Below are 144,179 nucleotides of genomic sequence, written 5' to 3'. Positions count from 1 at the left end.
TACATCAATTGAAGGCTTTGTTTTTCTTATTTTCTCATGCTCTTTTTTTTTTTTTTTTTTTTTTTTATCACATGTAAAGGCTCATCCATCCAATTAATGATATAAAAATGGATGGAGTCCTACTTAGAACTAATTAGATAGATAGTTTGTACATAAATAGATTTTTTTTATTAGTTTAGAAGCAAATTATTGCAAAATGATATCTCTCACTCTGAACAAAAATTGAGGAGATGATTTCTTATAAATTTAGGATTTTAATATGTAATCAAGGCCACCATTATTCTACAATAATATATGCTTACTTGTCAATAGCATACTTAAGCACCTCAAAAACAAAATAAAATTCATGATATTGCAAGAGTTGAAAATGTGAGAACAAGCCACCAACTAATGCCACTCCATTCCATAAGTCATACTTTTGCAAAGCCAAAATCAATTTGTTATCACCCAGGAAGTGAGGTCGGATTACATTATGGGCCAAATCTTGAAGCATATTAGGAGAATATAGGAGATCCATAGCATTGGAAAGGAAAATTGAAATGAGCTGAGATGGATAGAAAAATAGAAGTGCCAAAGGATATAAAAATTCTTCATCGATGATATGCCAAATAACTCTTCGAACTATGAGTGAAGAAATAAAAAACATTTGATCCAATACCTCATTCGAAATGATACTCAGTAACACAGTTTCCTCCAATTCCATTGGAAAGCATATACAAAAATTCTTTGGCATGATGGAAAAATGTTATTTGTGACACATTCCACAAGCCAGAGCGGTATCCCACATAGAACTCATCTTGTAACACAAACATGAGCACAAATCATAGAATTGAGCTCTTTCATATATGTGCAATTGAAGATGTCATTCCTTAAGCAATAAATTACATAGTGCAACATGATATAAGCCATCTATTCTCACACAAAAAATGTCCTTGAAAGAGCTAGAAAAAGTACTAATAATGATGCATTTTAATGACTCAGATTTAGCCACGTGAGGAAATCAAATCACAGAAAAAGAAATTAAATGTCATTAGAGAATAATCAAATTTGAAACACTCAAAATATATTGTACATTTCATGTCATCATAAATGCTTCTGATAAAATCATATGACATTAATGAGCTTTGAATCGTACTCTATTTCCAAGAAACTTGGCACCTAATACATATGAACTTGGCTTGGCTTCTAAAAAATCTACTCTGCTTAGCACATGAAACAATCCTTCTAAACTCAGCACCTTATATTATTTTGCTTCACTTGGCACCTAAATCAGCAATACTCCACTTCAATTACCTACAATAATATTGATGCTCAGCAACATCTATTTTGGATTTCTTAGCATCCACTGTGTTTCATGGTTGCTCAACTCCTATAGAATTATTGTGTCACTTGGAACCTATATAATTCCTATGTTGTTTTGCACCTATTAACTTTGCATTGCTCAACTTTTTTTGGATCCTAAGTTACTCGGCACATATTGGTCTCATTTGCTCGTCACCTACTGTAACTTGCCCGGCACTATCTGTGACTCAGCACATAAAGTGATTCTAGCTTGGCTTCCATTGTGTACTTGGCATATATGATGAAAATAGGATCATCTATGTTGAGGAGGAAATTTTTTGGCTAACCACCAGCCTTACCCTTTAGGATTTTTGATATGGCTTAACCACCTCTTGTGTTCTATAAGTCTAGTGGTTGTATCAAGCATTAATAGGTCAATCTTTTAGTACAATGGAAATTCTAACTTGTAATAGTATTATCAAAGATAAGGATGATAAGCTGATTGGAATAGGTACAAGATCTAGAGGTTATGTATTTCAATTGAATCCTACTAAAATAGCATGTTTGGTTGCAAAGGTGGATAACACTTGGTTATGACATAGTAGGTTTTGTCATATAAACTTTGATAACATAGTGAAGGCTAGTAGTACATTTATATTTAGAGATTTTCCTAAGATAATGAAGCCTACTAATGTTGTTTGCAAAGAATATATCATGGATAAGTAGAAGAAGATATAATTTCCTAGCAAGAATGTTACTACCATAAAGAAGGTAGAGATTATTCATATAGATTTGAGTGGCCCTACTAGAACAAGATAATTTTATGTAGAAAGGTATTTTATGATTTTTGTTGATGATTTCAATAGAATGATGTGGGTAGCATTTCTTAAATAGAAATCTAAAGCATTTGAGAAGTTCAAGATATTTAAGAATAGAGTTAACAATGAATCTGGTGTGAAGATTAAATGTTTGAGATTAGAAAAAGGTGGATAATTTACTTCTAGATAATTTGACATGTCTTTTGAAGAAAATGGAATTAAGAGACAATTATCATCACCCAAGACCCATGAGAAGAATGGGATAACAAAAAAGAGAAATAGATCAGTATCAAAGGCCAATGTTTGAGATTAATGTTTCCAAGACCTTTTGGAGAGAAAAAATCAATACAATATTATACACCATAAATAGAGTACATATTAGAAAAGGTATAAATAATACTCCTTATGAATTTTGTCTGTTCATACATCTTCAGTAAAGTATTTCAAAATTATTGGAAGCAAGTTTTGTGTTAAGAAAGATGATAATATTGGTAAGTTTGATCCAAGAAGTGATGAAGGCATATTTCTTGGTTATTCATTGAAAAGAAAAGCTTACCAATGTTTTAACAATATAACTAAGACAATTGTTGAGTGTGAAAATGTAAAATTTGATGAAAAGGTTGGAATGAAGGAGATAGTGATGGATTACAATTCTGATGAGGAAGAAGAAAATCCTAGAATTATTAGAAAGAATGTAGAAGTTTTCTTTGAGACTACCAATGAATTGTAAAATGATGCACAAATTATTGAGCAAAGACGGAAACAAAGATCTAAACCAAGAGAGTAAATAAGAGTTGAGATAACAACTCCTACACCTAAAAAATCCTAACAAAGAACCACCCTCTAGAGAAGATTAGTTGAAGAAAAGATAAAGGAGTGATTCCAAGAAACAAAGTAAACAAGCAATCATGTTTGAACCTAAGAGTGTAGATGAGGCATGCAAAGATGACCATTGGATTCAAGCAATGAAGGAAGAACTAGATCAAATTGTGCATAATGACACATGGGAATTGGTTCGGAGACCTAGAGATAAGAATATTGTAGGAACTAAATGGGAATTCACAAACAAGATAAATAAACAAGGTGAAGTTGTGAGAAATAAAGCTAGACTACTATGTAAAGGTTATTCACTAGAAGAAGGAATAGATTATGAGAAAACAAATGCCCCTATAGCCTGAATAGAAGTAGTGAGAATGTTTTTGGCTTATGCAAAAAATAAAAAATTCAAAGTGTATTAGTTGGATGTCAAATCAGCATTTTTGAATGGAGAACTTGAAGAAGAGGTTTATATTGAGCAGCCTGAAGGTTTCCCTCTAATAGAAGAAAAATATATGGTATGTAGATTGAAGAAAGATCTATATGGTTTAAAGAAAAAACCTAGAACCTGGTATGCAAAGTTGGACAAGTGTTTGGAAAAACTTGGATTTGCTAGAGGTACACAAAATAGTAACTTGTATTTAAAAGAAATTAAGAATGGTTTTTTGATAATAGTAATATTTTTTTATGACAAAATATTTGGAGGCAATGACAAAGTAAGTGATAATTTTTTTGAAGAAATGAAGAATGAATTTGAGATGAGCATGATTTGAGAAATGAAAATTTTCCTAGGTTTGCAGATTGTGCAAAATAGTGATGGTGTTTTTATTTCACAAGCTAAGTATTTGAAAGACTTGTTTAAAAGATTTGGCTTGGAAAGTTGTAAGCCTGCTGGTACACCAATAATAACTAGTCACAAGTTATCTAGAAAGGATGAGACACCTATAGTTGAGTAGAAAAACTATAGATCAATGATTGGAGATTTTCATTATCTCACTCGCACTAGACTAGACATATCAAATGTAGTTGGGATTCTAGCTAGATTTTAAAGTAATCCTAAGGAATATCATTATGTAGTAGTAAAGAGGATATTCAAATATTTGAAGGGAACATCCTATTATGGGATATGGTATGATAGATCAAATTAATTCACTTTATGTGCCTATATGAATGTGGACTGGGTAGGTAGTATGAATGATAGGAAAAGAACCAGTAATGGATCATTTTTCTTAGGAGAAAGATTAGTTTCTTGGCTAAGTAAGAAACAAGATTGTATTTAATAGACTACAACTGAAGTAGAGTATGTAGCAGAAAAAAATAATTTTAATCAGGTCATGTCGATGAAGAAAATGCTGAAGGATATTAGGATAAAATTCTTAGAACCTATTATCATATATTGTGATAACACAAGTATAGTAAGTATGTCTAAGAATCATGTATTGCATTATAAGACTAAGCATATATCTATTAAGTATCAAGTTTTGAGAGAGAAGGTTGTAGAGAAATAGATTAGATTGGAGTATGTTAGTACTAAACGTCAAATTGCAAATATCTTTACGAAATCCTTGCCTAAAGATACATTTGAGTACTTAAGATGTATGCGTGGGGTTATGCCCCTATCTATTTTATTGTAGATGATGCAGAGATTGAATTAGTTCAAGGGTATAGAGAACTATTGTTTGACTAGAATAAATGTTGATGCTTCCTATATGGGGAGTATCTAAGATGAGTAGAATCACTAAAGACTTGTGGTAATTAGTCTTGAACAGTGTATTTTGACACTCTAGGTGGTTAAAGACCTGGAGAAGATGATTAACATAATGAAGCCTTTGTCATTGATGTCGATGGGGGAGATGTGTACATGAAAAAAACCTCTATGTATATTGATGAGGGAGATCTATAAAAGAATTCCTAATGAGAGAGATGAGCATATCTTTATTAGAGAGATTTACAAAGATTCATGTAAATAGGAAGAAGGGATATCTCTATGGGGTAGATACACAACATTGAAAATATTAATGCCAAAAGGGAAGATAATTAGTGTTGATATCAATGGAGAATAACATTGTATGAGGGAGAAACTAAGAGTTGTTTAGTGTTTGAAAAATTGATGCTAATCCTAAGAATTTAAGAATAGAGTAGTATTCCAAAGGATTTTAAAATATAACTACAGAAGAAGTCATGGAAGAGTATTTTTTGGTATTCTTGGAACTTAGATGTTTTCATCTATGTTTCCATTTGATGCAAGGAGGGCAAGAATAACTAGGGACAAAGGCACACCCAAAAATCCAAACCAACCTTAAAGAGTTAATACAACAGAAGCAAACACACAAAGAGAACAACACCACACATGTGCGCGTGTGCCCACACACACACACACATAGAGAAAAAATAGTTTTATTGATTCATGAAATAATCAGCATAGACTCCCAGGTGTAAGGCCTTCTGGGTTATGGTCAAATACAAAATACATTCAAGACCTAAGATCCAACTTCAAATCTACACCTTCTAGACACATTTGCAACAAAATTTCCAAACCTTCCCCTCTTTTTCCCTAACTCTAAGCCTAAAAAACCTATTTGAACTTGCCAAAATGGCTTACAAAACATTCTAGATCATTAAAGGCTGACTAAAAAATGGTTAGGACACATCCCAAGACAAGATCTTATCATAAATGTCATGATTAGAATTAATCTCGCAAGTCAGCTCGTACCAAAAATATAAAAAACTCTTCCAAAATGTTGATAGTTGGCATCAATAGGAAAACTTGGCACATGAAGGATCACTCAACATGTGAAGGATCACTTGACATATGAAGGATAGCTTGGCACACATTGAGGAACTCGACACACATTGTAGAGTGAGATGGGATAACATGCTAACCCAAGTGTTAACATGATGTGAGATAACTTCAACTTGGCTTATGCTACAAAATTATTGGCACTCCTCAATTGTTGTAAATTGATAATGACTGTAAGTCAACAATAATTGGTAGAATGAACACAAATGAGAAAATTAACACATCAACCCAAGATTTTCCTACATTAGACAACCAAGGTAGAAAGAAATGATTCTCTTGAATCATTCAAAAATCACAACCTAAGTTGAATCCAACTTAGATTGAGAAATCCATGTAGCATCTTCAACTGGTCTATTTTTCCACTTTACCAAATATTTGTAGTAGTGTTTACCTCTTGTTCTTTTACCAACTCTTTGATCCAATATTTGTTCAACCTCTTCAATCTTCTTCTTAGGATAATCATTAGGTACAACAACTTCATCATCTCACTCATGATATTTATATAGATCAACAATATTCAATATAGGAGATATATCCATGTCATTAGGTAACTCAACTTCATAAGAATTTCCATTGTCAAACTTCTTCAAGATCTTACAAGGTCCAAACTTCTTCATCTTCAACTTACTATGTGTTCTAACTAAAATTATTCCTTTCTTCAAATGAACCATCACCTCATCACTAACTTCAAAAACATGATGTCTTCTAGACTTATGAACATTCTCCTTGTACTTCTAATTACTTTGTTCCATCTTTAGCTTCACTTCCTTATGTAAAGACTCCATAAAATTAGCAAACTCTTCTCTTGCAACACTGCTCTTCTCTTCACTAGCAACATCCCTCAAATCTGATACTCCTCTAGGCTTCATTCTTGTATTAATCTCAAAAGGTGTCTTCCCTATGCTTCTTTTCACAAAAATATTATATGCAAACTTAGCTTGTGCCAATACCATCTCCAAATTATGTGTTTCATCTCCAACTAAGCATCTCAGCAAATTACCCAAGCTTTTATTCACAACCTCCATCTATCCATCTTTTTGTGGATGGAATGTAGAACTAAACTATAGCCCACTACCTGTACACTTAAAAGTGTCCCACTCTAAGCCCTTGTATCCAAAAAATTCCATGAGTTTGGAATGCTTGGATGCCAGCTTAGAGCTCCCTATCCATGGAGTGCAAGAGAGTGTATTTCAAGTTCAAGGGCTCTCAGCTAAGCCTTCAAAATACTCTTCTTGCTAGTAAACCATGCAATGAGAGGTTCCAAAGACAAGATGCAAGAATGAAAATATTCCAAGGAGTTCCTCAAGGATGAAATGCAAATGAAGATTAAGCTAGAATGATATGCAAAGTGTAGCTATGCTAGGCATGTATGAGAGTGCTACAATCCAACTATTAGACTATATGATTTAAACTACATGTAAAAATGAAAGCTAAGCTAAGCTAGAATGCCATGGATGAGAGAATGTAGACAAGAAAGAGAAGTTCTCCACAAAGCTCTAAAGAAACATTTTAGAAAACCTACAACATAATAATCCTCAAAAGATGGATGCTTTGAGGGGGAAAACTCTCTCCCTTTTAAATTTGTATGGACAGTAGAGATCAAGATGAAGATGGTGGAATTTGAAAAGAGGACTGATCCATGTGCACACACAAGTCAACCAATAGAATATAAGTTGACTTGTCATATAAGACAAAAGTCACAAAGCCTTTTTTTTTAATTGCAAAATAGAAAAAGGACTTTATGTGTGCACTTTAAGTGGATTAGAAGAATGGGGTCTTTTATTTAATTAAAAGGGGACATGTTATTTTAATCAAATAATGAACTTAGGATAGCATAGTCAAACTATAGGTTATAATAAAATTGATTGATTATTAGCAATTTGGTCTAGGTAAATGATTTAATTAATTTAGCCAAAATGCTAAGAAGGGAGCTAATAGTCTAGATGACCATTTTTAGGTGATTACATTTGCCTCTCTTTGACTAATGGATGATCGATCTAGGAACACATTATGTCAAAGAAAATAGAAGCCAAGTAGGAAAAAATAGATAGAGATATTTGATTCCAAAGAACGAAATGCAAAAAGTTATAGTGATCCCTAAATGTAAAGCTTGATAGCAGTAGTACTAAACACTAGGAAAAGATGATGTAAAAATTCAAGAAGAATGCTAACACTTAGCAAAGTAGATAGATTAAGAATAAGTGAGAAGATCAAAAAAATACTCCTAAGAAATAGATAGCTGTAGCAATCAGTGATAGAGTATCTCTGCCCCCTTAGGATCAAAATCAAAATGAGGTAAGGGGATGCAGAAATTGGGTAGACATGAGAAAATCAAAATATAGCAATGTCCAAGATGATAGATAGATGATTAGAACCAAAGAATGACTATAAGAAACTGATAAAATGCCCTAGTTTGACTAGAATTGACCTTGAAGGATATAGCATAAAAATTAGGTTGAAATGAGTAGAAAGGTCATTTTAGACATGAAACAGTGAATTGAAGTAGATATGAAGTATGGAAATGATGAAGACATGAAGAAATGAAGATGCCCTAGTGATGATTCAAATAGTAGAACAAAGAGGTAGAGTTTTAAAATGTGATTTTTACTACCAAGATGAACTCAGATTTTGATCCCAAAAATGAATCCAAGACATCAAAATTATGTAAGAGGTCAAAATTTTATATAATATGATGACAAGATAGAAAAGATTAAGAAGGTGAAAAGGCATGAACAAGAAGAAAGTAAAGAAATATATGAAAAGAGTTAGCCAATATGTCCACAAAAAGATGAAAAGAGAGCTCTCCCCATATGCAAGAATACAAGATTAAGCTAGAAAATGAACCTAAAATGAAAGCTAATATGCAAAGTGGTTTATTAGCAAGAAGCGCATAACATTTAGACTCTTAATTTCATCATTGAGAATTTATTAGGGACATCATGAGATCATACAACCATCACTAGTATAACTATGAGGATATGAATATGATCGATATCAGATAGGTATGTGGAAATCCAATCTAAGCATCAGAGACATGTAAGTCAAGATAACTATGTGATTAGATTCCCTAAGTTTAATTTAGCAAGATTACTCCTATGTCAAGGCATAAGTGCTAGGATAAACCCTGAGTGCAATCTTGCAAAATAGTCAAGGATGATACATTTGTAAGTCAAAATGTTGAATAGGACAAGCATAAATGCTTACAACACTATAGAAAAACAAAGTATACCCACAAGAAAAAATCAAGAAAATATGTCCCATGCCCCCAGTCTTCTAGTCAATAACATCCTCGAAATACTATTAGGGAGGGAACACATGGCAAAGAAATCATCATAGATAGCACACAAAATAGATAAATATCAGCATAGCTCAATCATTTAAATGTTTAGGTGCATGTGTGTGAGTCACTTGGCCATTTCTTCAAGACTTGATCTTGATAGTGAGAAATATCATGACATTGAAGACTGTAGGTAAACTATCTGAGAAGTGTTGAGAAATACTTGATGTCAAGATGGGTGGGGGAAGTGTTGAAAATCATTTTTTTGTGAGGTGTTAAAGAAACCCTAATGCACAATAATACCTCAATAGGCTAAGTAGCTATGCCCTCGAGAGGAGGACAAAAAACAATTCCAAGTGAGGAAATGTGTAGTGAAATGGATGATTGAGACTGATAGACATAGCTGCAAGGGTCTCAAGTAGTGCCAGTTTCTAGGTTTTCACCACTTGGTAGAGGTTTTTTTTCTTATTTGGTGATACATCAAAGTGCCTATTGCTAGGTTTTCACTAACATGATCAATTTTTTTAGGACATTTTTTGATTTTTAGTATTTTTTCAGGATCATAGATATGTACAAGATAGCTGAGCAGTGAGCCTCTTAAGCATAGAATTTCTTCAAATGTAGGATATTGATAGACTTTGCAAGTTCTTCACCCTCAAGAGTAGATAGTTGATAAGCACCAGACCCAAATACCACTGTGATAATGTATGGGCCTAACTAGTTAGGTTCAAACTTTTGCTTTTTCTCTCGATGTTGTTTATTTTTGGAATTCTCTCTAAGCACAAGTTCACTGACTAGAAACTCACATGGGTTAAATTTCTTATTATAATAAGTAGACATACACTTCTGATAAGCCCTCATGTGATCAAAATCAGCTTTGTGGCATTCATCAAGAGTTTCCAATTCTTATACTTGCATAGCTCTATGGTCTTCATCGGTTATTAACCCATGCAAGGAGATGCACAAAGAAGGTATCTCAACTTCTAATAGAAGAACAACCTCAGAGCCATAGACTAGAGAAAATGGCATAGCCCCTATAGGAGTATGAATAGAGGTTCTATAGGCCCAAAGTGCCGGATTTATTTGCAAGTGCCAATCTTTCCCAAACTTGTGAACTGTGTGGTGTAGGATTTTCAGCAGTGTTTTATTAGAGGCCTTAGCTTGGCCATTCCCTTGGGGATAGTAAATAGAGGACCAATGTTGCTTAATTCAAAACTTTTTGCATAACTAGTTTAAGTCCTTATTCTTGAACTACCCTCCATTATCCATAACAATAGAGGATGGGATACCATATTGGCAAATGATGTGATTCAATATAAATAGGGAAACATGTTTTCCTATAGTAGCAAATAATGGTACATCTTCAACCCTTTTAGTAAAATACTCCATTGCTGTGATGATGAATTTATGACCATTGGATGAGCTTGGATGAATCTTTCCTACCAAGTCAACGGCCCATTGCTGAAATGGTCAATATGTCACAGAAGGGATTAACTCTTGCCTGAGAGCATGTATCAAGTTGCCATGGAGCTAACATTTCTAACAAGACTTCGCATAACACACAACATTAGCTTGCATGGTGGGCCAGTAATAACCCATCCTAAGTAGTTTTTGGGCAAGTGCAAGGCCATTAGAATGTGCCCACAAATGCAATCATGGAATTTGGCAAGTGCCTTCTCAAACTCTTATAGCTCTAAACACCTAAGCAATGTTCTATCTAGACCCTTCCTATACAAGTCACCAAAGATGAAAGTGTAATGTAAAGCATTACGAAGGAGTTGACATTTTTGGTTGTGCATGAGATTTTTTGGTATAACTTGATAATGTAGGTAGGAGAAGATAGCCACGTAGTAGGAGGAATCATGACCCACAAAAGTACAGATCACCTGGTTATCCGAGGAATCATAGGTGGGGTGACATAGTTCTTCCACCAGGAACTCAAATTGTGATTCATGTTCTTGTAGTTGGAGGATAGATGCTAAGGTGGCCATAGCATTAGCAGCCTTATTTTATACTCTAGGAATATGTTGGAGGGTTACAAAGGTAAAATAATTCCTTAGAGCATCTATCAACTTCTTATAAGGGATCAACTTGTCATCCTTCATTTGGTATTCATTGCTTATTTGGTTCACAAAAAGTTGAGAATTGCCATAGATGTGTAGTTTAGTTATCTTCCATTCAAGAGCCATTTTGATCCCATTTGTTAATGTTTCATATTCTACAATGTTGTTTGTACATGGGAACATGAGTTTGTAGGACTTTGAGATCATATAACCATGAGGGGAAACAAAAAAAATACCTACTCCAACTCCATTCTGAGTATGAGACCCATCAAAAAACATCTTCCATGTCCTCTTAGTAATATACATGATCGAGGCATCTGGAAACTCAATTTGCATAGGTGTTGTATCTTCAAGTGGAAAGTCAGCCAACTGGTCAGCTATGGCCTATCCTTTGATTGCCTTATGTTTGACATACTAAATGTCAAATTCAGAAAGAATCATCATCCATTTAGCAAGATGACTAGTAAGTGTGACTTTACTTAACAAATATTTCAAAGGATCTATCTTAGTAATCAAGTGAACTGTATACACCAACATATAATGTTGGAGCTTTTGAGAGGCAAATGCTACAACAAGGCATGCCTTCTCTATACTTGTATAGTTTATTTCATAAGCTACCAAAGTTTGACTGATATAGTATATGGCTCTTTCTTTACCCATCTCATCACTTTGGGCTAAGAGTGCTCCTAGAGAAGAATTCGTAGCTGAAATATATAGAATCAAAGGTTTTATTGGAATGGGTGGCATCAAAATTGGAGGTTTTTCCAAGTAGCCTTTTATTTGATCTAAACTTTATTGATAGCCACTGTTCCAAATATGGGTAGATCCTTTATGCAAATTTTTATTGAAAGCTTGAGCCTTATCAACCAATTGAGAGATAAATGTTCTTATGGATTGTAGACATCCTTGCAGACTTCTAAGCTGACTGATATTCTTTGGTGGAGGCATATCCATAATAGCTTGGACTTTTTCAGGATCAACCTCAATGCCTTTTGCTGAAATGATATACCCTAGCAATTTTCCAAAAATGACACCAAAGGAACTTTTTTTGGATTTACCCTAAGTTTAAATTGTTCCATACAGTCCAATATCAGACTAAGGTCTCTGAGATCTGTGTCTCATTTTTTAGATTTAGCTAGTGTGTCATCAACATAGTCTTTCATGTTTTTATGTATCATATCATGAAAGATGGTTGTCATTGGTCTTTGCTATGCAGCGCCAACATTTTTAAGCCCAAAAGGCATGACATTCTAGCAAAAGGTACCCCATGCACATGTAAAAGCTATCTTTTCTTGGTCTGTTGGAGCTATCTTGATTTGGTCATACCTAGAAAATCCATCCATGAGTGAGTACATCTCATAACTAGTAAAAACTCGTATGGATTTTTCATGCTTAGAGATAGGTACAATGTTGGAAATCCACTCCACATAATCAATGGCCCTAATGAAGTTTGCACTTAAGAGTTTTTCCAACTTTTCCTTGACTAGTAGGGCCACATGTGGATGCATTTTTCTCAACTTTCGTTTGATAGGATTGAAATCTGGTGAGATTGATAAGTGATGCATGATGAGATTTGTATCAAGCCATGGCATATCAGAGTATGTCCATGCAAAGTTGAGCTTCTTGTCTTGAAAGAATTGAGCAAACTGTGTCTTTTCTTCATTTGACAAGGATTGAGCTACATGAATAATCTTAGGACATTCTTATGTACCCAAGTTGATAGGCTATGTAGGTTAAATGAGAATTGAAGATCTATCCTAGAAATAGCTTGGTAGACTACCAAGTACCTCATCTTAAGGTGCCTCAAGGAGGTTTTCACCATTAGATATGCCTTTATTTTTACTTTTTTGAGGATCAGACACTTCCACAATGTGGTTTTTGCCATCTGATCACTTATTTTTTCTTTTAATTTTTTGACTAAGGTACTTGATATCTAATTCCTTCATGTTAACCATGGGTTCACTAGTGGAATAAGTGACAAGTTCAATAGCATTAAGGTAAAAAATGATCTCATAGTCATTTTGGAAAGATCATATTTCAGGTCTTTGATTTTGGAGAGACCAATCTATGAGATCCGACTGAATTAGCAAGAGTGAGGTAGAAGTTTCAATGTGATTGATATGGAAGGAGTCATCTCTAATGACTTGTGAATTCAAGCCTATAGAGAATGTTGCAAAGGAGTCTAGCTCAAGAATAGACCTAGAGGGACTAGCATGATCCATTGAAACATGTTGTGAGTCAAACTCATCTGACCCTATACTAGACCATTCGACTAGATCTAGTTGGGTTGTATAGGTCTGAATTACATCCACCCCTAGCTCACAAGATGCATTTGAGAGATTTTTCCACTCATACTCATGAGAATCTATACTTTGATCCCTAGCTTTGAGACAAGAAATATTTTGTCTAATTCATCCTCTATTCGTGTCCTCAGGAGTAGATTCTTCTTGTTCCTATTATTAGGAGGTAGAAGCTTCCTCATTATTATTAGTAGTCAATATTTCTTCTCCCCAAAGGAGGGAAGTGAGAGGGACAAGGTCTTCATCTTGTGAAGTGGTAGAAATTATGGGATGTTCATCACCCTCTAATTCACTAGATGTGAGCAATCTTCGATCACATGTTGGTATATCATTGTCTAGCCCAAAGCCTAGACTAGCAGTGTCTAGAGTATCACAACCTTGAGTGTGACTTAAAGGTTCAACTAGAGCATTTTTATGACCAGTTAAGGACCCATGGCCCTGATAGCCCATTTTTGTCAAAAATATATAGCCTTTTCCATATCTTTTAGGAGAAATAGGAGTAGTCACTATAACTTCCTCGTCTTCCTCTTCTCTGTAGATCCAATCCTTAATGGCATGTTCTTCCTTTTCTACTTCTAGAGGTACTGATGATTGCACAAAAGTGCCAAAAAGTGTCATAGCAGAAGCGAAAGGCTTCTTTGTGGTAGTTGGTTTCCCATAGGACTGAGGGGAAATTGGTAAGATAGCAATAGAGTCCAAAGTGTACTCGCCCATACAAAGGCTCACCATTTTTAGTTTTTGTTCACACTCTATGAAAGATGGTGCTGGCTCATGAGAAGAGCAGTTGTGTGGGACCAGTGTTTCAGCAGCAGACAATGTGTTGATGGACATTGAGTTGTCACTGAGGACAACTATCTCAGTACCATTGAATGGGAACTTGATGCACTGATGGTATGTAGAGGGCACTGCTTTCATGTCATGAATCCACGGTCATCCTAACAACAAGTTATATATGAGAGGTATATCTAGGACGTAGAAGACAACATCTTTTTCCACTGGACCAACTCAAATTGGTAGCACAATTAAACCCTTAGAAGGGCATTCAACCTCATTATAGGCTTTTATGGTGATCTTTCACCTAGGGTCAATGGAAAATTCTAACATGCCCAACAGTCATATCACATTGAAGGAGATAATATTTAACCCTATTGTCTATTAGGACTTGGTGGACGTGGCTACGGAAGATTTGAACTTCGACATGGAGAGCAAGGTTATGGAGATGACTGAGAGCTCAGTCATCTTCTTTAGAAAAGGTGAGATAGTGAGGTGAGGAGATGTGGTTTGCCATAGCTTGGAATCATTTTGCATCAATATCTGTGGGAATGTTGGTAGATCGTAAAGCTTTCTCAAGGATATCCTTGTGCAAAGGAGATAACTCTAGCAATTTGAAAATGGAGATTTTTTCTTGTGTGTGTTATAGTTGGCTAACAAGATCATAGTTGGAGATCTTGGAAGTAATCGGTTGCTTAGATGATGAAGCATTTTTAGGGTCATGAGAAACTTTTAGGAAAACCTTAGATTTCCCCCTAGTAACAGCATTAACTAATTCACTCTGAGAAGATGAAGACTCAACCACTTAGAGTACCACCTTGGGTCTAGTATCAGGTCTTGAGGAGTGGATCGTGTCCTTAAGATCACTTTTGGTCATTCATCTTCAGCATCATAATTTGGCTAGTTGTCATTGTTGGAGCTTGCAATACATATGTATTCAACAAGCTCAAGCATGCCTATAACATTATCAGTTTCAGTGTAAGCATAACTAATTTTGGCATCATGATTCTTTTGGCAGCCACCTTTGAGGTCTCACACTATTCATACTTGGGTAGGGGTTTTTTAAAGGCCTTATGATCAGCATTTTTCACAAGGCCATCTGTGACAACTTTGGCAGCTCCAATGAGGTCTTGAATTATGTTTTTGAGCTTGAAGGAATTTTCTATGTTATGCCCTTTACTTCAATCATAGTTGCAAGTATGATCTTCTCTCCACCATGTTGGTCTAATGGGTGGATCATAAGGACATGAGTTGTCTGGCAAGGTAACAAACTTTTTTGCAATTAAAGTTTTTAAAACCACTTCATAAGGTTTGACCATAGGTGTGTAAACACGTCGCTTCTTTTCAAATTTAGAGCCTTTATCAAAGGTTTATGGCTTTGAACCTTCCTATTTTTTCATTGCATAGATGGCATTGGAAAGATTAAACATAGGCTCCTTAGTCTTAGGAGTGTCCACTACTCTGTCATTAACAATGTACTTGTTTTTATTGCAAGGTTTTCCTTTGTCTTTACTATTTTTGTTGTTAGTTTTATCCTTGCTTATCACAATGTCCCCTTTCTTGATAGCAACATCCTCAATAAGATATGCACTCTCAACCATGGTGTTGAAGGATGTGAATAATTGCTTTCTCAAATCAAAGTATAGCTCAAGTACGAGCATGTTGACAAAGATGTCAATTTTCTCAGCTTTAGGAACTTGTTGAGGGTATCATGAGTATAGAGATATCCACGATTGGAGGTAGATGGAAAAATTTTCCCTTGATTTTTGCTTGATTTGGCATAAGTCCAACACAGTCACAGGATGTTGGATATTGTATGAATATTGTTGGATAAAATGTTGGACAAGTTCATCAAACATCTTAAGAGGGGGACTCAATTTAGTAAACCATTCCATGGCTTGTCCTCTTAAAATTCTGGAGAACAGACACATAAAAAAGGTGTCTTCATGCATAAAGTCCATGCTAAGAGCATAGAAATGCCTCACATGATCATGAGGATCACCATTTCCATCATATTTGTCATACTTTGGAACCTCTATATCCCTAGTATATGGCCACATGTATAAACTCCTATAAAATGGGAGAGCACAAATTGATTCAACAAATGATGTTTTAGGAAGCTCTTTTGAAGTTTGTAGCTATGCAAATTGTTTCCTCAGTTCTTGTATTTCTTCCCTTAAGATTTCAGCCTTGGTGGGCTCTCATTTTCAAATTATATGCTCAACATCAAAACCTTGAGGGAGTTTCCATCCCCTAGCTACCATGTATTGGAAGTATTGGTCTCCATTTTCCTCTAAAGATCTAAGCATTAATTTTTGGGCAAAGCCATCTTGTTGAAATTTGATCACGTCTTTGCTAGTTACTTCTTCATCACTATCATGATGGGATCATTTAGGTGGTGAAGGACATGCACCAACAATAACTTTAGGAGTCCTTGGTGGCATGTGATTGCCATCATTGTTCGCAAAAGGATTTCGAGGACAAGTTCCTTTATGTCCTTCATAGTGTGTCTGATTGTCAGTGTTGACTTGTTGGTTTTCTCTTTCCATAGCATATATAGCCTCCACAGTCTTTTGGGTTTCACGTAATTTTTCTTCTAAGAAATATTTAATTTCATTAGGGTGCACCATAGTGACTATATCGCTTGCATCCTTGGGTGTCTCAGAGGGTGTACCAAATGGATTTTCAAAACTATAAAGTGGGTTGTGCCAAACGTTGGCCATTTGTGTTTGAGAAAATTCAAGATTATTATCACAAGGTTTCTTGCAAGGACATTTGGGTGGTGTTTTGAATTGCTTGAAAATAAAAGGTGTATGGTCACCATTACCAACTTGATATCTAGTTGTGAACAGCATGTAAAGGTTCATCTTTGTTTAATAGGACAAGAGAAGTATGTTGGATTTGAAGCTTTTACAACTGGGACTAGTCACTTGTCAAAGTGTAATAGATGACTTGTCAAACAATGCTCAAGAGCTTATAGCACTAGTGACTTGAGCTGAGTGAGTAAGCAAGAAGCTCAATAGCAAATAGCTAGAATAGAATAATAACCAGATTTTGACAAGTGATTCATCAAGGATATTTCAAGACTTACATTCGACAGACTAAACCCATCTTTTCAACTTAGGACAAATTCCCAACACACTAATATGCAACTAGAATCAAGGGAGACTGACGTGACATACCTTAGACCAGAAAAATATGACTGCAGACTTGAGCCATACTCAAGCCCCACGACGGGTGCCAAAAATGTGTGCATAAAAGTGTCACACTTCTATAAACCATTATTCTTGAGAGAACTCATGGAAGAGGGAGTCTCAAGAGCTGGCTTATAGCTCTCTATCTATGATGTGTAAAGGCTATAAGATGGTGGCTCTCAAATGAACCAAACTATGCAACCCTTGAAAGGTGCACCATAGAATGAGAGATTCAAAGAGTAGAGGCAAGAGTGCCAATATCCAAGAATCTAGAGTTAAATACAATGCAAATGCAAGTTATTCTAAATGAAATGCAAGCTAACAAAAATAACTAAGCTAAAGCATAAATGAAACTAAGCTAAAAAGTATGCCATAATGTAAGTAGAATGAGAGCTAAGCTAAAATGAAAAATGCAAGAATGCTCCAAGTCTCCAAAATCACCAAGAAAAGCTCCAGCATAACAATAGCATGACAGACTAAGATTTTTTGAATGAGGAGAGAGCCCACCCTTTTAAAGAAAAATTGATGGTAGAGATTAAGAGGCAAGATGAATGTACTCAAGGGTGGAGTTTTAAAAGAGGAGTGATCCATGTGCACACACAAGTCAATCAATAGAATATAAGTTGACTTTTCATATAAGACAAAGTCACAAAATATACACTCAAAAGTGTCCCACTCTAAGCCCTTCTATCCGAATGATTCCATGAGTTTGGAATGCTTGGATATCGGATTAGAGCTCCCTATCCATGGAGTGCAAGAGAGTGTATTTCAAGTTCAAGGGCTCTCATCTGAGCCTTCATAATACTCTTCTTGCTAGTAAACCATGCAATGGGAGGTTCCAAAGACAAGATGCAAGAATTCAAATGTCCCAAGGAGTTCCTCAAGGATGCAATGCAAATGAAGATTAAGCTAGAATGAGATGCAAAGTGTAGCTATGCTAAGCATGTATGAGAGTGTTACAACCCAACTATTAGACTATATGATTTAAACTACATATAAAAATGAAAGCTAAGCTAAGCTAGAATGCCATGGATGAGAGAATGTAGAGAAGAAAGAGAAGTTCTCCACAAAGCTCTAAAGAAACCTATTAGAAAATCTGCAGCATAACAATACTCAAAAGATTGATGCTTTGAGGGGGAAAGCTCTCTCCCTTTTAAAGTCGTACAGATGGTAGAGATCAAGATGAAGATGGTGGATGATCGATGGTGTAATTTGAATAGAGGAGTGATCCATGTGCATACACAAGTCAACCAATAGAATATAAGTTGACTTGTCATATAAGACAAAAGTCACAAAGCATTTTCTTTTAACTGCAAAATAGAAAAAGGACTTGATGTGTGCACTTTAAGTGGGTTAGAAGAATGGGGTCTTTTATTTAATTATAAGGGGACATGTTCTTTTAATCAAATAACAAACTTAGGATAGCATAGTCAAACTATAGGTTATAATCAAATTGATTGATTATTAGCAATTTTTTCTAGGTAAATGATTTAATTAATTTAGCCAAAATGTTGAGAAGGCAGCTAATAGTCTAGATGACCATTTTTTAGGTGATTACACTACCCATCTTCTTCCACAAAGTCCTCCAAAAATAACTAACAAATATACTATGTTTGCTAGAAATAATACTTTTAGGTAATCCATGCATTCTAACAATCTCTTTGAAGAAAGGTTTAGCAACATACTTAGCATCTGATGTCTTCTTACAAGGTATAAAATGAGCCATTTTAGAAAATCTATCCACAACAATAAATATAGAATCATACCACTTTTCTATTTTAGGCAATCCAAGAACAAAATCCATACTAATGTCACTCCAAGGTTTCTCAAGAATAAAAATAGGTGTATACAATCTAGTATTCTAACTTATTCCTTTTTCAACTTGACAAACTCCATAACTCTTCACAAATTTTTGAACATCCTTATACATCTGTGGCCAATAATACTTCTCTTTTAGCAAACTCAATTTCTTATCAATTCCAAAATGTTTGGCCAATCCACCACTATGATTTTGCTTAATCAAATTCAACCTCATAGAACTTCTAGGGATACACAACTAAATACCTTTTCAAAAACATACCTTCTTGAATAAAACATTCATCATACTTATGTGATTTATTAGATTTTGTACTTTGCACTCTCTCCATGCCTCACAAAAATTAGGATCAGTATCATACAACTCTTTCATCTCATCAAAACCAAGAACTTCTACCTTCATTTCAGTCAACAAAGGACATCCTCTAATTAATGCATCAAAAACTATGTTACCAACTCCACTCTTATGCTTAATCACATATGTAAAACTTGGAAAATATTCAACCCACTTTATATCTCTTTGATTCAATTTATGTTGACATCCTAAGTACTATAAAGCTTTATGATCAATATACAACACAAACTCCTTAGGAACCAAATAATGTCTCCACTTCTTTAATACTTGAACAATAGTGTAAAACTCTTGATCATACACAGAATACTTTCTTTTAGCATCATTCAAATTCTCACTAAAGAAAGCAATAGGTTAACTTCTTGACTTAATACAACTCTGATTGCACTACAACTTGCATCACATTCAACTTGAAATACCTTATTGAAATCAGGCAAAGCCAATAAGGGTAACTCAACAAACTTTTGTTTCAAAGTCTCAAAACTCTTATCAACTCCATGTGTCCCCTTGAATTCCTTTTTATCTCCTCTTATTGTCTCAGTCATAGCATTACAAATAAGACTAACATTCTTTATAAACTTTTAGAAAAGATTAGCCAAACCATGAAATGATCTTACCTCACCCACATTCTTAGGTGTAGGCCATTCCAAAATTTCTTTAACCTTCTTAGGATCCATTCTTAAACCATCAACTAAAATAATGAATCCCAAATACACAATCTCCTCTTGCATAAAATAATACTTTTTTAGATTAATCATCAACTTCTCCTTCTTCAATATCTACAATACTTGCCTAACATGATCAAGATGTTCTTCCTTAGTCTTATTGAATATTAGAATACCATCCAGATAAAAAATCATAAACTTACCCAAGAATCCTTTTAGAACTTTATTCATCAACCTCTTGAAAGTACTAGGTGCATTAGTTAGACCAAAAGGCATAATTAACTATTTGTACAAACCATCTTTTGTCTTGAAAGCAATATTCCATTCATCACCTTCTCTAATTTTTATCTGATGATAAATACTCTTCAAAAAAAATTTGGTAAAATACTTTGCTCCACTCAAACAATCCATCATTGGCATAGGAAACCTATATTTCACTATGATCTTTTTAATAGCTCTAGAATTGATACACATTCTCCATTCTCCATTCTTCTTAGGTGCTAATATAGTATGTACAACACATGAATAAAATTTTCTTTGATTAATTCTTTTTGTAGTAATTCATACACTTGTTTGTTAAGTTCTTCATTCTTTGTAGGTCTCAATCTATATGGTGCTTTGTATGGAAAATTAGCTCCAAGAATTAGATCCATACAATGACTTATGCTTCTCACTGGCAGTAAACCATCAGGGATATCCTCAACAACAATATCCTTATACTCATTCAACAATTCTAAATTTTTTACTAGTACTAGATTATTATCACTAGTTTCTACTATCACTCAACCATTACCATCTTTTGCTACTCTGTCATTACTACCAACACTCGATCCTCTAGGAATTATGGAAAAATAGACTTGATTCTTCTTTAATTCTTTTTCAAATTATTTCCCATTTACCATGTAAACTTAAATAGTAGTACAATTAATCTTGTCTGGACTTTGAATCAAAGGTAGAAATATTTTCTTCTTCCCATTCACCCAAAGAGTATATTGATTCAATCTTTCATCATGTATAGCATATCTATCTTTTTGCCAAGGTCTACCCAATAAAATATGACAACAATCCATAGGCATAATATCACACAACACTTCATCAAAATAATGTCCAATCTTAAACTTCACAAGACATTTCTCACTTACCAATATCTTATGCTCATCTTTGATCCATGAAACATGATAGGGTTTAAGATGTTTCAGCCTCTACCCAACTCTTTTGATGCCAAATTTGTGGAACTTCCACTATCAATGATCACCTCACAACATTTTCCAACGATCTTACATTTGGTCTTAAAAAGACTTCTTCTAAGGAAAGCTTCCTCATCACTTCCCTTATTACATAAGGTTCTTCTCACCATTAGATTTTCTCCAGCCTCAGGTCCACTCAAAAAACCTTCAATGTCTCCTTGAATCAAAACATTTCTATTACCTTGCCCAGTTTTAGAAGATCTACATTCAAAATATCTATGCCCTTCTTTACCACATCTAAAAAAATTACTATGAAAATCATCTCTATAATAAGAATTACCTCTTCCTCAGTAAGAACTAGTACCTCGTTGGTATGAAATACCACCATTCCACTCAATCTTGTCTTTTTCATCATTCTTCCATTTAGATTCATCTTTATCTTGCACAGAACTATTAGATCTACCACCTTCATGATAAGATCTTCCTTTTCCTCTCTAGAATCTACCACCTCTACCTCTTTGTCTTTGTTCATGCTTCTTTGTCAAGATCTACTCATCTTTCAACACATATTGATATGCTTCTTCCACACTTTCTAGTTTCACAAAACTTATTTTATCTTGAATTCCAAATCTCAATCCATTTAGATATCTGATAATTTTCTCAACATCATCATCCACATGTCTAGATCCGATGTCCAATCTATAGAATTCCTTAGTATAATATTTCATAGTCATGTCTCTTTGTCTCAAAATTTGCATCTTTTTCAACAAGATAACTTGGTAATCAATAGAAAAGAATTTTTTCCTTACCTTTTTTACCATCTTCAGCCAAGTCTTGATATTTTCCTTTCCTCTCCTTTGTCTATCAATTTGCAAATGCTCCCACCACAGTGAAGCAAAACCTTTCAACCTAGTAACTGCAATCTTCACCTTCCTATTATCAAGAGTGTTTTCATACTCAAAAAAATTCTCCATACTAGAGATCTAATCCAACAATACATTGGTATCCAAATTTTTAGATCATAAGGAACAACTTCTATAGTAGCCTTTGAATGTGCCCTAGAAAATACTCTCAGTAATCTTTCCTCATCTTGATCTTCTTCAAGTTCCAAATTAGGGTTTGGTGTTACTGCTTTATCATCACTCACATCCTCAAGATGCACTCCTCTCCTTTGGGCTATCTCCAAAAAATCTAATTTGGCTACAATTTGTCTCAATGTATCCAATATGACATTATCAACATTTCATCTACCACAAATTGTCTTTACAAATTAGGTTCCTACATGATCGTAACCATGTGCAATTTATAGGTCAAATCTATAGATCTATAACCCTACAACCAAATCCAAATTAGGGTTCTACATGATCTAGTTTCCACAAAGACAAAAATCAAGATCTATTACCATTTGATGCAAGGAGGGAAAGAATAATTGGGGCCAAAGGCACACCCAACAATCCAAACCAACCTTGGAGAGTTAACACAACATAAGAAAACACACAAAGAAAACAACACCAGAGAGAGAGAGAGAGAGAAAAAAAACACTTTTATTGATTCATAAAATAATTGGCATACATGCCTAGCTGTAAGGCCTTCTAAGTTACAACTAGATACAAAATACATTGAAGATTTAAGATCCAACTTCAAATTTGCACCTTCTAGACACATTTGCAACAAACTTTCCAAACCTTCCCCCTTTTTTTCCTAACTCTAAACACCCTATTTGTAATTTCCATAATGGCTTATAAATCATTCTAGATCATTACATAATAGAAATTTCAACCCAACAATGGTATAGACACATCCCAAGACAAGATCTTATCATAAATGTCATGATCAAAATTAGTCTCACAAGTCGGCTGGCATGAAAAATGTAGAAAACTTATCCAAAATGCTAACACTCAGCATCAATATGAAAACTTGGCATATGAATGATCACTCAATACATGAAAGATCACTTGGCATATGAAGGATAACTTGGCACACACTGAGGAACTTAGCACACACTACAGAGTGAGATGGGATAACACACTAACCTAATTGTTAACATGATGTAGGATAACTTCAACTTGGCTTGTACTACAAAATTACTAGCACTCAACAATTGCTACAACTTGACAATAACTATAACTCAATAATAATTGGTAGAATGAACACAAATGAGTAGGATAACACTTCAACCTAGGATGCTCCTACATCACCATTAATGCCAAAGGGGGAGATTGTTAGCATTAATGCTAATGGTATTGCTTTGGGGGAGTATCCTAAGCATTTGTGAGCATGTGGCATTATTGACATGTTTCCTTCATGACTATGTTTCTCATTGATGACAACATAGTATGGTTTCTATAAAGACTAGTAGAGTAGTAGACATAGATCATGGTTGTACAGATAAATATTTTATGTTTAGGTGAACTACAGTTATAGACATGTTCTACATTGTATCTTAATGATGGGGTTAAGTGTGCATGATGTATGTCAAAGACATATAGAAGATATGCTTGATTTAAAGAGAGAAATATAGACATAGTACATGATAAGAAGTTTTTCATGATCAGATAGTATCTTCTAATAAAGATATAATCATGACATGCAAAGTTATACAGTGAGAGTAGACAATCTGATGGTGACATCAGTAAGTGTGCAAGTCCTAGAGTTGCACATGTGAGAAGTTGTTATGATTGTAAGCCAAAAGTGTTGTGTGATTATGAAATAATTAATTATCTTATTATAGTCTTATTATAATTAATTGGTAAAGCCTCAAGATCAACTCAAGGAATTTTTTTGAGGACACAGTATAAAGGAAAGCATTTTTACTTAGTTCTAAAGTGAGAATTGTGAGTGGATTGTGATTGTGAAGTGAAAACAAGAGCACAGTACTTGGTAAATGTGAGTAAAAAATCCAAGAGATTATTGGATATAAAGTTTGTAATTTGGTATCAAGATTAGAAGAAACATAAGTTTGGTTGATAGGAAAAAGAAAGAGGAAGTACAAGTACAATTCAATTATATTAGTCTATAAGTAATAATATAGAGATCATTTGGATAGTGGGTTCATTGGTCTTGCCCCTAAAGGTGTTTTGATAGTTAGTTCATCTACATGCTACAACTCCTAATAGGGTTGACACTGTATGTACAAAAAGTGTCACACTTCTATAAACTATTATTCTTGAGAGAACCCATGGAAGAGTGAGTCTTAAGAGCCAACTTATAGCTCTCTATCTATGATGTGCACATGCTATGAGATGGTGGCTCTCAAATGAACCAAATTATGCAACCCTTGCAAGGTGCACCATAGAATGAGAGACTCAAATAGTAGAGGCAAGAGTGCCAATAACCAAGAATCTAGAATAAAATACAATGAAAATGCAAACCATTCTAAATGAAATGCAAGCTAGCAAAGAGAACTAAGCTAAAGCATAAATGAAACTAAGCTAAAAAGTATGTCATAACTTAAGTAGAATAAGAGCTAAGCTAAAATGTAAAAATGCAAGAATGCTCCAAGTCTCCAAAATCACCAATAAAACCTACAACATAACAATATCATCAGAGACTAAGATTTTTTGAATGAGGAGAGAGCCCTTCCTTTTAAAGAAAAATGGACAGTAGAGATTAAAAGGCAAAAGAGGAATAATCAAGGGAGGAGAATACATATTGAGTGATCCATGTGCACAAGCATCTTAGCCAATCACAATTAATGGTTGGCTTTTGAGAGGGTTTGAAATGTGTGGAGGAGAATTAAAGTTATTTTAAAAATAGAACATTCCTCTGACATAGAAAATTGTGCATTCATGTGTAGGCAAAAATGTGTATTCTTTTATTTTTAAAATAGGAATAATGTTTTATGTGTGCACACTTAGGATAAGAGATGAGGTTAATTTTATTTAATTAAAAGGAGGACATTTTCTTATGAACTTGGGATAAAGTGGTCATACCATAAGTTATAATTGAAAAATAGATTTTTGAGGATTTGATAAAAAATAACCATTAGATAAATTATGGAAAAATGCTAGAAAAGGGGCTCATAGTCTAGATGACCATTTTTAGTTGATTAAATTTTCCCCTCTTTGACTAATGTGTGATCAATCTAGGAACACATGACATCAAAGAATACATAATCCAAGTAGGCAGCAATAGATAAAGAGATCTAGTTATGAAGAATGAAATGCAAAAAGCGATAGCAAGTCCTAAATGTATAGTCTAATAGTGATAGTACTAAACACTAGGATAGATATGATACAAGAACTCAAGAAGAGTACTAACACCAAAAAAAGTAGATAGATCAAGAGAAAATAGATATTGTAGAAGAAAGAAATTTGCAACAATGATAGAATATTCATGCCCCCTCAGGATTGAAATCAAAATGAGATAGAGGAGATGCAGAATTAAGCTAAATTTGATCAATTTAGAACAAAGAAAAGTTCATGATGATAGATAAGAGATTAAGACCAAAGAGTGACCACCAAGAAATGAAGATATTCCCTAGTTTGATTAACTTTGACAAAGAAAGATAAAGCACAATAATTAGGTCAAAGAAAGAAGAAAGATGAAATGAAATGAAAGTGAAGAGTGGAAGAGAGTACAAACAATGAAGAAATGATTATTTCCCCAACAAGATTCAAGGATTAAGCCTCAATAGGTCATCTAATTGGATTTTAATCCTAAAAATGGATCTACGATGTCAAGATTAGCAAAGATAAGTCAAAAGCATAGATGAGGTGCTAAGATAGAAAAGAGGCGAGAAATAGGAAAGAAGAGATAAGATAAGATTGAGAAGATGCAAGAGAAGGATGAATGTAGTTATCTAAAAAGTCCATGAAAGATAAAGAAGAGAGCTTTCTCAACGTAAAAAATGCAAAGCTAAGCTAGAATGAACCCTAGAATGCAAGCTAGTATGAAAAGTTACAATTGCAAGGGTTACATAAGTAGGTCCTAGTTTTTATCATGGAGCCTTATTAGGGACATCATAAGATTATAAAATCATCACTAGTACAAATATGAGGATATGAATATGATCTATGTTAGATAGAAATGTTGGGAATCCAACTTAAGCATCAAAGACATATAGGTCAAGATGACTACGTAGTTAGATTCCCTAAGTTTAGTATAGAAAGATTACACTTGTATCAAGGCATAAGCACAAGGATAACCCCTGAGTGTGGTCTTGAAAAAAAAAGTCAAGAATAATATATTTGTAAGTTAAAGTGTTAAGTAGGACAAGCATGAACACTCAAAACATTGTAAACAAACAAAGTATACCCACAATTAGAAAGCAAGAAAACATGCCCCATGCCCCCAGTCTTCTAGTCCATGACACCCTTGAAAGACTGTTAGGAAGAGAACACATAGAAATAAATTATCATAGACAACACAAGTAGATAAAATTCAGCATAACTCAGTTGATTAAATATTTAAGTGCATGTGTGTAAGTCACTTGGCCATTTCTTCAAGACTTGATTCTAATAATGAGAAATATTGTGACATCAGAGACCATCATAAAACTATCTGAAAAGTGTTGAGCAACACTTGATGTCAATGGGGATAGTGTTGAGAAACACTGTTGTGTGAGTTGTCAAAGAAACCCTAAGGTACAAGGGCACCTCAATAGGCTAAGTAGCTATGCCCCCAAGACAAGGACAATAAACAATCCCAAGATAGGAAATGTGTTGTAGAGTGGGTGAGTGAGACTAATAGACATAGGTGCAAGGGTCTCAAGTAGCACCTGTTTCTAGGTTTTCACCACTTGAAAAAAAATTTCAAGACTTTTGTTCAAATTATTTTATTGTTATTTATTATATTTTTGAGATATTTGATTTATTTTGGTGATACATAAATGCGACTATTGCTAGGTTTTTGCTAAGATCATTTTTTCGAGACATTTTCTTATTTTAAAGATTTTTTCAGCATCATACGTGATTTTTTTTTTTAATAATGACTTAGAGATTACTAGTTCCCAAGAAAGATCATATCATTTTCTCTCAATGTCTAGCGAGGTGTAGGATATGATGGAGTAGAAAGTCACTGGATAAGCAAAGATGGATAAGAAAGGAGTATGAAGAAAGTGAAAGTGATCATCGAGGACATGATTCCCCAAGAGGACCCAAGCTATGGAAAGATAGCCATATATAGCAAATTTTGGATAAGCAATGGAAGTAATGAGAAAAAGAGCATATAGAATAAGTAGTTGAAGCCAATAAGAAATATAGCATGAAAGTGTGTAGTCCAAAAGAGTAGGCATACAACGAGACCTATAAGAATCATGTTTTCTTTGTTGTGATCAAGACCAAGGGGTCAAATAGATAGGATAGCAATGGGATAGAGCAATAATAATGAAGCTAGATATGAAGGTTATGAATGAATGAGAAGGATGGGATAAGTGATAGATAAGATAGCCAATGTGCTTGGATAGCTCAAAAATGTCAAGATCAAAGAGGAAGATGGAATGGATAGATTATGAAAGAATTACACATGATGCCTATTTGCTAGGTTTTCATCATGGTACTTATCCAATGTGCCACAAGAAGTGGTTTTCACCAAGGCACTTTTTCTTCTATTTTTATTTTATTTTTTGAATTATTAGAAAGAGCTCAAGCTTTATCAATTTAGATATTTCTCCTATAGGAAGAATAAGTCATGATAAGCAAAGACCATGTATAAGGTATGCTCAAAGATGCTAATGGGATGAAGGAAGAGAGATGGTAGTAGGAAGAGTATATGGATGATAAGAGTTTTTGTATAGAAATTAATTGTAAGCTTGATTTCATGAGGGTAGCTGAAATATTGGGCAAGATCAACACTGACACACACCTTGAAGGGTATTGGAGTGATGAAGGAATCATGGATGAAATATCTTGAGGTTTAGATGTATGAGGTTGTAGAAGAGATTTGGAAAAAAGTGGAGTGGAAGGCTTTGGAATATTTTAGGAAGATTTTTGGAAGAAAATGGAATGAAAACCTTTGGAAACTTGAATCTCAACTTTGATTTCTTTTCAATGTTCAAGTCTTTCAAGAGAGACTTGGGAATCCATATAGCTTTAGATTTTCCTTTGGATACTTCAAAACACATTTCTTCAATAATGGGCTTAGGAACCCATATTTGCTTTGATTTAGCTCTTTGAGTAGTAGGCCTTTGTGGTCTCTTGAATTTTTTATCTTTCTTAGCATTCACATATTGATTATATAGAACATATAGATCTTCATTTTTCAATGGATTCTTATGTTTATTCTTGCTTCCAAAAGACTTGGGATTTATGGATGAATAAGGATGATATGACTGGTTTAGATGGATATATGGGTGGATATTCATCAAGGATGAGTGTCTTTGTTGATCTTGAGGTATGATGGGAGAGCTAGGAGTGGAAAATGTAGGAGATGAAGGAACATAAGGTCCCAATATAGATGGAAGGCTTGAAGGCTTTAGATTTAATGGATAATGAACTAGGATAGACTTTGGATATGCAAATGGATAGTGAAAAGGGATATCAACATCTTTAGAGTGAGCAACATATCGAAGCCATCAATAGACTCATGAGTAGCTTTGATAGGAAAACCATTTTTAATAGGAGCACTTGAAGCTTGAGCACAATTTTGAAGTGGATATGGGGAAGTAGAACATGATGGGACACTTTGACCTTGACAAGTAGCTTTGGATAGAATAGGAAGAGAACTTTTCTCATAATTTTCAATAAGCTCAAGGGAGATAGTTGAAGTGGTATATTCATCATACTTGGGGATGGAAAAGACATAGGATACAGAGGGGTGAAATTTTGAAGGAGATGAAAGGTTGCTTGATCTTGATCTTTCTTGACATTTATAGCTTTTTATTTTTTAAATTCCTCTTGAAATGGAGCCACTTTTAAGGACAAGGGAGAATGAAGAGGGAGTGGATTAGTACTTGGATCTTTATACTTAATAACATGGAAAAGGTTTGCAACCAAGTGAAGGTTAGCTTGAGTTTCTTTTAGATGTAGCCCTTGAGGATAGACATAGTGTAAATGAAAAGCATTAGGTTCTTTATTTGATAGAGGCATGTTGTAAATATTTGAAGTATTGGGAGGTGCATGAGTGTTGGAAGAAGTGGAGGTATCAAGGAAACCATCACTAGACATAGGTTCATTAATATGATCTTTCTCAAGAAAAGTATCCTCATCACATGAGTAATTAGAGTTATCAATAATACCATTATCAATAAGATCTTGGATTTTATGTTTTAGCTCAATGCAATCTAAAGTACTATGCTCATTATTTCAATGATAACTACAATAGATATCCAAGAATGGGTTTCCATACGAGCTAGACTTAGGTAACATGATGAGCTTGGTGCTAAGAACTGTTTGCAAAGCATCATCATAAGAATCTTCCAAGGGAGAAAAAGTTCTATCAAAATTATGTCTAGAGTCCATTTGTTGTTTCTTAAGTGAATGGTATGCATCCATTTCTTCATCATTGTTGTGGTCAAAGATAGGTCCATCATGATAGCTTGGAATAGGCTCAAAGGAGGTATCACTTTCTTTCTCTCTAAGGAGGTCTTTAGATCTATAAGATAAAGACATTTGATCTCTTGGAGTAGAATATGTAGACCTTGAAGAAGATGAACCATGTGTATGTAAAGTTCTTAAGGGAGATTCATTTTATAATGAAATCTTCTCCTCTAATCTTTTCTCAAGTATAGACTTCATTTCTATCATACACTTAGAGAGATAAAGGTAAGAAAGACCATTTGTCTCTTCTAGTTCTTTGTATTGAGCGTATAGATCCTAAAACTCTTTAGTGGCACAAAGGATATCATGATCATCTAGATTTTGTTGCACAAGGTTTGAATGCTATAGTGGTAGATAGCAGGGATAACTTTAAGGAACCCCACCTCCCAAAATTTATAAAATTGTGGTGAATCACATGTCATTTGGGTGAAAAAAAAAATTTAATAGTGTTGGTGAATTATGCGTCAATTGATGGATATTTGGTGGCAAATTTTTTAATAGTTTAGACAATTTTTATAAAATAATGGTGATTATAATTTATGTTTTTAATAAAACTATTAATATTGATGGCGAATTATGTTTTGAAATGTAATTATGTTAAATGTATTATTTGAGAACTCAGACTGTCTAATGATCCAAGATCAATGGTTGAGGTTTAATTTTGGCCAACATTTCTTGAAGGAAGAGAAGTGTCGAGGTAGTCACCAGAATGTTGACATGTATCAAGGTAAGTTGTACTTATCTATAGAGTACAGTGTCACTCATTAAAAAAAAAATTCCCATAGGAAAATGGGAATTTGGCGAATGATGATCGTCGAAAGAGACACTCAATTAATTTTGTGGCCATTAAAGAGAAATATGGGCGAAGAACTCGACTACCAAACTAAAATTATGTAATAATAGTGGCAAATGTTTCGACCACTATATGAGTATTTTATAAAATCTGGGCGAACTTGTCAACTAGTATACAATGTTTTTTTAGCCAATTCCTATAGCCCAATCAGGACATATTAGCCAATTGGCAAATAATAGCCACTAAAAAAATCCTTGGTAGATAGATAATCAAGCTTGAAGGAGACTAGAGGAAGCTAAGAAGGTGACACAAGATAACTTGATGTCCAAACTAAAGAGGTAGAGTATTCACTTGACAAAATGGTAAAGATAGAGTGAAGTGACTTATCAAGAAAGTGTCCAAGAAACTTACAACACTAGTAACTCAAGTCAAGATCTAGGAAAGAAGCCAAATAGCCAAGTAGATAGAGCAAGCAGAGTGACAAGTAAACAACTTTCCCAACATAAGAGTGTAGTTAAGAAATCAAGGTAACCATTTCAACAAAAGGATAACTAGCAAGCAAACATAGACCATGAAGATAAAAAGATCAAGAGCACTAAGACCAAAAAGCTACTTTAAGCATGTTCAAGAACTCGAGACATAGCAAAGAAAAATCAAATGATGAGAATCCCCTTAGCAAGAAACACAAGAAAAATGTTAAGACTTGATCCTTTGACTTGGTTGACAAATTTTGACAATAGTTGATAGTATAGCAAGTTTGATGTTCAAAAGAAATTTCTTTCCAAGCAAAATAGTGACACATGGAGTAGTTTTCAAAAAATCAAGCAAGGGACAAAGCAACCTTGCTTGATACAAGAATATGTGAGCTCTTAAAAGAAAGCCCTAGAACTATCCTCATGTGTATGTTCAAAATATTTCCAAAGGTCTAGCACATTCAAGAACACATCAAGCAATATCTACCTAAAAGTTATGGTTCATTACTCAACAACTTGGCCCACACTTGATGCTCCTTCACATCACACCAAGTGGTTTCCCAAAAGAGATATTGGATTTTTCATAGAAGTGCCATAAGAACAACCAAGGGAACACAGATGGTGAGTGTAAAATCTTGGGGTGATCAAGGTAGTCCACTAGGCTCGATCCTTGCACCAAGAAGTTGAGTAGAAAAATAGGGTAGCTACTAACCTAGGGTGTTTAGAAAGAGTTTCCATTCATAATTTTCCTCTTGCACCCAATTAAGGGATACCCCACCTTATAGTGGGTAATAGACCTCACGGTCACAAGAGCACCTTAAGCGTTCTTGCCTAGTGATCTCCTCATGGTCAAAATTCCATAAGCGATCACACTAAGTGAAGACAAACACTAAATCTACCAAGGTTTTGTATCCTTTATAGCCTTGAGTTTATATTTGGTTGGAAGATTAGGGTATTTTTCTTGTCCCCACTTGGGTCATTCCTCTTAGGTTGTCCAAGGGCAGGCCCTCTAAAGGATTATAACTAAGATAAATTGGATCCACTTTCAAGAGTCAAGATTTCTAATTCACCACGAGGGTGAAGATTATACTCTCCTATCTTGATTGTTTCCCCCAAACATGCCAAAAATCTTAAATTAATCCTCTTGTTCTCAAAATCCAAAGGTGAGTCAAGATTTTTGATTGACTGCAAGGGTGAAGATCATACTCTCCTATCACCAAAGAACCTCAATCACAAGTTTAATGTGCCTATGAAATGAAAGAAAATAGTAGAGTGACATGCATGGAATAAAAGAAAGCAAGAAAGTTAGGTTTTTATGCTTTAGAAAGCTATGCAAACAATCAATAGTAGCCCTTGTGCATTTGAAGTTTTGACATTCGTTCTTTTTAGTAATGAAAATGAGAAAATCCCTACAAAGAAACCAAGGTTAGGGCATAACAACCAAGTAAGACCTACAACATAAAGTGGTTAGTTGCCTCAAAAATTCAAGTTATCTTCCATCTAAGTGTATGCAAAGAACATGCAAGCTAATCATAAATGCTCTCATTTTTACTCTTTGCTTTTAACCTAGTCAACAAGATTGGACTTTTTTGTTATTATTTTAGATCCATAAATAGAAATGAAAAGGAGAGACCCCTACTAGAAACTAGAGATTTTTCCAAAAATGCTAGAAATGTTAAAAAATCTCTTCATTTGTGCGCTAGGGGCCCATTTTGTCAAAATAGACTAGATTTATCAAATCAAGTTTTTGAGACCTAATATGAGTTCAAAAGTCAAAATACAAAGAACTAACCCCATTTAAAATTTAGAGACCTTTTTGAAAATGTAAAGTTTTCCAAAAAAAATTGATTTGTGACCAGAAATGATTTTTTATGAAAAATAAATAAAAATTGATAATGGATGCAAATTAACTCAAAATAATCTGCAAGTTGGTTTGAGACATTTATGATGCATACCCAACTTGCAAAAAAATTCTAATCTGAACTCAAAGTGGCTTGGAAGATATGCTAAAATCTATCAAAACTAAGGTTTTGGCCTTCAAACAAATTTGCACAAGGCTTAGCCTAAAACCAAAGGAAGAAACCTACAAAACCACTTGATTAGATCGAAGAAGTTGCTATAAAAAAATTAGAAATGATAATATAACCAAAATGAAAACAAGAAAATGGAGCTAGAAACTTGGTTCTAGCCCCATGGTGGGCACCAAAAATGTGTGTACAAAAAGTATCACACTTCTATAAACCATTATTCTTGAGAGAACCCATGGAAGAGGGAGTCTCAAGAGTTGACTTATAGCTCTCTATCTATGACGTGTAAAGGCTATGAGATGGTAGCTCTCAAATGAACCAAACTATGCAACCCTTGCAAGGTGCACCATAGAATGAGAGATTCAAAGAGTAGAGGCCAAAGTACTAATATCCAAGATTCTAGAATAAAATGTAATGCAAATGCAAACTATTCTAAATGAAATGCAAGCTAAAAAGGAGAAATAAGCTAAAGCAGAAATGAAACTAAGATAAAAAGTATGTCATAATATATGTAGAATGAGATCCAAGCTAAATTCAAAAAATGTAAGAATGCTCTAAGTCTCCAAAATCACCAAGAAAACCTACAACATAACAATAGCATCAGAGACTAAGATTTTTTAAATTAGGAGAGAGCCCTCCCTTTTAAAGAAAAATGAATCGTAGAGATTAATAGGAAAATGAGGAATAATTAAGGGAGGAGAATACATGTTGAGTGATCCATATGCACAAGCATCTCAGCCAATCACAATTAATGGTTAACTTTTGAGAGGGTTTGAAATGTGTTTAGGAGAATTAAAGTTATTTTAAAACTAGAAGATTCCTTTCACATAGAAAATTGTGCATTCATGTGAAGGCAAAATGGTCTTTTCTTTTATTTCTAAAATAGGAATAATGCTTTATGTGTACGCACTTAAGATAAGAGATGAGTGGGGAATTTTATTTAATTAAAAGAGGGACATGTTCTTTTAATTAAATATGAACTTGGGACAAAGTGTTCATACCATAGGTTATAATTGAATAAATAATTTTTCGAGGATTTGATAAAAAATAAGCATTAGATAAATTATGGAAAAATGCTAGAAAAGGGGCTCACAGTCTAAATGACCATTTTTAGTTGATTATAGGCACAACTCCTAATAGGGTTGGAATTGTTGAAATCAAATTGATACAAGTATGATAAATGTGTTTCAATCATTGTTTTGTCACTAATTTCAAACTTGCTACTTGTTGGTAAGACAATTGCTTATATGATTTGAGTAATATCATTTTTTTGATTGATGTAGATGATTTGACCAAATGAGGTAACAATAGAATCTAGAGGAAAGGTTGAGTTATCATATTGAAAATAAGTACAAGGATTAGTTAAGATAGTGATATTATAGTGCATTGATAATCTAGTTAAAGTTACAAAGGATGGATACACTAATTAAGTTCACAAGAACAAGTTAAATGAAGTATGTTTGCCAAGATTAACAATCTACATAGTAGGTTCCAAGAAAAGTTAGTGTAAGTCGAGAAAATATCTATTGGAGCCAAGAAAATTCAATTTTAGTGTAAGCCAAGTGATAGAGTGTAAGCTGAGTAAAGTTTAGTTGATGTTGAGCACCAGTAAACTTTAGTTGATGCTAAGTATTTTAATAGTGGATGTCAAGAAACATAGTATGCATCAAGCATCAAAAGTAAGTTAATGTCAAGTGTTAGAATTATGAGAAAGATCAAAAATTTGATTCATCTAAGCTAAAAAATTTGATTTCTTCGATTGTGTACACCATGTGGAAGATAAGCTTGATGAGCTGGTCTTAATTCTCTATTTATAGAGATGGTTGGTCAAAAGAAAAGGTTGTCATGTATGAGAACCTAAAGAACAAAAGGAGTCTAGGGTATTGCTTCATTTAGTGACCTAAGAGAAGAGACTAAATTAGAAACCAGAGCAACAAGGCTTAAGGGTATGGGTGCTTGAAGGGTGAACAAGCTATTAGAGTTGAAGTGTGTGAAAGCCAAGAAGAATGGAGGATTGAAAATAGAGATCTATAATCTATAAGTGTATTGTAAGTTGTTATCATATCAAAGCCTTACTATTACTTTTTAATCATTGTACTAGTCTAGGGTAAATCCTTTGGATTAAGGTTAATCTAATAGTCATTTGTAAATCTTTTAACTGGGTGGCATTCCAAGTGAATGATCTAAAATTCTCTAACAAGGTTCACTCCTAATAGTGTGAATGAAATTCTTTAACCAGGTCACATTTAATAGTGTGCATTATAAAATTTAATAGAGTTTTCCTTTTGCAGGGCATCACTTCAAAAGAGTGAGAATGAGTAGCATGTTAGTGGTGGTTTCTCCCAAATTAGATTTCCATGTTAACCCATTGTGTCAAATGTGTTATTGAATCTGTTATGTTTCATGTTTACATTTCTACAAAGTTGATTTGATAGTAACCTACAAGTTTAAGTGATTGTATGATCTAATGGATGCATGCATCATGATGATTTTTTTTTTATGGATATTAGTTCACTAAATTGTGAAAAGTTTTAATTGTACATCTAGACCTTAGATAATTGATTGACCCTCCTCTTAGTTATTCTAAAGAATTCCAACAATAATCTCCTAATAGGGATTGATATGTACTAAATATATTTCATTAACTCTTAATAGGATACATCCTCTAACAAGGAATATCTATATTTGTACATAATTTTGTAGGCACCATGCCCATCAAGGTTTTCCCTCTGATCAAGGGTTTCCCTCATTAATATATCTAGTGTTATTGTGTATGAGTATATTTTTATGGTTACTAATTATATTTCTCATATGGTTAAGGTTTAATAAGGTTAATAATTTTGATAATAGTTGGATAACTGATTCACCCCCCGCCTTCTTGGTTATATTGGTGGAATATATATTATAATAATTTTGTTATTTTTGTACAAACAAGGATAAAATAGAACCTATGATAATTTTTGGTCCCTAATTATTTGTAGATAAATAACTCATAGATATTTTGGACAATAATTATGATCCTATTACTAGAACTATGAGAAACATGGATGGTATATTATTATTGGTTATCACAAAATCCTGCATTAAAGAATGTTTTTGGACTTAGTACTCAAGCCCTTATGAAAATTGATAGAGAACATTCTATATTAGTATTAAAGAATAATGAAATTTGGGAAGTACAAAGAGATTGTACATTTTATGTGTAGAGGTCATAATAACAAGCTGATGTATGTTGATGACATGGGTCATCTCCTTGTTAAATCCTTTTGAATTTCTTCAAGAACACTTTTTATTCCCAATTACAATTGTTAAGAGAAGATGAAAAGTATACAATTCCACTAGACCACATGTATATGTGCATGAAAAATAAAAGCCTCACACTTATCTGGAATTTGACTTTTCCATCAAAATTAAAAATATACTTCATAATCAGTTGGTAAGATGAAAGACCTTTAAGTCTTTTAAGAATTACTCTTTGCTTTTCTATCTAATTCTCTATTAGAATATTAGTCAATTTAGGAATTCCATGAAATTGGCCACAATTGATGAGGAGGGTAACAAAAATCCCATCCAATTATGGTGCTTTCTCTAAGATACACATGAAAAGGATGGAGATTTCACAGTGTTTAGAGATGTCTTTGTGCTTTGGATAATAACAATGCTTGGAGGTACTCTCACAATATTACCACAACAAATTAAGAACATCTTGAGACCCAAATAATATCTAACTATTAAGGGTTATGAGTTTAACCTAGGTGACTAGATTTTTAAACCAAATTACATATTGATAATATTTTATGGATGTAGGCAGCCACCACATAGGCTTCCTCTATCTTTTCTTGAATGATTAGATTTTCTAGAATTTATATGGAAATTATTAAGGGTTTAGAAATAAATAAATCAACCAAGGAGAAAGGAAATTTGATGTCTCATTGTAGAAAGCTTGATGGTTTTGCAATTGGGAATAATATGATATAATAATTACAAGATTATATCATTAGCATATATTGGCTAGTTAGTGACAAAGGTAGAGATTATGATCCTAAAGGACACATCAAATCCATAAAAGCCAAGTATGATCATCAAATGACTTTGGAAGATGATGTTATCATAAACTATGGCAATATACCAAACACATATTAGAAGTTAAAAAAGTGGAATGCCTTAACTAGGATAGAAGAGAAAAGGTTAAGTAAAGGTTTGCCTCAATTTTACCCCAATGAAGACCTAGAAACAATTAGAATTAAGTAATGTATAAAATAATTTTATTTGTTGTATTAGCAGTATGTTGAACAAGAGAGGGAATAAATGTTGAATAGACACACCCTCCTCCTCAAGCAAAGAAAAGGAAATTAAGCATTAATAGGATCAAGTCCTAACCCCTCTTCTCCTCTACCTTAACAAGAATAAAGGACTAGTTCTAATTTGGTCTCATATGAAGATTCAAATGATGGAGAGTTACAAAAAGTTGCAAGTATTTTGAAAAGCTTGAGAAACATTGAATCCAAAGTTTTTAGAGGAGAATCATGGCTATTATTCTCAAACTATGGATACTAATGATCTAATTGATATATAGGATGAGAGAGAATCCATCTCTCTTAGATTCATTCAATAAGAAAACTTAACACAAATACAAGAATTCAAGGAATTTTGGATAAGGTATAAGATGGGAGATTTCATGGAAATAAATATCAAAAGACTTGAAGGTGTGGATGAATCCCAGCAAAAAATGATTGATGAGTTTCATTTAGATGAAATTTCAAGCACTAGGGAGGCATTATGGGAAATAGTTAAAAAGAGTGGCATATTAATTATGATTGGTTTAGCTTGAATGTTTTTACTAGATAAAGTTAGAAAGTTAAAAGATTGAACCTTTGTGTTAGAATTTGAATCACTTGATGAGGTTGAAGGAAGTGGATATGATCAAAAAATAGATAACCTTGCTACTTGGTTCACATTTAAAGGAAATAAGGCCAAAATGATTGACATGTGCAAAGGAGATGAAGGAATGGTGCTGGTACAAATTATGGATAATATAGACCATATGCTTGTTAAAACATGGTTAAAACATGGATCTATGTTCAATAAAGACCATATTAGACACATGCAAGAGATGATAAAATAATTTCTAAAGAGAGAGATTGAAATGATTTCTATAATGAACAAAATGTATGTGAAAACAAGAAGATTTGAAAAAGAGTTAGATGAGTTGAAACTTAATAAAACTACTAATGTTGTTGTAGTTTCCAAGACTCTAACTATTGTTACTGAAGAATATTAGAATAACTAAATTAATTAGAAAAATTATGACAAAGATTGTGTTTTTAAAACTTTGGAGGAAATTATGTCTTACAAAATGAATCTTGTTTTGGCCAAGTGTGATGAAGTATTTGAAGGCTTTAATAATGTCCGTAATATCTTGGATTTCTTTGCAATTTTAGAAATAGAAAGGAAATGGATCCCATCTAGATATGAGTTAAATAAACTATTTGAAGCCACTAAAAGAGATCTAGATGCCCCTATAAAGATTTTTAAAAAAATACTATTAATTGCATTGATGACATGATGAAAAAATTGAGTTACATAAACTAGGAACAACAAAATTTGGAAGATGAACTTAAAATATTAACCTCTACCAATCCTTCAAGTATTCCTTCCATTAAATATGGAGAAGTTAAAAAAAAAAAAATTTGGAGGACTGGAGGAATGAACTTGCAGTATTTCTCCAGACAGTGATAACCAAGTTTAAATATGAGCAAAACTTCTAGCTAGACTCATTTCAATTGTTGTTAAACAAATTTATTGCAATGGTGAAAAAGTTTACAAAATTTATAATATATGTTAAGATTGGCTGAGGGAGAAAATGGATAGATATGCAAGCCTCCACTCTAGTAGTCTCCAAATTTGCATGGGCTACACATGCCCAAATATCCAAATGGATAGACATTTACATAAAGGTTCCTAAAAGTGTGCCACAAGATATAATGACCACAAGAGATCAATATATTGAAGAAGTTTGAAATGTTTTTCATGTTTTAATTTTTTGTTTTGTTTTACCAAAAAATAAACTTTATTCTACTTATAGTTGTTAGTTAGCTATATTTTTATGAGAAAAGGTACCAAGACCTCTATTTAAGAATCAAATATTTTAAAGAGACATATGTGATAACTTTTTGATGCAATAAAATATGTTTCTTTACATTATTATGTAATTTTATTCCTATGAAACTACTTGATGGTATATTAAACTAAACTACTTTGATGTATTTCCATATAAATGAAATTAATACAATGATGTTTTCCTTATTATCTAATTTCTCATACTCTTCACTATTCCTTTGGATCCATACTAGTATTTTGATGTATTAAATTCATTTAGATTAGGGATTACATTTATATTTTCTCCATCTAGTAGTTCATGGGGTGCACATTGTCTCTAAAGGTTTGATGATAATATTATGTGGGAGTTGACTCTATTTTCCCAATTGGATCAAGGAATGGTCTTTCCATATTTCTTGTAAGTTGATATATATAATTTTAGATTGATTAATTTTTATCCACAAGTATTACATTATGCATCTTTAATATTTTATATACACTCAAAATATTCAAATATTTGATTTCTCATTGAGATCACTTGGCAACTCAAGAGTATCAATCATAAAGTTTATATTAGTGAGCTTAACTAATTTCAAGAATATAAATATAGGTAAAACCACATAGGTTTTTTAGAGCCTAAAGTGTAGAGATTGAATAATAAATTATTAGTCTTTGATGTTGACCAAGATTGTGTTGACATTCCCATCATTGAGTGAGAAAGACTCATAGGAAACTAACCAAAATTTTTGAGAACCAATAAAAATTACCTTACCAATTAGAATTAGTGTATGTACAAAATATAAATTATTTCATCTATCATACCATAACCCAAAATATGATGTTTCTTTCATATATATGAATTTCCTTTTCACTTCTACTAAATGTGTCTCTTTAGGGTTTTCTTGAAATATTCCAACAATTCCAAATGCATGTGTTATATATTTACTTGTGCAAGCTAAATATTGAAAAAATCCTATCATTAATCAATATGCTATTTATGTAGCACTAGGAGACTCATCTTTGCTTAATAGTTTACATCATGTAACCGTAGGTATATCAAATGGTCTTCAAATCTCCTATCTAAATATTGTTAAAAGATCCTTGAGATAGTTGGTTTTTAAATTGAAAATTTCATCTTTACTCTTAGTTATTATAATAGAAAGAAGTATTTTATTTTACTTATCATAGAAATTTTGAACATGTTATTCATTTCTTCAAAAAATATTTGACTAGCCTCATCATTGCCTCCTAAATTAATATCATCAAAAAATATAACAATGATCAATAATATATTTAAATTTTTCATTAAGTACATGTTATTTTCTATATTACATTTATATAAATTAAATCTTAGTAGATGTCTATCCAATCTCACATACTATTCTCTAGGTGTTTATTTGAGTCCATGCAATTCTTTCTTCAATTTTTAAACCATGTTTTTGTCTTTTGTGAGTGGAAAACCATCGTGTTGTTCAATGTAGACTTTTTTCCCAAGATCTCAATTCAAAAACACTAACTTAACATCCATATGATATACTTTTGATTTTTTGTTAGATGTATATTCGAAGAACATTCTTAATACTTCCAATCTTACAATAAGGGAAAAAATTCTTCAAAATCAATTACTTCTTTTTTCTGAGTAACCTTTGCATACCAACCTTTTTTCCTTAATACTTCACCCTTCTCATTCATTGTGTTCTTGAAAACCCATGTACTACCAATAAAATTATTATTTCTTGGTCTAAGGACTAATTCCCAAGTCTTTTTCTTCTCTATTTGATAAAGTTATCTCATATTTTTTTTATCTAGTATTCATCTTTACATGCTTCATATGTAGTTTTTGGTTCAACCTATTATATCAAACATATTTCCTCTCTTATCTTGTTTCTACTAATTACTTCTCTATTGACATTGTTAATTATCTATTCGTCTTGGTGATTCCTTACAACATACTTTTGTATCCTTTTTTCTTCTTTAGGTTCCTCAATCTATATATGTATATCATTTTCCATTATATATAGATGTTCCTATCCCAAATTTTAATTATTTGGCATTTGACTTGTACTATCTTCATTATTTGAATCATAATCAATAACACTTTCCTATATCTTTAACTTCTCATCAACTTTTACATTTTCTTGTGTCATCTACTCTCTTGATATGTCATTTCCTTCCAAAGATTCTAAAGTATTTCATTATAGGTGTATGTCCAAACCAAAGTTCATAAGGTTTCTTACTAGTTCCTTGTATAATTTAACTATGTTAATAGTGTATATTGCAGTGGTAATGTCTTATCTCTATTGGAATAGTTTATAATAAGTGAGAGGGGGGTGAATTAGTTATCCAAGGTCCAAAACTCCCAATAAAACTTTTCAGTGCTTAACAAAACTCATACATATATCTCCTTATTATGTTCCTTGCATGCATCCATTAGATCATTCAAAACTTAAACTTGTAGATTATTATCCTAGGTCAAAATCACTTTGTAGAAATGTAAACATGAAACATAACAAAATCATTCATACATATGATACAAGGATTTTATGTGGGAACCCAATTTGGGAAAAACCACCAATAACATGCTACTAATTCTCACTCTTCTAAAGTGATGTCCTATGAAAGGCGAACCCTATTAAAGGTTTCAATAGACATTGTTAAATTTGACTTGGTTAAAGGATTTCAATCACCCTATTAGGAGTGAGCCTTTTTAGAGGACTTTAGACCATTCTATTAGAATTTCACCCAGTTAAAGGATTTACAAATGACTATTAGGTCAACCTTGATCCAAAGGATTTATCCTAAAATGATGCAATGATAAGATAGTAATAGTAAGGATTTGATATAATAATAAATCATAACTCACTTCTAGATTACATATCTCTTTCTTAGTCTTACATTCTTCTTGACTTCATTTACTTCAGCTCTAACATTTTGTTCACCCTTGAAGCATTCATCCTCTTAAGCCTTCTAGCTTTGCATGCTAATTTTAGACTCTATAACTTGGCCACCATATGAAGCGACACCCTAGACTCCTTGTCTTTCTTGGGTTCTCAAACATGCTAGTCGTTGCTTCAAGCCTTGTATCCCCTTATAAAGAGAATTTAGGTATTTTTCCACGCAACCAAAATCATCCATTCTAGGTTTAGGTCAAATTCATTGAATCTCCCCTCTTTTCCATTTTTATCCCTATAGAAACTTCCTTCTCAATCCTCCTTGAATTCTCCTTAAAAAAAATTACCTTGAATTTTGTGCCTCTCTCTCATCAAGCCTATCTTCCACATAGTTCACATAATCCAAGAAATAAACTTTGTTGACTTAGATTTATCAAATTCATGATCTAACTCATAATGTTGTGACTCAGCCTTAACTAACCTCACTTGAGATGCACTATGTTTCTTGACATCCACTAATAGGTCACTCAGCACATACGAAAATTTACTCGTCTTACACTGCATTCACTTGGCACTAACTAATTTTCTACTCAGCTTGCACTAACATTGTTTGGCACCAATTATTCACTTGGTCAAGCTTAGTAATGTAGAGCTCTTCCTTAATCAGAAGTAATGATGTGGTGTGGCCTTGATACACTTCAAACACTCCAAATTAGAATCAAGAGAGGGATATACACCTTCACAACACACTTACTCACAAACATGACCTAGATACTTAAAGTTGCACAGCTAGGTCCTAAAGTACAAAATTTCTAATAGGAGGTGTTTTCTTGAAAATGAAACCTATGAGGTGATAGGGGAGTGGAAAGGTTCCTTACATCCAAAAAATTCAAACTAGTGGGTTTGGTTGGATCATCTTGTTCCAAAAGACCAAAAATTGCAATATTTCCTTTTAGGCATAGGAGCCCCAATTAGCCCTATCAATGAGGAAAAGGGGATTATTTTTAAAATATTCCAAAGGATCCAAGAAATAATCCACATATATGGATACCTTTTTGGACAAAGATTTAGGTTCTAAACTTTCAAACTCTAGATTTATTAGGTAACTCCCTTACCAAAAATGTGGCAACTTTCCAAATTTAGGCATAATGACTAGGTTCACAAAGGAAGTTTTGTCACAAAATTTTGCACCCTTGCCTAAGGAACTACTTCTTAGGTGACCTTTTGAAACATGGAAACAATCTCCAAGTTTTGGGACTTGAACAATGAGATTGAGTCTTTGAAGAATGTTGACTTCCTTACTATCAGGGTGCACCTAACTACTCTTGAGAGGAAAAGAGAGAAGGAGATGCATGAAAATCAAACTACCTAATTTAACCTCAAGGGGTGATACACCAAAATAGTTTATTTGGTCTTATCTATACCTAACAATGCACTAATCATCAATATAATCTCAAGATACATTGATTCAGCCTTTGCATTAACTCAACAATCACATGTAGATCAAGAACCAAATGAAATGCTACAAGGAAGGAACTTCACTCTATAACATTCAAGGAAAAATAGATACTATTATGCACAATGAAGATTGGAAGAGATACAGTAACTAAGGAAAGAAGGTTTTGTACTGATATTAATGGGAGAGTGAGGTATAACAAATAAATATATTCATTCATAAACAAAAGGAAACTACAATAGTAGAGTACATAATGAAATACTATAAAATTAGAGAAAATGCTGACCCTTGGAAGAGTCACACAAATTTATATTATAGTTCAAGCATAATTGAGATAGCTTCTTCCCTAAGGCTTAGCTCAACCACTACCATTAAAGCTACAGAGAACAATTACTACAAATCTAAGGAAAATTTGATCGTGATACAAATCTAGATGTAGGAAAACATATGTTTCACTAAACATAGCCCTAAGAAGATAGAAAAAATGGTCATTAATGCATGTTTGAGTAGATGGATAACTCAAGGTGGTGATTGAGTATCCTTTTCATTTACAAGATGTGGAGGATGTCAAAAAAAGGGTGGTAGACGATTGAGAAGATCATGATTCACCATTAAAGAGTTGCTTGCTTCCTTCTCAACACACCAAATCAGATAGTAAGTCAACAATATTTAGCCTCCACTTGTACCTTACTTGCAATATCATTTGTCAAAAATGTCATTTAGATTTTCTAGATTAGAATGTCAAAAAGTCTCATCGTATTTGACTTAAGTCTCATGTTCCTATGACAATAGGAACTAAGAGATTGGGCCCACCTAGACACATGACATCTCATCACATTCCCATACTAGCTAAAGACCTTGCAACTTAAATATGCAAGAATATGACTATAGTTGATCTCTCTAGATCCAATGATCATAATATAACTGAAGTTGAAATGCGTAGTTTAGACTTTGGCCAATTAGGAATTGCCAACCTATCAACCATTAATTATACTTTTATGTTCTAGCATCACCACCTGGGCCTATAAGGACACATGTCCCCACATTAAATTCTCATAATGGCTAACAACCTTGCAACTTAAATATGTGAGAATATGAAAATGACTGATCTCCCAAGATCTAATGATTAGGGGTAATGCACACCATTCTTATGTCTCTATATCAATGACCAATGAATATCTACTTGCTAGAAACCTATAATAGTAGTACTTCCTTTGATACTTTGTGTTATGGACTGGACCCATTTTGATACATGGAATTATGCCTCTTTCTCATTTGTTTACACCTCTTGCATCTTTAGAAAGTAAGAAATCAATAACCCTTTGATCTTGGAAATTCTGACAATGGAGATCAAACTAAAACTAGTCCACCTTGAACTTTATGAACCTAGCCTACCTTGACATGTGACAACTCCTTGTATTCTCAATTTGGCTAAAGACCTTGTAACTTAAATATGAAAGAATAAAACAATCATCAATCTCTCCAAGATTTGATGAATGTGAAGATAGTGGGCCCCTAGAATATATAAAAAATATGTTAAGGTTTTTTTCGTGTTCCTATTATGCATGCATGTTGATTTATATTTGGACAAGTCAAACTTGACCATTGGACATGTTGCCTCCTAGGAAAATTCAAATTTTGGCAAGGGGAAAAAATGACTAACAATTTTGGTGACTCAAGGGGATTCTTGCCTACTGTAACCACCTAAAAATGGTCATCTATTCTATTAGCCCCCTTCTTAGCATTTTGGCTAATTTAATTAATCATTTACCTAGACCAAATTGCTAATAATCAATTAATTTGATTATAACCTATAGTTTTACTATGCTATCCTAAGTTCATTATTTGATTAAAAGAACATGTCCCCTTTTAATTAAACAAAAGATCCCATTCTTCTAACCCACTTAAAGTGCACACATAAAGTTCTTTTCCTATTTTGCAATTAAAAGAAAAGGCTTGTTAGACTTTTTGTCTTATATGATGAATCAACTTATTTTATATTGGTTGACTTGTGTGTGCACATGGATCCCTCCCATTTTTGAACTCAACCATTGATTATCCACCATCTCAATCTTGATCTCTACCATCTGTATGGCTCTAAAAGGGAGGGAGACTTCCCCCTCAAAGGATCCATCCACACTCTTGAGTATTGTTATGCTATAGGATTTTCATTTGAATGCTTGAGAGCTTTTGTGGAGAATATCATTTTCTTGTCCATAGTCCTTTCATCAATAGCATTTGGTTACATGGCATCCTAGTTTAGTTTTCATATAATGTAGTTCATTTTGCAAGTAGCTTAGATCACATAGTCTAATTAGTATGGATGTAACACTTTCATTTATTTATCTTAGTTGCATTGTGCATCTCATTCTAGCATAGTTTTGTTCTTACATTACATGCATCAAGAGTTATTTGACACTAGCATTCTTGCTCTTGCTCAAAGAATCTAGCAAGGGTTGCATTCCTAATGCTTAGCTAAGAGCTTTCCTTATGCTTATTTGTATGGCTCTTGCACTCCATGACTAAGGAGCTCTAAGCCAACATTCAAGCTTTCCAATCAATGGAAAACCTTGGATAGAAGGGTTTAGAGGAGTGCACTTTTCGAGTGTACATTTTTGGTGCCCACCATGGAGGTTGAATCAATTTTTTAGCTTCATTTTCTTTCATTTCTCATTTTCAATTTTTTATAGCAGCATATTGGATCTAATCAAGTGGTTTTGTAGAAGTTCTCACTTTGGTTTTAAGGCTAACCCATATGCAGATTGGTTTGAAGGCCAACACCCTAAGTTTTTATAGATTTGATCATATCTCCTAAACCACTTTAGGTTTGGTTATAAATTTATTTTTTCAAGTTGACTATGTGTCCAAGATGTCTCAATCCAATTTTTAGATCATTTTGACTTGATTTGCATTAGTTATGAATTTTTTTTTATTTTTCATAAAAAGTTGTTTCTGGTAGTAAATCAGTGACTTTTTCAAAAAAAATTTCATTTTCAAAAATATTTTTAAATTCTACAAGAGGTACTTGCTTTTTTTTTGAATTTTGAGGTCATATTAAGGATCAAAAGCTCGATTTGATAAATCTGGTTTGTTTTGATAAAATGGTCCCTAGAGCACAAATGAAGAGATTTTCTTGAATTTCTTGCATTTTTGGAAAGCGCTCTGATTTTTAGTAGGGATCTCTTCTTTTCATTTCTATTTTTGGATTTTAAATCATAGGAAAAAAATTTAATCTTGTTGACTAGGTCAAAAATAAAGAGTAGAAATGAGAATATTTGTGATTAACTTGCACTTTCTTTGCATACACTTGGTTGGAAGATAACTTGAATCTTTGAGGAAACTAACCACTTTTTTTTTAGGTCTTACTTGGTTATCATGCCCTAACCTTGGTTTCTTTGTAGGGAGTTTCTCATTTTCATTGCTAAAAAGAGCACATGTCAAAGCTTCAAATGCACAAGGGCTACTAACAATTGCTTGCAGGGGTGTCCAATGCATAAAAACCCAAACTTGCTTGTTTTTTTTTAATTTCATGTGCAGCATCTACTAGTTGTTCATTTTTTTTAGGCACATTAAACTTTCAATTAAGATTCCTTGGTGATAGGAGAGCATACTCTTCACCCTTGTGGTGAATTAGAAATCTTGACCCACCTTTGGATTTTGAAAGCAAGGGGGTAATTGAATCTTCTTGGTGTGTTTGGGGGAAGCAATCAAGATAGGAGAGTATGCTCTTCACCTTTGTGGTGAATCAAAAATCTTGACCCTTGAGAGTGGATCCATTTTGTGGTAGTTAGGATCCTTTAGAGGGCCTGCTCTTAGACAACCTGAGAGGAATGACCCAAGTGGGGATAAAAAAATTACCTGGCTCTTCCAACCCACTATAAAATCAAGGCTATCAAGGACACAAAACCTTGGTAGACATAGTTTTTATCTTTTCTTAGTGTGATAACTTATGGGATATTAACTATAAGGAGATCATTAGGAAAGAATGCTTAAGGTGCTCTTGTGACCACCAGGTTTATTACCCACTGCAATGTTGGGTATCCCTTAATTGGGTGCAAGAGGAACATTATGAATGGAAGCCCTTTCTAAACACCCTAGGTTAGTATGTACTCTATTTTTCTTCTCAACTTTTTGGTGCAAGGATTGATCCTAGTGGACTACCTAGATCACCCCAAGATTTTACACTCACCATATGTGTTCCTTTGGTTCTGCTTATGGAACTTCCATGAAAAAGCCAATATCTCTTATGAAAAACCACTTGGTTTGAGGCAAAGGAGCATTAGGCATGGGCCAAGTTGTTGAGTAATGAACTATGACTTTTAGGTAGATATTGCTTGATCTATTCTTGAATGTGCTTGACCTGTGGAAATCTTTGGAACATTCACATGATGATAGTTCTAGGGCTTTCTTTTAAGACTTCACATATGCTTGTATCATGCAAGGTTGCTTTGTCCCTTTCTTGATTTTTTGAAGATTGTACTCCATGTGTCACTATCTCTCTTGGAAAGAAATTTCTTTTGAACATAAAACTTGCTATGCTAACAACTATTGTCAAACTTTGTCAACCAAGTCAAAACATCAAGTGCAAAAATTTTCTTGTGTTTCTTACTAAGGGTAGTTTCATCATTTGACTTTGATTTTCTATGTATCTAGTTTTTGAACATGCTTAAAGTGGCTCTTTGGTCTTAGTTCTCTTGGTCTTTCTATCTTCATGGTCTATGTCTGCTTGCTAGTTATCTATTTGCTGAAATAGTTACCTTGATTTCTTGACTACACTATTGGGTTGGAAAAGTTGTTCACTTGTCACCCTGCTTGCTCCATCTATTTAGCTATTTGGCTTCTTTCCTAGCTCTTGAATTGAGTCACTAGTGTTATAAATTTTTTGGAAACCTTTCTTGAAAATTCACTTTACTCTCTCTCTACTATATTGACAAGTGAATACTCTACCTCTCTAGTTTGGAAATCAAGTTATCTTGTGTCACCTTCTTAGCTTCCTCTAGTCTCCTTCATGCTTGATTATCTATCTACCACTATGGAATTCAAAGCTTGTGCTACCAAGCCTCAACTAAATCTAGATGATCATGATATCCTCCATGCCACTAAAGAGTTTCAAGATCTATATGTGCAATACAAAGAATTAGAAGAGACAAATGATCTTTCTTACCTTCATCTCTCTAAGCACATGACAAAAATGAAGTCTAAACTTGAGAAAAGGTTAGAGGATAAGATTGCATCATTACATGAATATTCCTTAAGGTATTTACATGCATGTGAATCACATTCTTTAAGGTCATCCTCTTCTTCTAGGTCTACATGCTCTACTTCAAGACATCAATTGTCTTATCATCAATCTAATGACCATGCTACTTCTAATTTTATAGAGCTGAAACATAAAGTACAAGATCTTATTGATGATGAGGTTGTTGATCTTGGAACCTCTAGTGACTCATGTGGTGAAGATACTTCTCTTGAGAAAGATTATATTGATTACCCTATGTCTAGTAGTGGCTCCATTACATCTTCCACTTCTCCCAACATTCATGCATCTCTCAAAACTTCAAAGATTTCCAAAATGCCTCCATCAAACTAAGAACCTAGTGCTTTCCATATGCAATATGTGTACCCTCAAGGGCTACCTCTAAAATAAACTCAAGCTAACCTTCACTTAGCTACAAAGATTTTCCATGCTACTAATCCTAAATATCCTCAACCTTCATGCTCTACTATGCCTTCTCCAAGCACTACTCCATTCACTCTTCATTCTCCCTTTTCCTTAGAAGTGGCTCCATGTCAAGAGGACTCTCAAATAGAAAAAGTTATAAATGTCAAGAAAGATCAAGATCAAGAAACCTTTCGTGTCCTTCAAGATGTCACTCTTCCTATATCTTATCCATCTCCTAAATATGATGAATACACCACTTCCACTATCTTCCTTGAGCTTATTGAGAATTATGAGAAAATTTCTCTTCCTATGATATTCAAAGCTACTTGTTAAGATCAAAGCACCCCCTCATGTTCTACTTCTCCATATCCACTTCAAAATTGTGCTCAAGCTTCAAGTGCTCCTATTAAATATGTTGTTCCTATCAAAGCTACTCATTAGTCTATTGATGGCTTTGACCATGTTTCTCACTCTAAAGATGTTGATATCCCTTTCAACTATCCATTTTCATCTCCTAAGTCTATCCTTGGTCCTTATCCATCAAAGCTAAAACCTTCAAACCTTCCTTCTATACTAGGGCCTTATGTTCCTTCTTCTCCTACATTTTCTATCCCTAGCTCTCCCATCATACCTCAAGATCAAAAAAGACACTCATCCTTGATGAATTTCCACCCATCTATCCATCTAAACTAGTCTTATCAACCTTATTCATCCACAAATCCCAAGTCTCTTGGAAGCAATTTGGATGTTCAACATAAGAAATATAAGAATCCATTGAAAAATTAAGATCACTATGTCCCATCCAATCGACATGTGAATGCTAAGAAGAAAAATGCACAAAAGAGACTGCAAAGGTCCACTACTCAAAGAGCTAAACCAAAGAAAATATGGGTTCCTAAATCTATCATTGAAGAAATAAACTCTCAAACATTCAAAGAAAAAGAAAAATATAAAGCTATATGGATTCCCAAGTCTTTCTTGAAAGACTTGAACATTGAAAAGAAATCAAAGTTGACATTCAAGCTTCCAAAGACTTCCACTCCATCTTCTTCTAAAATTCTCCTAGCACCTCATAAATCTAAACCTCAAGCTATTTCATACACAATTCCTCCATCATTCCAACACCCTTCAAGGTATATGTCAATGCTGATCTTGCCCACTTTTTCACCTACCCTTATGAAATCCTCTAAAAATTACATTTACTTGCTATCCGTGCTTGTTTAGTTCTTCCAAGACATGAACTCTTATCCTCCATATACTCTTCCTACTATTATCTCCCTTCCATCACCCTATCATCATCTTTGAGCATACCTTTCTGTGGTGTTGACTTATCATGACTTATTCTTCCTATAGGAACCACTATCTAAATTGACAAAGCTTGAGATCTTTCTAAAAATTCAAAAAAAATAGAAAAAATAGAAAAAAAAGGGAAACCACTTCTTGTGGCACCTTGATAGCAAAATTAAAGAGAAATAAAATTCATCCTATGGTCAAAACTACTTCTTGTGGCACCTTAGATAAGTACCATGATGAAAACCTAGTAAACATACATCATGCATAATTCTTCCACCATCCATCTATCCCCTCTTCTCTCTTTGATCTTGAAAATGTTGAGATATCTTTGCATATTGGCTATCTTATCCACAAAATTCTCTATTGTGCTTTCTCTTTCACTCATAGCCTCCATCTTGAGCTTTATTCTTATTGCTCTATCCCATCACTATCCTATCTATTTGACCCCTTGGTCTTGATCACTATAAAGAAAAACATGGTTCTCATAGGCCTCTTGACATGTCTACTCCTTTTTGACTATATGCTTTCATGCTATTAGCTTCCATTTCTTATCCTACATGCTATCTCGCTTATTATCTTCCATTGCTTATGCCATATGCTATCTCACTTGTTGTCTTCATCACTATACTACATGCTATCTTGCTCATTTTTTCCATTACTTATCCAAAACCTACTTTATATGGTTATCTTTCCCTAGCTTGGGTACTCTTGAGAGTGTGTCCTTGAGGATCACTTTCACTTGCTTCATACTACTTTCTTACCCATGTCTGCTCATCCACTTGGTTTCTATTCCATAATCTACACCTTTCTAGACATTGGGACATTTATGTGATCTTTATTAAGAACTATTATTATCTAAATCATGCTAAAAAATCCTTAAAAAATCCTAAAAATCAGAAAATGTCTTGAAAAAATGATCATCCTATTGGAAACCTAGCAATAGGTGCTTTGATGTATCACCAAAAATTCAAAAAATTCAATAAAATACAAAAAGTTTGAAAATTTTTCTTTAAAAAAAATCTGCCAAGTAGTGAAAACCTAGAAATAGCTACTACTTGAGAACCTTGCGCCTATGTCTATCTGTCTCAATCACCCATTTTGTTACACATTTCATAGCATGGGATTTGTTTCTTGTATCCATCTTGGGGACACTATGGCTTATCTTATTGTGGTATTCTTGTGCATTAGGGTTTTCTTTGACAACTCACAAAACAATGTTTCTTAATACTACCCCCACTTTGACATTAAGTGTTTCTCAACACTTTTCAGATAGTTTACCTATGGTCTCCAGTGTCATGATATTTCTCACTATCAAAATCAAGTCTTGAAGAAATGGCCAAGTAACTTATGCACACTCACTTAAACACTTAAATGATTGAGCTATGTTGATCCTTATCTATTTTATGTGTTGTTTATGATGATTTCTTTACTATATGTTCCCTCCCTAATAGTCTCTCAAGGATGTTATTGACTAGAAGACTGGGGGCATGGGGCACATTTTCTTGATTTATGCTTGTGGGTATATAATGTTTTAAGCATTTCATGCTTTTCCTATTTGACACTTTGACTTATAAATGTATCATCCTTGACTATTTTTGCAAGACCATAGTCAAGGGTTATCTTGGTGATTATGCCTCGATACAGGTGTAATCTTGCTATACTAAACTTAGGGATTCTAATCACATAGTTATCTCGACTTACATGTCTTTAATTCTTAGATTTGATTTCCACATACCTATCTGATATCAATCATATTCATATCCTCATAGTTATACTAGTGATGGTTGTATGATCTCATGATGTCCCTAATAAGTGCTCAATGATGAAATTAGAATCTAAATGTTATGCATCCCTTGCTAGTAAACCACTTTGCATATTATCTTGCATTATAGGTTCATTTTTCTAGCTTATTCTTGCATTCATACATATGGGGAGAGCTCTTGCTTCATCTTTTTTTTTTTAGACATATCGGCTAACTGCTTTCATATCTTTCTTTGCTTTCTTATTTATCATGTCTTTTCACCTTCTTGATCTTTCACTTCATCTCTATTCTTTGCTATCCTATCATCATATCTATAACCTTTTGACCTCTTGTATAATTTTGACATCCTAGATAAATTTTTCAGGATCGAAATCGAAATCCAAGTTCATCTTGATGGTCAAAATTGCATTTTAAAATTCTACCTTCTTCTAAGTAGTTAGCTGACCTTTTGAGGTCTAATCTCTGAATCATCACTGGGGCATCTTCATTTCTTTATTTATTCACCATTTCTATGCTTCATATCTACTTCTATTGATCTTTTTATGTCTAAAATCACCTTTCTACTCAATTTGACCTAATTTTATGCTTTATCCTTCATCGTCAACTCTAGTCAAACTAGGGAATTCTTTTAGTTTCTTATAGTTAATCTTTGGTTCTAATCATTTATCTATCATCTTGGACATTGCTATATCTTGATTTATTCATATATAGCTCATTTCTTCATCCCCCTTACCTCATTTTGATTTCAATCTCAAGGGGGCAGAAATACTCTATCATCACTTGCTATAGCTATCTATTTCTTAGGAGCATATGATTGATCTTTTCACATGCTCTTGATCTATCTAATTTCTAGGTTTTAGAATCCTTCTTGGATTCTGACATCATCTTTCTTTTCCTAATGTTTAGTACTATCACTATTCGGCTATACATTTGGGATTTGATAGCTCTTTCTACATTTCAATCTTCAGAATAAGATATCTATATCTATTGCTGCCTACTTGGATTTTATTTTCTTTGATGTAATGTGTTCTTAGATTGATCACACATTAGTCAAAGAGGGGTAAATGTAATCAGCTAAAAATGGTCATCTAGACTATTAGCCCTCTTCTCAGCATTTTGGCTAATTTTATTAATCATTTACCTAGTGCAAATTGCTAATAATCAATTAATTTGATTATAACCTATAGTTTGACTATGCTATCCTAAGTTCATTATTTGATTAAAATAACATCCCTTTTTAATCAAACAAAAGACCCCATTCTTCTAACCCACTTAAAATGCACACATAAAGTTCTTTTTCTATTTTCAATTAAAAGAAAAGGCTTGTGAGACTTTTTTTCTTATATGATGAGTCAACTTATTTTCTATTGGTTGACTTGTGTGCATATGGGTCCCTCACATTTTTGAACTCAGCCAATGATTATCCACCATCTCAATCTTGATCTCTACCATCCATATGACTTTAAAAGGGCTAAAGCTTTCCCCCTTAAAGGATCCATCCACACTCTTGAGTATTATTATGCTGTAGGATTTCCATTTGAATGCTTGAGAGATTTTGTGGAGAATGTCATTTTCTTGTCTACATTCCTTACATCCATAGCATTTGGTTACATGGAATCTTAGTTTAGTTTTCATATAGTGTAGTTATTTTTGCAAGTATCTTAGATCACATAGTCTAGTTAGTATGGATGTAACACTTTCATTTGTTTAGATTAGTTGCATTGTGCAACTCATTCTAGAATAGTTGCATTCTTGCATTACATGCATCAAGAGTTATTTGACACTAGCATTCTTGCTCTTACTCAAAGCTAAGATCTTTCCTTATGTTCATTTGTATGCCTCTTGTTAGAGTAAATAATTAATTATTAATTATTTATTCTATTGCTTAAGCTTACTTAGGTCATGCATTTATTTAATATTTTATATTTAATTCATGTTGTGATTAGTTGGTGACAACACGGGAGTTTGTTCCCTTCTAGTTGTCACACTTATCTTCTACCACCTTCCAGCTTGTTCTACAAGCTTCCATGAGCTCTTTATATTTGGGCTCTCTCTCATTGTATTTTAACAACAACATGACAATATCAAGTCATTTCATTGTAAATACATTTCTTATTGTGTTTGCATTTTTGGCTCTCATGTCCGTTTAGGGTTTTTGCCCTTGCTCCATGCTCTCCCCTTCTATGGCTTCTCTTTGATAGGTTCTCGCATGCAGGTGATCTTGGCATCTTTGGAGTTGGCTTTCCTCAACTCCAACATGGTATCAGAGCCTTCCTGCTGCAGCTTTGTTGAAGAAATTTTGAAGCTGTGATTTGAAGTCACAAACCCTAGTTTGTTTATGCAATTTTTCTTCAAATTAGGGGATCAGCATATTTCAGAGCACTTTGGGCCCAAACGGACATCACCATTGGATCTGGAAGGCCATTTGCAGTCAGGATTCATATGAAATTTGTCATTTTTGGTCACAGGGCATTTTTGGAGATTTTTTGAAGCCTCCAGGGTCGCTGCCGTATGGATCGTACAGACGCAGAGTGTAAAATTTTTTTAAAAAGGTGTTTTCTAAGCGCACCGCCGCCGCGCCACCGCCAGGCCACCACCGCGCCACCTGCACGCAGCCCGCAGCAGGCAGCGCCGCCCGCGCTCCGCCGCGGCTTGGCCTCCTCCCGGCCGTCGCTCGTCCTCCGCCCTCTACCGGCGGTTCCTCCTCATCAGCCACCCTGCGGCCACCTCCGTCGGTAGCTCCACCAGCCTGGCCGCCTCTGCTCAGCCCGACAGCTCCGCAGTTGCGTCAGCGCCATTGCAGCCATTGTGGGGGTGACACGTGGCCTGGGCGCGACGTGGCACCTTGCCACATGGACCTGCCACATCACCCCTGCCACGTTAGCCACGTCATCATCCGTACTGCCACATGGCTATGCCATGTGGCACTCTTTTTTGCTGCGACGGCCACCAAACCGTCAAATTTAATCGTCTGACTTGCTGACGTCAGCTCTGCATCAGCCATTGCATGCACCTCTCCTGATTACTTTTGGACCTACCTTTGGTTTGTTGGCCATAACTCTTGCATACGGAGGTATTTTTCTGATCTAAGAGAAGCACCAGAAAGCTGGTTCTGAGACGAAGATTTTGGTGTAGGTATTTTTTGGTTTTGATGGTTTTTTTATTGCTCATTTTTTCTGTTGAAGTCCGAAGTCTTGTTTTTGACTCCGACATGCATATCTTTTGCGTCCCATGTCAATTTTTTGAAAACTTTATATTTCTGGAAATCTGGTTGTGTGTACTTTTCAAAAAAGTAGTCCTTTTTCTTTGTTTTTGGCCTCTGCTCTTTCTATCATAGTTTTGGAATTTTTGCTCTATGGTGAATATTTTGAGTATTTTAGGCCCAAGGATCATTTTCCTGGCATGGTTTGCTTTCTTTTCGGCTGTACTTTCTTTTGGTTCAGCTCTTTTTCAGTTATGATAATTGTAGCTATCTTTTTGAAGCACTTTTTTGTTTCGCACTGAGATAAAGTGTCACTTTTGCATTCTGGGAGTCATGAATGTTGTTTTGAGTCAGGTGTACTTGCACTATTTTCATAAAGCACCATGGGGGGGATTATTGTTTGCTGTTTTAGGCATTTTCCCTTTGTCAAGTGAGTGTCCCTTCCACGACATTAGCCCCATGTAGAGTCAGTTAGACCGTGTCTTTATCAGTGTCTGTACCTCTTTCCCTCTCTCCTCGTTCTTGGTTCATTTGCAAGAGATTTGGCTCACCTTCTCAGTTGCCTGTCATCACACCCCATCTACATTAAGGGGGGGTTATGCTGTGTTCTAATGCATCCATGGTTCAATGGTTCGATAGTATGAACTATGTATTCAGTGGTTGATCCTATGTACAAGGCGATTGCAGTGGCTGGCTACCTATGCATTTCGGTGAAATGGATAATCTACCATATAGACATGCTCGGTTCATGCCTTCTTCTTCCATGGAGGTTCTTCAGATCAGCAGTTTGGCAAATTTTGCGATTCTTCCTGCTTCAGTGATGCTGCTTCTTCATGATCACTCTTTGTTCCTGTTTTAGGGGACAATTTCCCTAGTTGGAGACTTCTTCAGCTCTTCACTAGGTTCTTACCTCTTTTTGGGGGAGGATTTTTCCCATGCGGTTTTCTCTCTTTCCTCGCTTACAGAGGTTGCATTCTTCTTGCATTGTACATGGGTACCTAACATGGCCTCGTTGCCGGGACCCATTATGCATTCATCTTAGCTTTGTGAGCTTAAGGCATTTCCCTAGGTTGCACTTAAGGGGGGGTGTTAGAGTAAATAATTAATTATTAATTATTTATTCTATTGCTTAAGCTTACTTAGGTCATGCATTTATTTAATATTTTATATTTAATGCATGTTGTGGTTATTTGGTGACAACACGAGAGTTTGTTCCCTTCTAGTTGTCACACTTATCTTCTACCACCTTCCAGCTTGTTCTACAAGCTTCCATGAGCTCTTTATATTCGGGCTCTCTCTCATTGTATTTTAACAACAACATCACAATATCAAGTCATTTCATTGTAAATACATTTCTTATTTTGTTTCCATTTTTGGCTCTCATGTCTGTTTAGGGTTTTTGCCCTTGCTCCATGCTCTCCCCTTCTATGGCTTCTCTTTGATAGGTTCTTGCATGCAGGTGATCTTGGTGTCTTCGGAGTTGGCTTTCCTCAACTCCAACACCTCTTGCACTCCATGACTAGGGAGCTCTAAGCCGAAATTCAAGCTTTCCAATCAATGGAAAACTTTGGATAGAAGGGTTTAGAGGAGTGCACTTTTCAAGTGTACACATACTAGGCATGAGATTAGGGTCCACAAGCATCCATTGAGCTATAGAGTCACAAAAACTAGGGTCTTCACACTAAAACCACAAACCCTACCTCCTCTACAACTGTAAAACTCAAAACTTTCTATCTCATATGGAAACAACTTATGTTCATGCACTTCTTGGAAAGATAGAAAAGATTGAAAAAATATCTACTTTACTATATACAAAAACCTCTAACTCTCTCTAGAGAAGTAGGGTTTGAGGTAAATTCCATTGAATAGAATAGGTATAACATCACCATTAGGCTAGCATAGCTAAAAAGGATTGGCCTCTTTGCAGTTGCTAATAACATAGGGGCCACTCCACATAGCATTGAATTTGGAATGTTTTCCTGGCTTGCTTTGTCTACATCCCACTTGAGAATAAGGTTTCCCTCTTTGAAAACCCTAAACTTAGTCTTCTTATCAATACTTCTCTTGACCTATATCTCAAATGTTTTCATAGCCTATTGTCTCTTTTCTTCTAACTCCATTAGTTCTACCATCTTGACTGTCATGGCATCATCTTCAACTAGCTCCAACTCATGAGCTAATTCAAGAGAGAGGATCTCTAGCCTAACCTCTCTTCCATATAATAGCATGAAAGGTGAATTCCCTACTACTCTCTTAGGTGTAATTTTGTCAACCCAAAGTGTTATCTCCAACTTTGAATGCCAACACCTCTGGTTATCCTCAATAGTCCTCTTCATGATTTTGATTGGTTCTTGTCAAAGGACTTAGCTAAGCCATTGCCTTGGGGGTAGCAATTTGAGGAAGTACTCAAATAGATACCATGGTCAACTACCCAAGAAAAAATATGGGTCCCAATGAAAGACTTAGCATTATCTGATATTATTGTTGAAGGGACACCAAACCTGGTGACAATTCCATCAAGGAATTCAACCACTAAAGTCTTTGTGGCATCATTCAGGACTATTTCTTCTATCTACCTTATAAAATATTTTGTTGCAATTAAGATCTATTTGTGACCAAAATTGGAAGGTAGGTTTATTTGACCAATAAAATCTAAACCCCATTGAGGAAAGGGTTGGTCATGCTAATCTTTATTTTTCTATTAAGAAGACACATTTCTCACATTTTTGCGATAGTCAGGGAATAGAGTTGGCTAATAATAACCAGCTCTCATGATCTTTATGGCTATTTTTCTAGTTGAGAAATGGACACCATCATGACCATCATGAAATTATTTGATCATCCTATTAGTTTGATCTGGGTGAATGCATCTCAATAGGGTTCCATTAATATCCCTTCTAAAAAGGATCCCGCCCACTAGGGAAAAAGGAACAGACTACAATCTAAACTATCTTATTTTAGCCCAGTATAATCCTTATGGGTATCCTCCTCCCAATAAGAAGGTTTTCATGTCATGTATCCAATTATTCAAATTTGCATCCATTTCTAGCCCCACATCTTCTATAACTAGAGAAACCTCCTTAGTTGGCTCCTGGGATGAGATCATATGTTCACATAGTACCTTACCTCTTACCAACTTGGTGATCTTGATATCTACATAATACTTCATGACCTTGGTGATCCACCCAACTCTTTTTTTATTGATATCCTTGTTCAGGAGGAACTCCTTTACACTTGTATGCAAAACTAGGAGCTGGACCCTATTATGTGATAATAGATGCTTGAATTTCTTTAAGGCTCTTATGAAAGAGAGGGCCTAGTTTTCTACATCACTATACTTATTCTCATAATAATTTATCCCTTCACTAAAAAAGGCTATAGGTTGTTCTTCATTAGCATCATTCAACTATGTCAAGACAACTGATATACTTGACTTGCCTCCAAGGGTATAGAGAGTGAAATCCTTATCAAAATTGGGATTGACTATTATGTCATCCAGATAGACCAGAACAAACTTCTCAATCATATTCTTGAAAGCCACCTCCATTGCCTTTTGGAAGGTAGAACTTGCATTAGTTAGTCCAAAAGGCATCTTTCTATAGGCATAGGTGCCCCATTTAGTAGTGAAAGTAGTCTTGTATCTATCAAACTCTTGGACTAACACTTGGTTATATCCTTAGAACCCATCTAAGAAAGAAAACCTTTCAGAACCACTAACCCTGGACAAGATTTATTCCATAGAAGGGAGGGGATGGTGATCTCTAAGAGAAGCCCTATTCAAGTCTCTAAAGTCTACACATAATCTAATTTCTCCATTCTTCCTAACAAGAACAAGGTTGGCTACCCAAGAGGAATGTTTAATAGGAAAAATAATATTATCCTCTATCAACTTAGATAGCTCCTTTCTCATCATACACTCAATCTTAGGGTTGGTTGGTTTTTTCTTTTGCCTAATAGATTTTGCATCACTACTCAAATTTATGGTATGTTGAAAATAAATTTTGTCAAAAACCTTTAAATCATCATTTATCCATGCAAATATATCATTGAATTATTGACATAAATGAAAAAATATTCTTTTTCAACCTCAAAGCATAGCTTTCCCAAATTGAGAGTCTTCCCATCAGCAATGGCAACTAATATGTGAACATCTTTAATTGCAGCCACATTTGAGCCTTTTCCCCTTTCTTGATCATTGGGATTGAAGATACTCTCTAAGGTGATTAAACCTTTTGGAAACTTGTTGGAATTGAGATTCACAATCTAGTCACCATATTGATTTTGTAGCCTGGATTGATTTCTCTTAGAGAATTCTACCTCACATTGTAGGAAGTTGATAATTTGTACATCAAAGTCATACACCTTCCAATTGGTGTGGTTGTCTAGAAAATTAGGTCTTACAACCAATCTAATGTGTTGTTCTTTGTTGTCCTCAACATGCTCTAGTACATTGTAATGAGAACCTATTGCTCCAAGTCTATCAACCTATTTATTTTCTCTTCTAGGGACACTTTGGATATTGAATGCTTGATAACCCTCAAGAAAATCTCAAACTCTATGCTTATATGGTTTGAACATATTATTCTTAGTGATGTTCTAGCTCCTCACTTGATTAATGACCAACTCTTTATCTTCAAAGACCCTTAGATCTTTAATTCCCTTCTTATGAGCAAATTGGAGGCCTTGAATCAATGATTCATATTCTACTATGTTGTTGGTGTAACTAAATTAGAGTCTATAAGAGAAGTAAAACTTTTCCAAAATAGGGGAAATAAGCATCACACTAGCTCTAAAGCCATTCTTATTCCTTGAGCCATCAAAAAAATACTCCATAATCTATCCATATCTTCTTGTGTCTTTATGATACTAGAATAGGAGTAACCTTTTCCAATATGTAGTATGTGTTAAGGTCTATCTCTAAATTTTCTTGTATCGGATCAAATTGATAAGTAGTGGCCTATTCATCTAAGAGATAATCAAGCACCTCTGCTTAGGAAGTAGCATGATCATGTGTTATGTATTTATCATCCTCTTTACAATTTTTATTTATAGGGCTTGGAGTGTAAGTCTCTATGTGATGAAGGGCCAAAGGTTCTTCCTTTAAGGAAGACCTTTTTCTAAAGAACATATAGGACCAATCTACTGTAATATGACCTCCTATTTATGCAATGAAATCCCTAGAAACACAAATGGTAAATTATGGTTCAATTTTAGCTATTGATATATCTTGAGTGATAGTGCAATTGGGGCATGCATGCAAGGCCATTTCCACATCTTTAAGGATCCCTATAGTTTTGACAGAGCTACCATTTAGCTAAAGAACATCCCTAACTATGGTTTCATACTTAATGTCAAGAAGATCAGCTACACTTCTAAGCATTATAAAGCTAGCATCCCATGAATTAATCATGTAATTATGGACTAGTTTATCTCCTATGATTAAAGAGACATAAAAAGGAGGTCTATTTCTCTTTCATATCTCTTCTTTTTTTGTTGGCTGCACAAAACTTGTATTTTTGTCTCTAGGTGATTGATCCTTGACCTTTATGTTGTCTAACTCCTATTGCAACATCCTCCTCTATGATGGTATAGTAGCAGGAGCATCCCATATGAAGAAATTAATAGTAGCCCTCTTCATTTGATCTATAATGTTGAAGGGGGTATTGATTTCTCTAGTTGGAACTTTGGGTGCTATGGGGACTGATGACTGAAATTGAGTAGCTTGTGGTTCAGCAAAACCTTTTTTGCTTATGTTTTTATTCTATTGGGGAGCAACATTAGATTGTGCATTCATCATTGGCAAGTGAGGAGCAACACCTAAAGTTGAAGCTTGATTGGGTAGAGAAGGGATGACATCTTTAGTATCACTTCTTTTTCTTCTAGTATTATGAGCTATGCCATCATGATTAGCATGATAGTGTTCTTCTAGTCAATGGTTCATGAAAGAACAATCACCCTATTGCCATAGATGAGAAGCATCAATAGACTAACCAACACTATATTATTGTCCTATTGCTTGATCTTTTGTAGCTAGTGCCAAGAAATATTTTGCCAAGGACAAAAGTCCTAATCTTGAGCTAGATTGTTCTGAGGGACCAAAGCCCTATTTGGATTTGTATTTGTATTTGTAGTAGGGATGTTACTAGTAGGCCTAGTCTAATTGTATGTAACATCACCTTGATTTTGATTTGGAGACCTATTATGCATGGGACCTTGATATTGTAGTTGGGGAGGCTTATTGCTTTGAGCTTGTTTCCTTTCTAGAGTCACCACTTTGTTGCCCACATTTTGTATCATTAAGAGGCCATCTTCTTGCTTTTTATCCTAAATTTGCAACTTCTTATCTATATTTTGCATCAGGGCCTTCAACTCTCCTAACTCAATAGTAGATGTAGAGGCTATTGGAGCTATTGCAAGAGGTTGACATGTAGATGTGGTAGGAATGGGGGCTACAATAGGCTAATGATTAGGAATGTTAGGGAAGAAATGCATTCGAGGCCTTGGAACTAACTTCCCACCTTGTATCAAGATATTTTCTACCCTTTTAGAAATTTTGTAGGTAGCAGGAAAAGTATCTCATCCCATGGTTTGCATTGTGGTAGCAATATCACTATTAAAGGCTTTGAGGTAATACAAGAAGGCATTACCACGGGTAGGCTTTGCTACAATGGGTTTTCTATCCCATATTTTCTTAAATCTATAATTGAAATCAGTCATATGTTCATGGGGTACTCTTTTAATAGTTGTTAGATGCTCTAAAAGTGATAGGTGAGCACTCTTATCTCTAAAATGTTTACAAAGTCTTGCTCCTAACCCATTCTAATCAGTAATAGAGTTGTGTGGTAAAACCCTATACCATTGTAAGGCCTTTCCTTTTAGTGATGAGGCTAGCCATCTAATAGAAACATCATCCTCTATAATACCATATATATTATAGAAATTTTCTTGAATATGTTCTATAGGGGAGATGGAGGTTTCACCAATAAAATTAGGTATACTTTTAAGAGATGACAATGGGATATCATGTCTTTGGGCTATAAGGAGAGGACACCCACCATTTAAGGTGGCAAAATCATGGGCTCTAGGCTATGCCATATGGAAAAGTGATATATTTAAATGGAAATATGGCACCCTAGGCTGTGATCTATCAACAGGAGGGGTAGAGAGAGATCTTGTAGGTGTATGTGCCACTTCTATACTCCTAACTTTTGATAGAGAGATTCTATTTATTTTACTTTTAGGATTTGAGAATGGAAGCTCAGTATACTAAAAATTATCTCTAGAATAAACCCTTGTATGAGCTTTGGGCATGAATCAAAGAAACTTTGGTCTCAAACCAGAATATAGAGATGGAGTAGAGTCACAAAGTGCTTATAAAAAGAGCCTCTTAAAGGGTTGGAATACTAAGAGTGGCACTATCTTCTTAGCATATATTTGAAGTTCTTCTTTGACACTAGTGAACCAATAGAATTATAATGCTTTAATATTATTGTCCCACCAAGTGTGCCAAAAATTGTTGTCACAAAAGTTTACACCCTTGCCTGAGGAACTACTTCTCAGGTGACCTTATGAAACATGGAAATAATCTCCAAGTTGTGGGACTTGAACAATGAGATTAAATATCTAGAGAGACTTGAGAAGATAGAAGGATTCCTTACTATCAAAGTGCACCTAACTACTCTTGAGAGGTAAAGGGAGAAGGAGATGCATGAAAATCAAACTACCTAATCTAATCTAAAGGGGCAATACACCAAAATAATTTGTTTAGTCTTATCTTTGCCTAATAATGCACTGCTCATAAATATAATCTCAAGATACATTAATTCAACATTTGCATTAACTCAAAAATCACATACAAATTAGGAACCAAATGAAATGCTACAAGAAAGGAATCTCACTCTATAAAATTCAAGGCAACATAGATACTGTTATACAGACTGAAGAATGGAAGCAATACACTAACTAAGGAAAGAAGGCTCTACACTTATATTAATGGGAGAATGAGGTACAATAGAGAAATATATTCATTCATAGAAAAAAGGAAATTATAGTAGAAGAGCATAGAATGCAATACTATAGAGTCAAAGAAAAAATTGACCCTTAGGAGAATCACAAAACTTGCTTTTATAGTTCAAGCATAACTAAGATAGCTTCCACCCTAAGGCTTAGCTCAACCACTACCATTAAAGCTATAGAGAAAAATCACTACAAATTTGGGGAAAATCTGATCATGATGTACATCTAGATGTAGGAAAACATATCTTTCACTAAACAAAGCCCTAAGAAGAAAAAAAAAATGACCATTAATGCATGGTTGAGTAGATGGATAACTCAAGGTGGTGATGGAGTATCCTTTTCATTTACCAGACATGGAGGATATTAGAAAAAATTGGTATATGGTTGAGAGGATCATGATTCACCGTTAAAGAGATGCTTACTTCCTTCTCAACATGCCAAATTAGATAGTAAGTCAACAATATTCACCCTCCACCTATACCTTTCCTATAATATCATTGGTCAAATATGCCATTTATATTTTCCAGCTCAATAGCTAAAAAAATATATTCATATTTGAGTTAAGTCTCATGATCCATGAGATTAGGAACTGAGAGATTGGGCCCACCCAAACACATGATAGCTTGTCACATTCTTGCAATGGCTAAAGACCTTGCAACTTAAATATGTGAGAATATAGTGATCGTCAATCTCTCCACATCTAATGATCATAATATAACTAAAGCCCAACTACATAGTTTAGACTTTGGCCTATTAGGAACTTATAACTTGTCAACCATTGATTATCCTTTTCTATTCTAGTGTCACCACCTAGCCTACAAGGACACATGTCCTCATATTGTATTCTTGTAATGGCTAAAGACCTTGCAACTTAAAAATGTGAGAATATGACGATCATCTCCAAAGATCTAATGATTAGGGTTAACACACACCATTCTTAAGTTTCTATATCAATAACCAATGAAAATATACCAGCTAAAAACTTGCAATATCAGTACTTTATTTGATACTTTTCATTATGGACTAGACCCACCTACGATACATGACATTATGTCACTTTCTCACATTGTTTAAACTTCTTGCATCTTTAGAAAGAGAGAAAGTGGCAACCCTTTGATCTTGGAAAATTTGATAGTGGAGATCAAATTGAAACTAGTACACCTTAAGCTTGATGAACCTTTACCACCCTAACATACAACGGCTTGTCATATTCATGCTTTGGCTGAAGACCTTGAAACAAAAATATGTGAAAATACAAAAATCATCAATCTCTCGAAGATTTGACAACTATGAAGATTATGGGCCATTGGAATAGACATAGGAATATATTAAAAAATATGCTAAGATTTTTATCATGTTCCTATTATGCATACATGTCAATTTATATTTGAACAAGTCAAACTTGACCATTGGACATGTTGTCACCCAGGAAAATTCAAATTTTGTTGGGGGGAAATGACTAACATGAAGTAGTACACAAGTGGTTGCTTGGGCCACCAAACCCTTTGGAATACTTAAAGGGATCAATATGAGACCATAATCTATAGTTATTTTAGTTTTATCTACCCCCAAAGTGCTACTGCTTCATCAAATCACTCTAGATATTACCAAACACATAGAGATGTTTGGCATAGGGCTTGAGTGCAAAAATGATAGATCTAATCCCCATGTTCCAATATTTTAGAATCTTTAAGTACATGGTCCTAACTTTTATTCCCTAGAGAAAAAAGGAATTCCAATGGTGGAATTGCGGGTTAGGACATTTTTGTAAAAACTACCAAGTTAAACAATAATTTGGTGCACCAACCAGAGATCCTTCAATATCTTTTGATCCAAGAAACTTGAAGGCCTAAAATCAATTGAATAATTCTTCTAACTCAAATTGGAATCCAACTTAGAAAAATATTCACATGTGCCAATTTGTACTAGTCCAAACACTATTGAATTACAATATTTTACAAGGAAAACTAGGGATTTTTATTAATAAAAATGCTCAAGTACAATTCTCTATCTTCCACTCCACCTCCACCTATAAAGGCTATATGAAGACATTTCCCAACTATCCCAACCAATTTTCAAAGGGTTTTGACCATTGGGAGTTTGAATTACAAAAGTTGACAACCTTTTTAAAAGTTGTCAAGAAAGTTTTTGTGTAAAATGCAACTTTTTCCAAAGTATGCCTTAAGCATGCTTTTCCCTTACTAAGACCTTTCTAAATGATCCTAAGGACATAAAATATTGAAACTAACATTTAAACACAGCTACCCTAACCTAGGAATAAGATGTTCCCATGGACCATAGTCAAAACCATTGTTTTATGAAACACCAAAGGTGAGTTGACCTTACATTTCAAGTTTTATTAGCAACTAAAATAACTAGAAAATGTTATGCATGGCCCTTAGGAATGAATACCCTTGGGTGAAGTTTGATGAAGACCTTGGAATGGTTTGATGCCTTATATAGAGGAGATAGGTGCTCTTGGATCATACTCCCATACTTTAAAAACTCAAGTCCCACTTGAGAGTAGTTTTTGAAGAGAGGTCCCATGTTTTGATATGCATTCCTCATTCATCCATGTAGCATCAATATTTGGGAGACCCTTCCATTTGACCAAATAGTCTATATAGGTCTTCTTCCTTGTCTTCTTAACCACCTTAGAATCCAAAATATTCTCCAAATAAATTGGATGACTAGGTGGTAGATCCTTGATCCATTCTGCCTGAATCTCATCAATATCCTACATGTCATCATTAGTACCTACATTACCTTTGAAAAGGGTAAGATCGACAACATTAAAGATATGAGAGATTTATATTCTAAGAGGTAATGAAACTTCATAAGAATTCTCTCCAAATTTGTGCAATATTTAACATGGCCCAATTTTTCTCATCTATAAATTGGTTTGTCTTTTGGCTACCTTGCCATGTTCAAATATTCCCAAACTTGATCTCCTACCTTGAAGAAAACCTATCTTTTCTTTTTTTCTACTTGTGCCTTGTACTTAGTAGTATTCTAGTTTAAGGTATCCTTAACTTGATCATGAATCTATTTGATCCATGTGGATAATTCCTCACCTTGAGAACTAATATTGAAGTCATTGGGTAAGTCTCTAAACTCCATAAATTCTTATGGTGTCTTCCTTGTTGATCTATTGACTGGGTCATTCAAATAAAATTATTATTGTAGAAGGATAGAATCCCAAGACTATCCATGTTATTTTGTTAGGCACCTTAGAAGGTTTCCCAAAGACATGTTAACTACTTCAGTCTACCCATTTGTTTGAGGATGGTAGGAAGAACTAAATGAAATTTTTTTCCCTATCTTTTTCCACAGGGTTCTCCAAAAATGACCCTAAAATTTTACATCTCTAACTGAGATAATGGGTGTTGGCATTCCATGTATTCTAATGACTTCCTTCAAGAATAGGTTAGCAATATGTGAAACATCATTTGAGCTCTTACAAGGAACAATGTGAGCCATTTTTCTAAATCTATCAACAATAAAAAAAAGTTCTATCAAAACCATATCTAGTCCTTGGGAGTCCCAAGACAAAATCCATACTCACACTATCCCATGGCTTTGTTGGAATTGGTAAGGGTTAATAGAGACTTTGATTTGTTTTTCACTCATTTGGCTCTTCGGTAGATTGTACACATCTTCACAAACTTCTTGAAATTAGTATGGATTTTAGGACAATGATAGTTCCTTCTTAGGAGTTCTAGGGTCTTATCAATTCCAAAGTGACCTCCTAGAGTGCCACAATTCTTGTCTCTAATCATATTTTCTCTTATATAACACTTGGGTATACCTAGTTTTCCACCTTTGAATAAGAGACCATTCTGTAATAAGTATTTAGAATTTAAGTAGTATTGTAAGAATCAAAAAAATTAGAGGAAACCTTATAAATTTCCCCAAAATTTGGATCATTTTTGTATAGGTACTTAAGGGCATCAATCCCCATACTCTGAATCTGAACTTCTTCCACCAATCCTACTCTTCTACACAGTGCATTTGCTACCTCTTTGGTTGTTCCCTTCTTCTACTTGATTAAAAATTTGAAGGCTTGGAGTTTTTCAACCCAATTCATGTGCCTAAAACTTAGTTTGTCTTGACCATTTAGGAAATTCAAGGGATATTTTTTGTGTAGACAATAAATACTTAAGGAAGCAAATAGTGCCTCCACTTCTATAGGGCATGAACCATTTCTTAGAGTTCTAGGTGATATGTGCTATTCTTTTTCTTTGCATCATTTTTTTTCAGAGAAGAATGCAATTGATCTTCCCTCTTGAATGAGATGCACCTATGGCTAGGTCACTAGCATCAATTTCAATAGTGAACATTTTTTTAAAGGTAGACAAAGACAAAATAGGATATTGTGCCACTCTAGCCTTCAAATATTATAATACCTCGTCAGCTTTTGTGTTCCACTAAAATTTTGTTTTTCTACTACCTTTGACGATATCAAGTAATGGTGCACACATGTGACTAAATTTTTGGACAAAATTCCTATATAATGTTTCCAAACCATGGAAACTCTTGACTTCTCTAGTTTTCTTAAGTGTAGGAAAATTGATGATAGCCTCTACCTTTTCAAGATCCAATTTCAAAGTTCCCTTTGAAATGATAAATTCCAAGAACGTCAATTATGTTTTTATAAATGTACATTTTTCAAGGTTTATTGCAAGTTTCTTCTCATGTAACCTTTTGAGGACTTGTTCTAAATGTTTCATATGTTCCTCTTTGATACTTTTGAAGATCAATATATCATCCAAATAGACCACTATAAACTTCCCTATGAAGTCATGAAGCACTTTATTCATTAGTGTCATGAATTTTCCTAGAGCATTCCTAAGGCCAAATGGCATGAAAAGCTATTCATAAAGTTCCTCATTGGTTTTAACTGCAATTTTCTACTCATCTCCTAGCCTTATTCTTGTCTAGTGATAGCCTGATTTAAGGTCTATCTTTGAAGAATAGCACACTCCTCCAAGTTGGTCTAGTAGATCTTCAATCCTTGGTATAGGGAATCTATACCTGATAGTTTTTTTTTTTTCCCTAGATTTAGTGCATAGCCTTTGCTTTCCATCTTTCTTAGGGGCTAGAACACTAGGTACATAACAAGGGCTAAGACTCTCTTGTATGAGTCCTCTAGGAAATAGATGACTGATGTTTCTAGATACCTCTACATTTTAATCAAGGATAATTTTTTATGTAGCCTTATTAGGTAGAGAAACACCAAATATGAAATCTATTTGATGTGAGATGACCCTAAATGGTGGTAGTTCATCTATATTATCTATTACAACTATCCCTTTGTATTTGTTCATTATATTCTTTAACTCTTTAGGCACTTCTTCGATGACTTCTTTCATCTTGGGTTTGAGGACTAGGGAATACCCTTTTTGAGAGTCTTGGATGGTTTCCAATATTTTTTTTTCACCTACTATAACAACCAATTATTATTTAGATTTTTTTTGGTGCTAGTTAGGGTTGCAAAGAAGATTATACTTGTGACCATCTTTAGTGATATGATATTTATTAGTGACACCATCATGTTTGGCCTTAAGGTTGTACTTACATGGATAGCCTAGAAGAAAATAAAAAATGTCCATGTCCTCCATTTTACAAAGAACTCTATCCTTATGATCTTTTATTTGGAAATCTACCCAAACTTATTCATTTATTAGTTTTTGTTTCCCTTTAGTCAGCCAAGATACATGGGAGGGATTAATATGGGGTATTCTTTGTATATTCAACTTATCTACCATTTCCTTAAAAATAATATTTTTAGTAGAATGAGAATCTAAAACTAGCTTACATACCTTTCCATGGCTTTTGCAGTTGGTCTTGAAAAGAGCTAATAAAGTGTCACACTCTAAACCCTTCTATCCAAGCAATTCCATGAGTTTGGAATGCTTAGATGTCAGCTTAGAGCTCCCCATACACAAAGGGCAAGAGAGTATGTTTCAAGCATAAGAAAGCTCTTAGTTGAGCCTTAGAATGTCCTTCTTGCTAGTAAATCATGCAATGGGAGGTTTTTTGAGACAAGAGAAAGAACACAAGTATCTACAATAGGAACTCTCAAAATGAAATGCAAATATGAAATAATCTAATATGAAATGCAAAGTGCTGAATGAGAGGGTTACAAGATCCAAATTAATTACTAAGTGATTTAATCTATTGCAAAGAAGCTAAATTAACATACAACTATGCTAAAATTCTATATGATCTTAAGCTAATATGTGATGGATGAAATAATGAGACAAGATATGAGAAGTTCTCCAGAAAGCTCCAAAGAAACCTATTAGAAAAATGTATAGCATAACAATATTGAAAAGATGGATGGATCCTTTGAGGTGGAAAGCTCTCTCCCCTTCAAAGTTGTACAAATGATAGAGCTCAAGGTCAAGATGATGGATGATCAATGGTGGATTTCAAAAGTGGGAGTGATCTATATGCACACATAAATCAACCAATAAAATAGAAGTTGAGTTCCCATATAAGACAAAAGTCACAAAGCCTTTTCTATTAATTTGTAAAATAGAAAAAGGACTTTGTGTGTGCACTTTAAGTGGGTTAGAAGAATGATGACCTTTATTTAATTAAAAGTGGACATGTTCTTTTAATCAAATAATGAATTTAGGATAGCATAGTCAAACTATAGGTTATAATCAAATTATTTTATTATTAGAAATTTGGTCAAGGTAAATGATTAAGTAAATTATCCAAAATGTTGAGAAGGGGGCTCATAGTCTAGATAACCATTTTAAGGTGATTATAGATTCCACTGGTATGGCTGCTTGAATCATTGTCTTCTTCATCATGAGAGTAGCCCCATCTTCATCAGTACAATCTCTAACACCTTCATCATCATCATCCTCTTGAACAATGTTAGTCCTTCTTTCTCCTTGGTTGTTCTACTTCTCAAGACACTTGTTTGTGTAATTGCCCATCTAGTTATAGTTATAAAATTTGATCTCCCCATTGTTTCTTCGACCATTTTTTCCTCTTCCATTTCCTCTCCTTCCTTTGTATCCACCCATTGAGCTAGTCTCATCTTGAGTATTCTCTTTGTTATAATCCCCTTGAGATTTATTACCTTCTATTTCTTTATTCCCAAAATTTCCTTTTCCTCTATTGTTCTCTCCCTTATTTCTACCACTTTTTTCATTTCTCCTCTTGAACTTTTCCTCAACTTTAAGCATCAATTGGTAGCACTAATTTATAGTGGTAGGGCTTATCAAACTCAACTTATCTTAAATGGAAAGCCTTAGTCCTTTCATATAACTTGTAATTTTCACACTTTTAGGTTTAACAAATTTGGATTTCATCACCAACTTCTAAAATTCCTCAATGCAAGTAGGGATGTCAATCTCCTTTTCCCTCAAACTCTTTCTTTTCTTATGAAGTTGTACTTCATAATCCTTAAGGACATAAGTCTCTTTTAGTAGGGATACCATCTTCTTCCATGTGGTGACTAAATTATTTTCATTCTTCACCTTATCATTGTGGATAAAGTTCCATCATGTGAGTGCAAAGCCCTTGAGTCTAGAATTGGAAATCTCCACCCTTTGGTTCTTAGGGATGTCTTCACAATCAAAGAAAGTAGTTAGGGTGTCTACCCAATCCATTGCAGCCTCTAGGTCCATCTTCCTATTGTATGTATGAAAGTCAAGCTTAGCATCCATGGTTCTCCTCTCTATAGATTTTAGAGTCCTCACAAGTAGCCTTTGGTCAGCAAGAAATTCTTCTTCCTCCTGCCCAAGGGGTTCTTCATCACTCCATTGTCTAACTTCTAAGAGTTTTTACTACTCTTGTTATGAAATTCCTATTTAAGCTTGTTCATTTCTTGCCTCATCAACTATATCTCTTTGTCTCTTTTTTCATCCTACCTTAATCTCTATTCTCTCAAGTATTTTACAATCGCATCATTGGTCATCCTTGAAGATAACCCTCCTTCATCTTCTCCTTCCATGGTGTTGTCAAACTTTGTCTCCCTAAGGGATCTTAGGTTTCTCTAATACCACTTGATGTAGATATCCCCCTTAATTAGCCACAATGACATGGTGTGGCATTGATACACTTCAAACACTCCAAATAGAGTCAAGAGGGGTCTCTACACCTTCACAATACACTTACTCACAAACATGACCTAGGTACTCAATGTTGCACAACTAGGTCCTAAAGAACATAGTATGTAAATAGTAGGTTTTTTCTTGAAAATGGAACCTATGAGGCTATAAGGGAGTGAAAAGGTTCCTTATCATCCAGAAACATCAAACTAGTGTGTTTGGTTAGATCATCTTGTTCCAAAAGACCAAAAATTGCAATATTGCCCTTTAGGCCTAGGAGCCCCAATTAGCCCTATCAAAGAGGAAAAAGGGATTTATTTTGAAAAACTTCCAAAGTACCTAGGAGAAAAATCACATATATGGACACCCTTTTGTACAAATATTTAGATTCCAAACTTTCAAACTCTTGACTTGTTAGGTGACTCCCTTACCAAAAATGCAGCAACTTGCCACATTTAGGCATAATTACTAGGTTTACAAATTAATTACTACCCAAGAAATTTATTGGGCCATAAAACCTACTATAATACTTAAAGATATCAATATGAGACCATAATCCATCATTAGTTTTGTTTCATCCACCCCCGAAGTGGTATTATTTCTTCTATTTATTCTAGACATTACCAAACACATAGAGATGTTTGGCCTAGGGCTTGAGTGCAAAAATAATAGATCTAATCCCCATGTTCCAAGATTTTAGAATATTCAAGTATATGGTCCTAACTTTCATTCCCTAGAGAATTAAGGAATTCAAATTGTGGAGGTGCAAATTAAGATATTTGTGGTAAAAACTACCAATTTAAACAAGAATTTGGTGCACCAGTCAAAGATTCTTCAATATCTTTTGATCCAAGAAACTTGAAGGCATCAAATCAATTGAATAGTTCTTCTAACTCAACTAGTAATCTATCTCAAAAAAATATTCACATGTTCTAATTCATACTAGTATGTACACTATTGAATTGTAACATTTTACAAGGAAAAATAGGGATTTTTATTGATGAAAATGCTCAAGTACGATTCTTTGTCTTCCACCTACCTGTAAGGGATATATGAAGACATTTCCAAACTATTCCAACCAATTTTTAAGGGTTTTGACCACTGGGAGTTTGAATTACAAAAGTTTCCAACATTTTGAAAAAGTTATCAAGCAACTTTTTGTGCAAAATGCAACTTTTTGCAAAGTATGCCTTAAGCACACTTTTTACTTAATAGGACCTTTCTAAAGGATCCTAAGGAATTAAAATATTGAAACTAACATTTAAACACACCTACCCTAACCTAGGAATAAGATGTTCCCGTGGACAATATTCAAAACCATTGGTTTATAAGAAACCAAATTGTGACATAGCCTTTCATTTTAGGCTTTATTAGCAACTAAACTAACTAGAAAATGTTATGCATGACCCTTAGGTGAATACCCTTGGGTAAAATTTGATTAAGACCCTAGAAAGTTTGATGCCCTATATAGAGGAAATAGGTTCTCTTGCACCGTAATCCCATGCTTTGAAAACTCAATTCCTACTTGAGAGACGTTTATGAATAGAGGTGCTATGTTTTTCTATGCATTCCTCACTCATCCATGTAGCATCAATCTTTGGGAGACCCTTCCATTTGACCAAATAGTCTATATAGGTCTTATTCCTTGTATTCTTGACCATCTTATAATCCAAAATCCTCTCCAATTGAAGTGTCTGGTTAGGTGGTAGATCCTTGATTCATTCTACTTGAATCTCATTAGTATCTTGCATGTCATCATTAGTACTTGTATAAAAAGGGTGAGATCAGAAAAATTAGAGATAGGAGAGATTGATATGTTAGTAGGTAATGAAATTTCATAAGCATTTGATCAAATCCTCTTCATTAATCAAATAAATGATAGTACTTAAATCAACTAAACAATTGTCTTACCAATAGGTAGCAAGTTTGACATCAATAAAAAACAATGATTGTAACACATTCTCATACTTGCATCAATATTTTTTCAACACTCTCTAGTAGATATGTGATGTATTTCCTTGTAGAATCATTGCTCTAGCTACTTCTCTTACTGATGTGTTCCTTCTTTTTGTAATCCCACTCTTTTTTGGTATTTTAGGAGTTGAACATTGTCTTTTGATTCCAATATCTTCAAACAAATTATTAAACTAGCTTGATATAGATTCTCCCCCTCTATCAGATGTTAAGCATTTTATTATCAATCCATATTCATTTTCAAGTTTACAATTGAATATATTAAATTTATCTAAATCTCATGAGTTTTCTCTTAGAAATGCTACCCATATCATTCTTGTAAAATCATCAATGAAAAGAATGAAGTACCTTTCACCATAGAATGCTCTTGTCTTTTTAGGTCAACAAAAATCTATATGAACCATCTCTAACTTTTTTTATTTAGCGAATATCTTGCTTGGAAATGAGTTCTTCTATTTAGTCATCACACATTCCTTGAATCCCATATTAGAAGGTTTCATAATATTTGGTAAATCTCTTACTACATTACTAATTCAAAGCTCTCCCTTAAAAAAAAAAATGATGTGGTGTGGCCTTAGATCACTTCTAACACCCCAAAATGGAGTCAAGACATGGCTCTACATCTTTGAAACAAACTTACTGAAAAACATAGCCTAGGCACCTAAAAGAGCACAATTAGGTCTTAAAGCACAAAATCTCCAAATTTTAGGTTTATGCTTAAAATGAGAGTCGATGAGTTTATAGGGGAGTAGAAAGGTTCAAATATCTCAATTTGGTTGGTTTGGTTAGCCTATTTTGTTCCAAAGGATCATAGATAGAGGAGCCCCAATTAGCCCTAACAATGAGGTAATTAGGTTTTAGATTGAAATTAATCCAAAGGATCTAGAAAATAAAATTCATTTATGGATACCCTTTTGGAAGAAGTGTAAGATTCCAAACTTTTAGACTCAAAACTAGTCAAATGACCCCCTTACCAAAAATGCAACAATTTCCTCTATTAAGCCTAATTGGTATGGTTTGTGAAGGAACTAGTAAATGGATTATTGACCATGTTAAACCATCAACTAGGAAACAAGTAGAGATCTATAGGATAAAATCATCCACCCTTAGATTGGTTTTATAATCCCTTAAGTGGCTACATCACTTCAATACATGTTGTCATATGCTAAGCACAGAGATATTTGGCCTAGGGCTTGCTAGAAATATTAGTAGCCTTTCATTTCATCTCCCATCCTTTAGTTTCCATATTTTCCATCCTCTTAACTTGCACCTTACCAAGTGGCATGAAGATTCCATGGTGGGAATGCAAGTTAGGGCATAATTCCTACAACTATCCACCAAATGGAGGGCTTTGGTGTACCCAAGAAAGAACTTTATATAACTTTAGTTACAAATCACTTCAAACCCTCAAACCAATCACATTCTTCAACTATGATATTCAAGATTCCATAATAATTTTTTATTCATATGTGGTAATTTGTACCAGTTTGTACACTATGAAAATGCAACATTTTACAAGGAAAAATAGGATCTTTTTTTATTATTCATATGGAAAAATTACATTCTCTATCTTCCACCCTCCTAAAAGGTCAATTTGAAGACCTCCCCCAACCATACCAACTGATATTCAAAGGTTGTGACTATTGGGGAGTTATTTAGCAAAAGTTGACAACATTTTGCAAAAGTTGTCAAGCATCTTTTCTTGCTTTTGCAACTTTTGGCATGCAAATTGTGCAATATAGCCCATCTAGGAACTTTGTCTTATGCCCTAGGGCCTAAAAAATGTTATAAAACCTTTTAAAAATTCCTAACGTATGCTAGGTCTAAAAATTTCCCTTAGGCCATAGTCAAAACCCATGATATATAAATCACCAAATGGGGACTAGGTCTTACATATAGGCTCAATTTATTAGAAAACTATTAATACCAGTTACATTTGTCTCTTAGGAGAAAATTCCCTTGAGTAAAAATCATAAAGAGTTAGAAATGATATATGCTCTGAAGAGTGGAGGGTTAGGTTCTCCTGCACCATACTCCCTTTCTTGAAAAACTAAAGTCCCACTTGAGGATAGTTGTTGAATAGAGGTGTCATGCTTGGCAATGCATTCCTCAATCATCCATGTAGAATCTATGTCTAGAAGACCCTTCCAATTTACCAAGTAGTCTATATAAGTTGTCTTCTTGACCACCTTAGAATCCAAAATATTTTCCAACTAATGTGGTTGGCTAGGTTGTAGATTATTGATCTATTCTATATGTTCATCAACATCCTACATTACATCATTAGTACCAACATCACCTTTGAAAAGGGTGATATTAGAAACATTAAAGATAGGAGAAATTGATACATTGGGAGGTAATGAAATTTCATATGCATTCCCTCCAAATTTGTGCAATATCTAATAGGGTCCAATATTCCTCATTTGTAATTTTGTATGTCCCCTTTATAGACTTGCTTTGTTTAGATAAGCCCATACTAGATCTCCTTCTTTGAATGAAACATGTCTCTTTCTCTTAGCTGTCTACTATTTATATTTTTTAGTGTTTTGATTTAGATTATCTCTATCCTAATCATGAATTTTTTAATCCTTGTTGAGAATTCTTCATCTTTTACACTAGTTTTGAACTCACTTGGTAAGTCTCTTAGCTCCATGACTCCTCTAAGATGGAATCCATAATTAAATAGAACGATGCCTTCCCTATTGATCTATTAACTAAGTCATTTAAAGAAAAAATTTCTTTAGGGAGGATCATAACCCATGTCTACTCATGTTTCTTTGTTAGACACCTTAAAAGGTTTCCTAATGATCTAGTGGCCACTTTAGTCTATCCATCTATTTTTGGATGGTAGGCAGAACTGTAGGAAAGATTTGTTACCAACTTTTTCCATAAGGTCCTCCAAGAATGACCTTGGAATTTCACATCTCTATATGAGATAATGGATGTTGGTAATCCATGAATCCTAACTACTTCCTTGAAAAATATGTTAGCAATGTGTGAAGCATCATTAGAGCTCTTACAAGGAGTAAAATGAGCCATTTTACTAAATTTGTCTACAATAACAAAGCTGCTATTGAAACCTTGTCTTGTCCTTGGAAGACCCAAGATAAAATCTATTCTCACATTATCCCATGGCTTGGTTGGAATAGGTAAGGGTTGATAAAGAAACTAATTTTTCATTACTCTATTTTCTATTTGGCATATTGTGCAAGCTTCAACAAATTTTCTGACATCAGTAAGTAACTTGGTCCAATGATAGTTTCTCCTTAGGAGTTCTAGAGTTTTGTCAATCACAAAATGACCTCCTAATGTACCACAATGCTTCTCTTTGATTAGGTTTTCCCTCATGGATCATCTAGGAATGTGAACTTTCCTCCTTTGAATAATAGACCATTCTGCAACAAATATTTAGAATATATTATGTTATATGCATCACATAATATAGAGAAAACCTTATGAATTTCCCCAGAGTCTGGATCATCTTTCTATAGCTGCTTAGGGGAATCAATTCCCAGGATTTGTACTTGGACTTCTTCCACCAAAGTGACTATCCTACTGAGAGCATTTGTTACTTTTTTGGCATTGCCTTTCTTGTGTTTGATTGAAAATGTGAAGGCTTGGAGCTACTCAACCCACTTCATGTGTCTAAAAGTCAATTTGTCTTGGCTATTAGGAAGACTAGTGTATGATTGTCTATATAGAAAATTAATTCCTTACAAATAAAGTGGTGCCTCCATTATTTTAGGGCCTGAACCATAGCATATAGTTCTAGGTCATATGTATTGTACTTTTTCTTGGCATCATTTAGTTTTCAAGAGAAGAAAGTCATCAGTCTTTTGTCCTGACTGAAAACCACTCCTATGGAAAGGTTACTTGCATCAATTTATATTGTGAATAGTTGGTTGAAGGTAGGTAGTGCCAAGATTGGATATTGTGCTACCCTACCTTTCAAGTATTCAAATGCTTCATCAACTTGGGTTGTCCATTGACACTTTATCTTGTTACCTCCTTTGATTGTATCTAATAGAGGTGCACATATGTGAGTGAAGTTTTTGACAAATTTCCTATAAAAAGTTGCCAATCCATGGAAACTTCTAACTTCCCCTACTGTCTTAGGTGTTTTCTAGTTGAGGATAGCCTCAACCTTTTTAGGATCCATCTTTAAGGTACTCTCTGAAATGAAAAAGCCCATGAATGTTAGTTATGTCTACATGAATGTACGCTTTTCAAAGTAAATTTCCAATTTATTTTCATGTAGCCTCTGAAGGACTAGTTCAAAATATTTCATGTCTTATTTGGTTCTACTGAAGATCAATATGTCATCAAGATAGACTACCAAAAACTTACCTATGAAATCATGGAGCACTTCATTCATCAGCCTCATGAAGGTGCTAGAGTCACTCCTTAAACAAAATGGAATGAAAATCCATTCATATAACCCTTCAATGGTTTTAAATGTTGTTTTCCACTCATCTCCAGGTCTAATCCTTATTAGATGATAGCCTATTTTAAGGTATATTTTAGAAAAATAGCAAGCTCATCCAAGTTGGTCTATAATATCTTCAATCCTAGTATATGGAACATATACCTTATGATTATTATTTTTATTTCCCTAGGGTCAATGCAAACTCTCCATTTTCCATCCTTTTTAGGGGGCAAAACACTAGGGATTGCACCAGGGCTGAGACTCTTTTGAATGAGTCCCTTTGCCAAAAAATCATTGATCTATCTAGATACCTCTACATTTTGATTAGACATGAGTTTATAAGCAACCTTTTTGGGTAGAGAAGCACCTAGTATGAAGCCAATCTGGTGTAAGATGTTTTTCAATGGTGGGAGTTCATCTAGAGTATCTACTGCAAGTATCCCTTTATACTTCTATAGTAGATTATTTACCTCTTGAGGTACTTCTTGGTTGACTTCTTTCATCTTAGGTTTGAGGACTAGAGTATACCCTATTTGATTGTCTTAGATGGTTTTCAACATCTCTTGTTCTCTTGTCATAACAAATAACTTTTGTTTGGATTTCTCTTGGTGAGGTCAGGGTTGGGAAGAAGATTGCATTTATGTCCATCTTTAGTGATTTGATATTTGTTATTGATACAACAGTGTTTGGCCTTAAGGTCATACTACCATGGATGACCTAGTATAAGGTGAAAAATGTCCATGTCTACAATCTCACAAAGTACTCTATCCTTATAATCTTTTATTTGAAAATCTACCCAAGCCTGTTCATTTATTAGTGTTTACTACCCTTTGGTTAACCAAGATACATAGGAGGGATTAGGGTGGGGTATTCTTTATAGATTCAACTCATCTAACATTTCTTTAGAAACAATATTTTTAGTAGAACTATAATCAATAACTACCTTACATACCTTTCCATGGCTTTTATAGTTTGTCCTAGAGAAAATCTTCCTTTATGGAGGCTACACTAGTATGGGTGCTTGTATCAATGTTCTCATCATCATGAGATTATCCTCTTCTTCACTAGTATAACCTCTATCACTTTCATCATCATCATCCTCTTGTACAAGGTTATTTCTTCTTTCTCCTTAGTTGTTCTACTTCTTAGGACTTTTTTTTTGTAGAGTAGCCCATCTAGTTACAGTTGTAGCATTTGATTTGCCCATTTTTTCTTCCACCATTTCTACCTCTGCCTTTTCCTCTCCTTCCTTTTTATCCACCTTTTTAAGTGTTCTCACCATGGGCATTCTCCATTTTAGAATCTCCTTGAGGTTTTCTTCCTTGTGTTCCTTTACCCCCAAAGTTTCATTTTCTTCTATCCTTCTTTTCTTTGTTTCTACCACTTTGTTCATTTTTGAACTTTCCTTCAACCTTGAGTGCCAATTGATAGCACTATTTTATAGTGGTAGGGCTTGTCAAACTTAATTCATCTTGAAGGGAAAGTATTAGTCCCTTAATATACCTTGCAAGTTTCACAAATTCAGGTTCAACAAGTTTGGGTTTCATCACCAACTTCTAAAATTCCTCATTGTAGGCAGGGATGTCCATCTCTTTCTATCTCAAACTCATTCTCTTCTTATGAAGTTAAACCTCATAATACTCAAGGACATAGGTCTCTCTAAGTAAAGCCACCATCTTCTTCCATGTGGTGACTAGATTCTTTTCATTCTTCACCCTATCATCTTGAGTGAAGTTCCACCATGTGAGTGTAGATCCCTTGAGTTTGGACTTGGAAATCTTCACCCTTTGGTTCTTAAGGATGTCTTCACAATCAAAGAAATTAATAAGGGCATACACCCAATCCATTGTAGCCTCTAGGTCCATCTTCCCATTGTATGTGGGAAAATCAAGCTTAACATAAATGGTTCTTCTCTCCATACATTTTAGAGTCCTCACAAGGAGCCTCTAGTCAGAAGGACATTCTTCTTCCTCCTATTCAAGGGGTTCTTCATCACTCCCTTATTTGACCTCTTCATAGTTTTCACTACTTTTGTTATGAAGTTCCTCTTTAAGATTTTCCATCTCTTGCGTCATCAACTACATTTCTCCGTCTCTTTATTCATCTTGTCTTATTTAATGTTCTCTCAAGTATTTCACAATTTCAACATTGGTCATCCTTGAAGATAACCCTCTTTCTTCTTCTCCTTCCATGATGTTGTCAAAATTTTTTTCCCTAAGGGATTTTAGGTTGCACTAATACCACTTGGAGTAGAGCTCTACCTTAAGCAGCAAAAATGATGTGGTGTGGCCTTGGATCACTTCTAATGCCACAAAATGGAGTCAAGAGAGGCATCTACACCTTTGAAACAAACTTACTCAAAAATATAGCTTAGGCACCCAAAAGAGAACAATTAGGTCTTAAAGCACAAAATCTCCAAATTCTAGGTCTATGCTTGAAATGGGAACCTATGAGTTTATAAGGGAGTGGAAAGGTTCCTTGACAATAAACAATCTCAAACTAGTTAGTTTGGTTACCCTATCTTGTTCCCAAGGGTCATAGATAGGAAATTTTCCTTTTAGGCCTGGGAGCTCTAATTAGCCCTATCAATGAGGTAATTAGGTTTTAGTTTGAATTTAATCTGAAGGTTCTAGAAAAAAACTTCATATATGGATACCCTTGTGGAAGAAGTGTAAGATTGCAAACTCTCAGACTCCAGACTGGTCAAATGATGCTCTTACCAAAAATGCAACAATTTCCTCTAATAAGCCTAATTGCTAGGGTTTGTGAAGGAAGTATTAAATGGATGATTTACTAGGTTAAACCATAAAATAGGAAACATATATATATCTATAAGATAGCATTATCCACCCTTATATTTCTTTTATCCATCCCCCAAGTGCCTGCAGCACTTCAATACCTATTGTCCTACACCAAACACATAGAGATGTTTGTCTTGTGGTTTGCTAGGAAAATTAGTACCCTTTATTTCCATCTCCCATCCTTCTAGGACCATATTTTACATCCTCCTATAATTTTACCAAGTGGCCTAAAGACTCCACTGTGGCAATGCAAGTTAGGGCATTATTCCTACAACTATCCACCAAAGGGAGGGTTTTGGTGCACCTAAGAAAGAACTTTATATAAATTTAGTTATAGAGCACTTAAAACCCTCAAAAAAATTTTATTATTCAACTATGATATTAAAGATTCTAGAATAATCATTTATTCATATGTACCAATCCATAACAGTATGTAAACTATGAAAATGCAATGTTTTACAAGGAAAAATGAGATATTTTATTGATTCAAATGGAAAAATTACATTCTTTATATTCTACCCACATGAAAGGGATATTTTAAGAATTCCCCCAACTTATCCCAACTAATATTCAATGGTTGTTATTTTTGGGGAGTGATTTAGCAAAAGTTGACAACATTTTGTAAAAGTTATCAAGCAACTTTTGGCAATTTTTGTAAATTATGCAATCTAACCCATCTATGACCTTCACCTTGTGCCCTAGGGGCCTAAAGCATATTATAAAACCTTTTAAAAATTCCAAACCTATGCTAGGTCTAAAATATTACCTTTTACCATAGTGAAAACCCATGGTTTATAAAGCACCAAATGGGGACTAGGTCTTACAAACAGGCTCAATTTATTAGGAAACTATTTCTACCTATTACATTTGTCTCTTAGGCACAAATTCCCTTGAGTAGAACTCATAAAGAGTTGGAAATGATATATTCTCTAAGTAATGGAGGGTTTGGTGCTCCTACACCAATTACTATTTTTTATTTTCACAATATTATCAAAGTTTGTATGAAAAAATCTTATATGTCATTAATTAACTGTCATCAATTCTAGTAACCAAATAAATTATTTCTATAGGATTAAATTAAAAGACATACCTCTCATTATTTTGAATGTTTGAAGTAGTTTATGATTTATATCCTTGATTGAACATGTCTTCTTAGTGAATTGAAGATGATATCCCTTATCAACAATTTTTCCAACACTCAACAAGTTATGTTTCAATCCATAAACAAAATAGACAACCTTGGTGTTAGTTTTACCATTAAGTGTAAGATACCACTTTCCCTTAATAGTACATGGAGAATTATTTCAAAATTTGACTACTCCACCATCATAGCTACTAAATTCAACAAGCTTTTATTTGTTAATGATCATGTAATATTAGGATTCACTATCTATAATCGAATCAGACTTTTTCTTCTGTACATGTGGTACAAGATCTTTGTCTTCTTTAATAGGAGTTTATTCCTTAATAGAAATAAATCCTATCTCATCTTTGTCATTACAGTCCAATAATTTTATCTCTTTGAAGTCAAATTTTTCATCACAAGAAAAAAAGGAACCCTTTGAAATTATTCATTTTTAAGGCTTCCTAAGTTTCATTTTCCTTTCTCTCTTAGGACATTGATCTAAAAAATTGCCAAATTCTTTATATTGCCAACAAGAAAAAGCTTTCTTAACTTTATTTTCTTGTTTTAAAATTAATGAAACAACTTCATCAATTATTTATTCTTCTTTCTACATAATTTATGATAAAATCGTATTCTACTATAACTTGGCAAACACATAGGCACTTGGTTTATACTAGCAAATGATGTAACTCATAAAGCATTGAAATATCAACTATAACTTAGTAACTACTTAAAATGCAAATCTTAAATGTGATTAATATTAATTAAATTGGTTGCATGCACATAAATAAAATAGCATGAACACAAGTGACACTAAGATTTAATGTGGAAACCCAATTTGGGAAAAAAAAACATCAATTACAACTAGTTACTATTTTTCACTCTTCTAAAGTGAGCCTTGTTAGGAGCCAATCCTATTAAAGGTTACAAACCACATTATTAGGTGTGACCCTAATAAGAGCAGCATTGTTAGAGGTCTTTAGACACTTCAATCTATAAATGCTACTTGTTAGAGGATTTACAAATAACTATTAGGCCAACTTTATTAAGGGATTTAGTTCATTGTTACAATGGTTACATAGTAACAATGATATGACCTAATTGCTAATACAAACTTATCTTTTCTAATTTTAGATCTTAATATTTTATTATACTTGATCCTTCTTGATCAAATGTATCTTTGTAGCCCAATAAGGATATTCTGTCATTCTTCTAATTCACTTCCTCTAAGCATCTTCTTATCTTCACACATTTCTTCACATTCAATCCCACAATTTGAGCTTATATTTATATCTTAATCATTCTCAAGTTGGCTTTAATACAACTAAATATTATTTACATTTGTCTCCTTAGTTGGATAAAACCATCAAACAAATTCATTTAACTCAATATGCCAAGACAAGAAAATTGTTTATTAGCTAACCCTTCTAGATAGATACTAACCAAAATAGATCTTCATTTATTAACCAAGTGAGCTCAGTTAACACTAGTTTTCATGTCAACTTAGCTTTTTCTACTGAGTGAACTTAGTAGACTTTGACTTATGCAAATTCTCTTTGGTAACTGAGTGAGCTTGATTAACACTTGTTACCTTCCAACTTTCCTTTGTCTCCTGAGTGAATTTAGTAGACACTATCATTTGAACTTTGAAAACACTGGAATGCTTAGGAGACATAGAGAACTATCTTCATTTGGTAGATACTAATTGGTGAATGTAAGAATTTTTGTGTAACATCAAAGAAAATATACAATTGATCATTTTTTTTCAACATCTAGTCCCTTCTAGATTTGTTAACTATGTGATGTGATACTTTTAGTACGGTCTTGTTTGATGACTCTTCTTATCTATTATTGATACAAGAGAATCTTAGGTGTAAGAGAAATCTTGCATCACCCAAAAATATTTCATTTATGTTGTTTGAATAAGGGTTTTCTTAATAAAAAGTTGTTGGAATTCTTTAGAATAACTAAGAGGGTGGGTGAATTAGTTATCTAAGTTCCAAAAGTATATATAAAACTTTTCATAGCTTAGTGAACCCATAAAACATTTTTACTCATGCATGCATCCATAAGATTATGAAATCACTTAAAACTTGTAGGTTATTGCCAAATCAACTTGTAGAAATGTAAAGCATGAAACATAATAGATTCATCAACACACTTGACACAATGATTTATGTGAAAACCCAATTTTGGAAAAACAACCAATAACATGCTACTCTTTTCACTCTTCTAAAGTGATGCCCTATAAAAGGCCAATTGTGTTAAAAGTTACAATACACATTGTTAAATGTGACCCTATTAAAGGATTTCAATCACCTTGTTAGGAGTGAGCCTTGTTAGAGGACTTTAGACCATTCACTTGGAATGCCACTTGATTAAAGGTTTTACAAATGACTATTAAGTCAAACTTAATCCAAAGGATTTACCCTAGACTAATAATTTTTTTAGAAGTAATAGTAAGACTTTGATCTGATACAACTTACAACTTCTCTTGCAGATTATGGATCTCTATTTTATCCTCCATTCTACTTGGCCTTCGTACTATGTAGCTCTAATAGCTTGTTCACCCTTCAAGAATTCACCTCTTTAAGCCTTCTTACTTAACATGCCATTGCAAACTCTTCTTAGGTCACTGGATGAAGCAAAACCCTTTTGACTCCTTTTCTTCCTTAGGTTCTCACACATGACAACCTTGCTTGATGACCATCCATTCTTATAAATAGGAAATTCAGATATTTTACCAGTCATTTTACATCATCTAAGTTAGGGTTTGGATGGATTAGGTAGGATACAATGTATCTACCCCATATTCTATATCTCTTCTAGAAACTTCTCCTAGAATCCACTTTGAATTTTGTGCCACAAGCTCATCATTCTTATCTTCCACTTGGTTCACACAATCCAAGAAAACAAACTTGTTAGCTCAGATTCATTGAATCCATGATCTTTAAAATAATGCAGCAACTCAAAACATATTGTGTTACTTGGCATCCACTCTAAAATCATCGATATCAACTAAAGTTTATTGGTGCTCCACATCAACTAAACTTTACTCAGCATCAACTATCTTGTTTAGCATCCACTACAATTTTCTTTTACTCAGCTCCAAGTGATTTTCTACTCGGTTTGCACTAACTTTTCTCGACACCTACTATCCACTTGGTCAAGCTCAGCAAATATACTTTGTTTAACTTGTTCTTCTAACCTTTCTTAGAGTAGCCAACATTTGCAATCTCTAATTCTTGTACTTATTTTCATAATTATAACTCAACCTTTTCTCTAGGTGCTATTGTTACATCTTATTGGTTAAATCATCTTCATTGATCAACTAAGTGATCATACCTAAATCTTATAAGAAATTGTCTTACTAGAAAATAGTAGGTTTGAAATTAGTGATAAAACAATGATTGAGACACATAGTCTTCTACAACAATCTCACTAAAAAATGATTAGCTTCTTCAATCCATTCTCATCAATCTTCCTCTTTGGCATTGATGGCAAACCAAACTGATCAACTAAGTCAATCAAATGATGAACATCTTGTTCAACCAAACTAACATGGTTGAAATAGTAAGACAGTACCAAAAAGAAAATAATTCCTTGTATTGAAATCTCTCCCTCTATCAAAAACTTCCATCTTCTGATTAGGTTACAAAACTCTTTCTTATAACTCCCTCTACATTCCTTCTTATATGTCCCTCTTACTAGGTATATTAGGATTTCTCCCTCTAAGTTCCTTCTTATATGTCCCTCTTACTAGGTATATTAGGATTTCTCCCTCTTTCTTATATTCTTCTCTATCTCCCTCATCATACAAGTGTTCTCTTCTAATCAGAAACATCAGTAATTATCTCTCTCTAAGATTAGTAACACTCTCCATCTCTTTGACAACAATCTCATGATATGTTCCTCTGATATACTTTCTCCCTCAAATCAATAAATCTCTCTCCCTTTTGTTTATACTACTGATCAACAACATTATCTCTCTCTAATGATGATTAGTTTAATGTACTTTTTCCCTCTTTAACAATAATGCCAAAGACATATGCCAAAAACTAGTCATCTTAACATGCAAATATAGGCATTTCAATTTCTTCAATTTCTCCCTATGACACCTTACTTGTGACTGATTTGAAGTTTTAGCTCTTTGATTACTTTAGGTAGCTCCTAAAGTAAAATCCTCTACACCAATTTCTAACATATGAACATCAACTTGTTTGATGTAGGAGACTCCTTCTATTACTTAAATAGCCTTTCATAGAGGTATCACCCCTTTTTTACCTCTTAGATACTCATGAGAATCCCTAGGTAATGCTTTTGTGAAGATATCAAAAAATTTCTCCTTTGTGTTAGCATATTCCATCTTCACCTCTTTATCTTGAACTAGTTCTCTCAAGTAATGGTACTTGATTGCAATGTGCTTAATCTTTGTGTGAATCACTAGATTCTTTGATATATTGATAGCATTTGTATTATCAAAATAAAGTATCACTGGTTTTGTGATATCTTCCTTCATTCCTTTGAGTAGCTACTTGATCCACACAATGTTTGTACAATTTATAGCAATAACAACATATTCAGCTTTAGCAATCGATTGTGAGGTGTAGTTTTGTTTCTTACTAGTCCATATAACTAGTCTCTTGCCTAAGAAAAATGCTCCTCCACTAGTGCTCTTTCTTTCATCAATGTTTCTAGCCCAATCAACATTAGTGTAGGCTCTTAATTAAAATTTTCATTCTTGTAGTATAGATCAAACTCTTCTATTCTTGTTAGTTATCTCATTATTCTCTTCATAGCCATTAAGTGATTCTCCCTAGGATTAGTAGAGAATCTTGCTACTATCCCTATAGATAATATAATTTTAAGTTTGCTATGTACTACATATTGTAATTTTCCAATCATAGACTTATATAATGTTTGATTCATCTCAAATGAATCATCATTCTTTAATAACTCGTGTCTTATCACCATAGGTGTACTTACTAGTTTGGAATCCTCCAATCCAAAAGTCTTCAATATTTCTTTGACATAGTTTGACTGAGTGAAGTATATACCATACTTCATCTAATATACTTGAAAACCCACAAAAAATTTCATCTCTCCAAACATAGATATTTCAAATTCTTGATTCATCTGATTTGAAAAATCCTTACATAAAGCATCTTGACCTTCAAATATGATATCATCAACAAATATTTTAGATAACAAAATACCTTTTCCTTTCTCTTTCTTCATGTACAGATTGTTGTTATCATCAGTCCTTTCAAATCAAATCTTCACAAGAGAATTATGAAGTCTCTCATACCATGTTCTTGATGCTTGTTTCAAACCATATAGAGCTTTGTGTAGTCTACATACCATGTTCTTATTGTTAACATCAACAAAACCTTCTAGCTATTCAATGTAAACTTCTTCCTCTAATATGCCATTTAGAAATGTAGATTTAACATCCATTTGATAAACTCTGAAACCTTTGTATGAAGAAAAAGAAAGTAGAGTTCTTATTCCTTCCAATATTGCAATGGGGGCAAATTTCTCTCCATAGTCAATTCCTTCTTCTTGTGCATATCCTTGCAAACTAATATTTCTTTGTTCCTTGTGTCACCATTTTCATCTAGCTTGTTTCTAAATACTCACTTGGTACTAATCATGTGTTTTTCTTTTGGTCTAGGAACTAGACTCCATGTATTGTTCTTCTCTATTTGTTCTATCTCTTATTCCATGAATTTACTCTAGTCCACATCTTCTAATGCATCTTTTACTAATTTGGGATCTTTTGTGCTCAACAAACATGATTCACTTCTCAATTTATTTCTTGTCATTGGCCTAGCATTTTTATCACCAAGTGAGTAGTAGGATGATGTCTTTTGACATATTTGGACAATTTTGGCTCAACTCTCATTTCTTCATTTTCTCTTTTAGCTTTAGAATCACTATGTACATCTCTACTAGGTATCTCAACATCTCTTTCATGTACACCAATTTCTGAATTAGAATGTGAACCTACTTCATTCTATAACTCAAAATCTAAATGTAGCTCAATTCTTAAATGCAACTCAACATTCAAAGGATGTCACTCAGCAGTCACTAAAACTTGTTGTTGGTTTGCAACTTGATTTACAACATCTTCTTCAATAGGCATACATTCATAAAAGTATACAAATGATTTTTATTATTCTAGTTCTTTCCTAGGTTTAGCCTTATGTACTGCTATATATTCATCAAAGTTCACATTTGCACTTTTTAGAACTTTGTTAGTGTTAGTATTCAAACACTTATAAGCTTTACTTCTTGTGGAATATCCAAATAATATACCTTCTTCACATTTTTCATCAAGTTTATCATTCCTAAAATCTTTAAGAATGTAACATTTTCTTCCAAACCCCTTGAAATATTTTATATTGGTTGAGTGTCCATACCATAGTTAAAAATGTGTTAAATGAGTATCTTTCTTGACTTGCAGATGTTCAAGGTATAGATAGTTGTACTTACAGCTTCTCTCTAGTATTTCAAAGAAACATTCTTTTCCATCACGAGTGTTATAGCATAGTCCATTATAGACCTATTTCTTCTTTCAGCAATCCCATTTTATGGAGGGGTTTTGGGGGTAATGTCTATCTTTTGATTCCTTTGTCATTACAAAACATCTCAAACTCATTTTCTATGAATTCTCCTCCTCTATCTAATCTCAAACATTTGAAACTCTTACCTATTTCTTTCTCAACTCTTGCTAAGTACCACTTAAACATTTGAAAAGCATCAAATTTTTATTTTAGAAACATGATTGTCATCATTCTAGAATAATCATCAATGAATAACATAATGTACTTATCTCCTTTGTATCTTTTCACATCAGTTGGTCCACAAAAGTCAATATGAACAATCTCTAGTATTTCTTTAGAGGTATAAGTTTTACTCTTTGAGTTTGGCATTGTCATTTTGCCTAACTAAGATTTTTTGCACATTGTATTGTTAGTTTCTTCAGCATAGGCAAACTTCTAATTTTTTCATGTTATTGATACTAAACAAGTTATCAAAATTAACATGACATAACCTCTTGTACCATACCCACACATCACCAAATTTTACAACAATACAAGTAGCATCCTTTATATCACGATATAATAGATTACTCCTAGTTTGGTCACCCTTTCTAATAAATTTTCCATTAGTATCATATATCTTAGCAATCTTATTTTTAAACTCAACCTTACATCTTGAATTATTCAATTGTGACACACTTCAAATATTATAGTTTAGTCCATCAACATAGTAAGCATTGTCACATAGAATCTTATTTGTGAGCTTGATAGAATCTTTTCCTTTTATCAAACATGGTGCATCATTACCAAATCTTACACTATTTCCTTTATAACAATTTAAGGTGATGAACTTTCTTTTGTCTCTAGTCATATATTGTGAGCATCTACTATCAATGATCCATGTATCATTTTTTTTCACACAAGTCACAAATGTAGTTGCTTCATCTTCATAAAACTCATCCTTTATTATAACATACACCACTTCATCATCATGTTCATCAAAATCATCCTTTGTTTCATCTTCAGCAATGTAGCATGACTTCTTGTCTTTATCTTTGTAATCTTTTTTTTCATCTTCTCTTCTACTTTTGTACTTTTCACCACCTCTATAGTTCTTCTTCTATGTACATCTTGCAGCAATATGACTAACCTCATTACAATTGAAACAAATTATAGGTAACTTACCTTTGAACTTGTCCTTACCTCTGTGAAATCTTCTTGCTAGTAGTGCTTCTAGTTGTTCAACATCTTCCTCATCTATATAATTGTCACTAGACACATATTTTATCTTTCTCTTCTTTTGCTTCACGTCATTAGAATTTTTCAACAACAACTTAGCTTTAAGGGTAGATTCAAGACTCTCAAGTTTGTAATTATCATAGTTAAATAGCTCAAAAGTAGTGAGTCTACCTACCAGACCTTCAAGGGTTAGATCATTTCCTAAAATACATCTCAGTTCTTGAATTGTAGAGATTCTAATAGCATAAATAGTTATTAGTGTTCTAGAGACTTTTCTTACCACAGTATCATCATCTATTTGACTAGTAGCTCCTTTTATTGCACTAACAACTTCTTTTATCATAGAAACATATTGAGCAATATTCTCACCTTCTTCCATTCTCATATCATCAAACTTATTTTTGAGACTCTCAAATTTGGCTCTTTGAACATTTGTGTATCCTCTATAGATAGTGGGTGTTGCATCCCACATTTTCTTTGTAGTATCACAACCTTTGATATCATCAAATTTAGCATAGCTTAGGGTAGAGGAAATCTCCAACATTCTCTGATTGTGTTCTTTCTTCTTCTTTATATCTTCAATAGTTAGGGCTCTAGGTAGATCAACATGTTCCCCTAAAATGGTAGATTGCACATGATATCTAAGTCCTCCAATGTGTAGCTTCGTCAAAATTTTCCATGTAGGAAAGTTATCTCTATTAAGCTTGGGTACATCTCTTTTTGACACATTGATCTTTGTGCTTCTAGTACCTTCAAACTAGTCCTCTTAAAAAAATGGCTCTAATACCAATTGTTGGAATTCTTTATAATAACTAAGAGAGGGGGTGAATTAGTTATCCAAGGTCCAGATGTATAAATAAAACTTTTGATAGCTTAGTGAACACATAAAACATTTGTACTCATGCATGCATCCATAAGATCATGTAATCACTTAAAACTTGTAGGTTACTATCAAATCAACTTGCAGAAATGTAAATCATGAAACATAACAAATTCATCAACACACTTGATACAATGATTTATATAGAAACTCAATTTGAGAAAAACCACTAGTAACATGCTACTCTTTTCACTCTTCTAAAGTGATGCCTTGTGAAAGGTCAACCCTATTAAAGGTTACAATACACATTATTAAATGTGACCCTATTAAAGGATTTCAATAATCTTGTTAGGAGTGACCCTTATTAGAGGAATTTAGACCATTCACTTAGAATGTCACTCAATTAAAGGATCTACAAATGACTATTAGGTCAACCTTAATCCAAAGGATCTACCTTAGACTAATACTATTTTTAGAGAGTAATAGTAAGGCTTTGATCTGACACAACTTAAAACTTCTCTTGTAAATTACAGATCTATGTTTTGACCTCCATTCTACTTGGCCTTCATACTTTGCAGCTCTAATAGCTTGTTCACCCTTTAAGCATTCATCTCCTTAAGCCTTATTTCTTAACATGCCATCACAAACTCTTCTTAGGTCACTTGATGAAGCAAAACCACTTTTGACTCCTTATCTTCCTTAGGTTCTCACACATGAAAACCTTGCTTCATGACTAGCCATTCCTATAAATAGGAAATTCAAATATCTTGCCACTCATTTTCCATCATCTAATTTAGGGTTTTGATAGATTAGGTAGTATAAAATGTATCTACCCCATATTTTATATCTCTTCTAGAAACTTCTCCTAGAATGCACTTTGAATTCACCTAAAAAATGGTTCACATTAAATTTTGTGCCACCTATTCATCATCCTTATCTTCCACTTGGTCCACATAATCTAAGAAAAAAACTTGTTGGCTTATATTCATTGAATCCATGATCTTTAAAATAATGCAACAACTCGACACATATTGTGTTACTCGGCATCCACTATAAAATCACTCAGCATCAAATAAACTTTACTTGGCATCAACTGTCTTTCTCAAAATCCATTAGAATTTTCTTTTACTCAGATCCAACTAACTTTTTGCTTGGCTTGCACTAACTTTGCTTGGCACCTACTATCCACTTGGTCAAGCTTGGTATACAAGCTTTATTTAACTTGTTCTTCTAACCTTTCTTAGTGTAGCCAATATTTGTAATCTTAAGTAGATTATCAATTCATCATGTCATCACTATCTTAACTAATTCTTGTACTTCATTACATGATCATAAATCAACCTTTCCTATAGTTACTATTGTTACATCTTATTGATCAAATCCTCTTCATCAATCAACTAAGTGATGGTACGTAAATCTTATAATCAGTTGTCTTACCAAAAAATAGCAAGTTTGACATTAGTGACAAAACAATGATTGAGACATATAGTCTTTTGCAAAAATCTTGCTCAACAATCTCCCTCTTTGATTTGCTTCTTCAATCTATTCTCAATAGTTTTTGTTTCTAGAGGCTTTCTACATAGTAAGTTAGTCATACAATCTTGGAATGTCCTAATTTTAGAGGTAGATATTCATATTTGATATATCAGCCTACCAATTGAGGCTCAGTGCCATATAATGAGTATTAATAAATTTATAGTAGATTTTTGGTGTGCAATGTTTGTATAAAAAAATTTGGCTAACCATTGGAGGCCTAACCTTGCTCATATGAGGCCTGAAAACTTGACAAATGGGTGTTTGCATGGATCTAAGGCTATAGATCAGGAGTTGAAGATTCTAAAAAGTGGTTATAATAGCCAATCAGAGCAATAGTTAGTAAGTTTATGGCCTTCCAAAGTTTGGCTGACCAAAACTTCCAAAATAAATGTCAAAAGTGTATTTGGCTAACTCTATATCTATTTTAAGAGTCTATTAGCTCTAGGTATTAAGTTTTAGTGTCTAGAACCTTCCTAGGTGGCATGAAATTGCCTATTTAAGAAATGTTCATACATTATCTTGGAAAACTATGGGTGATAGTTCATAGCTTTATCTTGCAAATTACTATTATCAAGGTGTCCATGTGGGTTAGCATATTGTAATTCTAAAATCTATAGTTCTACATTCGAGGTGATAATAAGAAGCCCATATTTTATTCTCACAAATTGTTATTATTTCTTTGGTTTTGTTATGGTTTTATGGTATAAAGAGGATCACCCTTCACCAATTACCTTAAGGATAGAAAATGGAAGACCAATATTTGGTAATCTTGAACTTATCACAGAGTTCCTTGAGATCTTTGTTCTTAAATTATTTATCATTATCTATGATGATAGTGAAGGGAATTCCACACCAAAAAATGACATAGTTCAAGGTAAACACAGTTGCATATTTTTTGATGGCTTCATTAAGAGGTATTTCCTTGACCACTTAGCAAATTATGCTTTAGCTTATAACAATTAACTTGTGTGCATTAGATGAAGATGGGTAAATCATTGCTACTAGATGAAAGGCCCACTATTGAAAATGCCAAAGTGAGATGAATGGTGTAATGTATGTGTATAGAGTGTGGGTCATATTACCATCAAGTTTCCACTTCTTGAAAGATTTAGAAAATTTAATGACTTATTTTTCCATGTCAGGCCAATAATAGCCATTTGAATGAGCAACTAATGCACATTTAGACTCATTTTGTGCTTGACACCTAAGTAGGGTATTATCTAGAACTCATCTATACAAGTCATTCATTGTGATTATGTACAATGAAGAATTGCATATAAGGTGATTTTTTGCATTTTGAGTAAGTTTTTTAGGGTAATGTGGTCATGTAGATAGGAATAGATATGCTGGTAGAAAGAAAAAATCATATCTTATCATAGAACAAATCATTTGGGAGTTAGGTGAATCAGAAGCATGGTAGAATAATGTCTCCACCAAACATTGCTGATAGAAATCATTCTTTGGAATTTTTAGCATTGAGGAAAGAGTTTCCATAACATCTACTACTTTTTTATTTACTCTTGGTATTTCTTAAAAATTCACATAAAGAAAATACTTCTTTAGATTGTTTACCATCCTATTATAAGGTAGTACTTTCCCATCTCTCATTTTATAGACCTTATTCACTTCATTTATAACCAACTAGGAATCACCATAGATATGTAACTCATCTACCTTTTGCTCAATGGCTATATTTGTACCAGTAATCAAGGCTCCATATTCTACTATGTTATTAGTACAAGGAAAGAGTATTTTGTGTACCTTAGGTAGAGAGTACTGCTAGGACATAACAAATAAAGTTCCAGCACCATATCCTTTCTAAGTAAAAGAGTCATTAAAGAACATCTTCCATGCTTATTTTGTTAGATGTATTTTAGAATCATTAGATAACTTGATATTAGGGTTTGATCATTTTCAATGGTGCTTATGATAACTAATCAACAATAAATTTCTATTTAATATCTTTCTGGTGAACATATTCAATGTCAAGTTGATTGAGGATTGTTTGTTTGATTTTTACAAAACAAGATTTTCCTAGTTCTAGGTATAAAAATCAAAATAATTTATATGTATTGTATGCTAGGGTTTTGGTTTTCTATTTTTGCAATTTTTAAAACTATATGAGAAACCCTATTAAACCCTAAGCTTTATGCCCAAGTCTTGTGCTAAAAAAATTTTAATCAGGCATGAAGCTATTTTGAATTTTGAATATTCCTTCAGCACTCATTTAAATTACCACTTTTTTCAGTGCTTGTTATCGAAGTCATTTGCACCATCTGATCTCTATAAGATCTACAATAGTCATTATGTCACATAGAGGAAGTGCAAGGTTTTTAACCCATATGACATAGTGACTATCATGAATTGGAATGGTAATGGCATAAAGTTGAGAGTTGGCATCGTAAATCTTGATTGTTTTGAAGTTTTGGTGACATGATTGATGTCAAATTGTTAGTGTCAGAGAAGGGACCACTTGGAACAAGTTAAAATTGGCATCACCAGAGTTTGGTTTTTCTGATGTGTCACTATGTCATGATTAGAAAAAGAATGTGCCTTGTCAATAGTGACATAGTGCCTTATCCAAGAATAGAAAGGATGGTAGATTTTTGAAAAAAGATAGTGACCGTAAAGTTCTCAGGTGATAATATGGTTGTGTTCTTTTATTACCTTGTTAGAGGCATTGATTATGGTAATCATGATTTAAAAATGGATATCTTCTTGGCACTAGATTTTCAACAATATTCAAGAGGTCACTACATCATGACTGAGAAAATAATAAATCTTGCCAGTAGCAACATAGCACCTTGACAGGAAATTGGTTTGTGGTAGCAATTCAAAAGTTGGGTCCCAACAATCCTTTCATCAATAGCAAGCCACATCATCACTTTACCACATTAGCATCATTTGAGCACATATGTTTTTTGTGCGTTAGAGCTTGTAAGAAATATGGGAGGTCGCTATGTCATGACAAAAAAGTCCTTGCTTTTTGCTGATAGTGACATAGTGCCTAATCTAAAAACATGAAACATAGTAGAGCCTAGTTCTATGATGCCACAAAAGGAATTAAAATATTGACTTATTTGCCAGCCTATCAGGATATTTCCAAGTAGACAGTGACATGGAGCCACACTCAAATGGAAAGAGAAGATAAAAACCATGATCATTGGATTAAAGATGAATCAATGATCGTTACCAGGTCGCTATGGAAAATTGCACACTATTTACTCAATGTGACATGGTGACTAGGGCAAAGAATGTGGGGACTCACTATAGTTAATGGAAAATTAATGCGAATTCCTCACCATCAAATCAAGCTTAGATCAATGGTCATCTCTTCATTTCTATGGGGAGTTGCTCATTTTTTAAGGGTAGCAACATAACGACCAAAGGGAGAAAAGGAGGGACCCACCATAGTTGTATTAAAAAATTGATCAAAGGCACATAGTCAAATTGAAATGAGATCGATGATTTTTGCTATGTTTAATAGAAAAAGTGCTCACTAGTTATGCATAGTGATGTAGAGACTCAGTGACATGTGTCCTCGAGAACTAGTGGGTCCAGTTTATATCGCTAGTAGTGAAGGAAAAGCACATGTGGAGAAATTTCATTAGATTGACTTCTAGTATAGCTAGTGGAAAATGAGTCATTCTGATTTTCACTCCTCGATCATCATATTTTTTAGGATTGATGGTGTAGTTTTAAAATTGAAATGTGGTGCCACTATGTTTCCCTTGTAGTTCATTAATGAGGAGTGAAAGCTTTCTCATGTGAGTAGAATATAGAGTATATTACATAAATATTTTCCATTTCCATCTTACTCAAAAAAAATTTAGGCCTCCAAAGAAGAAGTTATTAAGAATTTGTGCTAGGCTTGATCAAAATGTGAATCAATTTCCCTTTGTTTGCAAAGCATTGCAAAATCACAGAGAAGAATAAGTAGAAAATCAAGAAAGCTCCTATGCTCCATACTCTTTGAAGTAATCTATTTTTTTGTAAATTGTATTCAATATGCCTCCAAAGAAGGTTTTCTCTAGGTAGGAAGACTCTTTGTCTAGGAATATCCATGATGACCTTCTTGAATTACTACTCAAATCCACAAATGAAACTATCAAAGTGAAAAAGTTAATCTCATTAAACCCTAGACTTAAAATTGTAGATGGATTCTATGACTTGGCTTTTAGACACAAAGCTAAGCTCAGTAAAATTAAACATGAGCCATATTACCCTTAGGACATAATAAGAAATGAGTTCTCCTTGCAGGAGCAACAAATTAAGAAAGAAAAATGGAGGGTTTTCTCAAGGGTTTTGGAGTTTATCCATTGTTCTAATGAAGATTATAGTCCTTCGGATAATGCTAGCACTAAAGTAGATAGAATTAATAAACTAATGATTACTTTTCCTAAAATAATGGAATCACTCCTAAAATAGGGGTAGGACAATTATTGTCCAAAAGAGGTTAGGTTATACTCTGATACAAAATAAGAAGGCCACTATGGATAAGGGTAAACAAATAATAGGATCCACTAGTGTTGTCCTGGAAGAGAGGTTTGATGATCCCTCCCCTAAGAGGCAAAAAATAATAAAAGATCAAGGTGTTCACATTGAGGAATATTCACCTACATAATCCCCTTTGTGGATTGAAGAGGAACAACTTACTAGAGAGAAAATTGAACATCTTGGGTCCTAAGGAGGATTTTTTATTACCTAGGTAGAATTCGATGAGGGAAACCCCAAAGAGCCTCCTATGCCAAGCCTAGATTTGATAGTGGTACATTATAAAGGAAGGGAACTAGACCCTATGATAGAGAAAGCTAGTCATCAATTTTTGTTAGATGATAGTTTTGTTAAGTCCAAAGCCTTCTACTAGTTTGCATGAAGAACAAAGATAGAAAAGTATGAAGAAAAGTGTAATAAATTAAAGACTGAGCATCTAGAAATTGAATATGTAGCCATTCAAACCTAAATAAAAGATGAAATGATAAAATAATTTTAAAGTATAACACCTAAAGAGGGGAGGCAAATGGTGAAAGAATCAAATATTTTATTGCTACCCAATTGGGAAATAGCAAATGCTCTAGTTTTTAATTTTGTTTCAAATAAATTGGACCTATAGGATAATTAAAAAAAAAAAATCATAGGTACTATATTTAGTGAGGACCAAGCTACTTTGGTCATTTGGTTAATCAGGAAAGGGTCTAGAACAATGCCTTTGCAATTAGATAGTACTAGGATGATTGGCAATATAATTGTCAAAAGGGTAGCAGATACCACCCATGTAAATGTTGCACATATGGATGTTGCAAGATCTCATTTAGTTTTGGCTACTATAAAGAAAGAAGAGAAGGAAATCTTTGAACTATAGAGTAAATATGAGAGAGTTTTGGAGGTTTATAATAAATAAGTTCAAAAGAGAATTGAACTTGAAAATAAGGTAATGGGGAGGTCTTCTAGGCCAAGGGTTACATATCCTTGACCACTAGTAGAACCTTTTAAATCCACTCCTCTCATAGAAATGCCAGATACTCTACAAAGGCCACAATATTATATAGCTAAATATTTTGAAGAAGAAAAGAGAAAACTTTAGGCACTACATGTAGAGCTGAATGTGCAATATGAAGAAAAATTGAGAAAGGCTCTCATGTATCTGATTGATAAAATTGAATGGCCATTGTTTTATGATCAATTGCCAAAAGTAATAAACATGTGGGATGAAATAAAAGCAAGTGACGAGGCCTTAAAACCTATTGTTAATAAGTGGAGTAAGAGGAGAAAGGAAATCACATTCTTATGCTACTCTCTCATAAGTTCTTCACATGATCATGTTGAAATAACTTATGATCTTTCTTGCTCATGATCCCATAGAATTTGATGATAAGAGAGTTGAGCTAGAAAGAAGAATTTATTTGGATAATTAAAAGAGTAAGAAATTTATTTTATTTCCACTTTCTTTGGATAAGAAAAATAAATTGAAAAATAAAGATGAATGGGCTAAAGAATTAGATGATTTATTTTGTTTAAGACCGAATGAAGTCATAAATGAAAGAGGACATGCATGGTAGGCAGCCACAATAGAAGAAATAGTGAAAGCCTAGTTATTCCTTGATTTTTTAAACAAAGATTTTGCTATTATTGATAAAGAGGCAGAATATGTGATCAAAAAATAAAGTGATATTCTACAGTTTAACTAGCTAGATGACACTCTCTTTGACAAGTGGATGGTTGATGTTGCTTTTGCTGAGCAATTGGAAGAGTTTGAGGGTGATGATGATGAGATGAATCTAGATGAAGTACATATCATTGATACACCTTTGAAAGACTAGAGGAGAGAAGAAGACAAAGAAGGGTAACCATCTCATGTGGAAATTACTTTGGGCTAGATGGATGATGTGGTAGAAATGAAACCAAATGTAACTATCACCTTGGTAGTACATGATGATGCAAGTGGAAATGCCAGAGTAGAGGTGAATTTGAAGGAATTAGAGCCTAACACATTATTGGAAAATTTGATAGCTACATATTCTGAGGACTTAAAATAACTAAAAGCCAATCATAGGATTTATAGCATTTGAAAATGTAACAAAAGAGGGGCCTACCAAAAGAATAATCTGATGTATAAGTTTTTATGTTACACATTTTTTTATCTTTTTGTGACAACCAAATGTAATTATCTTTTTTCAAAGTTGACACCTATTAGTTCTCTATGCCTAAAGCTTGTTGCATCTCACTCTACATAAGTGAGATTTCAAGGCTAGAGAATGGTATGATTTCATTGTCGATATTGGTCTCTACTAAATATAGCACGGTCCAGTTTATTAGTGGAAAACTTATGATGTATTTCTTCTACAAATACTTGTTAATATATTGATGTTACAAGGGTCTGATGTTTTCTTATAGTCATTCTAAGTCTTATTACAATTGTATATAATTTTCAAAGAAGATTAATACAAAGTTGAATTGTCCCCATATCTGTTCTTGCTAAATTTTGTCTCCATTTTTATTACTTGGTCATTCTAATGTTGTGTGAAAAAAGTTTATCCAATTAAATGCAATTCAATTAGATTGTATGTCAATTCATTATTGCTATTGATTCAATGAATTAAAGAAATGCTCTAGTGAATTTTATGAGGTTGCTAAGGTAATAGGAAGGATGTCTATAAGAATGAATTCTAGTAAGAATTGCTGATAGTATTGGTTGTAATGCAATCAATTAGATCTATGAATTGACGTAGACTCTAAATCCCAATGGATAAAGCAATGATCTAGTTAATCCAATCTGAAAATAGAGAGATCATAAATAAACACCAATTCTAAAATTAAAATCAATTTTATTTTACCATTTGAAGAGTTTCAAAGAGGGTCAACACTCATTTACATCTAATTTTTGAGTCTTAGATAGCTACTACTTTTGGAAATATTTGTAAACCTAGGGATAATTGTGACCAAATCTACTTATAAGGAATGTATATCATCTAACAATGTCAAGGAATGGATAAACTATGTGTATATCAGAGGTAGAAGATGAGAATAAGAATGAAACTAATAGGATTCTCATACAACAATATTCATTTAAATAATCCCCTAGGTATACCCACCTTGGTTTTGCAGAGGTTAGAGAGTAGAAAACCAATCTTGGTTTTTTTGAAGTTGGTTTTTTATGGGGAAGTAGCTAGTTCCTAGATTTGTGAGTATTATTATCTTAGTATTGAGCTTTGTTGTTCAGTAGGTGAAAACACCAACAAAATGGTGACTCTACTGGGGAGTTGTTCAACACATGTGTGTGAAGTACTATAGTTTCTTTGGTCATGTTGTGTATGTGTTTGTCTAATCATTTCAGTACTATTTGTGGTTGTGGTGGACTTTTTTTTTGGAAACCCAAATGCCACATGTGTACACTGATGTATACAACCCTTTCAAGTGTCTTATCTATCAAGCCAAAGTTGCAGTCTTATGATTTTTATGATTGGTTCCTCTATGTGTAATAGATGTTTATATTATCTTATGTCCTCTCCTTAAAAGTTAAGAGTTATTTTATGATTACTTTTCCCTAAGAATAGGGTGGTGACTCAGTCAAGGTTTTGGAGCTAGTGCTTATTTGATAATTAGTTAATATGGCTAACAAAAGGAAAAATGCAAGAGCTTACACAAAAGCCAATCTTGATGTACCAATGTATATAGACTTAACTTAGGGTGGTAGGAAGAACTTGAATAAGAAAAAGGTAGACCCAAACCCCACCTAGAAGCCAAGAGGTAGTATATCAATTAATTCTCAATACCAATCAGTGTTAGGGAGAGAGTCTTTTTCGCTTAGCTCTAAATCAAAAACTAAAAGACTCTTAGAAGGAATATTTAGTATCCCATTACCAGATGAAAGAATCTATCAAGATAAGAATATGTCACTAGTAGTGGATGCATACCCTATGCTAGATCTTATAGCTGAGATGAATCATAGGCTAGGATTTAGGAGTGCATTTGAAGATCCTTTTAATCTTAGAGTGGTCCCATACATGGAAACTAATCTTATAGATCTGGATGATCCTACTGATTCAGTAGCCACTTCTATAGATCCTAAAGAAGTATGATTAGAGATAGGAGTTTTGAATAAATGAAATATTGAGGAAGAAGTTAAACATGCTTGTCTAGAAAAGGAAAGAGAGCAAAGCCACCCTAGATGCCATTGTTGAAAGAGATATTTTTCTTAGAAGGATGGCTACCTTAAAAGAACAAAACAAGAAGTTAGAAGAAAGAACTTCAATACTTCATGTTGATGTCTTTGGAGATGTAGATAGCTTGAGAACCAAAGTTTAGGAACAAGAAAAGCTTCTAAGACAAAGACAAGAACCTATTATTTCCCAAGTTCAAACTTACAACCCTATCCAAAATAACTAGGTAGAACCTATTGTCAAATAGATAGATAAAGGAAAAAGTAAAGCTATAGGAATCTAGTTAAATGAACCTCAAGTAGCAAAAAGTAAATCTATAAACCCCCCTATGTTGAAGTTAGATCTAGATCTAGAAAAGGCTAGGAAAGAGAAAGAAGATATTGCCAAGGAACTCGAAAAGGTTGAGAATGAAGCCCAGGCTACAAAAACTAGGAGAAAAATTTAGTTCATAAAGTCTAATTCTGCATTGGCTTCATGGCAAAAACTTTCTACCCTGACTACAATTTTTGTACCTATTTGTGGACCAATAATTTCAAATTAGGGAATATCTCAATGTGCCCCTACCTCATCATCTACCATTAGTACTCAAGTCACTATCATCCAACCTCAACAATCTCAAAGTGTTGTTCTCAACCAAGCCAATATAGCAAGCACCTCAAATGTTGCTAGTTTTAAGAAAAAGCCCATCTACATGGAAAAATATAGACAAATTTCATTTATAGGTATTCTTGGTTCTTCCCACCCTATATCTTTTGATTTAAGAGATAAAGTTGTCAAGTTTTCCAAAAATAATGCTATCAGTGGTAAAGAGCACTTGAGAATTTTCATAGATATGCTAAATGACTTTGAAGTTGAATATGAGGATGTGATGATGAAGTTATCTATTCATTCACTCACTAAAGATGCAAGGGATTATTTTAGAAGATTATCTGATGACAGTATTAGTTCATGGAGTGATTTGGAATTTTTTTTTAAAGAACAATATGGAGATAATACTAATGTTGGTTTTATGTTGAATGATTTCAACAGCATCAAGAAGAACCCTAACAAGTCTACATTTGATTTCAATGTGAGATTCCAAAAAGGGATGTACAAATTGTTCCAGGTTATGAGGTTGAATGAGGATGTTTGTCCTACAACCTATTTTAATGTTTTTGATAGCAAGATGGCTTACAAATTGAGGGATAAAGATCCTAAAACTTTGAGAGATTCTTATAACATTGCAATAAATATTGAAAATAATAGGAAAGAATCTAGAAAGCTTGGTAGGAGAGCTAACCCAAAGTTGTTCAATCCCAAGAATAGCAATAAGAAGGAAGTTGATAAAATTTCTATAGGTAAGAAACATGAAGAACCCACACTAGGTCAGGTATTGGACTTGTTGAAAATATGAACCCAACTACTTTCAATATACATAAGCCTAATGTTGGTTAGAAAGCCCCAATGAATAACAAAAATTTCAATAGACAACCTAGAATGTAGAATTATCCTTATACCACTCAATGGAAGGATGGTAAACCAATTCCTAACTAGGCCCAAAATGTAAAAGATAAGGGTACACTAGATCCTCTACAAAGAGACTTTGTTAATATGAATGATGATGTGCCATGGTGCATCATATTTCAATCACCTCACTCTTTAGATTATTATATAGTTGCATTATCATTTGCTTCAAGTCAAAATGCACTAAATGAGGAGGAGGAAGAAGAAAAAAGCCACGATGATGTAAGATGTAATATGGTCAACATGTGTGATGATTGTATGGATTCTAATTTGGAAGAAACTAAAAGTAATCTTGCAAATAAGAGAATTTCCTATCAATTACATCATCAAAAAGTGTTATTAGATTATGAAGATTGTGATGAAGATTAGGTATGTGTTACAACTTTTGAAGTTGGCCATGTAAACTTGAGAATGCTCTCTAAAGAGGAGATTGATAGGATCATTGTTGAGATGACTTCCCAAGTGCATAGCAATTACAATTTGAGAAATTGAATAGTTAATAATGATGTTGGGAAGCCTTCTGGTATATTCATAAAGGATATGACACACAAGATGAAAGATGAAAACAAGAAGGCTAATGTAGAGACTGTTACAGTTAAAGACATCAAAACCAAGAAGTGGGAACCCAAGAAAAAGGTTCAATTCCAAACAAATGAGACAACAAAAGCAATTGTGCAAGAAGAGAAATCAAGATCTAATACTTTCAAGAAAATAACAGTGCCTACTATTCAAAAGGTTTCAATTCCAAGTATTCTTGTGAAACCCACTATATTTGGACCTATTGATATGATATCTATGTTGTCACAAATTACTGTTAAAGTACTTTTATCTAAACTATTTAGAATTGAAGAGCATAAAAGAAAAGCCTTGTCATGGTTGGGAGGGATAGAAAATAATGATAATATTGTAGAACAAAATATCATTCAACAAACCCCATTGGTAGTAGAAGATAGTGGTATTATATCTCAAATTCCCCAAATATTCTTAGATGATTCATAAGTAGCATATATAAAAGATATTGACCCTTTCTTTCTCAGTCTGATTATAAAGGGAAAAACTCTAAAAAATTGCATGATAGATTCAAGAACCTCTAACAGCATCATGCCTTTGAAAGTAATGGAAGCCCAAGGTTGAAAGTAGACAATCAGAAAGGCAGATGTAGAGGTATGGATTCTAGAGAAGTTCTAGTTATAGGTACTATCAATGCTCTACCATTTAAGCTAGCTACATACCCTGAGGTAGAATTGACTATGTCATTCCTTGTAGTTGATATTCCTTCACACTAAAGAATGTTGCTCTCTAGAAAATGGAGTGCTGCTATGGGAGGTAGCCTACAATGTGACCTAACCTATAAATTTTTTTACATAGGAGATAAGACTATTAAAGTAGATAGAGAGCCAAGGTTCAGTCATATTTTGGGTGAAGAAATCATCAAAGATTCTACTTGTTTCTTAGACACAGGTGTGAATGAATTCAGAGTTGAGTTAATTATCCAAGAAGTTAATAAGTTGCCTGCTGTGATTGAGCATGAAGTTGAGTGTTGTATGGATTCACTAGTATTATGGACCATGTATTTTGATGGGGCCAGCTCTAACGAAGGTTTAGGGGTAGGGGTGGTTTTTGTTTCTCTTAAAAAGAATACTTTTAGATACTCCTTCACCCTAAATTTTTCATGCACCAACAATATAGTTGACTATGAAGCTCTGGTATTAGGAGTGAAAGTTGCTACCCACCATGGAATTAAAAAGTTGCATGCAATAGGTGATTTTGAATTGGTTATCTCATAGATAAGGGAAATATAAAAGATTGAAATAGTATAGAAATGTTGTTTGGGATCAGATAGAGTTCTTTGATGCATTTAATATTTCATGGAGAGACAAAACTCAGAATAAGATGGCCAACCTATTTGCAAATGTAGCAATTAAACCAAAGGATGTATCATTGGTAGGAATTTCACAAATTTAGGTCTAGAATAGATCCTCAATACCTAACAATATTGAACATTGGCAAGTATTTGAAGATGACAAAGACATTGTAAGTTTCTTGTTCAATGAAGATAAATACCATGGTCAAGAATTGGACTATAGTGATTTGGTTAAAACTATAGATGGTAAGGAAATATTTTTTGGTCAAGAGGTTATACAATTAAAGACTAATAAAATACCTAAGGGTCTGGTTGTTTTAGAGAATAAGTTTGACAACCAAAATAGGGTAAGACTTGGGGCTATAGACTATAAACCCCAAGAGTTGGAAGAAACAAACCTTGGAACTAATGAGGCCCCCAAGAAAGTTTATATTGGTTAGAATTTGTCAGCTAAAATTAGAAAGCCTTTGATTGACCTACTAAGAAAATATAGACATGTTTTTGCATGGTCGTATGATGACCTAAAGGCTTATAGAAAAGATTTGTTTCAACATGTCACATTGTTAAAGGATAGTGTAAAACCATTTAGATAGAAGCAGAGACCAGTCAATCCCACTCTAGCCCCCAAAATGCAAAAGGAATTGATGAAACTAAGGGATCGAGGGGTAATTAAACCTATTAGACATTCCACTTGGGTCTCAAATCTAGTACCTATCAGGAAAAAGAATGGAGACATCAGACTATTTGTGGATTTTAGAAATCTAAACATTACCTCTCTAAAAGATAATTACGGGTTGCCAAACAGGGAGGCTATGTTGCAGTAGGTAACTAGTTTTGAACTTATGTCCATGATGTAACTAGTTGTGAAAGAAGAAGAGTAGTTTAAGACATAATTTACAACTCCATGGGGAACTTATGTATATGTGAGAATTCTATTTGGACTGATTAATGCTAGTGCCACTTTTCAAAGGGCTATGGATGTAGCTTTCCATGAGTACATAAATAAGTTTATGATTGTATACCAAGATGACCTTACAAATTATTCCAAAAGGGCTAAAGACCATTGTGGAAATTTGGAGAATATTTTTATCAAATATTTGGAATATGGGGTATCTTTCAACCCTAAGAAGTGTACATTTGGGGTAACTGAAGGCAAACTATTGGGACATATAGTATCAAAAGATGGAGTGAAAATATATCCTGAAAGAATGGTAGCTATAGACAATGTTCCTAAACCAAAAAATGTGAAGGGAATATAATCTTTCTTTGGGCAAGTAAACTTCCTAAGGAGATTTGTTACAAATTTTTCTAAGATTAGTAGACCTATTTCAAAAATTCTTAAGAAAGGAGCTCTTAGTAACTAGGATGGTGAACCTTCACAAGCATTTTAGGACATTAAGATTGCCATAAAATATGTTCTAGTTCTTAGGACTCCTAACTACACAAAACCTATACACATATTTTCTTTTTCATCTTTCCATACTATAGTTGTAGTTTTATTACAAAGGAATGAGGAGGGGTATGAACAACCTATTGCCTTCTTCCATAAATCATTGCAACCTACTAAACTAAATAAAGTATGAGATAAATGAGAAGAAAGCTTATGCTTTGGTTAAGGTTGTTAAGGCTTTTAGGTGTTATTTGGTAGGAGCCACTATCATTGCATTTGTACCTAGTGTAGCTATCAAGGACATATTTTCTGAACAAGAGGTCTCAGGTAGGAGATGAAGATGGATCAACAAGATTCAAGAGTTCAATATTGAAATTTAGATTAAAAAATTGGTAAGAGGTCAAGGATTAGCTAAGCTTATGGCTCAAACTAACTTAGATGCTAATAAAATTAGTAGAGTGACAAATGACTTGAAATCAGACTTATGTGATATGGATCATTGTGAATGGTACACCAATGTCATTCATTATCTGCAACATATGGAAGCCCCCTCCCATTTGAATGAGAATGAAAAAAGAAGTACCAAGCCATCAGATATATTATTGTCCAAAATGATTTATGGTGGAGGAACTTTGAGGGAGTGCTGCTAAAATGTTTTGATCGGGAAAGGTCAAGAGAAATACTAAAGAAAATGCATTTTAGAGTCTGTAGATGACATTACATGGCCAAGACCACTGCACACAAGGTGATGAGAACTGTATTTTGGTGGCCATCTCTTTTTAAGGATGCTCAGGTAATTATTAGAAAATGTGATACCTACCAAAGATTTGCAAGTAAGTTAAAATTTTCAAGAAATATCCCTTTGAAACTAGTGGAAGTCCAAGCACCATTCCAACAATGGCAAATGGATTTTATAGGTGAGATTTCTCCCAAGTTTAGTAATGGCTATTCCTGGATATTAGTTTTTGCTAATTACTTTACAAAGTGGGTGGATGTAATCCCTACAAGAAATGAAACTAGTAAGGTTGTTAACAACTTTTTCACAAATAACATTATATTAAGGTTTGGTTGTCCTCAAAGAATTGTAAAAGATAATGCAATGTGTTTCAAGTCTGAGGAATTCATAAAATTTTGTGACAAATATGGAATTACAAGATCAACTTCTTCCCCTTATCATCTAAAAGGGAATAGACAAGCTGAGTTCACAAATAAGAGTTTGTCATGACTGGAAAGTCTTTGCTTTTTTTTGGTAGTGACATAACACCTAACCTGAAAACATGAAACACGGTGGAGTATAGTTCTCTGATGTCACAAAAGGAATTAACATATTGAATTATTTGCTAGCCTATTAGGATATTTCCAAGTCATATAGTGACATGGACCCACACCCAAAAGGAAAGAGTAGATAAAAACTATGATCATTGGATTAAAGATGAATCAATGATCATCACCAAGTCACTATGGAAAATTGCACACTATTTACTCAACACAACATGGCCACTAAGGTAAACAATGTGGAGACCCACCATACTTAATTGAAAATTAATGCAAATTCCTTGCTATCAGATCAAACTTAGATCAATGGTTGTCACTTCATTGCTATGGGGAGTTGCTCATTTTTTAAGGGTAGTGAATAGCAAAAAAAGGGAGAAAAGGAGGGACCCACCACAGTTGTATTAAAAGAGTGATCAAAGGTACATTGTTAGATTGAAATGAGATCAACAATTGTTACTATGTTGCATAAACAAAGTGCTCACTTATTATGCATAGTGATGTAGCAACTCGACGACATGTGTCCTCGAGAACTAGTGGGTCCATTTTATATCACTAGTAGTGAAGGAAAAGCACATGTGGAGAAATTTCATTAGATTGACTTCTAGTGTGGCAAGTGGAAAATGAACATTCCTATTTTCGCTCCTAGATCTTTGAATTTTTTAGGATCAACGACATAGTTTTAAAATTTGAATGTGGTGCCACTCTGTTTCCCTTATAGTTCATTAATGATGAGTGGAAGCTTTCTTGTGTGAGTAGAAAATAGAGTATATTGTAGAAATATTTTCTATTTCCATCTTATGTGAACAAATTTTTAGACCTCTAAAGAAGAAGTTATTAAGAATTTTTGTTGGGCTTGATCAAAATGTAAACAATTTCCCTTTGTTTGCAAAGCATTATAGAATCAAAGAGAAGAATAAGTAGAAAATCAAGTAAGTTCATGTGCTCCATACTCTTTGTAGTAATCTAGTTTTCTATAAATTTTATTCAATATGCCTCCAAAGAAGGTTTTCTCTAGCTAGGAAGACTCTTTGGCTAGGAATATCCATGATGACCTTCTTGAATTACTACTCAAATCCACAAATAAAATTGTCAAAGTGAAAAAGTTAATCTCACTAAATCCTAGACTTAAAATTGCAGATGGGTTATATGATAAGGGAAATTGGGTTAGGGATGCCAAAACTTCCCAAACTGGGCTTTCTTTGTTTAAAAAATTGTTTTTGGAAAGGAATTTATTTGCCCCTCGTGCAAATATCTAGAACTTTGATTTGGGAAAGCTAGTGGTTCCTAGTGTCTTTATGGACTATGACCTCTTAGAGGCTATTGCAAAAAAAAATGATTCAATAATCAAAGTTGTGAGAAGAATTGATGTTAAGATTTTGATCACAATTAGCCCTGAGGAAATTTGAGAAGTATTTTGCCTAGAGCCACTAAATGAATATGATGTACCCATTGACCTACAAGAGTTAGAAAAAGAATATTTATCAAAGAAGGATGCAATTAGGCAAGGTGCATTGAGGGTATGTATAGGTACAATTGGAACTTTTCCAGTAATCACAGTATCCTCTAGGGAACCTTTCAAAAAGGGGTATTTCAATATCTGGGCTGTGGAGGCATAGAGGACTCTATGTAGAGTTTTTGGTGAAGATGAACAAGATATTATGCCGATAAGTTTTATGTATATGATCACTCAGATTTCTTCTTTTGGTTTTGATGTTATTTTTTGTTTTGCCTCCTATTTAGTAGAAGAAATTCATACAAGCCTGGTGGGGATTACAAAATGAAAGGTAGATAAAAATTTTGGTCACTATTCTTTGCTGATGCATATGTTTTTGTTCAAAGGAGTAGAATATTTTAGTAAGGAAATGAGTTGATTAGAGAAAAAGAACGAGAAGCATTTTCAATCTAGTTATGAAGTTTAGATATGACATGGGATGAAAAAAAAGGTAGTTTTGTCAGATTTGATAGGTACCTTGCTTCAAAATTGAGGTGCCTTTTATTGAGTGACAATCCCAGAGTGCCTAAGGCATTGGCAAGTCTTATCAGGCCCATGGATAATCCTACTGATTTAAAAGTATCACATAATTGGGGAGACATTATCCCATACATTGTTTCAACTATTTTTAGGATTTATAGTTTCAAAGGAACTCCACATGTATTTCCCTACCAGGTGTCATTAAAGGTAGGGGTAGCCAAGTTTTTATGGTAGCTAGGACAATTAGAGGAAAATTATTTGGTGAAAAAGGGGAAGAGGGTCAATTTTCCCAACTTGCATTGCAACTCACCAATTTGTAATTACTAAAGGTAGTTGGCTATCCCTTTATAAAATACTAGACTACTAAAAGATGGCTATGTCTCATTAAAATTTTTGTGACACTAAGGGATTCTATGACATGGCTTTTAGGCACAGAACTAAGCTTAATAAAATTAAAAATGAGCCATATTACCCTGAGCACATAATAAGAAATGAGTTCTCCTTGCAGGAGCAATAAATTAAGAAAGAAAAGTGGAGGGTTTTCTCAAGGGTTTTGGAGTTTATCCATTGTTTTGATGATGATTATAGTCCTCTGGATAATGCTAGCACTAAGGCAAATAGAATCAATAAACTAATGATTACTTTTCCTAAAATAACATAAACTATGAATGATAAAAATTAATTTTTTATTAATACTTATCTAGATAAGACCAAAGATGTTATGAGGAGATTGGAATTCACTCCTAATATAGGGGCAAGATAATTGATTGTCCGAAAGAGGTCAAGTTATAGTCCGATACAAAGTAAGAAGGCCACTATGGATAATCGTAAACAAATAACAGGATCCACTACTATTGTCTTGGAAGAGAGACCTGATGAGCCCTCCCCTAAGAGGTGAAAAATAATAAAAGATCAAGGTGCTCACATTGAGGAATATTCATCTACACAATCCCCTTTTCAGATTGAAGAGGAATAACTTACTAGAGAGAAAATTGAATACCTAGGGTCCCAAGGAGAAGTTTTTATTACCCAAGCAGAATTAGATGAGGGCAATCCACATGAGCCTCCTATGCCAAGTCTAGATTTGATAGTGGCAGAATATAAAGGAAGGGAACTAGACCCTATAATTGAGCAAGCTAGTCATCAATTTTTATTAGATGATAGTTTTGTTAAGTCTAGAGCCTTCTACTAGTTTGCATGGAGAACAAACATAGGAAAGTATGAAGAAAGGTGCAATAAATTAAAGATTGAGCATCCAAAAATTGAACATGTAGCCATTCAAACCCAAATAAAAGATGAAATGATAAAATAATTTTAAAGTATAACCCCTAATGATAAAAATAGAATTGAAAACCTGCTCTAGTTTTCAATTCTATTTCAAATAAATTGGACCTACAGGATTAAAAAAAAAAAAATTTCATAGGTACAACATTCAGTGAGGACCAACTTGCTTTGGGCATTTGGTCAATCAAGAAATGGTCTAGAACAATGTCTTTGCAATTACATAGTATTGGGATGATTGGCAATATAATTTTCAAAAGGGTAGCAGATACCACCCATGTAGAGGTTGCACATATGAACATTGGAACATCTTGTTGTGGTCTCACAATACACACCCCATTCCTCACTAGGAATGGGAACCCCCTACTCTCTCTTTTTCAAACTCCCAAACTCATAGTTTGAGAGTCGAGAGAAAATATTAGAAGTCAAGAGTATTAGAGTCGAAACACACCAAAAAAAAATCAAAAAATTAGAAAAACACAAAAAAAATCAAAAAATTGAAAAGAGACAAAAAAATAAAAAAAAATATAAAGAATTAAAAGTTAAAAAAGTAATACTAATAAATATATCAATTTTGAAAATTATATATATATAAACTTTAAAAATTAAAAAATTAAAAAATAACTTTAAAAAAGGGATAAAATAAAATAAAAATGCCTAAATTAGGCATTTTATTTTCCTTTATGTTTATTTAAATTGAGATTTTTTACATTTTATTTCTAGTCTTTATTACTTTGAACTGATAAACATTTTTCTCACAACGTGCAGGTGATCAAATGGCATCCACATCTAGAATGGCACCCAAACCTATTGTTTTCAAATTCCAAGGCATTCCTTCAAAATTGAGATTTCATGATGACCATGCAAAAATCTAGGATACTAATTTAGGACACATAGATCTAGGAGAATTCTTTTGTAACAAACCAACCGAATGATCAACTCTCATATCTTCATTGATCCATTCTGGGTTGGTGAATGTAGCTTCACATCCTATGTTAGTATAGTCAACAGAATTAATCATGACCCTAGCACAACATTTTTTGTTCCTGAAGAAAGGGTCATCAAGAGCATCATAGGAGAAGTTATGTTGGACCTCCAACCTGATAAAATCAAGAGGTTCTTCGATCTCCCAAGAGCAGATCAGTTCATTAGGCTCTTATAAAAAGTAGCTAAGAGATGGTATAGGGAACACTAGCAAGAAGCAATTGACATCATACAGTCTTCATACCTCATTGAGAAGCCTCCTTGAGAAAGGATAATGGGAAAAGTAGATATGACTCAAGGATACATGAAGGAAGACATTGGATACTCTATCATTCTTTTAAGCAAAGTCATGGGTTTACCCACAGTAGGTCACCTCATCACCTTTATGGTCAACTTCATTGAGACTATCAGACAGGCAAAGATACCACTAGATTGGGCCACCACGCTAAGTAAAAAATTGTGTGAGCAACTAAGGACTATGAAGGACAAGAAGAAGTTTACATGACTTCTTACATGGTATATATGCTTGTAGCAAGGGCCGTAAACTATCCTGATTTGTATAAGAGAGGCAATATGTAGGATCCCAATGCCTGGCTATATATAGTCTACCCTCAACTAGTGAAGAAGAAGCTCTCATAATAGAGTGAGGAATATAGAATCATGAATGATGTGTTCATCTTTGTGATCATTCGATTCATTGAGGGAGACTATGGGAAGAGGTTATCCGATGAAGCCAAAGAATACATTACAATTCTCAGAGCCTAATTTATCTAGTTCAAAATGTTCACATATCTATGGGTACTTGGTGCATCCATCTATCCTAAGAAGCTCCTGAGATATCCTAGTGACAAGCTGGTGTTATTAGAGATTGCCTAACAAATTGAGTCAGCCTATGAGAAGATAAAGATACAACAAAGACCTTTTTGGGCATGGCCATTGGTCATTGGACCATATCAAGTGAAGTGAAAGCAAGACATTCCATCCTTCAAGTGGGAATGAGAGAACTATCCCCTTGAAGAATACAACTCCCCTCAGCCTTATTTTAACAATGTTGGGAGAGTGGAGAGTCTAGCAGGAAAGGACTTCCATCATGAGGATGGTGTTGAAGATCACTAGATGAATTCCACAAATGACTATGATGTCCACATTAGAGACTATTATAGGATGAATTTGTATCTAGTAGAAAAGGTTCTCTAGTTGAACATCCTAGAGGAAATAAACCAACAGGATTCTAAAGAGTTAGTGGACCCCTTGTTCAATGCTGACAAAATTGGTGAAAAACCCATTATGAATGCTGAGGTTGACAGAGAGAGGCATGTCATCAAAATTATGAAGGATTGGATCAAGAAACCTTTTCCACTTGATCCAATTCCTAATACAATGATCTTTCATGCACATGCCCACCAAGAAAGAAATAGAGGAAAGAAAGTCACAATTCCTACCTTTGCAGCCCAGCCTCCTATCAGGCTAGAGATAGTATACCATCTTGGTCACCCAGTCAGATATTATCACCCTCCTAAAAGGAAGGGAAATAAAAAATGGAAGAGGACCTATCCTCATAGGATTTAGGTAGACCAAGTTGTAGAATATGCATCTCCCCAATAGCAGGAATAGAGTCAACAAGGGTCCCAAGATACTAGAGCTATCCAAGTCTAGGATGAACTATAGCTACCTCCCATTATGTCTAGCCAACTTGAAGAGGGAGAGATTCCATAAGCTTCCATTTCTCTTGTGCAAGAAGAGCTAGCTTCTCCTTCTATCCCAAAGAAACATAAGAAGAGGATTAAGATTCAGATGAAGAAAAGGAAAAGGATCAGTAGAAGATTAGTGCCTAATTCATCTATTCCCAAAACCATTCTGGAGGGACATGAAGAGGAAGAAGAAATAGAATCAGAAGAGGAAGAGGAACAAGTGACCCTATAGGGAAAAACTCAGCTAGCAAGAGCCACAAAGTTGCAAAGAAGAAAGAGTGCCATGGGTACCTTGCCATCCACCTAAGTAAAACCCTTAGAACTCTCTTCTCCAAAAGACAAAGTGCAAGAATGGGTGGATGAGAAAAGTGAAGAGGGTGATGAAATTTTCTTTATGTCATATTTTGATTTCATGCCCATAGGTATAGAGTTGAATGGGGATAAGATCAGGGACACCCCTATAGGTGAACTTCAATAGGAAGATTGGACATAGATGCTGCCAGATACATAGGTTCCTGATCTTACTCCCCCATCTCCACCATGAATTATAGTTGTAGATAGTGGCTTGGTGACTTCTCTACTTTAGATTTCAAAAGAGGAGTAGCTTTAGAAGGAGCCATCATCAGAAGAGCAACTAGAACAAATGGCTACCAATGAAGTGTCAAAGGAGGGACAAATGGTGGAATATTCTCAACCACCTTCCCAAGACACTGAGGTGCAAACTACAGGATCCATGGAGGCTAAATCTATAGAAGGGGGATCCTCACAATAGGAGACAACTCCAAGAAAGAGAGAAAAAAGGAAGAAAATTGTAGAACATACTCCTTTGTCATCAAGAGCTAGGTCCTCAGCAGGACGCTTCCCTAGATGGATCTGAATGGAAATAATGAGGAGTACAAAGCCTCAATTTTGTGCTTCAAAAGAAGAGATTTGTGACATTGTAGAGATTTTGAATAAACTTGAGTCTCCATCACATGATGCAATTCAATTGGCATTTATCACCAGCATAAGGAACTAGGAACTATTTTCACAAGTGGCTCTCCCTCCTAAAGGCATAGATGCAGAAGGTCTTAGTCTTGAGCATCATGAATTGAAGGATGTTATGTTGGGGAGCCCTACACGAGATTCAGCTCAATTAATGATCACTCTAGGAGTCAAAGAGGTCCTTAAGCATATGGAACAGGATGAGGCCAAACTCTAAGCACTTCGAAGGTAGGTTGAAATCCTAAAGGGATATCTAGCCAAAGTAGTTGGTCCTCTAGATCTTGAACACCCCAAGTAGACCTTGAACACTGTACTTAGAGAAGGGGGAGGTGTACAGCTTGATCAATTTTTGAAGGCTTGTAAGGAGTGGTGAGAAATTTTTGAGGAGAAAGGTGTTACAATCATCATAGGGAATTTGAAGTTACCGCATGCTATATAGGAGAATGTGAATAAAATTGTAGCAATTTTGAAGTAGGACTTTAGTATTATGGATGAAGTAAAAGCCTAGAGTAAGGATTCACAAACTCTGCAAGTCATAAAGGGCCAAAGATACTAGGTTTTGGTTGATGTATATATTAGAGAAGAATTAGACATGATTGATGATTGGATAGAAAAGATAGTAGATAGCAATAAGGTAATGGCAACATTACATGCAAAGATTCATCGGCTCAAGGACCAAGCCTGAGAGTGAATTTTGGAAGTAGAGAGACACTATAGTGATGCATGCTTGGATATTTTTAAAGATGAGTAAGGAGAAAAGTTGTTACCTTTAGAGATAGTAACGAAGAATTTTAGGAAGATTTTTGTGGAGGTTTTTGATGATGAGGACATCTGACAAGCCTTAAGGATAGAAGAAGCCTTGTTAGAATTGGATACCAAACTTGGGGATTTTACTAACACTTGGATTGAGGTAGACAATTATAGATAGAAGGTAAAAGATAAATATGAGGCTTTAGATCTTTCTTATGCTACTAAGATTACTCAGATGATAGGGAAATTCAAGGGAAAACACCCAAACATGGCTTTGGGATAAAGAAGAACAAAACCTAGATGCCAGAATTTTAATTTTGACACTCAGTAAAATTTTGAGATTTTGACCCAGCCGAGGTCTGTAGCTCTGTAGGTGCATAGGTGCGTAGGTTCACAGTTCCACAATTTAGAGGTGCACCGACAATTACCTACTTGTTCCAAAAATAACACTTTTCATGTATTGAAAACACATTTTGATGGTAGTTTAACTTTGACACATGCCTAGTAAAGGACCAGCTTCCAATTTTGGCACCTCCAGACACTCCTACTTTGACTAAATGCTTCCTCCTATTTTCTTTTTTTTTGACATGTAAAGGGTTCATGCATCCAATTAATGAATAAAACATGGATGGAATCCTTCTAAGCACCAAATTAATTGTTATATTGTATATACTTAGTTTGTTTTAATGTTTTAAAAGAATTTTATTACATGAAGATATCTCTCACTCTCAACACAAATTGAGGAGATGATTTCTTATAAATACCCATTGTAATATGTAACAAGGGCCATCATTATTATGCAATAAAATTATGCTTTTGGTGCTCACATTTGAAGTGTAGTGATTCTTGCCTAAATGTGTCATTGTTTTGTGAATATTGTTCATGGAATTGTGATTGAGCCAAAGGTTTATTGTGTTGTTTCTAGTTGTGTGATCTTTTAGTTTTGGTATTTGCTACAAATTTATGAATTCCATTGATGTAATGAGATCAAGAAGGAATCATCAAATTGTGGCTACATAATTCTTTATCTCACATGAGAACACTTTCTATGGCCTTGTGATTTGATGAAGAGTGAAACATCATTCGATTATTGAAATTTCCCATTGATGATTGCATTAGTGGAATCTAGGAAGCAGTGCTCTTGTTTTCATTGGTTACCTACTAATCTCTTTGAAAGGTTAACTCACAAAGTGTTGTATTCTATATCTTATGTCCATTAGGTTTTCAATTTCATGTTATTTTCTTTCAATTTTGTTATTTTCTTTGCTAACCCCTTTTTAGAATAGGAACTCATATTAGTTGCACTGTTAGATCTCATTCATTTAAAAATAGAAAATAAAAAAACATAGTTCTTTTGTGTGTTATTTTGAGATAGTGAAAAAATTTTACTTCATTTTGAGATAAAAAAACAAAACCAGGAAAGCCTCCTCGTGAACAGTCATATTTATCTTCAACTGAGTAGATTTTGGTACATCGTAAGAAAAATATGGAATCTTGGAGTTGATCCCAAATGATTAGCTTTTCAAGAGAGGAATTTTGCGAAGAATTCCTACTGTTGGCCTCATGAAGAATGACCACCCAATAGAAGTGGCACTAGAAGGAGGGTCTAAACTTTTAGATCTAAGAGAAAAGTGGAAAATTTGTCAAAGTTTTGAAAATTCTGCACTCTTTGAAAAAATTTGTGCTTCACACAAGTTCAGGAAATTTTCTTAGTTTTTTTTAGAAATTTAGGTTTGCACCTCCATAGCTTCACAAGTACATAGGTCCACAGATCTGTAGGTACGTAGGTCCATAGATCTGCAACTTTGCAAATGCATAGGTACACAAAACTCTGTGGTGTGCAAAATACAAAGAGGTGAGAAAGTGTACTTCTACAGAGGTGTACTTTTTCTAGAATTGATGCAAGCTAGAGGATATTGATCTATAATCCCCATTTCAATGAGCATTAAGGTCTATGCCAAGTTCACATGAGTTTATTGAGCTTACCCACTTTCATAAACCATGTAGTGACAAGGGAACATCCCAAATTAAACCATTTCCATTTGAACTTTCATCATCTTCTTCAACTACACCTCCACTCCAACCACTTGGTGGACTACCACATATTCCAATAGCTACTCCTCAACAACCACTATTAGGTCTATCGACAAACACTGTAGACTCACCAATAAACTTGAGAGGTGCACTCCATGACCTCCCTAAAAAATTCTGAAAAGTTTTGCCCAAGATTCATATATGGGGAAACACAAACTACTGAAGATCATGTCAAGGTATTCAAGGAAATTTGCAACCACAAGTAGGTTGCTAATGAGGATGTTTTTCTTTATTTATTCCCCTACTCTTTGGGGGAAATTGCCTTCAATTGGTACATTAATTTTCCACCTAGATGCATCGGAGATTGGGACACATTTGAAAAATTGTTCTTGGAACAATTCAAAACATTCATCAACCTAGTTGTAATACATCAACAATTCATATCAATCAAAAGGGATCTAGTTGAGACAGTTTCCCACTTCAACCACCACATTCAAATGGCATATAACAAGCTAAAGACACCATACACTATACTACTTGAAGCCACCATTTAGATTTATCTAAATGCTATGGACCATCTTACTGCAATTTTTTTGAGAAGACTTCCTACAGAAAATATTGACACATTGGATAAAGTCTTTGCAGAGGCAATTACCTTTACTAAGCAAGCTAATCCTAATAGAGGAGGATTAATGCTTCCAACTCTAGCTATCACAACAATGCCAACATACCCTACCAAAGTACCCACAATGCCTAGTCAGTTTATACCTATGAATCTAGTTCCATTGCAACAAGCACCCGCTCCACAAAATCCCACTCTAACATACCCAGGGTTTGAACCTTCAAAAGCTTCTTTCTTTGAGCAAAAGGTAGCAGTAGCAACTAAAGTAGAGAATGGTTTTGTTTCTAAATTTGATCAGATGAAAAAGAATATGTCCCAAATGAACAATGAATTGACTCATCTTAGGTTGTCTCAAAGACAAAACAAAAACTTCCAAAGAAACAACATTGGCCCTTAAAACAACAATTATGGCCAAAATTATAACAGGAACTTCAGTGGGAACAACAATAATAATGCAAGAAATAATGGGGGAAACAACTTCAATCCTCTTGATCGTAATAATGGCTTCCAAAGATTGAACTGACCATGGAACACTCAGCCGAATAACTAGAGTATTCCTGCCAACAACAACAATAACAATGTTCAGTATGCAGACATCAATTAGTATGATGATGGTCAGAATGTACCCAACAATAATGGTTCATATTACAATGGGAATCAAGAGATGACTCAAAGATCACAAGCAAATGACAATGCTTCTCCTATGCAATTTAATGCTATGTTACTAGAATCCTATGATTCTAGACAGAATGTACAGATAGAGCAACCAACTAGTGAAGAGTTCTCTTTTCCATTTAGTCAGGAACCTAATCTTCAACATGATGAGATGTTTTCTTTTCACAATGACAATCGAAATACATATAATTTGAGAAATAGAAAGGAACCTTTGACAGATGGGATTCCTCTAGGTTTACAACCAACTCCTCCCAATCCAAGAGTGAGTAACAATCTAGCACTAGTGAGGCCACCATATGGAGGAAAACATAATTAGAATCAAGTGAATGTACTAATAATACTAAAAAATCCTGCTTGGTCTACTAAGAAGTATAGTGCTATCAAAGACTTGAAAAGAACCAAAGAAAATATGTCCATGTTTGACATGCTACAAAATTTTCCACAACAAAAAGAAGCGATCATGAAGACTCTAGATCATACAAAGGTATCCCACAATACAAATATGGTCCCTCAAAAGATAGTGTCTCAACAAATCAATGCAACAAAAGTGATGCCCACTATGTTTAAAGACAAGGTTGAAGTACCCCCATTTCTGCTCAGCATTAGGATATGTGGAAAGAATCTCCAAAATTTCTTAATTGATTTAGGAGCCTCATGTAATGTCATGCCACTATCAATAGCATAGTGGTTAGGGGTAATTCCTCAACCTTCTAATTAGATAGTGATATAATTGGACAAAATTGAGGTGAAAGCCATTAACGTGGTGAAAGATATTTGAATACAGCTTATAGTTGATCCCTGGATTCAAGATGTCATTAACATACATGTGGTGGACAATCTAGAGACACATGTGTTTCTCTTGAGTAGAGAATGGATGAAATACCTAAGAGGATGGTTCTCTATGGATTTCACTCAACTATGGTTACCATGGAAAGGGTTGAACAATCAAATCAAGATAGATGTAGAACCCAAGTTGAAAATGATGATTATAGACTACAATGCCCCAAACGAGATAACATTCTTACAATCAGATTTGGGCTCATACAAGGTGATGGCATTCAACACTATTCTGATCAAAGAATCCCAAGATTAGGATAAGGAACTCAAGATATCAATCACAAAGAATGAGATCATGACACAATTCATAGATAATATGGTGACTAATTTGCAATGCTTGGGAGAAGAAGCTAACCCCAACATCTTACTTCTCCCTAGATTCTATCAATTACAAAAAGTTAGTCACTCTGAGTTTGAATGCTCATCATGCCAAGAAGTAGTTGCAAAGGTGTTAAGACATATAATAAAAGGCAAGGATAATCACATTTCAAAAAAGAGACTCATGGAAGGTCAAAGTCATATAAACTCAACTAAGGCAACACAGATCGAAGAAGATATTGAAGATCTAAATGCATCATATAGTGATACCTCTTCAAATGGTGGGGGCTTATCTTCTCAAGGAAGAAGAAAATATGTGAAAGGTAAAGGATGGACTTTAGTAGTCATTCATCCTGAACCTAAAGTTCAGGAAATCAAAGAATTGATAGGAGAAATTCAAGATAAACAAGAAAAACATACACTTCCTCAATCCACATATTACAAAGGGGAATCATCAAGTCCTACATAGGGAAAGTTGCAATGGATTCCCAAGAAATAGTCATTCAAGGCTTAAGTGAAAGAGAAGTTAAGGACAAATAAGCATAAAGTCAAAAAAACCCAAGGAAAATGCAATTTGGACTCTCTACTTTGATGGTTCCAGGTGCAAATTGGGAGCTAGTGTAGGTATCAAGTTGGTCAACCCAAAAGGTAGGTCCTTCTATCACTAGTACAAAAACAATAATATGTGACTAAAAAAACCACTAAATTTTTTATATATGTGACTAAACATAGTCACATGACTAATAATAGTTAATATCCAATCATTTATAACACTACTAAATTTGCTGCTAAGCAATTTTAGTCATGTATTTGATCACTCATTTTGATAATTGATTTAGTGGTATATTTACTAGTATATATAGTGGTATATTTAATAGTATATTTAGTATTTGATTTAGTAGTTGATTTAATCATATGATTAGTCACATATTTAGTAGTATATTTAATCACATATTGAGTTGTATATTTGATAGTTGATTTAGTCACAATTAAGTAGTATCTTTAGTAGCATATTTAATCATATATTTGGTCATATATTTAGTATATTTCATCATATGTTTAGTGGTCTATTTAGTAGCATATCTAGCAGTATAGTTATCAAATATTTAGTAGCATATTTAATAGTGTATTCGGTCATAATAGGGCATGATGGAATCCAACCACCATCCATCTACTTGTAAAGAAGGTGCTCTTCCATTGAGCTAGCACCCTTTAAAGAATGATCATACAATGTTAACTCTCTACATTCTCTTGGTTCTTATCTTTTGACTTGATCCCAATCATTTCTTTAGTGATTTATACCTAGTTTCTATATATAATTAGTGTATCTTTATCTTATTTTTTTCTTAGATAGAAGTATAATTGATTAGTGTACATAGAAATGGCTAAATTTCCTCTATCTACATGATGTATATTTCTCCTTAAGTTCTGCATCATATAGTTAGAAATGTCAATCAGCCTATTAATTAAACATCACTATTGTCAAAATTTGTTTAAATATCTAATCATAATTCACAATTATTCTTAATCGACACTTGATCATAACATTGTTCATTTTTCTCTAAAGTTCAACCTTTAGACCTTATTAGACCACCAACAATGACTCCATCTTTGTTGAAACTTCCACATTTCTTTAACACAAACTTATTAATCATTTCTTATTCAAACACCCCATTCTCTGATCACATTGAAGATTTACAGTCACATACTATAGATGAAAAAAATCAAATCGTACAATATAAGAACTTGTCCATACACATCACATCACATTGCTTGATCTTACACAACCTCCTTAGTCATCTTATGTTATGTCATCAAAATCTTGTATAATTACATTTACTCCCTTTTAGGTCCTTGGAACATTTATTCCTAAATGGACCTTGTCAAAACTATAGCTCTCAATCTTTAATCTAAAATGTATATAAAATTTTGCATTCAGAAGTTTCCTTAGCCCTTGTTGAAGCTTGAAGATATTGTATTCTACAAGGAATATATTTTTATGGCATCTGAATTCATTTATATTATATGTATCTCACATAGATATTCATACTTATGTGCTCTTAATGCTAACAAATCTCAAGAGTCCATGAAATACCTCAATATTATTTTTGGATGTCATTGTGTGAGAATTTTTGCATTGACATTTCAAATAAACTTCTTTAATCTATCATGAGGATAAAAGAGAGCACAAGGAGAGTGAAAAAAAGTAATAACTAGACTTTATATGCCTTATATTGGCTTATATATATATATTTCACAAGTTTGGTGTCTAGATGTGCCCAAACACCCCCAAAAAAATTACCCTACTAGAATAACCAAATTCCCATGCCTAGACTAGTAATTTAGTTCTTGTTTTTTACTGGTGACTTCCATGGTGTTCTACTAAATATGATTCTTTTATAATATTTGTGCTCCTAGCACATAGTTTGTGTGCTTTGAAAATATTGTATCAATATTAAATTTAAAACAAAGAAAAACCACATAACTACATAAGAAAATATCATAACTCATGCTAACAACAATTTCCTAACATATTCAGGACTTAATGTCTATTTCTTTTGTAAACTGATGGGTTTCAGGCGCCCATTAAAACCTATTTTACTTAATTGACAACAATTTCCTAACATATTGAGAAATAGACTTTGAAATCATATTTATACCATATTTCATTCGACCAAGTAGGCTTACCTTCTCAATATTGTCCATCATAACACCCTTCACTTCAAAAACCTAGGCCTTCACTTTTGCGGGCTTGTGGATCTCTTCTAGATGATCCACACAATATTGCATATGTTCCTTAAATTTTGAAGTACATAATTTGATACAATATTATCCATAATTGATGACATTGTTAAAAGGGAAAACTCACCTTTAATACTTCTATTATATATGCATTAATATCTATAAAATGCACACTTCAAAAACACAATAAGGAGTTAAAATTTTAGTAAGAACCATGAAAAGAGAAATTTACTTCATTATTATGTGTAAACTCTTGTTTCCGTAGACCTCTCAAATTATCACATAAGATTTTTATTTTCAAAATAATTACAAAAATAAAATGAAAATTCTCCATCAAAATATTTGTGTTTGTCAATCAAAGAACACAACAAATTTCCTCACATTTGAAGCAAGCAATCAAAACAAGTTTCTCTAAATAAATGAACTACCTCATCAATTGTCAATGTATGTTCCTTGATGGATGAGCATGATGGATCCTCAAATGAAATGAAATTATGTAAGACAAGAAATTCCAAAGGTTTGTCTAACCACATAAAATATGAAGCAAGGCTAGTCTTTCATATTGCTAAAATTCTTTCATATCTATAATCACAATGAAGGCATGGATAACCACAATAATCTGAGAATTTTTGAACTTTGACACCATTGTTCAAAAATTATGATGGGGCTATAGGTGGTTGTGTTGATTCTAAATATCTTATCAAAAAATACAAAATCCAGTGATATAGAAAGTAATTATATAACTTAGTCTTCTTGCTTACAAGAGATGAGGATGGGTATTTTGCACATGCTAAAATGTTATTAATATATCAAAGAGGTTTGAAAATTTTCTTTTTCAAAAAGTAAAAGGATGGTTTTTTGAAAAAAAAAAAAAGAAAAAGAAGTGGATAAACAAATTTCCAAAAACTAGTGGAAAAATAATCACATTTTTGAATGAAAGTACAAAGTAGCCATGGTAATTATAGCATACAAAATTCAAAAAGAAAAAACCTACTAAAACCATGACAAGTCACTTACCTTAAGGTTCTACACAAATTGTGTCATGTTGCAACAATGCCAATGATGACTAATGGGAATATTTTGCAGGCAAAGTATTGTAGAATAACCACAATAGGAAATTGATGAACCAGAACCAATGTCTCTATACATATTGCTTCAATCTTGTTTCCCTACTTTTAATAAGGAATCAATTTTTCTTTTGTTATTTTCAAACAAGGCAATCATGAAGGTTTTAAAAAAAAATTCTTGCACATGTTTTCTTGATTTTGTTAGTCAAAATGTTAAAAAATTCATTATTTTGATAGAATGTGTATTTAAAAAGTGTTAAGTTTTGGGTTTTAAAATGGTCGACTTTTCATTCAATTCTTAATGCTCTTGTAATTTCAAAGGCTCCAGTTTGTTCCCATATCCATCTAGCACTTTGAATTTCCAAAATTAGAGCTTCCATCCAAAAGTTGTGAGTTTCATGGTTTTGATTATTTAAAATTCAAAAAGTTAAAAACTTTTAAAAATATAAATTTTTAGAGTTAATAGTTTGTGGTGAAGCTTTCATTTAACCAACAAGTTTAAGTGAAAAGGTTAAAGCTTTACAAAAAATGTTAAGGCTCTAACCAAATGAGGTTAAGAAATTCAAAGATATTGAAACTCTAATTTTTCAATAAGCTTTAAAGTTAAAGATTTCAAAAATTCTAACTTGAACTTCAAATTTCAACATCAAATAACTACCCTATGATAACTTGTGACAAATACCATTGATGCATATAGATGAAATGCATGGGACGGGTTTCATAAGAATTTTTGAAATCAAAGAATTCATGAAGTGTCATCAAGTTCTCTCTCACATCTCTAATTGGGTTTTAAAATATTTAACTTCAAATGCACAATTTAAATACTCAAAGGTGTGGATAATGGAGGAAGCCATGAGAGTTAAAAGAATGGATATTTATTAAAATATGGGAGTGTTTTCGATAATATAATTTGATAATGTAAAACTAATACAATCTATGAGTTGTGACAATTTAAACAAGTAGTATGAAGAGTTGTTCAAGCATTGATATCTATCACCAAAATCAAAGGTGCTCTACCAAATGTTCCAAAGTGTAAGTGCGGGTAGAGAACATGTTGTGTGTGTGTGTGCTAGTTGAATTAAATGATGTTCATATCTTTCAAATAAGAAGGTATCACTTCTTATAGCAGAGGAAAAAGAGGAAGAAAAAGAGGCACAAAGGGACAAAATTCAAAGTCCTTTTAAGGCTATTCAGGAGGCATATGAAATTCTAATAGATACTAAAGAGATGAGATTTTATGATTCCACTCAAAAAATTTATGATTAAGTACCATCTGCTTGTGCCACATAAGATTTCTTTAAATTATTTTGAGTTTTTTTTTAGGAATAGCTAATGGTCTATGATTCAACTAGTTCCATTGTTAGGTGATGAAAACACTCCCATGAACTAAGTTGACAAGTTTTATGATTTCTAGTTTATCTTCAAAAGGTAGAGAGAATTTCCTAAAGAAGATGACTTTGACCTAAAGAAAGATCTCGAGAACATGGAACATTGATGGAAAAATAGAAAGCGAAGATTCAAGAAAAATATAGGAAGGAGGAATATGCAAATTTTTTTAGATTAATTGAGAATACTTATAAAAAGGATCCTCAAATACTTGCAACCAAAGAAAATGAGAGGGTGGAATAATTACAAAACAAAGAAGCCAAATATCAAGCAAGGAGTTTGAAGGAAAAAGAAGTGGTGGACATTATAGAGGATGAGAGACTCTAGAAAGAGGAGGCCAAAATAGTGGTAGAAGAAACTCTAGCTAAAAAAATGGAATAAGAGGAAGAAAATAAAATTTTACAAAAGGAAAGGTCCAAGTTGCAAACTACATATACTTCAGTTGCCCCCAAAAAAATTCTAGGCATTTTAGAAGATGATGTTGAGAGTTTATGTTTATCCTTGGATGTTGAAAAACTAAGAATTTTTTGTGACCAAATAGAGAACAAAGAAGAATATGAGAAAGCCTAACTACTAAGGGATGCATTGGAAAATAATGATGGTGGAAATAAGCTAGAGAAGAGTGTACATCAAAATGGTTCTATATAGGAAAAGCCCACTAATCAAGGGGTAGAAGGGATGCCAAAAGCATAAAGTTTGCTTGAAAATTATGAGAAGAAAGAAAAACCTTGGAGCATGGAAGAGGTTGAATTATTGTAGAAAGGATTTTAGAAGTATCCTAAGGGAACCTTGCAAAGGTGGGAATTAATAGAAAATTATATGGGCACCCAATACGACAATGGAGGAGATTCTTAAAGGTATAAAGACTATTCTTTTACATAAGCCTTATTCTACATAACTATTTGATTTTTTCCTTAAAAAATGGAAGCCTATAAATACCATTTCATCTCCATTAACATTTAGAGAAGAAGTTGTAGGTATTCTTGTAAATGGGAGTGACAATTCTATGGGTTTTGAGGAAAAAGGAAAATGTACAATTGAGTAGAAAGCAAGTGGTCATAGTAGTTAGAGTACTGATAAAAAAGAGACTCCTAGAAGAGGTATCCAGACTATCTCAATGGATATATGGTAGCTAGTGAGTAGGAAGCCTAGCCTACTATAAAGGAAAGAGCTATTTTTCAAGTACTAAAGACATTTCTAAAAGACACATCTCAGAGATGGGAAAGAGTTGCAACTACAGTTCTAGGCAATAGCACAGTTCAATGCATAAAATATTTTTTGAGTTCAAGCATAACTTTAGGAACAAGAAGAATGTTGAGTAGGTTTGTTAGGTACACCTTTGAAAAGGTCAATAAAGGTGAGGTGATTGTTAGTCCCTTGATGAGATGCTTTTGCATGTTCAAGTGATGAGCATTAGTCCTTTATTGCCTATGAATTTGTTTGCAATATTAAAGAATATAGCATTCCTCTTTTAGAGATGTCTCTTTTCCTAGTGCATATCTGATAAAAGTTTTTTCTGAGATAGTTTATATAAATATATCCCATTTTGACTATTGGGATTATGGATGTATAGAAATGTTCATTGTTTATCTATATAGATTGTAGGGTAGTGTGTAGGAAAGCTATTACAGGGTGGATAATGCCATTTTTTCTCATGACATGGTATATCTCAAAAATTTCAAGATGTAAACTTTATGTTGATATTTTAATAAAATCAAATATTACCAAGATAAAATTAATAATAATGTAGATCCACATACTATAAAGATTTAATATTTTTTTCAATTAGCATGACAAGATGAACCTCATAGGTACATGAACTAAATTATATCACAAGGATGTAAAGGAAAATGATGGATTGATATATGATTTACAAATGGCAAGGGTCATAAGTAATATGGGATTACTTAGTCCCAACTTTCAGCTGAATGATCTTTTTTTCTATAGCTCCAGCAGCTACTCATCCTATTGTCTCTCTTGCCGAAGATCTATCACCTTGGTCTACATATTCCAAATCAAAAGCCATGTGCTATAATGAATAGAATTATTGTATTAATAACTAATAATATAGTTGAACATATCAATTAATTTAAATATAAATTTCAAATCCATTTTATAAGATCAATACAAATTACTTCAAATATGGATATGTTTCATGATACCTGGACGCATTACATCTGCAAGGTTTTGGTGATAAATTTTTTATCATAAAATTTTAAATTTTCACTTCAAAATATCTTCCCAAAAATTCATAATCTAATAAAAAAGATAAATCAAGAAATGCTCATATAGTGACACAAACAAACTTTTCATTGCAAGCTCCAATCTCATGGACCTCTCTTTGATGAGCATTAAAAATCATAGAATCATACGACATGCATAAGCCTATATCATGACTTGATTAGAAGAGTTATTGTAATTGAAAATTTTAGAAGCAACAAACTTAATGAGTAATATATTAATAAAACTGAATAAAGGGCTACATCTTTTTCCATTAATGATCTTCTTGAAGGGGAAAGTATTTTAAGTTCTCAAATTGGATCTTCCATTGTAAGATTCAATTTTATGATCAAGATAATTGATGCAAGTATAATGACACATGTTGGTAGTTATACAAGTGATTATTCTTCCAAAATGATGCAAAGGCCAGTGGTCAACCAAAAAAAACATGAGGAAACATATATGAACATCTTATTCAACCTTATAAATGGATCAATAACTTGGACCCAACCCATTCAGCATAGACCTATTAAAGGTCAAAACAATAATCCTATCACCACTAGGCTCTACACCTTATCAATAAAAAATCATCCCTCCAACTTTTCATCCTATTCTGATCATGACTTGATCATGTCAACATTTACATAGCACCCATAATCAAAAACTTGACAATCTCATACTTATCCTATCAAAACTATGAAAAATCAATCAATAATTAACATTTCAGCATGAGAGTCCCATTTTCCTACCATAAAAGACACACTGAAAACACTCAGACAATTTGCCCAAACTCATTCCTACACTTGATATACTATGCACCAATCATTCAAATGAAATGAATTAATTTTTTTATACCTTGTTGTCCTACTGTGAGAGTTTCATCAAATTCAGAAATTTCTTTTGGTTTAACCCAATCTCTAGGGTTCTTAGCCTTCTTGAGACCTTGTTCAAATACCAAATTTTTTTTAACACTCCTCCCATATCCTTCTGTTAGAAATGGAAAAAGAAATCTAAAAATAAGCAATACCAGGAAAGAATCTAAGTGAGTAAATGCATGAAAAGATATTACCATAAAATAGGAGAAAGAAAGCTTCAAGCTCCAACACCATGAGACAAGATAATTGGAAAGGGGAAAGCAAAGAAAACCCCTTGTGATATTATGAATGAGGCATCAAAAGCCTAAGAAGGAGGAGAGAGAGAGATAGAGAGCAATGCTCATACAATAATTGAGAAGAGGAAGAAACCTCATTGTTGTTAAATGAGAGAAGAGGGTCATCTCTTAAATAGAGATGAGAGAGAGGAGTTGGAATGCAACTCCCATGTCTATGAATGCCACCATTCATAAGTGTGTGAGGCCAAGTGTGAGATTCCTCTTAAGGAGGAATAATCTAAAATTAGAAATTACAATATATATTTGTCCTCACATATTCCACTAGATGACAAAATAAGATGTAGTGGAAAAAGGACAATAAAGAAATATATTAGGATACCTTGGCTTATATCCTAATATATTACAAAAATAAAGAAAGGAGTTCTAACCTTGGTTTATAAACACACCAAGGAAAGATTACAACTCCTAACACCCCCCTTTAATCTTTACTTGGGGAAATCACATCAAAGGGTATTAAACCCATAATTTACAAAAAATTGCAACTTAATCTTCAATATGAAGTAATTTGATTGTCTTCAAGCCATATGGTACATTTGCAGATCCAAGAGAAGTACATGAGTTCCTTGAATGTGATCAAGTGGAAGCATAGACACATCTTCGAGAAGGTTCCTTGATGGATTACCTGAAAAAAAATAGAGAACAAAAAACAAGAGAAATATCCACAAGTAGAATACCATCATATATGCAAATTGTTAGAAATGGAAATTTGAAATCCTTTTGAATAAGGAAAATAAAAGTCTCATGGAGAAACAACATGTTACCACAAAACAATGGAGATAACCTACTATCAAGATAAAGTATATGCTCAAAAAATTGTCAACAAGGACAAATTGAGTAAAAAACTTGATCAATGCTCTCATGAAAAGTATATTATACTAATGCACAAATGACCATAGACAAGGCCAACTAATGATACTTGCATCAATCTTGCATCAATCACGTGGATGTAGACAGTCCACTTAATGAATCATCCCACTGCAAGCTAATGGGGGCGTCCCTCCATAACATGCATGACTCATGATCTAAGCAATAAACTATGCAGATCATTATCACATTAATATATGAAAATAACATAAAGGAGAGACATGCTGATCAAATTAGAATAATCATGATTTGTTAGGATAATCAAAAGAATGGATTATGAGGATATAACAACATATTGCCTTCAAATTGGATCAAATCATCTGAATTTGGAGAGAAAACTCCAATAATAACATCCTCTTCATTGAGGAGCAAAAAATGGAATAACATGGGGGGAAACTCCATAAAAATATTATCTTATCAAAATGGAACAGATAGGATCAAATGGAGGGAAAATCCATATAAAATGAGTGCATACCAATATAGGATGGAGGGATACTCCATGGGCCAGATAAGGAAACTATGTATCAGTTATACTGAGGGGACCAACATAGTTAACATTGAAAAAATTGGCTCCCTATGCAACTCAAAAAAAAAAAATCATATAAATCATGTATATCAATGGTATAAAACCATAAAGTGCCATCATGGGCATAGATCAATGCTATAAAAGCATAAAAGTGCAGCTATGGGCACATCAAAATATCAAAATGAAGGCAAATGTGTAAGATTACTCATAATCCAATTAGAATTAAGTAAAATGATTTAAGGAAGATCAACTAAATATAGATATCAGGTATAAAACTCCATTGAGGGTAAACATGAGTATTAAAATTATAATAGGTGGTATATTTATCTTGCACACATATATACCAAGATAAATATACTTAAAATATCATAGTATGAAATCATACAATTACAATTATTAAATGATAGCTTGATGCTAAAAAAAAGATTTCCCCATCTTTTTTATGTAAAATTTGTTACAACTAACCCTGCAAAAAAGGTTAGTAAATAATGATAGAGTTCAGATCTGGCAGATAAGAATATACTAAAAAGAGTTAAAAAACTTTTCTAAAAAAAACTTGAGAGATAGAATATTACACTTGTCTGATAGTGAATGATTACCTGCCACAAATAGGTTGACAAGAGGCAATAATAAAAAATAAATGATGCCTTTGTCAAGAGTTAAAAAAAGAAAAAGAATCTTGCATGTCTCTGAAAAAGAAACTTGCATGAAAAGACAAGAAAATGTTATAACCTAATCTAAATATAGAGAGAAGGGAAAACTTATATGATTTGAAAAAATCAAAAAACATATGAAGGAAGAGAGAATCATCCCAGGGTGCATTCGAAAACCTAATTAAAATGAAAGTGAAAAAGAAAAGGAAAACAGACGCTATATATATGTTCTAGCCAAAATTATTGTCTCAGGCCATGGGGGATTGGAATCTATGTAGTAATCCAGGCCTTGCAGCTATTCCAGTGGCGGATGGGTGATTTCCTCAAGCTTGGGCGCAGACATCGTGTCTTTATCCTTACTTTTAGACAAACAAGTGGCACAATAAACTGAACACCTTTGCTCTGAAAGCTCAAATACTCTCAGAGAAACAGAATCACTCCAAGTCTTTAAACCCAAATTCAAAATCTCCTGCAGCTTCAGAAATGCAACATATATCCCTCTTTACTATACCAAGCCCTCCAAGTGAGAAACACTCTACAAAGAACTACACGATCTGAAGCAAAATACCTCTTCACCCCAATTCTTGCAATAAGCTTGAACAGAGGAAAAACTGCCGAAACTGTAACCAACTTCTTCCTCTTCAAGCAAAGTTGCCCTATGTGAATCAAGCTTTGGCTACTAAAAAGGATAAAAAGAAAGTAATAGTTATTGATGAAGGAGATATGTAGGTGTATGGGGGAGGGAAAAAAAAATACAGAGAAACTTGTTGGCAAAGCAATGGATCGAGTAAGAGGAAAGGAATACTTCTGGTCAAAAAAGCAACAAGCTCCTGTCTTTTCAAAGGTTACCCTAGTAATGTGAAAGAAAGTTGATAGCAGTGTTGTGGGTACATTACATGGAGAAAGAATTCAAAGACAAATACACTGAATTGAATGAAACAACATACAGCACACGTTGAAAGTGACCACTAATTGCAGGAAGATGTATAGGAGAAATGAGAGACTTTTGGAGTGTGGAATGAAGAGGATTGGTTTTAGATAAATAGAAAAACAGAATCCTAACAGCATAGGTAACATAAAATAATCTAACAGGGGATTGAAAAAAAAAAGGTGTAAAGACAAGGAAAACAGGACTGTTTTGAGTAAAGGAATAACGAGATTAAATTGGCATAAAATATTTGTTCATACAATGCACGCTATTCAAGGAGCTCTGATTGCTTCATCAAGCATACAGATCATTCTTGGTTACAGCCAACTTTGGGGCATCTTCTCTCAATTTTTTAGTCCTCTTGGTATGGTACCAGTGATCTCGTTGGTTGGACTTGGTTTGTTTGAGAGAGGTTTCCCAAGGGTTGGTAAATGCGTGGAAATTGGTGTTCCAATGCTTATTCTATTCATTGGATTTGCACAGTACTTGAAGCATATACATGCAAGAAACTTACCTGTCTTTGAGCGCTTTCTAGTGCTTACTTGCATATGCACATTTGTTGACTGCAAGTGGTGCTTATAAGCATGTGTCTGTGATGACTAAGGATCACTGTCGCACTGATAGAGCTCACCTTATATCATCTGCTCCATGGATAAAGTTTCCTTATCCTCTGCAGTGGGGTGCACCTACTTTTAATGTAGGTCATGCATTTGGGATGATGTCTATAGTTCTTGTTTCTCTTATCGAGTCAACTGGGGCATACAAGGCTGCTTCTCGGCTTGCAAGTGCCACACCACCTCCTGCATATGTTCTTAGTCGGGGTATCGGTTGGCAGGGTATTGGAATACTATTGGATGGTCTTTTTGGCATAGGAACTGGTTCAACTGTTTCTGTAAAGAATGTTAGAATTCTGGGAATTACAAGAGTAGGCAGCAGGCGTGTTGTTCAAATATCAGCTGGTTTCATGATATTCTTCTCTATATTAGGCAAATTTGGAGCTCTTTTTGCATCAATACCTTTTCCCATATTTGCTACACTATACTGTGTGCTCTTTGGGATTGTTGCTGCTGTTGGTATTTCCTTCATGCAGTTTACCAACATGAATTCCCTGCGAAATTTGTTTATCATTGGAGTTTCCTTCTTCCTTGGGCTTTCCATTCATCAATATTTCAATGAGTTTTATGCTACATCTAGGCATGGCCCTGTGAATACCAAAGCAAGATGGTTTAATGACTTCTTAAACACCATTTTCTCCTCCCCACCAACTGTGGCACTAATAATTGTAGTGTTTTTAGATAACACACTGGAAGTTGAGAATATACTAGTCAGAACCGTCACATCCAGTGCAGTGGAAGCATAGTGGGCCCTTAACTTGTGGACTTGTAATATCTGCGAACACACAATATGCACAATCTTCTTCGGTAAGAAAAGGCATAGTGATCTCTAACACAACTTTAGTAATATTTTCTATCCTCATCGGTGATAAAAGCATGACGTGTTTTGCAATAGTATTAGCAATATATATGTTCTGCTCAAAGAAATATACTCTTCGGGCACAACTTGTAGCCATTAATGTCAGGGACAAGACATTGATGCCACTATTGCGAAGGTCTGCATCATAGTGAACAAAGGACAAGCATAGTCTGTTCACACCACTTCTGCGGCATTCAAGCAGAGATAGTAGTGGGTTGGCCCGAAAGTCGAGCCGACCATCCGTTTCAGGCAGCCAATGTGCCATAGCGGTGATTAGCGCTGAAGCAAGAAAATAGCTACTGCAAAAGGGCTAAGGATCTATGTTCTTGTATCTAAAATAAAATAAAATATTACAATGATGAAGATACATTGAAAAGTAGAGCTAGATTGGCATTATGCTTCACGATTTCTTCTTGCTGAAGGAAAAATAGAAAGAGGGCAGGGAAGGGTTAACTCCTCCCAAAGTAAACTCAAACCATACTTTTATCAGTGCACTTCAATTCAATTCTCTATTGAAGGAAGCACATTCAATTATTTGGTTCTTGGAAAATAAAAGAGATATGGCGCACATACCTGAAAACAAACCCAGAAATAACAACATGATCGCAGGAAGGATGGAGGAGGAAGAACCAGTCTCCATCAAAACCGATCAAAGAACAGTATGGAGCTCTGATACCATGTTAGAAATGGAAAAAGAAATCTAAAAATAAGCAATACCAGGAAAGAATCTAAGTGAGTAAATGCATGAAAAGATATTACCATAAAATAGGAGAAAGAAAGCTTCAAGCTCCAACACCATGAGACAAGATAATTGGAAAGGAGAAAGCAAAGAAAACCCCTTGTGATATTATGAATGAGGCATCAAAAGCCTAAGAAGGAGGAGAGAGAGAGATAGAGAGCAATGCTCATACAATAATTGAGAAGAGGAAGAAACCTCATTGTTGTTAAATGAGAGAAGAGGGTCATCTCTTAAATAGAGATGAGAGAGAGGAGTTGGAATGTAACTCCCATGTCTATGAATGCCACCATTCATAAGTGTGTGAGGCCAAGTGTGAGATTCCTCTTAAGGAGGAATAATCTAAAATTAGAAATTACAATATATATTTGTCCTCACATATTCCACTAGATGACAAAATAAGATGTAGTGGAAAAAGGACAAAAAAGAAATATATTAGGATACCTTGGCTTATATCCTAATATATTACAACAATAAAGAAAGGAGTTCTAACCTTGGTTTATAAACACACCAAGGAAAGATTACAACTCCTAACACCTTCAAACTATCTTTTAAACATAGGGCTGAATGGACAAAGCCTTGATCAACTTTCGTCTCTATCAAACCAAGAAGTTACTGGTTTTTTTGATAAACCTGTACACAGTCGCCTGCAACTTTTAAACCTAACTAAAATTCCTCAATCACTCCAGTGAGATCCTTTGCCATTGATTTCTCAATAACATGTCAAAAATTGAGCAAAATCCAATGGTTGGTTTGCGAGATATGCCTCCCACACTAAAACTATTTTTCTATGATAGTCATACAACCAGCTTCAAAAAGTTAGTATCTTTCTTTAACCAAAATATGTGTAACCTATAGGGTTGTTTCCTTGCAAACTTGGTGGAATATGATACATCATTTCACTCCTCATACCACCCATTTTGTGGTTTAAACAAAGTAAACCCAAAAATATTTTACATTTTTATTGATATCTGTATACTCCAAAATTGAGGGTTCACATTTTTTTACACAATTTCTAATATCTTTGCTAATACTGAATGAAAGTGATTGAAACAAAAGCTAATGTAACATTACCTCAAGCCTTTATCAAATAAAAGAAGAGCTATATAAATACAACTAGAGTCTCTACCTATCATTTAAAGTAAGGAAGTTGTTTCTAACTGTGTAGAAACCAATGTAATGCAATTTTTATAGCATTCGATAGAGATCAATGTAGTGAAGTTGTTCATAGAAAAATGGTAGAAGATACTAGTATTACGAGAGGACATGTAGTAGTAATATAACCCCACTCCACTCTACATCATTAGGTCTTGCATAGATTTAAAAAATATGCATAAATCTGAAACCAACAAACTACCCTTCTAACTTCCCCAAAACCATATTAGACCAATTAGATTCTTAATTCATATATTCACAACATTAACAACAACTTACAATATTTATGCATCCTATCATTGTGTATTGCCTTGCTACATTCAAATAGTTTTGATATTGATCTTGTAAATTCAAAATATAAATTAAATCCTTATTCTACCCCTAAACTCATAAATTTAGCCCTTGCATGTCACATTTGCCTATATTGGTAACATTGATTAAATTGACTCAAAATACATTCAAATGGTTCTATTGGCCATAATTCCATCATGAAATGAAATTATAGGCCCTCCTATGCTTCATATCCTCTTTGGTCCTCCAAATGACCCAAATGTGATCCTTAGTTATTGGGTGTCTTTGCACCACAAAATATCCTTAGAACAAGTAGCAAAGGTTTTATTTTGGTCTCCAAATAAGGACATGTATTACGAAAAGGAACAATCAAAAGTCCTTAATATTTTGATGACTGATGATGAACTTGATTATAAGTCAATCATTTGGTACCAGTCATAATCCATAACCAAAATCATTGGTACACAAAAGGATTAATGAACTGGAATGTAGGATTATGTTACAAGCATGCATGCATAGAATCTGCCTTAGTTGAGTTCTATAGATGTGCTCTTAAGTTCTATCTAGCTTGCTTCATTTTTAATATATAGAAGTTTTAAGTCATTTTATCTTGCAAGATGGAAGGAGGATTGTAGACTCGGCTATTGATTTTATTTTGTTTTATTTGCTTACTACATATCATTATTGCCCTATGTAGAATTAAATGTATGCCATAAGTCCCCTATCATTGAGCTTTTAAAGGATTTCTATAGTTGAATTGTCCATTTCAAACTCTCTTTATCTAAAACTCCTTGGAAATTGCATTTTTAAACTTAGTAAGGTGACATTAATATGAGTGAATGATGCAGAGCATCTACACAAACACTTACCAACCACTACTAATTGACCTCTTTGGTGTCTTGGCACATGGATCTTATCCAAATAAGTTCCCTTTCCCCAAGAATCTGTGATAACTAAATGATCATGGCTTGATAGAACTAGTTTGAGATTGGTTTAGTTTTTCTCATGTTCTTATAAATGAGGCTGGTCTGAGTTCTTTTGAAGTTGCAATAATACACAACTGTGCATGGGGCTTTCTGTCTCTAGTTGTGGCATATGCATTTTGCAAGCTGGTGACAAGAGCCATCTTTCATAACCATAATCATGTCATAGCAAGTGTAAAAGTAGGTTTCTAGCATCAAGAAGAAACTACCTCAGATCCATGACAGAATCCCCTAGATTGATCTGTTCAGAATTCTATGAAAATTTAGTACAAAATGCAAGGGTATCATGTTACATCCCTGATATATACCAAAATAAAAAACTATATTGATATAATTTTATAGAAATATTTATTTGGAAAGGCATGAAAAGTGCATATGCCACAACCAGAGATAGAAAGCCCCAGAGATTCTAGTGTCCCAATTCTTGAAATTTTGTCCATATTTTCCACATAGAATTCTCTTTGAATGTAGAAACATGTGAATTTGAGTGTATGTCAAGACTACCCTCTACCTACTCCTTGATGGTTCTATCAAAAATTAAAACCAATAATACTCTATCACATGAGCCCATAAGGGTACAAGAGTTTTTTTGAGCCATAGTTTTCTCCCCATTGGTTCTAGGTTCAACTCCAAGTTTTGGGCTTATCTGGTGCACATGGTTTGTGGGATATTTTCAATGAGTGTTGTCATCATAGGTTGATACAAAATAAACATCGAAAGAAATTTGAATACAAGCAGAGGAGCTGATCTAAACACAACAAATTTCATAACAGCAGTTCAATTTTGGAAAAGACATCTAAATTTCATATCTTAGCAAGACCAAATCAAGGCTGTGAACCTTATTATTTTCAAGAACATCAAACACTAAGTGCTTCAAATTGCAAGTCTAGGAATAAGAAATCGGGTTTTAGGAGTAGATCATATCAGAATTAGGCCTTAAGAGAACTCAAATTTTGAAATCAGCATTAAGATATCTGGTTGAGATTTGACAAAAGATGTTACTTCTTGGAGAGTTAAAAATTAATTGGATGAGAATAATAAATAGGGATATTGTGCACTATTCTAAGTCTATACATCATATCATTTCAAAATCTATTTATGTAAATCCTTGCACTACAGTTTTTTTTTCTAATCAGTAAAGAATGAAAACCAAACTTAGTGTTCACTCTTGGTCTCTGGTTATTAGTTACTAATGAGAATTTTTTTAACTTTTATCCATACTAGCTTGGTATGAATTTGGTTCTTTATAATTGGAATAATACAAATTTCAATCCTAATAGAAATATCACATTTCTTTTGGAGGTCAAAAAGAAGTTGGGAATTTCAAAATTTTCTTGCTAAACCTTCTACAAGAATTGTATTTGTGTAGCATTGTAATCTTCACCTTTATATTTATCACTTACATTTCTATAAAACCATAAATATTTTATAGTACAAGGCACAATCAATTTGCATTAATGAAAACCACATTACTTCCTATTAGCTTATTGATTGATGGGGCCTAGGAACCATTAAAAATTTATATAATGATTTCATTTTTACATAATGTTTTACAACCTATACATCACATGTATTTTTTTGGGAAACTATGAGTTTGATTTAATTTTCAAATCAAAGGAAAGTATTACCTAAATAGAAGAAAATCATTTATCAAACATAGATTAATAATTACAATATCAGATATCTATCCACAAACCTGATATATTTTATTTGGATGTATTCCATAGTATGTTTGCAAAAAATATGCCAATGATCTTTGTGGCTTCCCAAGAACATCACAAGCCTAAAAAAAAGTAAGCTCCCTTTTCAACATGAATTTTAAGACAGAACAAACAAAGAATAATGCCATTGCAACCTTTAACAAAATGAGGCTAGAAGGAGGTTTGATTGAACATAACAAAATAAGTTGAGAAAAATTATTGTAATATTCTAACATACTAGGTAATTATCATCTGCGAACTAGAAAAGGAAATAATTTTTTGTACAATACATAAGAATGTCTATGGAATAGTATTTTTTGTGGGGATGGCACAAGATTATTTGTGAATCTGACTCCCAAGTGGTAGTGAACTTGCTTTCCTTGCACGAGCTTGAGGATATTAATTGGTAGCTAGCTACTATTGCTAATCAAATTCTTCTCTTTTGTACCTCTCTATAATTTATTAGGTTTACTTACATTCCTCGTGAATGGAATAGAGCTACTAATTGTTTAGCCAAATGGGCTTCTGGTCATGCTCCAGGCTAGAATATTATGGATAGGGGGCAACTTCCCTTTGAGATGTTGCAAGAATTTGATGAACTTGTTGCTCAGGATTGAGCTCCTTGTTGTAATCCTTTCTATCTTAATAAATTTTTACCCCTCTTTTTCCAAAAGAAGAAGAAGATGAGAAGGACTTGATTATCAATCTATCTATCTATTTTAATTACAGAGTTTACTACCAAGAAACAGAATGAATGCCATGAGAACACAATTACTTCATGATGATTCCTTTACAAGTAAATGGAACCCACTATGTCAAAGCTTACACACATTTTGTTTCAATTAATTCTATTAGTAAAGATTGACATCATTCCTACAACTGTAACTGTAAGACACCACATACTGATCATAACTGTTCATGTCAAAATATTGTGTCTTAGCTAGCAATTTAGTTAATATCCTTATGCATAAGTTGAAAATGTGAGGAGCATCATGACTTGTATCCATAGAGATCATTGGCATATTTCCTACAAACATACTGTGGAATACATCCAAATAAAATATATCAGGTTTGTGGATAGCTATCTAATATTGTAATTATTAATCTGTGTTTGATAAATGATTTTTTTTATTCAGGTAGTACTTTCCTTTGATTTGAAAATTAAATTGAGCTCATACTTTCCCAACAAAATACATGTGATGTATAGGCTATAAAACATTATGTAAAAATGAAATTGTTATAATTATTTTTGATGGTTCCTAGGCCCCATCAATCAATCAGCTGATAGGAGGTAACGTGGTTTTTTGTTAATGCAAATTGATTGTGTCTTGTACTATAATATATTTATGGTTTTATAGAAATGTAAGTGATAAATATGGAAGGTGAGGATTATGACGCTACATAAATAGAATGAATCAGGATTAAAATAGAACCCATAGAGTCATGACAACTTGATGACAAGTACAAGGTGATAACTAGATTAGATGGGCTCACATTGTAAGGTGGGGACACAGCTCATTCCAGTACTTCAAATGATGATAGTAAAGGAAGAAATAAACTTGAAATCATAAAAATTATATCAAGAAAAAAGTTCTGATCTCAAGTGTATAATATTTTTCAAGTGTTGCTCGAGTCCAATAATTTTAGACTCATTTCTTTTACTTTTCACTATGCTGACTTCTTGCTCTTTATCAATCAAATTTGGTAGTGCAATATTCTACAAACACATAACATATTAGCAAGTAATAAAACCAATTAAAAATGAAATGCAATGAATAAACTCCTGCTTCTATCTAAGATATTTAATACCCATAACTCTTTGTCACTTGTCTTTTGTAATAACCTATTTCCTCTATCATTAGATGCATACCTGTATCATTAGGCTATGGTTATCTTAATTTTTGTGCATATCTCTTCGACTATACTTTCTCATACTGATATGAAATTTACTATCAAATGGCTTGAGGAAAGGATTATGGTAGTCAAGAACATGCCACAATTTAACATAATGAATCTTTGTTGAGATTTTTTATGAGAATTTCTCTCATGTCTTTGACCTCTACATTAGACCTTGAAAGGTGTCTGAAATCACCAAGAAAGATAAATAAAAATTGGGGAGAAAGACAATCTTCACCTTCATTAAATTTTTCCAAAACTAGTTCAAGGGTAAGGAATATATGATTTGTTCTTTGTGCACAACCTTCCAACTCCGATCTACCATATTTTTTATTAAGACTAGCTCTCTGCAATTACTAACATTATCATTTGTGTTCATCATGTGTCTACTATCATGACAACAAAAATATCTGAACTTGCATATTCTTAACATGTCTGCATAAAATTATTTATCATTTCATTTTAATGAGTCGTAACCCCCCTCTATATTTTTGATGTAACATTGATATCTTTGCGTGGATTTTGAACAACAATATATCAATGCCCTATAGTCTTCATTTCAAAAAAATAATGTTTGAACGTTGACAACCATGAGACTATCGGTAGCAAGATAGTAGGGTTCTAAAAATAATTATGTGCAAATAGATTTACAATAGTAATACAATCTTCCAAACTTATCACTCAGCTACAATCTTTCAATCTTATCACTCAGCTACAATCTTCCAATCTTATAGTAAAGGAGACAATATAAGCTATAGTTCATCCTTGAGAAATCCAATGGCTAATGTTGGGGAAAAAAAACACAAACATGGTGAAACTCTGTATCATCAAGTGAGTTTTGAGAAAACATGGGCAAATTTAAAGACTAGCTTAAACTTGTATTTATCTCTTTCTCTATTGCTGTGAAAAATTCTTGTCTATAAGATATATACTAAAACTCACTTAGTTGTCATTACTCTAGAAACAAAAATGAATAAGATCTTTGATACATTGTTGAATATGAAATTCTTACTAATATTTAAACATCCAAAACAAATAGTCCAAAATCAATATTAAAAAATAATAATTCATTAGTTCTTTCATCTATTAACTAATCTTTTAGATTCTCTTAACACTTATCCAATCCATTCACATAACCTCATTGTTCTAAATCATATGTTTTATTGTTGCTAACAACTATTAATTGATGATTCCTTGACATCTAAAAAAAAAAATTGTAGCATTTACTCTATATGATGATTCATCAGTCAACAATTTTTGATTAAAGATTGTATTGTTTATGTGGCCCTTTATTCTCAAAATAGATTTCAATGTCATTTGGTCAAGCATATTAACAAATGACCATCTAGGCATCTTACCCCTTTCTTCCCATTCTATGATGTCAAAAAAGATTTGATCAATCACTTAGAAAACAAATATGAGAACCACTCATAATCTTGGATTTTATACCAGTGGCCATTTTATCTATACTTGCAGATTTAGCTTTTCTATCAATGGCCATTTTAACTATACTTGCTGATTTATTAGAATAAGAATTTATTTCTTAATGAACTAGACTTCACTTTGGGTTCCAAAGGTTCATTTAAATTGTCTTGCTTTATTTCACCAATAGATACCATTCCTCACTCCAATTAACAACTTTATAAGTCCTTTCATATTGTTAAGAAACATATATTATGAGGTTACTGTCAAGAAAATAAGAAATTTTATGAACTCTACCACTAGGGCATAATCATTCTACTATGTGCCTTTACAAACCCAAATTAAATACATTTTAAAGTCCACTAGATCCACTATAAATTCCCAATGTTTCACTAATTTGGGATGGTTTAAAGCATTTTTATAAACAAACCCTTGTGTGCCTCTCTGTTACATAGGATTTTATATCTATTTTTATAAATGTGAATGGATCTCTCCACATGCTCAATCTCTAACTGTAGGTAATCCATTGTTCTTCATCTCCATCTAGTAGTGACAACAACAAAATCAAGATGAGGTTTCTTTTTAGAATTATTCTCAAAGTTATCAAGTTGAATGTCATAACTAAATTTCATCTTTCTAGGAAAATATATATTTATGATATGATACATTCACCACTCTAAGTTGGAATTAATGTTGTAGTGAAAAAACCAAAAATGTCTCAAAATGGGAGCATTATAGGTGTACATAATTCAACTACAAGAATTTGACTATTTCCTATGTTTCTTATTAGGCACAACAAATAGGAAACCTTTAAAAAGCCTTCAAACAAATACATGTTAATCACATGGAAATGATTAACAAGAAAAATATGCATTAAAAAAAATTAGTGAGATCCCAAATGCATTAAAAAAGTCAGTGAGATTTTGGACTACTGATGCAAGAGCATCTAGAGGTATAAGGGCAATCCTGTGTCACACAAAAAAATGTACTTAGACTTAGTTTTTGTTTCATGTGTTTTCATTTTTGGATACCCATTTGGGTCAAATAAAGGTTCCAACAATCATAGTTCCACTATCAGTGTGTTTGAAAATCCCAAAAAAATAGGAGCATGTAATTTGACCATCATTTTGGTGACCTAGAAGGTGTGAGTTGACCAGATGAATGTAATTGTGATTTAGAGCATTCCAAAAAAAGAATCAGGTTAAAACGCCCCACGGTTTGAAGGTTATTGCAGTTTTTCGAGTTTTGGAGACCTCCTAAGAATGCTTCAAAGTCAGGTTAGGGGCATTAAATGACCTCAAAAAGGGCCAAAAAATGGGGGATGAGTGAAGCTAGTCCATAGGGCTATAGAGAACTTCAAAAGATTTCTGAAAATGTAAACTGTTTGTCAATTAGAGCTACGGTTAAAAAGTTATGCCTCCCAGAAGTTTGGTTACCGTTTCTGGATTCTTCTAAATTTGTACCAACTTCTAACATAGCTTTTGGAACATTCTATTTGCTTGGTGGATGCCTACTAGAACTTTCTAGAATGTACTCCTAGTCCTTAACCCTCCAGGGTCTATTTAAGAATATTTTTGGCATTATAAAAGGGAGTTCAGAGTGGAGTTTGAGAGGAGGTACTAAAAGGAGAAAATTATCTCCAGATTTATGCTATTGTAAGCCCTTAGGGCATGTTTTGAAGTTTATTTTCTCTGCACTATTTGTACTAGCTTATTTTCTCAGTTAATATAATTTTCCCTTTCTGTTGGTTCCATTCTATTCTTGGATCGTGTCGCCATCAAGTGGAATCAGAGCTGGTTTTCCTAAGTGTGTAGACAAAGCACCGACTGTGAGGCAGTTTGCACCAGGACTATGTGGTTCTGGGTTTGAGTTAGAAGATGCCTCCACAAAGAGAGCATGGCAGAAAGGCTAGAGCCATTAATCCTGATGAGGTTAGAGCCCTCCAAAAGCAGGTGCAGGCATTGCAAGAGGAGCTCCGTAGAGGAGCAAATGTTGCTATTGGTGACAACAGTGAGGATGACAATGAAGAAGAAGTAATGGGACCAGAAGAGGAATTTGATGGAGAAGTTCTGAATCATGTAGAGGAAAGGCTTTTTAGGGCCATTACTAAGTTTGGGAAAAGACCCACAATTGAAGTGGGTGTATTTTCAGGAAATATGAAACTAGATGAGTTGATAGATTAGATCAATGAACTGGAAGAATACTTTGAGTATGAGGATATCAGGGACCCAGACAGGGTTAAGTTTGCAAAGGCCAAAATAAAAGTCCATGCCAAAATTTGGTGGCAAGAGGTTCAATTGGAAAGAAACAGAAGAGGAAAGGAGAAGATCACAAGATGGGATCGCATGGTGGACAAATTGAAGAAGCAGTTCATTCCTGTAGACTACGAGCTGGATCTGTTTAAGAAGATGCATGCGTTAAAGCAAGTAGGAAGATCAGTCCAAGAATATATAGAGGAGTTTTAGCAACTCTTGATTAGATTGGGACATGCAGAAGCAAATAAGGAGAAGGTTGCTCATTATATCAGTGGGTTGTGACCAAGCATCCAGGAGGAATTAAGTCTGGTAAGAATGACCAGCATTGAAGAGGCATACCAGTTTGCCCTACGAGTTGAAGAGAAGTTAAATAAAAGGTTTAAAGGAAGACAAAGAGGGTGTGGTCAAGGAGGAAGGGGAAGTAGTAGGTCATCTAGAGGCTGCAATGAAACCCAAAAGAAAAATGAAGATGTGGGTACTAGCAAAAACAAGAGGAATGAGGGTTCAACCACTCCCATTATCAAGACTTTGGAAATCAAAGAGGAAGAGGTAGAGGATGTGGACAAGGAAGAGGAGGCTTCTATGGTATCTATTTCCATTGCAATGAAGAAGGTCATCATGCCTTTGAATGCCCTCAATGACAAGGAAGGATAGATATGAGAGTTGAGGGCCAAGCTAGGGTTGCTCATGTGGATGAGAATGCATAATTATCACATTCAGAGGATGCAAAAAGAGGAGAGACCTTGGTAAATGAAAGAGTCCTACTAATTGGTGAGAATGAACTAGGACAACGGAGGAGTTTGTTTCATACCAGATGCAAGTGTAAGGATAAATGTTGTGACATGATCATTGATGGTGGTAGCACTGATAACCTAGTATCAGAAGAGATGGTCTCTAAGCTAAAGCTCAAGAGGGATAAACATTCCCAACCCTATCGGATTTCTTGGGTAAAAGATGATCATAAAGTCCTGGTAAGTGAACAATGTTTAGTAAAATTCAAAATTGGGAGTTACCATGATGAAGTTCTCTGTGATGTTATTCTAATGGATGTTTGCAATCTATTGTTGGGTAGAGCATGGTAGTTTGATAGACATGCAGTACATGACGGACATGCAAAAAAATACTCTTTGACAAAGGATGGAGTTCACCACAAATTGAAGCCCATGAAAAAGGAAGGTGAAAAGGTATGTAGCAGTGCTAGGATTTGTCTTGTTGATGGAAGGAAGTTTTCAGATGGCATGAAACATCAGCATATGTGCTATGCTTTGATTCCTAGGAAAGATAAAGAAGGTAGTAGTGAAATACCATTTGAAGTTTTAGATTTACAAGGGGAATTCGGAGATATTATCTCTGATAATGTTCCAAATGGATTGCCACCAGTAAGGCAAATTAGTCATCAGATAGATCTGATTCCAAGAGCTAGTTTGCCTAACAAGGCTACTCACAAGATGAATCCTACTAAAATAGAGGAGCTAAATAGACAGGTTCATGAGCTATTGGGGAAGGGCTTGATTTGAGAGAGCCTAAGTACATGTGCAGTACCTATAGTATTTGCACCAAAGAAGGATGGAGAGTGGAGGATGTGTACAAATTCTCAAGCTATGAATAGGATAACCATCAAGTACTAGTTTCCTTTGCCAAGGATGGATGATCTTATGGACTACTTGAGTGGAGCTCAGTACTTCACAAAGATAGATTTGAAGAGTGGCTATCATCAGATATGGATTTGAGAAGGAGATGAGTGGAAAATAGCCTTTAAGACCAAGGAAGGTCTTTATGAGTGGTTAATCATGCCCTTTGGATTGACGAACACTCCAAGCACCTTCATGCGGCTCATGAATG

General features: G+C 33.9%; 2 pseudogenes; both read left to right on the top strand.

Annotated features, from left to right (window-relative positions):
• Window positions 1–38,087: 38,087 nt before the first annotated feature.
• LOC149548031 (uncharacterized) lies at window positions 38,088–125,386 on the top strand (annotated as a pseudogene).
• Window positions 125,387–130,667: 5,281 nt separating this feature from the next.
• Window positions 130,668–131,786, top strand: LOC149548030 (nucleobase-ascorbate transporter 2 pseudogene; annotated as a pseudogene).
• The last annotated feature ends 12,393 nt before the right edge of the window (window positions 131,787–144,179 follow it).

This window comes from Cupressus sempervirens, chromosome 7 (genome assembly GCF_028749045.1).
Source record: "Cupressus sempervirens isolate cs-2001-9-10 chromosome 7, ASM2874904v1, whole genome shotgun sequence".
NCBI lineage: Eukaryota > Viridiplantae > Streptophyta > Pinopsida > Cupressales > Cupressaceae > Cupressus > Cupressus sempervirens.
This window is presented reverse-complemented; position numbering and strand designations above follow the sequence as displayed.